General features: G+C 43.2%; 4 protein-coding genes and 1 long non-coding RNA gene across 6 annotated transcripts; 2 read left to right on the top strand and 3 right to left on the bottom strand.

Annotated features, from left to right (window-relative positions):
* The first annotated feature begins 33,311 nt into the window (after positions 1-33,311).
* Positions 33,312-37,024, top strand: LOC109786250 (brassinosteroid LRR receptor kinase BRI1). Of its 2 annotated transcripts, XM_020344833.4 has the most exons (3): positions 33,312-34,305; positions 34,402-36,321; positions 36,489-37,024. In XM_020344833.4, exons 1-3 carry the CDS (start codon positions 33,438-33,440, stop codon positions 36,851-36,853), a joined length of 3,153 nt encoding a protein of 1,050 aa, XP_020200422.1. In that variant the 5' UTR covers positions 33,312-33,437; the 3' UTR covers positions 36,854-37,024. The 2 variants fall into 2 exon arrangements, with proteins under 2 accessions (XP_020200422.1, XP_020200421.1); XM_020344832.4 differs by having other exon boundaries at positions 33,312-36,321.
* A 23,101-nt stretch (positions 37,025-60,125) lies between these two features.
* Positions 60,126-60,614, bottom strand: LOC141020791 (uncharacterized). The gene has a single exon (XM_073495734.1). The coding sequence runs from the start codon at positions 60,612-60,614 to the stop codon at positions 60,126-60,128; it is 489 nt and encodes a 162-aa protein (XP_073351835.1).
* Positions 60,615-83,555: 22,941 nt separating this feature from the next.
* Positions 83,556-85,075, bottom strand: LOC109737205 (uncharacterized). Its single transcript, XR_002226528.4, has 2 exons — positions 84,800-85,075; positions 83,556-84,145 (listed from the first exon to the last, which is right to left on the bottom strand). It is a non-coding gene; the product is annotated as an uncharacterized lncRNA (long non-coding RNA).
* Positions 85,076-85,584: 509 nt separating this feature from the next.
* LOC109737204 (ras-related protein Rab-2-A-like) lies at positions 85,585-86,630 on the top strand. The gene is made up of 5 exons (XM_020296401.1): positions 85,585-85,627; positions 85,719-85,858; positions 86,082-86,164; positions 86,274-86,478; positions 86,562-86,630. The coding sequence occupies exons 1-5, from the start codon at positions 85,585-85,587 to the stop codon at positions 86,628-86,630; spliced, it is 540 nt and encodes a 179-aa protein (XP_020151990.1).
* A 16,176-nt stretch (positions 86,631-102,806) lies between these two features.
* LOC120976091 (uncharacterized) lies at positions 102,807-106,053 on the bottom strand. Its single transcript, XM_040402914.2, has 2 exons — positions 103,358-106,053; positions 102,807-103,053 (listed from the first exon to the last, which is right to left on the bottom strand). Exons 1-2 carry the CDS (start codon positions 106,051-106,053, stop codon positions 102,807-102,809), a joined length of 2,943 nt encoding a protein of 980 aa, XP_040258848.2.
* Between the last annotated feature and the right edge of the window lie 29,197 nt (positions 106,054-135,250).

Below are 135,250 nucleotides of genomic sequence, written 5' to 3'. Positions count from 1 at the left end.
TTGATCTCCAAGTAGACCGCTGCAGCGCACAACGCAGTCGTCACGACAGCTAGTTTACATACATTGGATAAGAACCAGGGGTTGTTGAGTGACCTACAAACGAGGAGAAGGGTTAAGAACTTCTCTACAGAATCATTAGGAAACATCTGAAATGCTACTTAATAAGTACGTACCATGTATCTAATGACACAGGGACCCTCACTAGCGTGTCAGGGTGTAGATTACGGATCAACTCTGTGGAATCATGCGGCAAGGGCTCTTTTGGGGGCTCGCTTGGGGGGCCGGATCTGGAGGTGAACCGGCCAAGTGAGCCCCCGCCATGGCTAAACCTTGGCAGCACCCGCCTCTGTTCCTCCTTGACGGCCGTCGTAAAAAACGCCGGTGTTCGCTCAACGGCGCAACCGCACATCTTCCTCATAGCAAACCTTAGCGCTGCCATCGGAGAGGATTATGCAGTTCTCGCCGCCGAGTCTATTGGAGTTCCTCAATCATCTCCCGTTGACGTGATGCACTCCCCTTTTTTTAGCGGTGATGCACTCCAGGTCTCCATTATGGCAGACCCTATTTGACGCTCGTTGGCGTCAGAACGTTGAGCCTTCGCTGAGGGGAGCGTCTGGTTGGGCCGGCCCACGTACGGGATTCGTGTTTTGTTCGTCCGCTGTTCCTTTTTCCTGTGCTGTTTCCTCTGTTTTATTTTTCTTGTGTGGTTTTTTGTTTTCGATTTTCTTAATGTTTTGTCCGGTTTTCAGCGGTTTTGTTGTGGTTTCTTCTTTTGCATTTTTTTTGTTTTTCCTTTCTGGTTCTTTCATGTTCTTTTCTCTTTTTTTCGTTCTGGTTTTATTTTTCTCTTTTTTTTCCTTTTTCGTCCATTAATACTTTAAGAAAAAAACTTATCTTGTTTTTTTGCATTAATACTTCAATATGATAAAAAAACTGTGTTTATTCTGTTTATTTTTACATTTTTTTGTGTGTATTATATAAGAGTTCATCTTGTATTACAAAAATGTTCATCGTATATATAACAAACGATTCACTGTACAATAAGAAAATGTTCATTGTGTATTTAAAAAATGTTCAACATATATTACAAAATGTTCAATGCGTATTTTCAAATTGTTCTGTGTATATCACAGAAATGTTCAACGTGTAGTTTTAAATTGTTCAGCATATATCACAAAAAGGTTCAATGTGTATTTTCAAATTGTTCAGCGTATATCACAAGAAGGTTCAATGTGTATTTAAAAAATGTTCATTGCATATTACGAAAATGTTCAATGTATGATAAAAAATGTTCAATGGTTGGATTTTTTTTTTTCGATCTGTCACTACATTTAGTTCTTTTATATTCACGCAGAATACTAATCAGCGTGACGCAGTAGCTGAAGTGGCGAGGATTCCTAACAATCTATTGTATGGTTGTTAGTTCGAATCCCTCACATGGCGTAGTTTTTTGGGATTTTTTGTACTGCCTCGCTGTGACGTCAGGGAATGGGCCGGCCCGTTCAGATCACGCTCTTCGCGGAAGCTCGTGTTTTTGACGCCCACGAGAATCAGCTAGGGGCTCCCCTCCATTATATCATAAGCATCAGACTCGAACACGATCTGCTAGTAAAAAACAGCGTCGTTTAGCCCAAGCCCACAAAGCCTATTAGCGCGGGCCTACTACGAGCCCTCACTATAGGACGCCTGCGGGTGTAATTTGAAGAGCCTTCGCACAGAGCACATGCGAACTGGGCTGGTCCATTTGGACGCAGCTAAGAGCAACGCACTGTAGCGAGCGTAAATACTGTAGAACCGTGGATGAGTTCACCAATTTGGAAAAAGTTCACAAAACAGAATAAAGTTCATAAACTTTTCAAAAAAGTTCATCAAATTTGAAAAAAGTTCATCAAATCTGAAAAACAGTTCATCAAATTGAAAAATGTTTATCGAATTTGAAAATAGTTCATCGAGTTTTACAAATAGTTAACTAAAAATAAAAAAAGTTCATTAATTTTGAAAAATAAGTTTATAAAATTTTAGAAAAACATCATCATACTGGAAAAGTTTCACACATTTAAGAAAAGAAAAAAAAGGGAAAAGAAAAAAAGAAAAGGAAAAATGCAGAATACATAGGGGGAATTTCTTATACATAGAAAAATATGAAAATCTATGAGGGAAGAAACCAGAAAGAAGTTAATGAATTTGACTAAGCCGAACAAAACCATTCGAAAAACAATAAACAATTAAACAAAATAAGGTAATGAGTCACGGCCAAAGAAGGTGGCTGGGTGGTTATCGCGGCTTTGTTCGAACCAGCAAGGCCATGGTTCGTATCCCAGCTAGCTAAATGGCCTGTAAAGGGCGCTTGCAGCGCCAAATAGGGATGCCTATAACTTCTAAAAAAACATGTTCTCTGTAGCGTCCTGCTCTGCAGCCTCCAATTTATTGTATCTAACCAATATTTCGTCTGGTTTTTATTTTGTACTTTTTAAATACACATTCAACATTTCTTTAATATAGGTTTAACATTTTCTTAATAATATATGCTGAATATTTTAATAATGTGTGCTAAACTTTTTTGTAATGTAAATAATAGATTAAGAAAATTATACCACAAGAATGCATACCATTTGAAGTTTGTAATGTTATATTATTTGTGCTAAGTAAATTGCACTATCTTGATCAAATTGTTAATTTAGAGACACGTGCAGTCCTAATAAATCGGAAAGGAGGTGGTATCTCTCTCGGGAGCAACTAGACGAGGTTTACCTGTGGCGTGGTCATTGACTGCCTCTCGTAGGGTTGACGTGTCACTTTTCCTGGGAGCCAACATGTGGTGCATCGTGGGAGCAAGCGAGGTGTTCAGGAGGAACCTGTGGTTTTTATTTTTATTTTCTGTTCTTTTTTGTTGTTTGCTTGGTTTTTTCTTGGGCTTTGCTTGGTTTTTGTTTTTAACTTCTTTTAGTCTTGGTGATTTCTATTTTTCTGAGCACATGTGCGTTGTGGCGGGGCAATATAGATTAGTTCGCGTTGGAAGCACATGTTTGTTCATCTTGGGAGTATAAGTTAGTGCTTAGTTGGAGCACATGTTACTTTTAGTTGGAAGCACATGTAGGTTACGATGTGAGCACAAGTTAGTTCACATTTGAAGCACATGTTAGTGCTAGGTGGGACAACATTCATGTAGGGAGCACATGTGAATTCATGTAAGGAGCACACGTTACTGTTGGTTTGGAGCACACCTTAAAAACACGCATGTTGGTGCTAGTTGGGAGCACAAGATAATGTTGGTTTTGAGCCCGTGTTGAAAACATGCAAATTAGTGCTAGTTGGGAGCACATGTTATTGCTTGTTGGGAGCATAGATTTATCCGGAAAAAACCAATATGCATGAGATATGGTTTCGGAGACCTCGATGCGAAGAACACAGTGGTGCACATGGTTCATACTTTAGATGCACGATTATAAGTAAATTTTGTTTTGAAGAAACGGAACTAAAAATAAAAGTATGAAAGAATCCACCCATCCCTCCTATACGTGGAGAGAAAACCCCACCAAAATACCTAGGCTGCGATGATACTTGTAGCCACAAGATGAGATATTGGGTAACCTTTGCAAGAGGTATCCCTTAACTAGTGATTTAGTTCTTTCCCTCTCTGGAAAAACACCCTCCCCCCCAAATTAAAATTAAGTGTAACCATGACACTTATTTTGGATTGGCGGGAGTACATTTTTATGCCCAAAAAGTTGATTTTTATTTTTCCTTGAAAAGTTGAAGCTTATATATTAAATAAAACCATCCCTTATAGGGCTTCCTTAGAAGATTAAGATATTATAGACAAGTCCTTAAATAATTTGCACCATTTTCCTTCAATATTCATGGATGACGCGCCATGAGAAAAAGTCGTTGCCACCTTTGGCCCTCCGTCTCACATAACCTATCTTGTTGAAACCGAGAAAGCTTGTAGAAGGGGTTGGGTAATAATCGATGTAAACTAGAAAATGTGATGACCACAAACTAGGTAGATCGCAGCCATAGAGAAGTTGGCACCAAGGAAGGCCAAATGATATGTAACACCCCAGGTTCCTGCCAAACCTGGTGAGGCTATGATACGTCCATTTTGCATCATGTTTACCTACTGTTATTTATAAGTTTTTATGCATAATAATGCCTTTTGGAGTAATTCTAATGCCTTTTCTCTCATAATATGCAAGGTTCACACAAAGAGGGAGAATTTCGGCAGCTGGGAATCTGGACCTGAAAAAGCTACGTCGGGCTACCTATTCTGTACAACTCCAAATGAGCTGAAACTTCACGAGGAATTTTTATGGAATAAATAAGAAATACTGGAGCAAATAACTACCGGAGGGGGGCCACCTGGTGAGCACAAGACACCAGGGCGTGCCAGGCCCCCCAGGCGCGCCCTGGTGGGTTGTGCTCAGCCCAGCCCACCTCCGGTGCCCATTGATACGTCTCCAACGTATCTATAATTTTTGATTGTTCCATGTTATTATATTATCTGTTTTGGATATTTTATATATATGCATTAATATGCTATTTTATATGATTTTTGGGACTAACCTATTAACCTAGAGCCCAGTGCCAGTTCCTGTTTTTTTTCTTGTTTTAGAGTTTCGCAGAAAAGGAATACCAAACGGAATGAAACTTTCACGATGATTTTTCTTGGACTAGAAGACACCCAGGAGACTTGGAGTGCAAGTCAGAAGAGCCACGAGGCGGCCACAAGGGTGGAGGGCGCGCCCACGGGGGTAGGGCGCGCCCCCTGACCTTGTGGGCCCCTCGGTGACCCCTTGACCTAGATCTTCCTCCTATATATTCTCAAATATCCCAAAAACTTCCAGGGGAGCCACGAAACCACTTTTCCCCCGCCGCAACCTTCTGTACCCACATCTAGGGGCCTTTTCCACCGTATTGTATTGTTGCTGTCGAGGATAACAAGATGGGGTTTTCATCATATTGCTTGAGTTCATCCCGCTACATCATGTCATCTTACTTAATGCGTTACTTTGTTCTTATGAACTTAATACTCTAGATGCAGGCAGGAGTCGGTCGATGTGTGGAGTAATAATAGTAGATGCAGGCAGGAGTCGGTCTACTTGATACGGACGTGATGCCTATATTCATGATCATTGCCTTAGATATCGTCATAACTTTGCGCTTTTCTATCAATTGCTCGACGGTAATTTCTTCACCCACCGTAATAATTTCTATCTTGAGAGAAGCCTCTAGTGAAACCTATGGCCCCCGAGTCTATTTTCCATCATATAAGTTTCCGATCTACAATTTCAGTTTCCTATTTACTTTCTTTGCAATCTTTTACTTTCTGTTCCATAAACCAAAAATACCAAAAATATTACTTTACCGTTTATCCATCTCTATCAGATCTCACGTTGCAATTAACCGTGAAGGGATTGACAACCCCTTTATCGCGTTGGGTGCAAGTTGGTGTTTGTTTGTGCAGGTATTCGGTGGCTTGCACGTTGTATCCTACTGGATTGATACCTTGGTTCTCAAAAGCTGAGGGAAATACTTACTCTACTTTGCTGCATCACCCTTTCCTCTTCAAGGGAGAAACCAACGCAAGCTCAAGAGGTAGCACCCATATTCTAGTATATAAGTCACTTTGACCTAGAAAAAATAAGGTGAGGATTTTGGGGACGGAGCGCTGCCGTCTTGAGGCGGAACTTGGGCATGAGCACTTTTGCCCTCTGGCGGAGCGATTCCGCCAGGGGAACTTCCCTCCCGGAGGGGGAAATCATCGTCATCATCATCACCAACAACTCTCCCATCATGGGGAGGGCAATCTTCATCAACATCTTCAACAGAACCATCTCCTCTCAAACCCTAGTTCATCTCTTGTGTTCAATCTTTGTACCGGCCGGAACTATAGATTGGTACTTGTGGGTGACTAGTAGTGTTGATTACATCTTGTAGTTGATTACTATATGGTTAATTTGGTGGAAGATTATATGTTCAGATCCATTATGCTATTTAATACCCCTTTGATCTTGAGCATGATTATCATATGTGAGTAGTTACTTTTGTTCTTGAGGTCACGGGAGAAATCTTGTTTCAAGTAATCATGTGAATGTGATATGTGTTCAATATTTTGATAGTATGTATGTTGTGATTCCCTTAGTGGTGTCATGTGAACGTCGACTACATGACACTTCACCATATTTGGGCCTAAGGGAACGCATTGTGGAGTAGTTATTAGATGATGGGTTGCAAGAGTGACAGAAGTTTAAACCCTAGTTTATGCGCTATTCCGTAAGGGACCATTTGGATCCAAAAGTTTAATGCTATGGGTAGAATTTATTCTTAATACTTTTCTCGTAGTTGCGGATGCTTGCGAGGGGGTTAATCATAAGTAGGAGGTTTGTTCAAGTAAGAACATCACCTAAGCAGCGATCCACCCACATATCAAATTATCAATGTAGCGAACACAAATCAAACCAACATGATGAAAGTGACTAGATGAAATTTTCGTGTATCCTCAAGAACACTTTGCTTATTATAAGAACCCGTTTTTGCCTCAAAAGGATTGGGCTACCTTGCTTCATTTTTATTACTACTATCGTTACTTGCTCGTTATCGATTATCTTGCTATCAAACTACTCGCTACTTATAATTTCAGTGCTTGCAGACAATACCTTACTGAAAACCGCTTGTCATTTCCATCTGCTCCTCGTTGGGTTCGACACTCTTACTTATCGAAAGGACTACAATTGATCCCCTATACTTGCGGGTCATCAAGGCTCTTTTCTAGCGCCGTTGCTGGGGAGTGAAGCGCTCTTGGTAAGGAAAAATTATTACTACATGCTGAAATTTACTGTCACTTGTTACTATGGAAAACAATCCTTTGAGGGGTTTGTTCGGGGTATCTTCACCTCGACCGGAACCACAATTAGTTACCCCTCAATGCACTGCACCTACTGAAAATACTGAATATGAAATTCCTTCGGGTATGATAGAACAACTGCTAGCTAATCCTTATGCAGGAGATGGAACCAAACATCCTGATATGCACTTGATATATGTGGAAGAAATTTGTGGATTATTTAAGCTTGCAGGTTTACCCGAAGATGAAGCTAAGAAGAAGGTTTTTCCTTTATCTTTGAAGGGAAGAGCATTGGCATGGTATAGGCTATGCGATGATATTGGATCTTCGAATTGGAATAGATCAAAATTGGAGTTTCACCAAAAACATTATCCTATGCATCTAGTTCATCATGATCGGAATTATATATATAACTAGTCATCAACCCGTGCAACTGCACAGGCTAGAAATAAAGTTGTACATAATTTAGGATATCATATATTGTTAATAAGAGTTACATGAGAAGACAAAATTCACTTAATGGAACTACTGGTTCAAAATAGTTGTTCAACCCTACAATGTAATACTCTAGTTATGTCACATCCTATGAATTAAGGTTTACTATGCATACACGTTATTATTATTATTGTGTGCATCAATTTATTTTTGATTAAAATTAGGATTTGTAGCCACTCTATATTACAAAGAAGGTGATGTTTGATAGGCTCTTCGCTTTTGTCCTTTAGTTTCAACTTGGAAAATAATTTTCCAAGCAAGAAAAATATTGTGTTGAGTCTATACAGGGTTCTACGTGCATTTGTTTTTGTGGCAGATGTTTCTTCTCCGTGAGATAAACATCTTAATATATGATGCGCAATATATGTAGTATAAAATCATATACAGGTAATAAACAACAAACCCCCCACATTATATAGTTTTATTTGCGGGGAAGTAATAACATTCTAGTCTTGCAGTTTTTACCTGCCTTTAGAATTGTGTGTTCCACAGAGGGCCTACTTTCAATATTGTTTGCCAAAACAAATAAAAGTATTAAGATTTTTTATACCTGTGTAGTCAACGTAACTTTCGCTCTGTTTCCTTTTCAGCGAACTATATGCCCTAAAAAAACTTGCCATCGCTATGGACAAACTCTTCAAAGCTGCCCATATGTTTGCAAAATGTCTACAAAGTTCATATCCTACAGTATTGGAGCAAAAACAATGAAAAATTCATATTGTTTCTAGAAGCGACTGGTAGTAAAGTGCAATTAAATGAAGATCTACATCTTTCACATATTGTTTACTTTCACTTTGGAGGAGTGGCATATCGGAGCACATAGACAATTACTTGGTAATGTTTTTTATGGTGGGGCTTCTGATATTGGCTATGCGGAGTAAGAAACTGGTCTGATTACCACCCATCCAATAATATACATCTCACTACAGACGCGAGGCAGTAAATTACGTGTTTTCATGTGAAGATAGTCAATTTGAGGCCATGGTAGACATTTCTCAGCGAAAGTACAACAAAAATATCTTGATAATAACTGTTTTGATTCCACAAAACTGCTGGATGACATCTTACCAAATTATCACAATTTTGTGAGGAGTAAAAAATTAGTAACTACTGAGGTAACGAACTCTGGCTTGGGGTTTATGAATAACATTTGCTAGCATAGAAAGTACAATATTTCTGTTGATGAAGTTAATAACACATTATGATATCGGGCAACGGGGAGGGGACTGAGAAAGATAACGAAAATTTTACATCGCAAGAAGCTATCACTTTGAACTCTCTAAACTGTGTCCAAAGGAAAACTCATGGTTAATTAGTGTGCTTAACTTTCCTGTTACTGTGGTTAGAAATAAGCCGACTTCCTAAATTATGATACTCTCTAGGAATACAGATTCCGACCATGGACTAATTCATAGTACAATCTATATATGAAGTGCAAGCCAAGAATTACTTAGTAACGAAATAGTGTAGAAAATCCTATTAATTTACTATGGTAGTAGATACCAAGTCTACACTGTAGCAGGCTGTTCGTTGCTGTCACCAGTGCACCACTGAACGCAGATATGGTTGTCGCTCCAGTAGGCGTATTAAATGATAGGCTCACTCAAGCAATATGGGCAATGCTAAAATAAAAAGTGAGGTAACCACGATGAACAACCCATTAGAGTAATTAGTTGGAGCATGTAACATCTCAATATGTAGATTGACTGTAAGCGGCCGGCCAGCATAGTAGGCAAGGCATAATTGGCTGCCGCTGTCGATGATGTATACATCCGATGAAGATTGTGAGAAGAGTAGTGGTGCACTGAAAGAAGGTTCACGCATTGGGAATTAGATCGGATGATAACTATAGTGATTGGAAATTCGGGTTTGCTGAGAGGGCTAACACAACCATAATCGAAATTCCTGGTCATTCAGGTCTACCAACATAAAAAAATTATGTAATGTGCCGAAAGTTTTAATATTGAGTAATGTCCAAAAGGTTCTCTGGTTTTTACAAACAGAAATGTGATTTTGAAATAAGCATGTAGGTGTGAAGAATCAACCATAGACGAATTTTGATAAGTACAAAACATACAGAGGAACTACTACATCAACCCAAAGTCAAAATCTTCAGTGCTAGCTTTCAACACTGTCGTAATTACATACAACAAAGGAAGCTGGTAAAATTCAGTAATGGCAGACAGTATATATAGAAGATTCTATTAAATACTTACATTGTTGGATCAACTAATAAAAGAAATCAGCAAATCTAGAAGCAGAATAGATCAACGTCATATTCGAAGATCTTACATGTAGTACTCTTCCCCCTTTTCCTCCCTGATAAAAAGAAGAAGCAAGAGGTAGAATGGACTCAAGTTGTTCCGTGATAACAATAGATTCAGCACCAGATTAGCGATTGATAGTTTCGATCAAATTTGAAGTATCTAAAAGCGAAGACATGAATGTGTGACATAGTTGGCGGAATTTCATACTGTAGTTAGTTATCCTTTTTTTGTTTCTAGGTGAAAAAAGGTCTTGTACATAATAGTATACAAACAAAAAGTGCGGATGATATAAGGTACACAGTCATGAAACACATTATTGTGTAATTTTATTTATATTAAGCAAGTTTTATTCCTCTATCATGTGCAATGTAAAAAGCATGTCCGCTTCCTCTTCTTTTTATGATGGAGAAATCAAGTAGCTAGAAAATCACTTCTGCTCTAATCTGTACTAATGAACACTACTTAAAAAGCATCTGACTAAATCCAGCTATTAGAAAAATATTATAACAGAACCATATCTTTCATGTTCTTATCCATGTAGAAGCCTATCTGTAATTTTCTTTTTGCATCATATTGTAGATATCTATGCTATACGTGTAGTTAGCAAATTATAGATGACAATGGATCCGAGACAAAGGAATAGAAGGCGAGAAAATAAAGACCGTACCATGAATTTGGTCGGCTGTTTGGAGTGCACCGCAAGTATGTCTCGCTGTTAGACAAAAGCACCAGTCGAGGTGGCCGAGGAAATAAAATAGCTCAGGAAGTCAGGATGTGATACGTGAGCGTGGTTCCTCCTTTCCGGCTGGTCGAAAAGCTAGCTTGTCTTGGATCCAGCAGCCTACCTTCAAAGCCAAATTGCATACTCATGTGTCTGAGCGAGTCAAGCCAAGTATGTACGTGCCTACGCGCCGGCCATGCAGCCGTGCATGTAGTCTTGATTATAGGACACATCATGCAGCCGTGCCTAATCAACTGAAATCCGATGCCCACATGGAGGCCGTCCAATCCAGTCAAGACTGCACTTCCGCCTCAATGAAACTTCAAAGTCCAGGATTCCACGACTCATCACAACCCATCCTCCATCAACTGTCAACAGTAGCTCCTTCATACTCCTCCATAGCCACGCTTCCCGCACCCCCCTTCCTCTAGAGAACAACGGCACCGCAACATGCAAATCACCGTGCCGCCAGATTGCTGTACCATGAAAATTTAAAGGCTACAGCAATAGATTTATAGGTTAGAGAAGATGGGGGTTAGAGAGTACCTAGATTGGATCGTAATTTTGCTTCAGATGTGTGGCGGCATGGATGGAGCCTGAGGATGGTATGGAGATGAGATGCGACGTGAGTTCAGATGTGCGGGCAGGGGGTTTCATGCTGGAGGAGGATTGTGAGGACGCCCTAGGTAATGCATATCCATTGGTTAAAGGCTGTTAACACGTAGATCTAATGGTGAATTAGTTTTTTTTTCTTTTGAGGAAATCAGGTGGGATAATAGGCCAGGACTCCCGAGCCATCAGGCGGCTATAAATTGTTAATAAGTAGATCGGATGGACAATACAATTAGTTTTCTAGGATTAACGTGGAGGCTCCATTAGTGCTTCCGATTAGTAAATATAGGATAGGATTTTTGGCCCAAAGTATCGCTCTAGCCTGGGGAAGGCTTAAGTCAATGTTATATTTATGCCCCAACCATGAGCTCTCAAGAGAAATTATTATTCAGAATTTTTAAACTCGGCTTTCTCATAATGATCGATCAATGCTCGATGCTTCTTGTACTGGTTCATTTATGAAGAAGACTATTAAATTCCGGTGGGATCTTTTAGAAAGAATTAAATGCAACTCTGAAGATTGGGAACTCGATGAAGGCAAAGAGTCAGGTATTAAGCTTAAGTTTGATTGTGTTAAATATTTTATGAATACCGATGCTTTTCAAAAGTTTAGTACTAAATATGGACTTGACTCTAAGATAGTAGCCTCCTTTTGTGAATCTTTTGCTACTCATGTTGATCTCCCTAAGGAGAAGTGTTTAAATATCACCCGCCTATTAAAGAAGAATTTTAAAAACCAATAGCTAAAGATGAAACTATTATTTATAATGTTGATCCAGTTGTTCCTACTGCTTATATTGAAAAACCACATTTCCCTGTTAGGATGAAAGAACATGCTAAAGTTTCAACTATGGTCAATAAAAGTTATATTAGAACACCTAAACCAGCTGAACAAATCAAAGTAGATCCTAGTGTTGCTATGGTTAAGGATCTCCTGGTCGATAATATTGGTGGGCATGTTATTTACTTCTATGATGAAGCTGCTAGAATTGCCAAACCGATGAAAAAGATAAACATAGACCCGTTGTTGGCATGCCCGTTGTCTCACTTAAAATAGGAGATCACTGTTATCATGGTTTATGTGACATAGGTGCTAGCATGAGTGCTATTCCTTTTACCTTATATCAAGAAATTATGAATGACATAGCACCCGCTGAAATAGAAGACATAGATGCTACTGTTAAACTTGCTAATAGAGACACCATCACACCACTTGGGATTGTTAGAGATGTTGAAGTCTTGTGTGGGAAAATAAAATACCCTACTGATTTTCTTGTTCTTGGTTCCCCACAAGATGACTTTTGTCCCATTATCTTTAATAGACCTTTCTTGAACACCGTCAATGCTAAAATAGATTGTGAGAAACAAACTGTCGGTGTTAGCTCTGGTGATGAGTCTCATGAGTTTATTTTTTCCAAGTTTAGTAGAAGGCATCATAAGAAAGAATTGCCTAGTAAGAATAAAATTATTGGTCTTGCTTCTATTGTTGTACCTCCTACTGATCCTTTAGAACAATATCTGCTAGACCATGAAAATGATATGCATATGCATGGAAGAAATGAAATAGATAAGATTGTCTTTGAACAACGTCCTCTGCTTAAACACAATTTTCCTATTGAAACTCTAGGAGGCCCTCCTCCACCTAAATGAGATCATTTGTTTGAATTAAAACAGTTACCAGACACTTTGAAATATGCTTATCTTGATGAGAAAAAGATGTATCCTGTTATTATTAGTGTTAAACTTTTAGAACATGAAGAAGAAAGATTATTGAAAGTTCTAAGGAAGCACTGAGCTGCTATTGGATATACTCTTGATGATCTTAAGGGCATCAGTCCCACTCTATGTCAACACAAGATTAATATGGAACCTGATGCTAAACCCGTTGTTGATCACCAACGTCGGTTAAATCCGAAGATGAAAGAAGTGGTAAGAACGAAAATATTAAAACTTCTGGAAGCAGTTATAATCTATCCTATAGCTGATAGTAGATGGGTAAGTCCTGTTCATTGTGTCCCAAAGAAAGGAGGTATTACTGTTGTTCGTAATGATAAGAATGAACTTATTCCACAAAGAATTGTTACAGGCTATAGAATGGTAATTGATTTTAGAAAATTAAACAAAGCAACTAGAACAGATCATTACCCTCTGCCTTTTATTAATCAAATGCTAGAAAGATTGTCTAAGCACACACATTTTTGCTTCCTTGATGGATATTCTATTTTTTCACAAATACATGTTTCCCAACCTGATCAAGAAAAGACCACTTTTACTTGTCCTTTTGGGACTTATGCTTATAGACGTATGCCTTTTGGTTTATGCAATGCACCTGCTACCTTTGAAAAATGTATGACTGCTATATTCTCTGACTTCTGTGAAAATATTGTTGAGGTTTTTATGGATGAGTTTTCTGTTTATGGGAAGTCTTTTGATGATTGTTTAAGCAATCTTGATCGAGCTTTGCAGAGATGCGAGCAAAAAAATCTTGTCTTGAATTGGGAGAAGTGCCACTTTATGGTTAACGAAGGTATTGTTTTGGGCCATAAAATTTCTGAAAGAGGTATTGAGGTGGACAAAGCTAAGGTTGATGCAGTTGAGAAAATGCCATGTCCTAAGGATATCAAAGGTATTCGTAGTTTCCTTGGTCATGATGGTTTCTACAGGAGATTTATCAAAGACTTTTCAATAATTTCTAGGCCTCTTACAAATCTTTTGCAAAATGATATTCCTTTTGTTTTTGATGATGATTGTTTAGAAGCCTTCGAACCACTCAAGAAAGCCTTAATTTCTGCACCTATTGTTCAACCACCTGATTGGAACTTGCCTTTTGAAATTATGTGTGATGCTAGTGATTATGTTGTTGGTGTTGTTCTAGGACAAAGAGTTGATAAGAAACTAAATGTTATCCACTACGCAAGTAAAACTCTAGACAATGCACAAAGATATTATGCTACTACTGAAAAAGAATTTCTAGCAGTGGTGTTTGCTTGTGATAAATTTAGATCCTATATTGTAGACTCAAAAGTAATTGTTCACACTGATCATGCTGCAATAAAGTATCTTATGGAAAAGAAAGATGCTAAACCTAGGCCTATTCGATGGGTTCTTTTGCTACAAGAATTTGATTTGCATATCACTGATACAAAAGGAGCGGAGAACCCCGTGGCTGATAACTTGTCTAGGCTTGAAAATATTCTTGATGACCCACAACCTATTAATGATAGTTTTCTTGATGAGCAATTAGCTACAATAAATGTTTCTAATAGTACCCCTTGGTATGCTGACTATGCTATACATTGTTGCTAAATACATACCACCTAGCTTCACATACCAACAAAAGAAAAAAATTCTTCTATGATTTAAGACACTACTTTTGGGATGATCCACATCTTTATAAAGAAGGAGTAGATGGTATTATTAGACGTTGTGTACCTGAGCATGAACAGGGACAAATCCTATGGAAATGTCACTCCGAAGCTTATGGAGGACATCATGCGGGAGATAGAACTGCTCAAAAGGTATTGCAATCTGGGTTTTATTGGCCTACTCTCTTCAAGGATGCTCGTAGTTCATCTTATGTTGTGATGAATGTCAAAGAATAGGTAATATCGGTAAGCGTCAAGAAATGCCTATGAATTATTCACTTGCTGTTGAACCATTTGATGTTTGGGGATTTGATTACATGGGACCTTTTCCTTCCTTTAATGGGTATACTCATATTTTGGTTGCTGTTGATTATGTCACTAAGTGGGTATAAGCTATTCCAAATAGTAGTGTTGACCACGACACCTCTATTAAAATGCTTAAATAAGTTATTTTCCCAAGGTTTGGAGTCCCTTGATATTTAATGATCGACGGTGGTTCACACTTTATTCATGGTGCTTTCCGTAAAATGCTTGCCAAGTATGATGTTAACCATATAATTGCATTACCCTATCATCCTTAGTCTAGTGGTCAAGTTGAACTTAGCAAAAGAGAAATAAACTTAATTTTACAAAAACTGTCAATAGGTCCCGGAAGAATTGGTCTAAGAAATTAGATGATGCACTTTGGGCTTATAGAACAGCTTATAAAAATCCTATGGGTATGTCTCCTTATAAAATGGTTTATGGAAAAGCTTGTCACTTTCCTCTTGAGTTAGAACATAAAGCTTATTGGGCAATTAAAGAACTCTACTATGATTTCAAACTTGCTGGTGAAAAGAGGTTATTTGATATTAGCTCATTAGATGGATGGAGGAAAATGCCAAGCTATTTAAAGAGAAAGTTAAAAGATGGCATGATAAATGAATCCAAAAGCGTGAGTTCAAAGTTGGAGAATATGTTATTTTGTACAACTCTCATTTCAGATTCTTTGCAGGAAAACTCCTCTTCAAATAGGAAGGACCCTAAGTTATCGAGAAGGTTTATCGATCTAGAGCTATCAAAATAAATAATGCCGAAGTCACTAACCCGAAGGTTGTCAATGGGCAACGAATAAAACATTATATCTCAAGTACGTCCATTAATGTTGAAAGCAATATTATCCAAACTATGACACTGGAAGAACACATAAAGGAAACCTTCCGGAACACTCCAGAATCGTGAAAAAGAGGAGGTACGTGATACGGTAAGTAAACGGACTCCGAAAAATCTGCAAAAATATTTTCTGTCCGTTTTGGAATATAACAAAAATTAGGAAAAATAAGAAACAACCAAAAAGGCACCCCTGGTGGGCACAAGACACCAGGGCGCGCCTGGCTTGGCAGGCGCACCCAGGTGGGTTGTGCCCACCTCGGGTACCTTTCGGACTCCGTTTTTCTTCCGTTTGCTTGCTTCCCAAGATAAAAAAATCTTTATATACCCCCTGAACCTATTGACCTCCGTATCGCGGAGAAATCTTTTGTTTTCTTTCTTCGCCTTTTTCCTGACAGATCTAAGAATATGTCATCCCAAGAATTAGAGGGTGAGAGCTATGTTGCTGATTATATCGCAAACCCTAAGGTTTATGGGGACATGGAGCATTATAGCTGGACCTCGGAGGAAGAAGAAGACTATGATCGTAAAAGGGGGGAGGAGACGAGTTCAGACGAGGATGAAGCTTCATTGCCTCAACCTGGGGACATGCATGTTGAATTTAAGAAGTCGAGTCTCCCCAACAAAGAAAAGAAGCCTAAGATCCAGTTTATCCCCTTTCGTCTTTTGCAGGAAAACAAACAAGAATTATGCAAAAAAGTATTGGAGGTTGAGCAGGATATCGGTGAATTGAAGGAGGAGAATTCCATCCTCGAGCGTAAGCTAAGGAAGAAAGACAAACCCTCCACTTCATCACCAAAAGAAAATTGAGTATCGGGTATGGGCACTCCCCTTGGCTTGCGCCAAGCTTGGGGGAGGTGCCCCGGTATCGTATCACCTCCACTATCTTTTGCTTTTGTTGGGGAACGTAGTAATTTCAAAATTTTCCTATGCACACGCAAGATCCATCTAGCTGATGCATAGCAACGAGAGGGGAGAGTGATGTCCACGTACCCTCGTAGACCGAAAGCGGAAGCGTTATGACAACGCGGTTGATGTAGTCATACGTCTTCACGATCCGACCGATCATAGCACCGAAAGTACGGCACCTCCGCAATCTGCACACGTTCATCTCGGTGACGTCCCACGAACTCTAGATCCAGCTGAGGTCGAGGGAGAGTTTCGTCAGCACGACGGCGTGATGACGGTGATGATGAAGTTACTGACGCAGGGCTTCGCCTAAGCACTGCAACGATATGACCGAGGTCGAAATCTGTGGAGGGGGGCACCGCACACGGCTAAACAATCAACTTGTGTGTCTTGGGGTGCCCCCTGCCCCCATATATAAAGGAGCAAGGGGGAGGCCGGCCGGCCCTCCTTGGCGCGCCCCCAAGAGGGGAATCCTACTAGGACTCCAAGTCCTAGTAGGTTTCCACCAAAAGGGAGAGAGGGGGAAGGAAGGGGAGGGAGAGGGAGAAGGAAAGGGGGCGCCGCCCCTCCTTCCTAGTCCAATTCGGACTCAAGAACGAGGGGACGCGCCGCCTGCCCTGGCCGCCGCTCTCTCTCCACTAAGGCCCATCGAGGCCCATTAGTTCCCCCGGGGTTTCCGATAACCCTCCGGCACTCCGGTTTTATCCGAAACTTCTCCGGAACACTTCCGGTGTCCGAATATAGTCGTCCAATATATCAATCTTTATGTCTCGACCATTTCGATACTCCTCGTCATGTCCGTGATCACATCCGAGACTCTGAACAACCTTCGGTACATCAAAATACATAAACTCATAATACCGATCGTCATCGAACATTAAGCGTGCGGACCATACGGGTTCGAGAACTATGTAGACATGACCGAGACTCATCTCCAGTCAATAACCAATAGCGTAACCTGGATGCTCATATTAGTTCCTACATATTCTACGAAGATCTTTATCGGTCAAACCGCACAACAACATACGTTGTTCCCTCTGTCATCAGTATGTTACTTGCCCGAGATTCGATCATCGGTATCTCAATACCTAGTTCAATCTTGTTACCAGCAAGTCTCTTTACTCGTTCCGTAATGCATCATCTCGTAACTAACTCATTAGTCACATTGCTTGCAAGGCTTATAGTGATGTGCATTACCGAGAGGGCCCAGAGATACCTCTCTGACAATCGGAGTGACAAATCCTAATCTCGATCTATGCCAACTCAACAAACACCATCGGAGACACCTGTAGAGCATCTTTATAATCACCCAGTTATGTTGTGACGTTTGATAGCACACTAAGTGTTCCTCCGGTATTCAGGAGTTGCATAATCTCATAGTCATAGGAACATGTATAAGTCATGAAGAAAGCAATAGCAACAAACTAAACAATCAAGTGCTAAGCTAACGGAATGGGTCAAGTCAATCACATCATTCTCTAATGATGTGATCCCGTTAATCAAATGACAACTCATGTCTATGGCTAGGAAACTTAAATATCTTTGATTCAATGAGTTAGTCAAGTAGAGGCATACTAGTGACACTCTGTTTGTCTATGTATTCACACATGTACTAAGTTTCCGGTTAATACAATTCTAGTGTGTATAATAAACATTTATCATGATATATGGAAATATGAATAACAACTTTATTATTGCCTCTAGGGCATATTTCCTTCAGTATCCCACTTGCACTAGAGTCAATAATCTAGTTTACAACAGTAATGATTCTAACACCCATGGAGTCTTGGTGCTGATCATGTTTTGCTCGTGAGAGAGGCTTAGTCAACGGGTCTGCAACATTCAGATCCGTATGTATCTTGCAAATCTCTATGTCTCCCTCCTTGACTTGATCGCGGATGGAATTGAAGCATATCTTGATGTTCTTGGTTCTCTTGTGAAATCTGGATTCCTTTGCCAAGGCAATTGCACCAGTATTGTCACAAAAGATTTTCATTGGAGCCGATGCACTAGGTATGAGACCTAGATAGGATATGAAATCCTTCATCCAGACTCCTTCATTTGCTGCTTCCGAAGCAGCTATGTACTCCGCTTCACACGTAGATCCCACCACGACGCTTTTCTTAGAACTGTACCAACTTACGGCTCCACCGTTCAATATAAATACGTATCCGGTTTGTGACTTAGAGTCATCCGGATCAGTGTCAAAGCTTGCATCGACGTAACCATTTATGATGTCCTCTTTGTCACCTCCATAAACGAGAAACATATCCTTAGTCCTTTTCAGGTATTTCAGGATGTTCTTGACCGCTGTCCAGTGATCCACTCCTGGATTACTTTGGTACCTCCCTGCTAAACTAATAGCAAGGCACACATCAGGTCTGGTACACAGCATTGCATACATGATAGAACCTATGGCTGAAGCATAGGGAATGACTTTCATTTTCTCTCTATCTTCTGCAGTGGTCGGGCATTGAGTCTGACTCAACTTCACACCTTGTAACACAGGCAAGAACCCTTTCTTTGCTTGATCCATTTTGAAGTTCTTCAAAACTTTGTCAAGGTATGTGCTTTGTGAAAGTCCAATTAAGCGTCTTGATCTATTTCTATAGATCTTGATGCCCAATATATAAGGAGCTTCACCGAGGTCTTTCATTGAAAAACTCTTATTCAAGTAACCTTTTATGCTATCCAGAAATTCTATATCATTTCCAATCAACAATATGTCATCCACATATAATATTAGAAATGCTACAGAGCTCCCACTCACTTTCTTGTAAGTACATGCTTCTCCAAAAGTCTGTATAAAACGATATGCTTTGATCACACTATCAAAACGTTTATTCCAACTCCGAGATGCTTGCACCAGTCCATAAATGGATCGCTAGAGCTTGCACACTTTGTTAGCATCCTTTGGATTGATAAAACCTTCGGGTTGCATCATATACAACTCTTCTTCCAGAAATCCATTCAGGGATGCAGTCTTTACATCCATTTGCCAAATTTCATAATCATAAAATGCAGCAATTGCTAACATGATTCGGACGGAATTAAGCATCGCTAAGGGTGAGAAGGTCTCATCGTAGTCAACTCCTTGAACTTGTCGAAAACCTTTCGCAACAAGTCGAGCTTTGTAGACAGTAACATTACCGTCAGCGTCAGTCTTCTTCTTGAAGATCCATTTATTCTCTATGGCTTGCCGATCATCGGGCAAGTCAACCAAAGTCCACACTTTGTTCTCATACATGGATCCCATCTCAGATTTCATGGCCTCATGCCATTTCGCGGAATCTGGGCTCATCATCGCTTCCTCATAGTTCGTAGGTTCGTCATGGTCAAGTAACATGACCTCCAGAACCGGATTACCGTACCACTCTGGTGCGGATCTTACTCTGGTTGACCCACGAGGTTCAGTAGTAACTTGATCTGAAGTTACATGATCATCATCATTAGCTTCCTTACTAATTGGTGTAGTAGTCACAGGAACTGATTTCTGTGATGAACTACTTTCCAATAAGGGAGTAGGTACAGTTACCTCATCAAGTTCTACTTTCCTCCCACTCACTTATTTCAAGAGAAACTCCTTCTCTAGAAAGGATCCATTCTTAGCAACGAATGTCTTGCCTTCGGATCTGTGATAGAAGGTGTACCCAATAGTCTCCTTTGGCTATCCTATGAAGACACATTTCTCCGATTTGGGTTCGAGCTTATCACGTTGAAGCTTTTTCACATAAGCATCGCAGCCCCAAACTTTAAGAAACGACAATTTGGGTTTCTTGCCAAACCACAGTTCATAAGGTGTCGTCTCAACGGATTTAGATGGTGCCCTATTTAACGTGAATGCGGCCGTCTCTAAAGCATAACCCCAAAATGATAGCGGTAAATCAGTAATAGACATCATAGATCGCGCCATATCTAATAAAGACGGTTACGACGTTCGGACACACCATTACGCTGTGGTGTTCCGGGTGGCGTGAGTTGCGAAACTATTCCGCATTGTTTCAAATGAAGACCAAACTCGTAACTCAAATATTCTCCTCCACGATCATATCGTAGAAACTTTATTTTCTTGTTACGATGATTTTCCACTTCACTCTGAAATTATTTGAACTTTTCAAATGTTTCAGACTTATGTTTCATCAAGTAGATATACCCATATCTGCTCAAATCATTTGTGAAGGTCAGAAAATAACGATACCCTCCGCGAGCCTCAATATTCATCGGACCACATACATCAGTATGTATGATTTCCAATAAATCTGTTGCTCGCTCCATATTGTTCTGGAGAATGGAGTTTTAGTCATCTTGCCCATGAGGCATGGTTCGCAAGTACCAAGTGATTCATAATCAAGTGATTCCAAAAGTCCATCAGAATGGAGTTTCTTCATGCGCTTTACACCAATATGACCCAAACGGTAGTGCCGCAAATAAGTTGCACTATCATTATCAACTCTGCATCTTTTGGCTTCAATATTATGAATATGTGTGTCACTACTATCGAGATTCAACAAAAATAGACCACTCTTCAAGGGTGCATGACTATAAAAGATATTACTCATATAAATAGAACAACCATTATTCTCGGATTTAAATGACCGTCTCGCATCAAACAAGATCCAGATATAATGTTCATGCTTAACGCTGGCACCAAATAACAATTATTCAGGTCTAAAACTAATCCCGAAGGTAGATGTAGAGGTAGCGTGCGGACGGCGATCACATCGACTTTGGAACCATTTCCCATGCGCATCGTCACCTCGTCCTTAGCCAATCTTCGCTTAATCTGTAGTCCCTGTTTCGAGTTGCAAATATTGGCAACAGAACCAGTATCAAATACCCAGGCACTACTGTGAGCATTAGTAAGGTACACATCAATAACATGGATATCATATATACCTTTGTTCACCTTGCCATCCTTCTTATCCGCCAAATACTTGGGGAAATTCCACTTCCAGTGACCAGTTCCTTTGCAGTAGAAGCACTCAGTCTCAGGCTTAGGTCCAGACTTGGGCTTCTTCACTTGAGCAGCAACTTGCTTGCCGTTCTTCTTGAAGTTCCCCTTCCTCCCTTTACCCTTTTTTCTTGAAACTGGTGGTCTTGTTGACCATCAACACTTGATGCTCCTTCTTGATTTCTACCTCCGCAGCCTTTAGCATTGCGAAGAGCTCGGGAATCGTCTTATCCATCCCTTGCATGTTATAGTTCATCACAAAGATTTTGTAGCTTGGTGTCAGTGATTGAAGAACTCTGTCAATGACACTATCAACCGGAAGATTAACTCCCAGCTGAGTCAAGTGATTATGATACCCAGACATTTTGAGTATATGTTCACTGACAGAACTATTCTCCTCCATTTTAATGCTATAGAACTTATTGGAGACTTCATATCTCTCAATCCGGGCATTTGCTTGAAATATTTACTTCAACTCCTGGAACATCTCATATGCTCCATGACGTTCAAAACGTCATTGAAGTCCCGGTTCTAAGCCGTAAAGCATGGCACACTGAACTATCGAGTAGTCATCGGCTTTGCTCTGCCAGGCGTTCACAACGTCCGGCGTTGCTCCTACAGCGAGTCTTGCACCTAGCGGTGCTTCCAGGACGTAATTCTTCTGTGCAGCAATGAGGATAATCCTCAAGTTACGGACCCAATCCGTGTAGTTGCTACCATCATCTTTCAAATTAGCTTTCTCTAGGAACGCATTAAAATTCAAAGGAACAGTAGCATGGGCCATTGATCTACAACAACATAGACATGCAAAATACTATCAGGTACTAAGTTCATGATAAATTAAAGTTCAATTAATCATATTACTTAAGAACTCCCACTTAGATAGACATCCCTCTAATAATCTAAGTGATCACGTGATCCAAATCAACTAAACCATGTCCGATCATCACGTGAGATGGAGTAGTTTTCAATGGTGAACATCACTATGTTGATTATATCTACTATATGATTCACGCTCGACCTTTCGGTCTCAATGTTCCGAGGCCATATCTGCATATGCTAGGCTCGTCAAGTTTAACCCGAGTATTCTACGTGTGCAAAGCTGGCTTGCACCCATTGTATGTGAATGTAGAGCTTATCACACCCGATCATCACGTGGTGTCTCGGCACGACGAACTTTTGCAACGATGCATACTCAGGGAGAACAGTTGTATCTTGAAATTTAGTGAGAGATCATCTTATAATTATACCGCTGAACTAAGCAAAATAAGATGCATAAAGGATAAACATCACATGCAATCAATATAAGTGATATGATATGGCCATCATCATCTTGTGCCTTTGATCTCCATCTCCAAAGCACTGTCATGATCACCATCGTCACCGGCGTGACACCTTGATCTCCATCATAGCATCGTTGTCGTCTCGCCAACTATTTCTTCTACGACTATCGCTGCCGCTTAGTGATAAAGTAAAAACAATTACAGGGCGATTGCATTGCATACAATAAAGCGACAACCATATGGCTCCTGCCAGTTGCCGATAACTCTGTTACAAAACATGATCATCTCATACAATAAAATTTAGCATCATGTCTTGACCATATCACATCACAACATGCCCTGCAAAAACAAGTTAGACGTCCTCTACTTTGTTGTTGCAAGTTTTACGTGGCTGCTACGAGCTGAGCAAGAACCGTTCTTACTTACGCATCAAAACCACAACGATTTTTCGTCAAGTGTGCTGTTTTAGCCTTCAACAAGGACCGGGCGTAGCCACACTCGATTCAACTAAAGTTGGAGAAACTGACACCCGCCAGCCACCTGTGTGCAAAGCACGTCGGTAGAACCAGTCTCGCGTAAGCGTACGCGTAATGTTGGTCCGGGCCCGCTTCATCCAACAATACCGTCGAATCAAAGTATGACATGCTGGTAAGCAGTATGACTATTATCGCCCACAACTCTTTGTGTTCTACTCGTGCATATAACATCTACGCATAGACCTGGCTCGGATGCCACTGTTGGGGAACGCAAGCGTGATGACCGATAGAGGGGAGAGTGATGTCCACGTACCCTCGTAGACCGAAAGCGGAAGCGTTATGGCAACGCGGTTGATGTAGTCGTACGTCTTCATGATCCGACCGATCCTAGCACGGAAAGTACGGCACCTGCGCGATCTGCACACGTTCAGCTCGGTGACTTCCCACGAACTCTAGATCCAGCTGAGGTCGAGGGAGAGTTCCGTCAGCACGATGGCGTGATGACGGTAATGATGAAGTTACCGACGTAGGGCTTCGCCTAAGCACTGCAACGATATGATCGAGGTGGAAATCTGTGGAGGGGGCACCGCACACGGCTAAACAATCAACTTGTGTGTCTTGGGGTGCCCCCTGCCCCCGTATATAAAGGAGCAAGGGGGGAGGCCGGTCGGCCCTCCTTGGCGCGCCCCCAAGAGGGGAATCCTACTAGGACTCCAAGTCCTAGTAGATTTCCACCAAAAGGGAGAGAGGGGGAAGGAAGGAGAGGGAGAGGGAGAAGGAAAGGGGGGCGCCGCCCCCCTTCCTAGTCCAATTCGGACTCAAGGGGGAGGGGGCACGCGGCCTGCCTTGGCCGACCCTCTCTCTCTCCACTAAGGCCCATCGAGGCCCATTAGTTCCCCCGGGGTTTCCGATAACCCTCCGGCACTCCGGTTTTATCTGAAACTTCTCCGGAACACTTCCGATGTCCGAACATAGTCGTCCAATATATCAATCTTTATGTCTCGACCATTTCGAGACTCCTCGTCATGTCTGTGATCACATCCGGGACTCCGAACAACCTTCGGTACATCAAAACACATAAACTCATAATACCGATCGTCATCGAACGTTAAGCGTGCGGACCCTACGGGTTCGAGAACTATGTAGACATGACCGAGACTCATCTCCGATCAATAACCAACAGAGGAACGTGGATGCTCATATTGGTTCCTACATATTCTACGAAGATCTTTATCGGTCAAACCGCACAACAACATACGTGTTCCCTTTGTCATCAGTATGTTACTTGCCCGAGATTCGATCGTCGGTATCTCAATACCTAGTACAATCTCGTTACCGGCAAGTCTCTTTACTCGTTCCGTAATGCATCATCTCGTAACTAACTCATTAGTCGCATTGCTTGCAAGGCTTATGGTGATGTGCATTACCGAGAGGACCCAGAGATACCTCTCCGATAATCGGAGTGACAAATCCTAATCTCGATCTATGCCAAATCAACAAACACCATCGGAGACACCTGTAGAGCATCTTTATAATCACCCAGTTACGTTGTGACGTTTGATAGCACACTAAGTGTTCCTCCGGTATTCAGGAGTTGCATAATCTCATAGTCATAGGAACATGTATAAGTCATGCAGAAAGCAATAGCAACAAACTAAATGATCAAGTGCTAAGCTAACGGAATGGGTCAAGTCAATCACATCATTATCTAATGATGTGATCCCGTTAATCGAATCACAACTCATGTCTATGACTAGGAAACTTAACCATCTTTGATTCAACGAGCTAGTCAAGTAGAGGCATACTAGTGACACTCTGTTTGTCTATGTATTCACACATGTACTAAGTTTCCGGTTAATACAATTCTAGCATGAATAATAAACATTTATCATGATATAAGGAAATATAAATAACAACTTTATTATTGCCTCTAGGGCATATTTCTTTCAGCTTTTACTTATCTTAGTTCGATCCATAATCATCCTTTGCTTTAGATGAATAAAAGTTTAGTTTGATCCTTTCTTTTCGACTGTTTGCTTAGTGATCTATCCTTGTAATCATGTGCGAGATATATAATAAATTTTAATTTGAGTTTTTGTTTTCTTTACTTTCATGCTCAATAAAAAGAAAGGAAATAAATAATAAAAAATCATATGCTAATCTTATGGTAAGTAATGACATCACATAAGGAAAAGTATAAGTTGAAAATTTTATTGGAGATAAACATAGAATTGGTCAATGATGCAATTCTTGAAAGAATTAATAAGGGAAGAAAAGATTCACATGCAAATACACTATCTTGGACATCTTTTGTGATTGTGAGCCCCCATCAAAATATTACATGCCAATTTTTTTTACGTTGGACAAGGAAGACAACGTAATGATTTATGTTTGTTCATATTCACATAGAAGTTATATTGTCATAGATCGTTTAACATGTGGTGCTTGCCCCCCATCTTTGCTAGCCAAAAATTCCGCACCAACTAGAGATACTACTTGTGCACCCAAAAACTCTTAAACTCAAATCTTATTTACAAGAGTCCACCATACCTACCTAAGGATTGAGTAAGATCCTTCAAGTAAGTTATCATCGATGCAATAAGGCAATAAAAATTGCTTCTAAAAGTGTTAGATTATTTAGTGTAAGAGAAAATTGAGCGTTGTACGAACTTGTGATGGCAAAGAATAAAAGCGACAGACAGCATAATAAAGGTTGCTATCATAAGGGGCAATATAACGTGACTTTCTTTTGCACTAAGGGATTGAGCATACAAACAAAAAGCGCATGGCAACCTCTGCTTCCCTCTGCGAAGGGCCTATCTTTTACTTCTATGTATTTACTTTCATGCAAGAGTCAAAGTTTTTCTCTCTTTTCCTTTATATTTTTCTCTTTTGGCAAGCATCATGTGGTGAGGAAAGATCTAGGCACATATATATCCAGTTGGATATGGGTAGCATGAGTTATTATTGTTGACATCACCCTTGAGGTGAATATGTTGGGAGGCGAAATCATAAGCCCCTATCTTTCTATGTGTCCGGTTGGAACGTTTTTCTCATGTGTATGCGGTGAGTGTTAGCAATCATAGAAGACTATATGATGGTTGAGTATGTGGACTTGCCTAAAGGCTCCGATACGTGACCCTTCCTGAAAAGATGATGAATTGTAGTTGCAAAGTTGACTGAGAACATAGTTTTTGGTTTTCAATAGAGTTTATGCTTTATACTTTGATGTTGTGATGAATTGTTACTTATTCATGAGAAGTCTATGATTAAAGTTCTATGATAAAAGTTCTATGTTTAAGTTTGTTGCTGTTATAATAATTTACATGATGCTTCTATGTCCGTATTTTGTTTTTATCGACACCTCTCTCTCTAAGCATGTGGACATGTTTTTCGATTTCGGTTTTCGCTTGAGGACAAGCGAGGCCTAAGCTTGGGGGAGTTGATACGTCCATTTTGCATCATTTTACCTACTGTTATTTATAATGTTTTATGCATAATAATGCTTTTTGGAGTAATTCTAATGCCTTTTCTCTCATAATATGCAAGGTTCACACAAAGAGGGAGAATACTGGCAGCTGGAAATCTGGACCTGAAAAAGCTACGTCAGGCTACCTATTCTGCACAACTCCAAATGATCTGAAACTTCACGAGGAATTTTTATGGAATAAATAAGGAATACTGGAGCAAATAACTACCGGACGGGGGCCACCTGGTGAGCACAAGACACCAGGGCACGCCAGGCCCCCCAGGCGCGCCCTGGTGGGTTGCGGTTAGCCCAGCCCACCTCCGGTGCCCATCTTCTGGTATATAAGTCACTTTGACCTAGAAAAAATAAGGATAGGACTTTAGGGACGGAGCGCCGCCGTCTCGAGGCGGAACTTGGGCAGGAGCACTTTTGCCCTCCGGCGGAGCGATTCCACCGGGGGAACTTGCCTCCCGGAGGGGGAAATCATCGTCATCATCATCACCAACAACTCTCCCATCTTGGGGAGGGCAATCTTCATCAACATCTTCAACAACACCATCTCCTCTCAAACCCTAGTTCATCTCTTGTTTTCAATCTTTGTACCGGAACTATAGGTTGGTACTTGTGGGTGACTAGTAGTGTTGATTACATCTTGTAGTTGATTACTATATGGTTAATTGGGTGAAGATTATATGTTCAGATCCATTATGTTATTTAATACCACTCTGATCTTGAGCATGATTATCATTTGTGAGTAGTTACTTTTGTTCTTGAGGTCACGGGAGAAATCTTGTTGCAAGTAATCATGTGAACGTGATATGTGTTCGATATTTTGATAGTATGTATGTTGTGATTCCCTTAGTGGTGTCATGTGAACATCGACTACATGGCACTTCACCATATTTGGCCCTAAGGGAATGCATTGTGGAGTCGTTATTAGATGATGGGTTGCGAGAGTGACAGAAGCTTAAACCCTAGTTTATGCGCTATTCCGTATGGGACCGATTGGATCCAAAAGTTTAATGCTATGGTTAGAATTTATTCTTAATACTTTTCTCATAGTTGCGAATGCTGGCGAGGGGGTTAATCATAAGCAGGAGGTTTGTTCAAGTAAGAACAACACCTAAGCACCGATCCACCTACATATCAAATTATCAAAGTAGTGAACACAAATCAAACCAACATGATGAAAGTGACTAGATAAAATTTCCGTGTATCCTCAAGAACACTTTGCTTATTATAAGAAACCGTTTTGGCCCGTCCTTTGTCTCAAAAGGATTGGGCTACCTTGCTGCACTTTTATTACTACTATCGTTACTTGCTCGTTACCGATTATCTTGCTATCAAATTACTCGCTACTTATAATTTCAGTGCTTGCAGACAATACGTTACTGAAAACCGCTTGTCATTTCCTTCTGCTGCTCATTGGGTTTGACACTCTTACTTATTGAAAGGACTACGATTGATCCCCTATACTTGTGGGTCATCAGGCTATCACACTAATATATTTGACACAAGTCTGGGAAGCAGTATAAATGTTTGCCAGCATCTCCTTTGTTTTCAGGAACATCAGCAAGAAGCATAGCACAGTATTTCATATATAGCAACGATATAACAAATATAACCATACACGTAGTTCAAATCACACATAAAGATTCCAAGTCATAAGGTATCAAGACCAAAGCATCAAAGGGCCCAGGCAACCATGCAAAAATCTCAAAATGATAGTATAGAGTTGATATATGTAGCTATGTATTAAGTAATGTAGTTGCGAAGTGCTCAATGAGGTGTGCTACTCCCACCCATGCATGCCGCTAGCTTGTGTACCTGGAAAACCAGCAAGAGTGAGTACAAAAATACTCAGCAACTACAACATTGAACCAAAGTACATTATGAAAGAAAAAGAATAGACACTACTAGGAAAAACCATATACACAGGAGCTTACCAGTAGTGCTGTTTAGAAGGCAGCGCTGCTACTAAATAGCAGTAGCGCTTGGGAAGAAAGAGCACTGCTACTATGCACATAGCAGTAGCGCTGTAGTTATAAAACCCGCTACTGCTATAATTGCCAGACCGTTGCCGGCAGGCTAGGTATACTAGTAGCGCCCATACGTAAAAAGCGCTACTGCTATTATACTTAGTAGTAGCCCTTTCCCCCAACCAGCGCTACTACTAAGGGCACCTTATCCAACCGGCCCGCGCGCGTCCTCACTCTCCCCCTCACACTCCGCTACTACTACGGTTTTCCCTAGTAGTGAGACCATCACTTGGAACAGAAGAATTATCTCAAAATTGAATCAGTAACGGAGAAACTGAAGCCAATTGTCTCAATAACAACCATGATTTTTACACCACTTTGTTAAGAATACTTTCATGTAGTGAGTGTCATGAATCATCCACACGATGCTTCTGTACACCAACAACATTGGATTGAACACGTGTGGCATCCTCACCAACTAAGCTCAAGTCCAGCGGATAATTCATATCCATTTTTCAAAATCATGAACATTTTTTACAATTAATTAATATATTTTGACTTCAAAATTGTTTTCTTATTTATGAATATTTTTCAAATTCACAACTTTTCAAATTTATGATTTTTTTCAAATTCATGAAAAAATTTTGAATTCATGAAATATTGTCAATTTCACACACTTTTTTGAATTTGTGAACATTTTTAAAGTTGTGTCTTTTTCTTCCAAATTTGTTTTGAATTCATGAATACTGTTTTGAATTTGTTAACATTCTTTAAGTTCATTGACATTTTATGAATAAAAAAATACTTTTGAATTATTATTTCTTTTTAAAATTTAAATAAAACCAACGCAGTACAAAAAACAAAGTGTAAAGAATCAGAAAAAAAACAATGGAAAACAACCGGGCGTGCGCTCGCTCATGGCTGCCTTGGCACGCTAAGCCGGACCCTTGTAGGGAGCGACACAAGGCTTCAGCAAGAGTGACTGAGGCAATACATATCATCTCCCCCATGGAAAGACCATTTCCTAGAGGTGAGAAGTAATACTTAAAGGTACTTGAAGACGTAGTATAAAGCTCAGCCAATATAGTTGGTCCTTATGCTCGTTTATCCAAGGCCCAACTTCGCAAAACCATGTACAAAACTAGCTATCTAGTGTTCCAAATTGGAATGTAAGTTTGTTACAATTTTTTTTATCAAAATATGAAGCACATGTCTTGGAAACTAATTGTTAGATCATGGAAGATATATTTTCCCATGCGGAACCAAGAAATGAGCTTGTCCAATGATCTCACAATACTTGTGGGCATCTTATCCACTCTAGTTGTTTTTACTTGTTTACATCTCAAATAAACAATGATACACTCAGTAAATATATAACAAGATATGTGTTAGACACATAAGCTCTAGATCCCTTTCAATCAAGATAAATAATAATCGTAACATACATACAAACGCATAAAAATAGACTATAATGCATCTAATAATACATCCCAATCCACAAAGGAATCTATTGTGTTGATTATTTGCTTGGATCTATGGAAGACACATTTTAATGTGTTCTTTTAAGAACATTTTAATCAAGTTTTTAAGGAGAGTGATTTTTTTTCTTCTGCAAAGGACAATTCCAATTTAGCACAAGTGTATTAGCACCAGTATATGTAAAAAAATTCTTATAGTTTAGCACTGTATTTTATCAAAATTGCACCAAGTATAACATAAAATGGTACAGATAAGATATTATGTTTATGACCCCGCAAAAAAAAGATATTATGTTTATGTGTAAGTTCTAAGTAAGTAAAATAGTTTGATATAGATAAATGAATACATATTGGGTTTTTTTTTTGCGGATAAGATCATTATATGTGGATGTGGACGGTGAAGAAAGGTATATACTTGTCTAGAATTCTGTGAATATAGTTTGTTAAGACAAGCACGAATTTACGAAATATGTTACCTAATGTGGTAAATTGTTTAAGAGAATTCTTTTGGAGATTGTTTTATAAAAGGAGTTATGTAAAAAGAAGTTATTTGAGAAACAACCTTGCAGTACAAAGAAATAACATTAACTGATTACTTAATAAAAGAAAAGAAATAAATATTTTGGCAAACAAAAATCAAAATAATGTCTCATCATGCGTAGTTACAATTATGCACAACTGAACTGTGATTTGGTTACATAGAGACAATTTTCCGACTGTGATGTATACGTGAGGACTCCTGCATCTTCTCATCATGCGGATATACCACACCCTTCATGAGTAAAAGTTAAATATTACATGATGACTCGAAGACGGGCCAAAATGCAAGAGAAATCTGAGAGCCAAGAGTACCCCCAAACCTGACATTACCTCGGATGATAAAGAACAAAGGCCTCACCGTGTATGAGAATACTGATTGGTATTAGCAAAGGCACAATATATATCCATCAAGCTACAAAATTTCAAATCCAAATTGAGAATACATCCCTAGAAAAAGGGGGACAAAGTTAGTTTGAATTGGGCTATGAATTCATCACAAGGACATTATTAAACATCAAATTTGTCCTTGTCTCAAACTTCATACTGGGTTTGGATTATGATTCTTTTTATATGATAGATGCATGTATCATTAGTGTGCATTTTTTCTTCATAATTTTAACCATTTCTAGACATTTTAAAAAAGGTGCACTGGAGGCACTCTCCCCATGCCTTGGAGCCAATATGTTAAATAAGGTCGATCATTACCTCGTTCACCTTCCCCTTCCCCTGTAAGGGTACATAGACACATTCCATCATGTAAATCTTTAGGGGTTAGTGTACACCTCCTACAAATCAAGTCCCCGTTTTTGGGTATACCACTACATTATATTGTAATACTGAAATTAGTAGGTTGGACAACTATGATAGCCCAATTACACCTATCATTTCCTTCCATAAGAGATACCCCCTCTCCCCCCACCCACCAAACTACTTTTTCAAGAACGTATACTGCCCTTTTAATCGTTGGCTATGCATCGTTTCTTTGTCAGCATCATGTGATTGCCTATCATGGTACTATCAAACACAAAGCGACTGTGAACTCCATTGTGGAGGAATTTGTCTTTTCGGGTTCAAATCCTAAACTTGCCACGATGTTCAAAATTTCCAGGATTTATTCTAGTTATTCGGCATTGTCCTTTCAGTGTGAGAATGATCTGCTCATAACGGTAAGATGTGCGTGCAGTCATAGGTGTGCGTGTATGTGAGCGTTGGTGTGAATGTATGTGAGCGTTGGTCTAATAGAGAAGCGTAAAAAATATTCTGGCGAAAGACATTCGAAGAATTTGATAAACTAATTTAGAACTTATTTGGTTTTGTGTGAACTGCCTGTGCTTCATCGAGGTGTTGAGCAAGGATACATGTACGGTGCCCAGATTTCAAATTCCTGCATGCTGGTTCCCACAGAGAACGAGCTAGCTTTTGTACAAAGCAATGCGTGTGAGAGTGCTTTTGATTCAAGACATACATGCATGATACACGATCATAATCGTCAAGATTCCAAGATATGTTATCGCGTATATAGATCTGCGCTAATGTGATTAATTGACGGCGCCCACTTTTGAGGGACCAGCGAATTCGGCACCACGTACAGGACCAGTAACGCATCATGATGCATATGTGCGAATTCTCCTCTCTAAGAACACGACGAGGTACCCACCGGCGGCACTAACAATAATACTGTAGTACCTACTACTCCCTCCGTTCGGAATTACTTGTCTCGGAAATGGATGTATCTAAAACTAAAATACGTCTAGATACGTCCATTTCTGCGACAAGTAATTCCGAACGGAGGGAGTACGTGCTACTGCTACAAGAGTTCACTCAGGGCAGTATAGTGCAGGTGGTCTACTTTGAGCGCGCCACTGGAGAGGAGCGATGCTGAGGCCAGGGGGAGGAGTGGTGGTCGTCGGCTCGTCGCTAGTAGAAGCGTTGTTGCCTTCATAGATGAATAGACGACAGGCAATGGGGCGAAAGCTCGAATGTGGGAACGGGGCACGCGGGAAACTCCAACGGAGGGAAACACGCCTGCGAAGCTGCCTCCAATGGCGCAGCCATCGCATGTTTGGTGTCAGCATACGGACGGCGGCGTCTGGCAGGAAGAGAATACTACAACTTTTTTTTGCGGAAATAATGCAAGAAATATTGGTCAATAAGAGAAGCGTAAAACATTTCAGCATAAACCTTGCATTAGCATGGCGAGCAACCTAGCGTTCAAACCATATCGAACCGAGTCTTTTTCTTTCATTATTCGACACAAATTACTGCTGACAAGCAGTCTAAGAACCATGGAGCGTTTAGAGAGGTCCCGTAATAAGTGACTTTTGGTCCAACGACGACCATGAACAATTCTGCTGTAGTGACAAGGTTTTACAGTGTAACAATAGAAGAAGATCGTACCCTCAGATATTTATCGAATTCCTTGAGGAATCATCTTGTTTTAGAGAGTATCATATGTTTCACGTGCATATCATGAAAAATGGGTGCACCAATCTCCCAACACGTCGTATACCGGATCCACACAGGTATAGATAATCATTTTTCATCAACGCGTGCGTGTCCTTTTTCAAGGAAGCAACTCAATTTGTATACATGATACACGATGATCTGCACTAATTCGATTGACGACGTCGACTTTTGAGGACCAGCAAAATTCGGCACCACATACAGGACCACCTACGTACATCAGGCAGGAAAAGATCGATTTTACAGAGCATGGCGCATATATACGTACGAATTCTCCCTAGCTAGAACACGACGAGCCACCCACCGGCGAACTAACGATCATACCTACTAGCACTGCTTGCTACAAGTGTTCACTCAGTGCAGCTCATCCAGTCCAGAAACCCAAAAGAGCTGCTTTAAACATTCTCATAGCTGAGCACTGGGCGTCGGCGCCACCATGGGTACTGCTCTGTGCCTGGCACTGGCGGTGCTGCTACTGCTGCTTGTCAATGATCCGGTGTTGGTGGCCGCCGACGACGGCGTCGACGAGCAGCTGCTGGAGCGGTTCAAGGCGGCGGTACGGAACCACGGGGAGCTGGGGGGGTGGACCCGTGGCGACGGCGCGTGCAGTTTCCCTGGTGCCGCGTGCGTCAGGGGAGGGAAGAGGCTCGTGTCGCTGTCCCTCTCGGGTGTCCCACTTGACGTCGATTTCCATACCGTCGCCGGCACACTGCTGCGGCTGGGTGGTCTCGAGGTCCTCAGATTGCGAGGCGCCAACATCAGCGGCTCGCTCGCAAGTGGCAGCGGCCCCGGAGGGTGGTGGTGCAGCCAGAGGCTGGCACAGCTGGACCTGTCCGGGAACGGCATGCTGGGTGGATCCGTCGCCGACGTCCGCGCGCTCGCTGGCGCGTGCGACGGGCTGAGGGAGCTGAACCTTTCGGGTAACGCACTCGTTGGCGGTGGCAACGCGAAGGGAGGTGGCGGGGACATTTTTGCCCGCCTGGATGTTCTAGACCTGTCGGACAACAACATCACCGGCGACGGTGATCTCAGCTGGATGGGGGGAGTCCGCCGGCTGAACCTTGCCTGGAACTCGATCTCCGGGCCACTCCAGGTCCCGGCGTTCACCAACTGCTCCAGGATGGAGTCACTTGATCTATCCGGAAATTTAATCTCCGGCGAGGTGCTGCCCGGGGTCTTGTCCGGCTGCACTGCTCTTGTTTCGCTCAACCTCTCCAGCAACCACTTGAAGGGCGCTTTTCCGCCGGACATCACGCTGCTCGCGTCGCTCTCCTACCTCAACCTGTCGAACAACAACTTCTCTGGTGAGCTCCCTGGCGACGAACTCGCTGAGCTCCCACGGCTCTCGTGGCTCACTCTATCACTCAACCACTTCCATGGCTCCATGCCTGACTCTCTAGGTCGGCTTGCCAATCTGAGGATGCTGGACTTCAGCTCGAACGAGCTCTCCGGCGCTATACCATCCTCACTCTGCCCCAACACCGGCTCCAAGTCCAAGCTCGAGGTGCTCTACCTGCAGAACAACTACTTTACCGGCGGCATCCCGGCGACGATCTCCAACTGTGAAAGCCTCGAGTCTTTAGACCTCAGTCTCAACTACATCAATGGCTCCATCCCCACATCCGTCGGCAGCCTTGCTCGTCTCCGTGACCTCATCCTGTGGGAGAACAAATTGGAGGGTGAGATTCCAGTGTCGCTCGGTGGTGCTCTCGGACTCGAGCACCTCATCCTCGAGTACAACACGCTCACTGGCAGCATCCCGTCGGAATTGATGAACTGCAGGAATCTGAAATGGATAGCGCTCGGGAGCAACCGGCTCTCTGGGTCGGTGCCGGCTTGGCTGGGGCGGCTAGACAACCTTGCAATCTTGAAGCTCAACAACAACTCCTTCTCAGGGCGTATACCGCCGGAGCTAGGAGACTGCAAGAGTTTAATTTGGCTCGATCTGAACGACAACCAGCTAAGCGGATCGATACCACCGGAGCTGGCGAGGCAGTCCGGGAAGGTGGCTATCGGCTTCATGATAGTGCGGCCACATATATACTTGCGCAACGACGAGCAGAGCAGCAAATGTCGCGGCGCGGGGAGCCTGCTTGAGATCGGCGGCGTCCGTTTGGAGCAACTAAACCGGATGGCTAGCAAGAATACGTGCAACTTCACACGGGTATACATCCTGGATAGCGGAGAGCATACTTTGAAAAGCAATGGCTCCATTATATTCTTGGACCTGTCCTTTAACAAGCTTGACTCCGAGATCCCCAAGGAACTTGGTAAGATGAACTATCTAGCGATCATGAATCTTCGGCAAAATCGACTTTCTGGTGCCATCCCAGCAGAGCTTGCAGGTTCCAAGAATTTAGGTATGCTTGACCTGTCACACAACCAGTTGGAAGGCCCAATCCCCAGTTCATTTTCTTTGCTATCATTGTCGGAGATTGATCTATCATACAATAGGCTGAATGGACCAATACCGGAGATGGGATCCCTTGCCACTTTCCCGGAGAGCCAATATGCAAACAACTCTGGCTTGTGCGGCTTCCCTCTGCCTCCATGCCAACCATTTTTGAAACCCCAAGGTAGTGCTTCAGTAGTAAGTACCACTTCCAGTAATAAGTACAACCTTCTAATAATCCTACTCTCAGCTGTCACGCTAGCTTTTGTCATTATTGTAATTTTATTGTACTGCATATCGTGGAGAAATAAAGTCGACAACGGCAAGACCAAATCTTCCAATGACCTGACAGCTCCAGCAAGCCATCAGTTAGTCTCACACCTAGAGCTTGTTCGTGCCACTGGTAATTTCAGTGAAGATTACATGTTGGGATATGGAGGCCACGGAAAGGTATTCAAGGGACAACTGAGCGATGGTTTGACGGTTGCAATAAAGGTTCTTGACATGCGGTCCGCGTGTGCCATTAGAAGCTTCGAGGCCGAGTGTCGTGTGCTCCGCATGGCGCGGCATCGCAACTTGATACGGATAATCACCACATGTTCTAACATGAATTTCAGAGCGTTGGTGCTACAATACATGCCAAATGGCAATTTAGAGACATTGCTTCACTGCTCACAACAGGGCGAAACACAATTCGGGTTCCGTGAGAGACTGTGCGTTATGCTTGAGGTGTCAATGGCAATGGAATATCTACACCATGGTTACCAGGAAATCGTCTTGCACTGCGACTTGAAGCCAAGCAATGTGTTATTTGACGAGGACATGATGGCGCATGTGGCAGATTTTGGCATTGCAAGACTACTACAAGCTGATGATAACTCTGTGTTCTCCATTAACATGCATGGCACTATTGGGTACATGTCACCAGGTACTTAGTACTCCCTCCGTCCCATAATGTAAGACGTTTTTTTGACATGGGACGGAGGAAGTACTTATTATCTTGCTCAATGTATCAATTTGTTGTTAAGCCACCAATTAACTAATATTGGCAACTTATGTTGGAATGTGCATTTATCCTTCCTTCTTTTTGCACAGAGTATGGGTCATACGGAAAAGCTTCACGAAAGAGCGATGTGTTCAGCTACGGAATCATGCTCCTTGAAGTCTTTACTGGCAAGAGGCCAACGGATGCTATATTTGTTGGAGAACTGAGCCTTAGACGATGGGTTCATCAATTGTTTCAGGCAGACCAACTTGTCCATGCCATAGATAGACGGGTACTGCAATGCCTTGACATGGACATTAGCTTTCTTGTGCCAATACTAGAGGTTGGTTTGCTCTGCTCCAGTGACTCACCTGAAGATAGGATAACTATGAGCGATGTAGTCTTAAGGCTGAAGAACGTCAAAACAGAGTACACCAAACATATATCGTCTACATTAGGAAGTGTGTCACAATGATTGGTCAACCTTGCTTCGTGGCTGCATGAGGAACTGTTTCGGAGAAAGAAAAAGGACAGAGCAATATATATTATTCAGTTTTGCTAAAACTCATCTAGATGAGATATAATTTGGTCTCATTCACCTTTTATAGCCATTGGATGTGATGCTATAAGATGCGTGTGTATTGACGTGGGTTGTTATCTGTTTTTGTTTTCAAGGTGAATGAGACCAAATTATATCTCATCTGAATGAGTTCTAGGCACTCCCTATATTATTTGGAGAACTAGTTGGCGTTTTCTTTGTTCAACATAATGATTTGCTACCTGTTTTCGAACTGATCCTTTTTTCATCCAAAGTGTACTATCCAATTTTATGACTGCAACATGAAATGAGTTCTGAAGCGTTTGGATGTACGTAAACTTGCACATTTTGTATTGTTTTGTGGACATAAAGTAGTAATGCCTTCTTTGCTGGTTCTTTTTCTATCATCGGTGCCCATTTTTAAAAAATATTGATGAATATCTTTTTGATTCATGTCTTTAAAAAAAATTGTAGACCACTTTTTAAAATAAATAAGTATTTTTAAAATTCATGAACATATTTTATAATTCGTGATATTTTTATTTCACAAACATTTCAAGATTTGTCAAATGAAATAGTGGCTGACTCTTTTACCAAGCTAGAGCTGTCTTTTTTTCGTCAGGAGAAAACTTTGGTGATTTTCGCAAGCAACATGAGCGAGCGATGCGCAAGCGCTCCCACTACAGGTTTTACGGACTATTCGTCGGATAAGGCGATGAATTGGTACCGGTGCTATATCTTTTTTATTGCGAGAAATGCTGAGTGCACGCCCACAAACACCTCTATGGGAGCCAGTCCAACCATTTTTCCAGTTTTACTAATGGTTCTAGGAACCTTCCTTCCAATTTTCGGAAGGTTTCCTGCCATTTTTTATTTCTATGTTCTTCTTAATCGGTTTTGAAGTTTTCTTACAATTTTTTTAATATTTTTTATATTTCATTTTGAATGACTATCTTGTCTTTCTATTATATCTATTTCCTTCTCCTTTCGCTTTTCAATTTCCAATTCAAAAAAACGTTTATCACTTTCTTCACATACACGTTGAACATTTCTTGAACACAAGTTGAACAATTTTCAGATACACGTTGAACATATTTTAAATAATGGTTTTAAAATATTTGGAATACATCTTGAACATATTTAAATTCATGTTGAACATTTTTAAATACATGCTGAACATTTTAAGAACACGTCCAATATTTCTAAAGAAAATCAAGTGCACATTTTTAAACATGTGAACATATTTTAAAGATCATGAACAATTTGTTTGAGTCATACCAAACAAAGTTACACGAAAAATTTATTACATTTGATGAACATTTCTTGAAAATAATTTGAAGGTATTTTTAATGCGTGAGCAACCTTTAAATGTCATGAACAATTTTATGACTGGTATGAACATTTTTTTTAAATTACGCGAACAAATTTTTACATTTGCATGAACATTTCAAAAAAATTCATGAAATGTCAGGATTATTTCTTAATTGTATGAATATTTTTTCTTAAAAATCTCAAACAAACTATTACTTTGCATGAACACTTTTTAAATGTGTGAGACTGTGACCCATATATCTAAAAACTGCAATGGAGCTCCACTCGAGGCAGACAACTACAACGGAAAAGAAGCAATGCAATTATATAGCCCGTATAAGATCGACTTCAGGTGAGTGCCCGCTCAGCTTGCGGTAACCGATGTACAGACGCACCCATGAATAGAAGTTCGACCAATGTAGTAATTCCACTTCTCTATTTTTTATCTGTCGGGCTTTTCTTTTCCCTGTATTTTTGTTTGATCTGAACCTCTTTTTACTTTTTTGTTTCATTTTTATTTTTATTTTTATTTTAATTCATTAAGTTTGTAAGATTTGTTTTTGAATTGTTTGGATTGCTTACCACATGTATCACGTGGTGAAAATAAACATATTTAACACATAGTATTTTGTTATCTTTTTGTTTTCATCTCCTTTTGAATTTCACAAATTAGATTAAAGAGTATAGACATTTTTATACAGATGAACCTTTTAAAATGTATGACCATTTTCTTTAAGTAGAAAAAAAATTATTAACCACGTACAGATGAACCGATACTTTTTAAATGTATGATCATTCACCTCCTTTAGGGCCTTGATGGTACTTTCATGAGACTGTATAAGTTGGCGGTTGATCATGTCCACATCATAGACCTTCCCCTTGACTGGCATCGAATACGGTATGTATCCATACCAAGTCAAATGTTTGAAATCTTTAGATATGCATGTGCGATTGCAATCATCATGAATGGTTAGATATATGCATGTGTTTGCAATGATCATGGATGTGCTTGGAATCTTACCTGGTTGGTGCTCCCTTCGCCTCTATCGGCATATGCCGCGAAGTTGCAAGAAGACCTGTAGTGGCTGTTGTAGGTACTCATCGGCGCCAACTACAAATAATAACAATTAGAGGATGAACTGGAGTATATGAACTAGTGTATGAGTTAGAGGATGAATTAGAGTATGAATGAGAGGTTGAACTAGAGTATATCAACTAGAGGATGAACTGTTTTTGGCACTTTAGAACATATGCCTAGGATGACCTAGAGTATATGAATGCAACTAAAGGAATATATGAACTAGAGTTTATGAATGCAAAAAAAATTTAACACTAGTTCATATAAGGTTTGGCAAACAAAAAAGTTTTGTCAGTATCAAAGCTTTGGCATACTGCTTTGCAATCATCTAGATGGGCAAATTACTAGTAGAATGCCACACTAGTTGACACTGTTATGACAATAGCTTTGACACTGATTTGACACTGCTTACATTTTGACACTAGTTTGCAATCATCTACATGGGCACGTTTAGTAATTTTTTGGCACTGTTTGGTATACTAGTTTGGCACACATGGGCAATGTATACATTCTAGCGTAATGTACTAGCAGTTTGGCAGTATTTTGCGGTCTGGCATTGTTTTGCAATCATCTAGCAGAATGTACACTAGTTTGCTATCATCTAAAAGTTTGGCACACATGGGCAAATCATAAACCCTAGATAATTATGAGCTGCCAAAAATTATGAACTTCCAAAATTGGCAAGCTAATTCTACTACAACAAAATTCAGAGCCGCCAAAATTGGCAAAGCTACCAAATCATGAACCCTAGCTAATTATGAGCTGCCAAAAATTATGGAATGCCAAAATTCGCAAGGTTATTCTAATAGTACAAAATTCCGAGCTTCCGAATCATAAAACCTAGCTAATTATAGCTGCCAAAAATATGAACCGCCAAAAATATTAGCTGTTGAGATGCTCACAGAGAATCGGAGCATGTGTTCACCTGCAAGCGTCACCGTTGTCGTCGCCAAAACCCTACAGAGAAATGGAAGTGACATGTGAGGTCTGGATGTATGGCAGACAAAGGGGGAGGTCTATAAGTGTACCAGAACACCAGGGGACGCCGGAAATGGCCGGAATTGGCCGGCGACAGCCGTCGGCAAAACGGAATTGACAGAGAGGGAGGCGACAAGGAAGGGCATCAAGAGAGAGGGGCGTTGAGTGGGGGAGGGGCCGGCCACCTATATCTTGACCCGACAACATTGGGATAGGCCGGACCTCGGAAGTAATGTTGGGCTAGGCCCAAAAATCAATAAAAAAGACTCAAAAATAGTAAAAAGGCTCAAAAATAACAAAACAGATTGAAAATAATAAATGACTCAAAATTATAAAAAGTTTCAAATAATAAAAGACTCGAAAATATAAAAGACTCAATTTTATAAAAATATTCAAAATTAAAAAGATTCAAAATAATAAAAGACTCAAAATAATAAAAAGATGCAAAGTAATAAAAAGTTCAAAATAAAAAAGATTCAAAATAATAAAAGACTCAAAATAATAGAAAGATTCAAAGTAATAAAAAGATTCAACATAATAAGAATATTCAAAGTAATAAAAAGACTCAAAAGAATGAAAACATCAACATTATAAAAGACTCAAATAATAAAAGACTAATTTTTTTTTAAATTTCAAAATGATAAAAGAATGAAAATAATAAAAAGACTTGATATTATAAAAAGACTAAAAAATATGAAAAAGATTCAATGTAATTACAATAACTACAATATTATAAAAATGTCACAAAACAATATAGTAGTGATATGGCAACGCATATCACACCGCAAGACAACCTAATAGTGTTGCAGTTCCATGTTATGCCACCGCACCACTATATGACACCTTGTACCAACTGTGGGTCCCATATATAAGTGGCGCTCAACAATTTTCCAACGCCACCACTATGGTCTTAGTGATGTCATACCAAATATGCCAACGCCACCACTATTTGGAAAATATAGTGATGGTGTTGATTGAGAATGGGGTGCTACCAACTAAAGTTGTGGCTAGCCATTTCTGTACTAGTGTTGGAAGGTTGAAACCAAGCAAATAATATGTATATGGATTCATGAGAAATTTATCTACAAGTAACTCCAACTATTCACACTCAAAGTATGGAGTCATCTCAGTCATCACTAGCAAACACTTCTCTCTTCTGTTTTCAGATTCAGAATAACCGGTATCTATCTTTGGAGATTCATACCAACAAGATGCTTATAGGAATTAAGTGAAACCTTTCGTATTAGCGACTATGCACGAAACACATGCTATAATGTAAAAGAACATAAATTTAGATGAATGTCAAAAGTTCCTGAGACCCATGGGGAAACACTATTCTTTGATGTCTTTGAATTTAGGACAACTGCAAACAAATGGACAACTCAGGAGCTTCACAACTCCGATCGAAATGTTTAGCCACTCAAAATGATCATGAGAACAGGACCTACAAAAAAATCTATCTCATCCTCCTGTAATTTTGACTACTAAAAATAATCGTGAGAAAACTATGTGATTTTCAGACCTGTATACCCAGGTACAACAACAACAACGATTTCCTCTTAGTCCCCTCACATAGGGCTCCTAATCACATGCCTATACTCCATGAATCCGTTACCAACAGAGGGTATGAGCTAAAAAATGATAGAGAACCACACCTTTGTGATGGAAGCACATGTATATAGTGAAGGGGGATGTTAGGGGAGCCTTCTTCTTGTTCTCCTCTTCTCATCTCTCTTTATTCTTGCTGAAGCCCTAGACCAAAGGGTTGCCACGGAGGCGGTGGAGGGTATGGTTCAGCTAGGAGGGACCTAGGGAGGAGTGGGGAGAAAAGATAGAATGGACTAGGCCGACTGTTTTGAGTAGAGAGATTGGACGCAACCTTAGGCTTGGGGAAGAGAAGAAGGAGAGAAGTGGAAGGACACCTCATATGGACAAGGGGAAGCTCACGTGTTGGAGGGAATAAATATGAGGTTCAACATCCTATTTTTTTCTTAAATTAGAAAATACTAGCACATATGCCCGCACGTTGCAATGGGAGAAAAAAATGGTGTGCACTTATATTTAGTGAGAATTATATGTGCAAGCATAACCCTGTGTGCACACCGAGAACGAACATTTAGGTTTTGGGTTTCGCCACGTGTGAAGTAATGAATCCATATTTTTCATTCTTCATCCAGTTTACTACACGTAATTTCGCAGAGAATGGTGTTTTGGAGGCCGAGCTCCATGGTGGCCTTTATTTTTGAAAAATTCAAATTCAAACTTTTATGTTTCAAAAAATTCTAAAAAAAATATGCGTGTATGTAAGGATGTAACCCACATGTGTGTAAAATTTCATGATGAAATACATTGAAATGTGACCTGTGCAAAAAAGACAAATTCATGGCCTGGGAGGATGAATAGTATCATGTGTTAAATAGCCTCAGATTTGACTTTTTTGCACACCCCTCATTTCAACGTATTTTGCCCTGAAAATTTACACACCTGTGTGGTATGCCTTCATGTATATCTGTACTTTTTTCAGAATTTTTTGAAATGTAAAAATATGAATTTCAATGAAATTTGGATTTTGAACCTGGATGCCTCCAGTGAGCTCGGTCACCAAAGGCAGTTTCCGAATTTCGCGCAGGTATATAAATTGGTACGACTATATGTAAAGGACCAATGTGAGACTATTAATATATTTTGCCTTATTTCACAGGTAGTTGGGCCGGCTAAGTTGCTTGGGTTGTGAAAGACCCATGCATCGAAACAACCTATGTTTGTAAGGCATGAGTAAAATTCCAAAAGAAAGAAGAGTTGAAAGATCGACCTCACGACCTCAAAGACCAGACCAAGTGTTGCCAGCCACTCGAACAAACACACCTTATTACCCAATGGCCAGCGCAAATACTTAAGGACATAGTGCATCGTTTGATTCAAAACATTTTCTAAATTAATTTTTTGAACTTTTCAAAGAGTAATTATTATTATGAATTGCGAAATATTCTTAGAAACATGATTTTTTAAATCTCAAATATTTTTTAAAAATGTGAACAGTTATTTGGAATTTTTTTACATTTTTGGAAAAACACGAACAAATTATGAAACGGGAACATTTTAAAAAATTCACAATCTTTCTGAAAAAGCTAAAACTTTTATAAAGACATGAATATTTTTAAAATTTGTCAAAAAAATTTGAAAACGGGAATACATTTGAACACCTCGAATGGTTTTATAAAATATGTATTTTTTAAACACGGACATTATTTAGAATTTGTGAATATCACTAAAAAAAATTTAGAATCTGTAAATTTTCTAAAATGATTTTTAAACTCTCAAGTAATTTTGTCAACACTAACATTTTTTGAAAAAATGGGAACATTTTTACATTTAAAGAAATTCAGGGTCCTTTTCTAACTAGGTCACGTGCCAATCCATTCATCATTCGTCCAGCTTAATCCATCCATCATTCGTCCAACTTACATGTACTTTCACATGCGTATATAAATTGGTATGAATGTATGCAAAGGAGCACTCTGGGACTATTTTAAATAATTTGCCATGAATTTGTGAACATTTCACGAAAATAAGATTTTTTTGAATTTGTAACATTTTTCAAGATATTTTTTTCTTTCTAAGTCTCATTTTATCCCCTAAAGACGAACATTTATTGAATAAATAGGTAAATTTTTTGAATATTGAATAAATTTTGGAATGAGAACAAAAATTTTAAGTTCCAAGTTTAATTTAGAAAACCGGAACAAAATTTCAGAAATCTGAACCTTTTTCGAAAATTTGAAGAAAAATCGAAAATTTGAAAGTTTTTTGAAAATTTTGAGTTTACAAAAAAATCAAAAATAAAAATAAACTCGAAGGGAAAATTTTAAATAGAAAAAAATAGAAATATAGAAATATACATACAAACACAGGAAAAGAGGAGGCGGGCCAGCCCAGTCTTGGGCGCTTGGTGCGAGGCACTGACTATTGGCCGCTGGTGCGTGGAATAGGGTTTTCTGAGCTGTGTGGACAGGAAAATAAATGGGATGAATATTTATATAATAAATAGTATTAATTATCTTTTTTATTTCCTTATTTGTCATCATACCTTAATTAAGTAGTATTTATTTCCTTCTCTGTATCACGTGACTATTATATAATAGATATCATTTATTACAATTATTTTTCTTTGCTTATCTTCACACATTAATTACTTATTATTTCCTTCCTTCTTTGTATTAGGTTTCAGACAACCACCAATCCCAATAGGAGATCCAGAGGGAATATCACTGTCACACCTCAAAAATAAAACCATCAAACGTTTCATCTAGAAAGTAATGTATCCAATATAATTAGTAAACTTTTCATGTCATTTTATTTCTGTCAATTTCTGGCTGACAACAAATTTACTATCGAAAGCCAACTAGCCGGAGGCTTGTTATCGCACTGTGGCGGTTCTTGATTTGGATAGGGCGACATGGTGAAAGATAACCAATTGGCCGGAGGCTTGTTATCGCACTGTGAGAAGATGCAACACATGGAAAATGTAGAGATGTCGGTTGTGGCATTGTACATTGAGAAAGAAAGTCCATGAGTTAGATACGTAGTTAGGAGTGGTGATAGAATTGCAAAGTCACATGAGATATGGGATAATGGTCCAGGAGGAGGTAAGCTGGAGCTAGAATGACCGTGTGGAGTGAACAACCACGTAATTTGAGGTTGGTAGGCACTGATGGTGTTGATCAGACCAGGGTTGGAAGTGTACTAATAATAAATGATAATTGTGATGAAAGGTAGGTGGGATAGTGAACCCTCTAGACTTACATGTGCGTTTTAGATAATGGGAGGTGCTTGCACCGATGATCTTCATGTAAATGCCACCAATGAACACAAAACAAATAGGGCATAATTGTATTGGCTGGTATTAGCAATTGGAAATTTACTACCATGGTCAGACACTTAAGATTATCACTGCAAGGATTCCGGTCTATTGCAACAAAACTTATTGCTAGAACTATCTTTTGTTGCAATAGAACACAATATTACCACAAATTCTCATGTTGTGGTAATAGGATGCACGTACTGCCACAACTGAGTTTGGTCGCGATAAATACTCATTTTGTTGAAATAGAGGCCCCATATTGCAACAAAATACATCATCGTTGCAACATGGTAGCGATATTGCAACAAACAAATTACGCTGCATGAGACAGTCGTTTTGTTGTAGTAGAGAGAAGGTATTTCAACAGAATATCTATTCGTGGTAATATTCGGAGAGATATTGTGACATCAGTGAGACGTTGCGTTAGTTACAAATATTGTTGCGAAAAAATGGTTTCTTTTGTTTATTTCTTCTCCTGGTTTTGTTTCTTTTTCGGTTTTCCTTCAAATGCTTGTTCATCATTTTCTCAAATACTTATCAACATTTTTTCAAATACTTGTTCAACATTTTCTTAAATACTTGTTCAACCTTTTTCAAATACCTGTTCAACATTTTTATATACATGATCAACATTTTTCCAAATATTTGTACAACATTTTGTCAAATACTTGTCAACATTTTTCAATACTTGTTCAACATTTTCTTAAATACTTGTTCAACAATTTTCGAGTACTCGTTCAACATTTTTATATCCATGATCAACATTTTTTCAAATACTTGTCAACATTTTTTTTTCATCTACCAGTTAAACATTTTTCAAATGTTTTTCCAACATTTTTAAATGCCTTTTCAACATTTTTATATGCATGATCAACATTTTTTTCAAATACTTGTACGATAGTTTTTGAAATACTTGTCAACAGTTTTTTTTAACCTGTACAACATTTTTCAAATGCTTGCTGAACATTTTTAAATACTTGTTCAACATTTTTATATACTTTGATCAACATTTTTTCAAATACTCGTACAATATTTTTTCAAATATTTGTCATCATTTTTTTTCAAATACCTGTTCAACATTTTTCAAATGCTAGTTCAAAATTTTTAAATATTTGTTCAACATTTTTATATACATGATCTAAATTATTTCAAATACTTGTACAATAGTTTTTCAAATAGGTGTTCAACATTTTTCAAATACTTGTTCAATATTTTATAAATACACATTCAACATTTTTCAAATACTTTTCCTACATTTTTAAATAATCTTTCAACATTTTTAAAATGTTTGTGGAAGAGTGTTTTTCTTTAATTTATATATTTTAAAGTATAAGAAAAACTACAAAAATAAAAGCCAAAAAGAAAACAGTAAACGCAAAAGAAACTGAGAATGTGCCCTCTAGCGAACCTGGGCCGGCCCATGTGCACTTCCTCTCGACAAGAGCGCTGCCCCCAGTCTCGCTGAACGCGAGGAATAGAAGCGCGCTAGCGAGTCTGGCTTCAGACTCGTTGAAGGGGCGAGCAAGCTGGGCTGGCCCACAAGCATGGAAAGCCACAGCTCTTTTCTGGGTTTTTTGTTTTACGTTTTCTGTTTTCATTTTTGATTTACTTTTGTACATTTGTTTGTACTAAAATATATTCTAAATATGTATTGCCAAAACATACTCTTCAAAAAACATTACAAAATATTGAACAAGTATTTGAAAAAGTGTAGAACAAGTATTTGAAAAAACATTGATCATTTATATAAAAACATTGAAAAAGTGTTTGGAAAATGTTGAACAAATATTTGAAAAATATTGAACAATTATTTGAAAAATGTTGATCATGTATATAAAAATGTTGAACAATTACTTTAAAAAATGTTTATCATGTATACAAAAATGTTGAACAATTATTTGAAAAATGTTGAACAAGTATTTAAGAAAATATTGTCATGTATATAAAAATGTTAAACAAGTATATGAAAAATGTCGAACAAGTACTTGAAGAAATGTCGAACAAGTATTCGAAAAATGTTGAACAAATATATAAGAATGTAGAATGAAAAACAAGAAACAAGAAAAACGAAAAAAAACCAAAGGAAAAGGAAAATGAAAAAACAGAAGAAACTAATGAAAAAATCCGGAGAAGAAGAAGACACAAAAAAACATACCTTATATACATGGGAACCAGTAGTAAGCGTCCACCTTATATACATGGACACCTCATCAACCATGTCGAATGTTGTGTCATGTTAGAGGACTCTGGCCTATAGTAAGCAATATTTTTTCTGAAATATAATTTGCAAGTCGTTTAACCTATTCACCATGAAAGTGCAACCATGGCGCAATATAGGCTTGGCGCACATATATTTGGCCCACATGTGCAAAATACGTAAAAATATATTCAAAAGCAATTACATTAATGTAAGATTCTTCCGAGGGAACAATGGTTTTTGTCGATCTGCACATGATAAGCCTAGGGAACGAGGAAGCATAGAAAGACAACTAATAGGTCGGTGGGCTATATAAGATAGAAAACAACAAGATAAACTATTTCCTTTTTGAGAATAGAATCCCATGCCACCCTGCTTGGTGTTTATCGCATATGTCACTTGATGGCTGGAAGTCATACAAGGTTAGTTCATATGGAAAGAGAGGTAGACCAAGTTAGGTCTAATTCCAGGGAACATGGTCAATTGGGATGCATGTTAAATGAGATCACAATGTTGCAGCTGATGGGATGTTTGCACTTGTGAGAATTGGGATATCATTGGTGTATATAACACAACAGTAGGAGATGGTTGATGGGGATGTTCGATGAGTCCAGGAGAGAATATACCATGGATAAGCTGATGAGTACATCTGCTACAATAAAGAATAAGTAGGGAGAAAGAGGGTCGCCTTATAGTAAACCATTTATACAAGGGATCCAAGGTCCTAGCATAAGTTCAACAGGATGGTCATTCCGCACATGGTTAGGATGTATTTAATCATTACACATTATCCATATTCAAAGCCACAATGTTCTAGGGTGTGGAGAAGGGAATCCCGACATTTGGATTCAAAGGTTCTTTTAAGTCAAGTATTATTACAATGGTGGTGCCTTTATCTTTTAGCTGTGGTGTTATAGATCTCCTAAACAGAAAAACTGACCTGAGAGGGACCAGTTTGATCTCCAGGGACATGCAATGGTGTGAGAGGTTGTAATTCATATGTTAGAACTTTTGCAATGTCTTTTGTAGGGCAGTTCTTGAGGAAAGTATGTAAGGGAGCTTCTGGTGTGGCTTTGTTGACTTAGGTAGTATTTCAACATGTACTCGATTTAGACTAGAGGTGACAAATTTTTGTTATAGAAGTCAATGAATGCCACTCTAATATTCTATTTGGTGAATCTCCAATGTTATTATTTCTAAAACCATGCCCAAAGCTGATAAGCCCAGGAATAGTTGTGGGTTTCATGACTAGCAAGTCAATGTTCATATCTTGTTTCGATAGGGTTGCTCTATGTGTTGGGAATCGTAGCATAATTTAAAATTTTCCTACGCTCACCAAGATGCATCTATGGAGTGTACTAGCAACGAGGGGAAGGGAGTGCATCTACATACCCTTGTAGATCGCGAGCGGAAGCGTTCCAATGAACGTGGATGACGGAGTCGTACTCGCCGTGATCCAAATCACCGATGACCGAGTGCCGAACGGACAGCACCTCCGCGTTCAACACACGTACGGTGCAGCGACGTCTCCTCCTTCTTGATCCAGCAAGGGGGAAGGAGAGGTTGATGGAGATCCAGCAGCACGACGGCGTGGTGGTGGATGTAGCGGGTCTCAGGCAGGGCTTCGCCGAGCTTCTGCGAGAGAGAGAGAGGTGTTGCAGGGGAGGAGGGAGGCGCCCAAGGCTGTGTCTCGCTGCCCTCCCTCCCCCCCTTTATATAGGCCCCTGGGGGGGTGCGCCGGCCCTGGGAGATGGGATCTCCAAGGGGGGGCGGCGGCCAAGGGGGGAAGGGGTTGCCTTGCCCCCCAAGGCAAGGGGGAACTCCCCCCCCCCCCCTAGGGTTCCCAACCCTAGGTGCATGGGGGGAGGCCCAAGGGGGGGCGCCCCAGCCCACTAAGGGCTGGTTCCCTTCCACTTTCAGCCCACGGGGCCCTCCGGGATAGGTGGCCCCACCCGGTGGACCCCCGGGACCCTTCCGGTGGTCCCGGTACAATACCGGTAACCCCCGAAACTTTCCCGGTGGTCGAAACTGGACTTCCTATATATAATTCTTCACCTCCGGACCATTCCGGAACCTCTCGTGACGTCCGGGATCTCATCCGGGACTCCGAACAACTTTCGGGTTTCCGCATACATATATCTCTACAACCCTAGCGTCACCGAACCTTAAGTGTGTAGACCCTACGGGTTCGGGAGACATGCAGACATGACCGAGACGCCTCTCCGGTCAATAACCAACAGCGGGATCTGGATACCCATGTTGGCTCCCACATGTTCCACGATGATCTCATCGGATGAACCACGGTGTCGAGGATTCAATCAATCGCGTATACAATTCCCTTTGTCAATCGGTATGTTACTTGCCCGAGATTCGATCGTCGGTATCCCAATACCTTGTTCAATCTCGTTACCGGCAAGTCTCTTTACTCGTACAGCAATGCATGATCCCGTGACTAACGCCTTAGTCACATAGAGCTCATTATGATGATGCATTACCGAGTGGGCCCAGAGATACCTCTCCGTCACACGGAGTGACAAATCCCAGTCTCGATCCGTGCCAACCCAACAGACACTTTCGGAGATACCCGTAGTGCACCTTTATAGTCACCCAGTTACGTTGTGACGTTTGGCACACCCAAAGCACTCCTACGGTATCCGGGAGTTGCACGATCTCATGGTCTAAGGAAAAGATACTTGACATTGGAAAAGCTCTAGCAAACGAAACTACATGATCTTTTATGCTATGCTTAGGATTGGGTCTTGTCCATCACATCATTCTCCTAATGATGTGATCCCGTTATCAATGACATCCAATGTCCATAGTCAGGAAACCATGACTATCTGTTGATCAACGAGCTAGTCAACTAGAGGCTTACTAGGGACACGTTGTGGTCTATGTATTCACACATGTATTACGATTTCCGGACAATACAATTATAGCATGAACAATAGACAATTACCATGAACAAAGAAATATAATAATAACCATTTATTATTGCCTCTAGGGCATATTTCCAACAGTCTCCCACTTGCACTAGAGTCAATAATCTAGTTACATTGTGATGAATCGAACACCCATTGCGTCCTGGTGTTGATCATGTTTTGCCCTAGGGAGAGGTTTAGTCAACGGATCTGCTACATTCAGGTCCATATGTACTTTACAAATATCTATGTCTCCATTTTGAACACTTTCACGAATGGAGTTGAAGCGACGCTTGATATGCCTGGTCTTCCTGTGAAACCTGGGCTCCTTCGCAAGGGCAGTAGCTCCAGTGTTGTCACAGAAGAGAGTCATTGGGCCCGACGCATTGGGAATCACCCCTAGGTCGGTAATGAACTCCTTCATCCAGACTGCTTCCTGTGCTGCCTCCGAGGCTGCCATGTACTCCGCTTCACATGTAGATCCCGCCACGACGCTTTGCTTGCAACTGCACCAGCTTACTGCTCCTCCATTCAAAATATACACGTATCCGGTTTGTGACTTCGAGTCATCCAGATCTGTGTCGAAGCTAGTGTCGACGTAACCCTTTACGACGAGCTCTTCGTCACCTCCATAAACGAGAAACATATCCTTAGTCCTCTTCAGGTACTTCAGGATATTCTTGACCGCTGTCCAGTGTTCCATGCCGGGATTACTTTGGTACCTTCCTACCAAACTTACGGCAAGGTTTACATCAGGTCTGGTACACAACATGGCATACATAATAGACCCTATGGCCGAGGCATAGGGGATGACACTCATCTTTTCTCTATCTTCTGCCGTGGTCGGGCATTGAGCTGTGCTCAATTGCACACCTTGCAATACAGGCAAGAACCCCTTCTTGGACTGATCCATATTGAACTTCTTCAATATCTTGTCAAGGTATGTACTCTGTGAAAGACCAATGAGGCGTCTTGATCTATCTCTATAGATCTTGATGCCTAATATATAAGCAGCTTCTCCAAGGTCCTTCATTGAAAAACACTTATTCAAATAGGCCTTTATACTTTCCAAGAATTCTATATCATTTCCCATCAATAGTATGTCATCCACATATAATATGAGAAATGCTACAGAGCTCCCACTCACTTTCTTGTAAACACAGGCTTCTCCATAAGTCTGTGTAAACCCAAACGCTTTGATCATCTCATCAAAGCGAATGTTCCAACTCCGAGATGCTTGCACCAGCCCATAGATTGAGCGCTGGAGCTTGCATACTTTGTTAGCATTCTTAGGATCGACAAAACCTTCCGGCTGCATCATATACAACTCTTCCTTAAGGAAGCCGTTAAGGAATGCCGTTTTGACGTCCATCTGCCATATCTCATAATCATAGTATGCGGCAATTGCTAACATGATTCGGACGGACTTCAGCTTCGCTACGGGTGAGAAAGTCTCATCGTAGTCAACCCCTTGAACTTGTCGATAACCCTTAGCGACAAGTCGAGCTTTGTAGATGGTCACATTACCATCTGCGTCCGTCTTCTTCTTAAAGATCCATTTGTTTTCTATGGCTCGCTGCTCATCAGGCAAGTCAGTCAAAGTCCATACTTTGTTTTCATACATGGATCCTATCTCGGATTTCATGGCTTCTAGCCATTTGTCGGAATCCGGGCCCGCCATCGCTTCTTCATAGTTCGAAGGTTCACCGTTGTCTAACAACATGATTTCCAGGACAGGGTTGCCGTACCACTCTGGTGCGGAACGTGTCCTTGTGGACCTACGAAGTTCAGTAGTAACTTGATCCGAAGCTTCATGATCATCATCATTAACTTCCTCCCCAGTCGGTGTAGGCACCACAGGAACATTTTCCCGCGCTGCGCTACTTTCCGGTTCGGAAGGGGTGACTATCACCTCATCAAGTTCCACTTTCCTCCCACTCAATTCTTTCGAGAGAAACTCCTTCTCCAGAAAGGACCTGTTCTTGGCAATGAAGATCTTGCCTTCGGATCTGAGGTAGAAGGTATACCCAATAGTTTCCTTAGGGTATCCTATGAAGACGCATTTTTCCGATTTGGGTTCGAGCTTTTCAGGTTGAAGTTTCTTGACATAAGCATCGCATCCCCAAACTTTTAGAAACGACAGCTTAGGTTTCTTCCGAAACCATAATTCATACGGTGTCGTCTCAACGGATTTAGACGGTGCCCTATTTAAAGTGAATGCGGCAGTCTCTAAAGCATAACCCCAAAATGAGAGCTGTAAGTCGGTAAGAGACATCATAGATCGCACCATATCCAATAGAGTGCGATTACGACGTTCGGACACACCATTTCTCTGAGGTGTTCCAGGCGGCGTGAGTTGTGAAACTATTCCACATTTCCTTAAGTGTGCACCAAACTCGTGACTTAAATATTCTCCACCACGATCTGATCGTAAGAATTTTATTTTCCTGTCACGTTGATTCTCAACTTCACTCTGAAATTCCTTGAACTTTTCAAAGGTTTCAGACTTGTGTTTCATTAGGTAGACATACCCATATCTACTTAAATCATCAGTGAGAGTGAGAACATAACGATATCCTCCGCGAGCCTCAACACTCATTGGATCACACACATCGGTATGTATGATTTCCAATAAGTTGGTTGCTCGCTCCATTGTTCCGGAGAACGGAGTCTTGGTCATCTTACCCATGAGGCATGGTTCGCACGTGTCAAATGATTCGTAATCAAGAGACTCCAAAAGTCCATCTGCATGGAGCTTCTTCATGCGCTTGACACCAATGTGACCAAGGCGGCAGTGCCACAAGTATGTGGGACTATCGTTATCAACTTTACATCTTTTGGTATTCACACTATGAACATGTGTAACATCACGTTCGAGATTCATCAAAAATAAACCATTGACCAGCGGGGCATGACCATAAAACATATTTCTCAAATAAACAGAACAACCATTATTCTCGGATTTAAATGAGTAGCCATCTCGAATTAAACGAGATCCAGATACAATGTTCATGCTCAAAGCTGGCACTAAATAACAATTATTGAGGTTTAAAACTAATCCCATAGGTAGATGCAGAGGTAGCGTGCCGACGGCGATCACATCGACCTTGGAACCATTCCCGACGTGCATCGTCACCTCATCCTTCGCCAGTCTCCGTTTATTCCGTAGTTCCTGTTTTGAGTTACAAATATGAGCAACCGCACCGGTATCAAATACCCAGGAGCTACTACGAGTACTGGTAAGGTATACATCAATTACATGTATATCACATATACCTTTGGCGTTGCCGGCCTTCTTGTCCGCTAAGTATTTGGGGCAGTTCCGCTTCCAGTGACCACTTCCCTTGCAATAAAAGCACTCAGTCTCGGGCTTGGGTCCATTCTTTGACTTCTTCCCGGTAACTGGTTTACCGGGCGCGGCAACTCCCTTGCCGTCCTTCTTGAAGTTCTTCTTACCCTTGCCCTTCTTGAACTTAGTGGTTTTATTCACCATCAACACTTGATGTTCTTTTCTGATCTCCCCTTCCGCTGATTTCAGCATTGAATATACCTCGGGAATGGTCTTTTCCATCTCCTGCATATTGTAGTTCATCACAAAGCTCTTGTAGCTTGGTGGAAGCGACTGGAGGATTCTGTCAATGACCGCCTCATCCGGGAGATTAACTCCCAGCTGAGACAAGCGGTTGTGCAACCCAGACATTCTGAGTATGTGCTCACTAACAGAACTGTTCTCCTCCATTTTACAGCTGAAGAACTTGTCGGAGACATCATATCTCTCGACCCGGGCATGAGCTTGAAAAACCAGTTTCAGCTCCTCGAACATCTCATATGCTCCATGTTTCTCAAAACGCTTTTGGAGACCCGGTTCTAAGCTGTAAAGCATGCCGCACTGAACGAGGGAGTAATCATCAGCACGCTGCTGCCAAGCGTTCATAACGTCTTGGTTCTCTGGGATTGGTGCTTCACCTAGCGGTGCTTCTAAGACATAATCTTTCTTGGCTACTATGAGGATGATCCTCAGGTTCCGGACCCAGTCCGTATAGTTGTTGCCATCATCTTTCAGCTTGGTTTTCTCTAGGAACGCGTTGAAATTGAGGACAACGTTGGCCATTTGATCTACAATACATAGTGTAAAGATTTTAGACTAAGTTCATGATAATTAAGTTCATCTAATCAAATTTTTAATGAACTCCCACTCAGATAGACATCCCTCTAGTCATCTAAGTGAAACATGATCCGAATTCAACTAGGCCGTGTCCGATCATCATGTGAGACGGACTAGTCAAGATCGGTGAACATCTCCATGTTGATCGTATCTTCTATACGATTCATGCTCGACCTTTCGGTCCTCCGTGTTCCGAGGCCATGTCTGTACATGCTAGGCTCGTCAAGTCGACCTAAGTGTATTGCGTGTGTTCCGAGGCCATGTCTGTACATGCTAGGCTCGTCAACACCCGTTGTATTCGAACGTTAGAATCTATCACACCCGATCATCACGTGGTGCTTCGAAACAACGAACCTTCGCAACGGTGCACAGTTAGGGTGAACACTTTCTTGAAATTATTATAAGGGATCATCTTACTTACTACCGTCGTTCTAAGCAAATAAGATGCAAAAACATGATAAACATCACATGCAATCAAATAGTGACATGATATGGCCAATATCATCATGCTCCTTTGATCTCCATCTTCGGGGCACCATGATCATCTTCGTCACCGGCATGACACCATGATCTCCATCATCATGATCTCCATCATTGTGTCTTCATGAAGTCGTCACGCCAACGATTACTTCTACTTGTATGGCTAACGCGTTTAGCAACAAAGTAAAGTAAATTACATGGCGTTATTCAATGACACGCAGGTCATGCAAAATAATAAAGACAACTCCTATGGCTCCTGCCGGTTGTCATACTCATCGACATGCAAGTCGTGATTCCTATTACAAGAATATGATCAATCTCATACATCACATATATCATTCATCACATCTTCTGGCCATATCACATCACATAGCACTTGCTGCAAAAACAAGTTAGACGTCCTCTAATTGTTGTTGCAAGTTTTTTTACGTGGTTTGTAGGTTTCTAGCAAGAACGTTTTCTTACCTACGTATGACCACAACGTGATTTGCCAATTTCTATTTACCCTTCATAAGGACCCTTTTCATCGAATCCGTTCCGACTAAAGTAGGAGATACAGACACCCGCTAGCCACCTTATGCAACTAGTGCATGTCAGTCGGTGGAACCTGTCTCACATAAGCGTACGTGTAAGGTCGGTCTGGGCCGCTTCATCCTACAATGCCGCCGAAACAAGAAACGACTAGTAGCGGCAAGAAGAATTGGCAAACTCAACGCCCACAACTGCTTTGTGTTCTACTCGTGCATAGTAACTACGCATAGGCCTGGCTCATGATGCCACTGTTGGGAATCGTAGCATAATTTAAAAGTTTCCTACGCTCACCAAGATGCATCTATGGAGTGTACTAGCAACGAGGGGAAGGGAGTGCATCTACATACCCTTGTAGATCGCGAGTGGAAGCGTTCCAATGAACGTGGATGACGGAGTCGTACTCGCCGTGATCCAAATCACCGATGACCGAGTGCCGAACGGACGGCACCTCCGTGTTCGACACACGTACGGTGCAGCGACGTCTCCTCCTTCTTGATCCAACAAGGGGGAAGGAGAGGTTGATGGAGATCCAGCAGCACGACGGCGTGGTGGTGGATGTAGCGGGTCTCAGGCAGGGCTTCGCCGAGCTTCTGCGAGAGAGAGAGAGGTGTTGCAGGGGAGGAGGGAGGCGCCCAAGGCTGTGTCTCGCTGCCCTCCCTCCCCCCTTAATATAGGCCCCTGGGGGGGTGCGCCGGCCCTGGGAGATGGGATCTCCAAGGGGGGGCGGCGGCCAAGGGGGGAAGGGGTTGCCTTGCCCCCCAAGGCAAGGGGGAACTCCCCCCTAGGGTTCCCAACCCTAGGCGCATGGGGGGAGGCCCAAGGGGGGGCGCCCCAGCCCACTAAGGGCTGGTTCCCTTCCACTTTCAGCCCACGGGGCCCTCCGGGATAGGTGGCCCCACCCGATGGACCCCCGGGACCCTTCCGGTGGTCCCGGTACAATACCGGTAACCCCCGAAACTTTCCCGGTGGCCGAAACTGGACTTCCTATATATAATTCTTCACCTCCGGACCATTCCGGAACCTCTCGTGACGTCCGGGATCTCATCCGGGACTCCGAACAACTTTCGGGTTTCCGCATACATATATCTCTACAACCCTAGCGTCACCGAACCTTAAGTGTGTAGACCCTACGGGTTCGGGAGACATGCAGACATGACCGAGACGCCTCTCCGGTCAATAACCAACAGCGGGATCTGGATACCCATGTTGGCTCCCACATGTTCCACGATGATCTCATCGAATGAACCACGGTGTCGAGGATTCAATCAATCCCGTATACAATTCCCTTTGTCAATCGGTATGTTACTTGCCCGAGATTCGATCGTCGGTATCCCAATACCTTGTTCAATCTCGTTACCGGCAAGTGTCTTTACTCGTACCGCAATGCATGATCCCGTGACTAACGCCTTAGTCACATTGAGCTCATTATGATGATGCATTACCGAGTGGGCCCAGAGATACCTCTCCGTCATACGGAGTGACAAATCCCAGTCTCGATCCGTGCCAACCCAACAGACACTTTCGGAGATACCCGTAGTGCACCTTTATAGTCACCCAGTTACGTTGTGACGTTTGGCACACCCAAAGCACTCCTACGGCATCCGGGAGTTGCATGATCTCATGGTCTAAGGAAATGATACTTGACATTGAAAAAGCTCTAGCAAACGAACTACACGATCTTTGTGCTATGCTTAGGATTGGGTCTTGTCCATCACATCATTCTCCTAATGATGTGATCCCGTTATCAATGACATCCAATGTCCATAGTCAGGAAACCATGACTATCTGTTGATCAACGAGCTAGTCAACTAGAGGCTTACTAGGGACACGTTGTGGTCTATGTATTCACACATGTATTACGATTTCCGGATAACACAATTATAGCATGAACAATAGACAATTATCATGAACAAAGAAATATAATAATAACCATTTATTATTGCCTCTAGGGCATATTTCCAACACTATGTTCCTTGGTTGGGCTGGGGTTCTAGATACATATCTCATAGGAAAAAAAATCCATGATGGAGAGTTGGTGCCTACGAGAGGGTAGTAAGAAATTAGAATTTACAATTTTTCTAATGTCAAGAAAGTTCAATGTCATTTATCTCATTGGCAGTTACTTATTGTTGCGTAATAACTAAGAAGCAAAAAACAATTGAAAATATCCTGCGTTTACGTCCCATTCAATGGAAGCCTTGACTTCGCCTCGTTGTTTCCTATAGGAAACATTCTCTCTCCTTGTACGTTCTAGTATCTGGATAACGATACACTTAAGAGCTAACTCTTGGTAGGATAGGAATCAAATGTCCTCAGTTTTATTCAATATGGAGATAACCTCTTTGTAGTTATTTTATCTCACATTTGCAGGGAGAAGAATTTGTGCCATTTTTAAGTGCAAGGCATTATCTTTTTAGGGAAGCTACGAGAGCAGACAAGATGTTTCAATGCTGATGGGCCAAAAATTTCAGGCCGCTGGATTGTGGGTTCGCAAGACGAGTGAAGGGATCAAGGATTTTTAAATTGGAAAATAGATTGAAGGGTGACAACTTTAGTGACATATATGACCGGTGGCATGGTCGGGAAATTTTTTAAGGAGGTAACAATTGGAATTTGGAAGAAAATATCATCCCAAAAGATTACAAAGTCTGGACCATAGTTATTTTATTTTAGTGTAATTTGTGAGAAGTGCAGCCATGAAAATATCTTGTGTTTTTGTCTCCTTAGTGGCGGATGTGAATTTTGCTTCTTTGTTCCAATAGTAAATATTTCTCTAATTGCTCGCTGAAGGATTTGGATGACAATGCACCTAAGTACACTAATTCATTATTGGATTGTAACCATATTTCCTCAATTTGGTCTATTGCGTGCCTGCGGGTTGGGAGGGGAGGGGCAGGGGAATGTTATTTGCCAACTTTTAAGTATACTAGACAATTGCCCATGCGTTGCAACGGGAGTATAAACATTCTAGTAGATTAGCCCGTGACTGCACGTCTAGTATTATATTGATGTGCTATAATCAAAGCAAGTTTTTGTATGCAATCGCCATGATTTACCTGCCATTTTATTGTTAAGAACTTATTTGGTAAGAATTTAATGACTTACAAAACAAAATATGTTTTTGTTTTGGTAAGTTAATAAAACATGAGACAATTGATTCTATTATAGGGAGAATGGATGAGAGGAAAATCAGAGATAGGAGAAAAATATCAAAGAGGAGAAGAAAATAGTGGGATATATATAAGGAAGGTTGGACGAAAGAGAGGTGAAATGGGAACCTTACTTTTTTTAAGTAGTAGAGATAGGGCGTGGCTGCTTGAGGGCGGCCATTATAGCAGACATGATGCTTGAATGGTGATGGGCCAAATCCTAGCCCATTGGATTTTTGAGGAGTGAAGGGCCCAAGCATTTTCAAATTAGAACACCGCGGGAAGGAGGGTGGTACTAGAGTAGGCCATGACTAGTGGGACATGGTGGGAGAGAAATCTAGTTATGGAAGTAATGATTGAAAATTGGAATTTTAATACAAAAATCCTTTACAAAGTCTCAAAAACATTTATTTATTTTAGCGCAATTTGGTAGAAGAGTAGACATGGAAATATCTTGTGTTCTTGTCTCCTTTAGTGTCAGCAATGTGTTTTGCCTTGTTGTTGCCTGTAGACTACATTTTTCTAATTGTTTGATGAAGGGTTTGGATGACAACACACCCCAAGAGCTAATTCATGATTGGATATTTGGTCTCGGATGGAGAATTTCTCGCCATTTTTCCTTGCATCATGCACGTGCAGAAGGGGGGGGGGGGGGGGGGGGGGGTATGTGCCGTCTTTCGAGCGGAAGGCGTGACCAGGTGATGGCAACATCTAAAGCAGGTGCGACGTTTGAATGATGATGGACCAAATCCCATGCTACTTGAATTGTGAACGATTAGACGAGTGAAGGTCCCCAAACTTTCCAAATAAAAACCATAGGAAGGGGGACGGTCGTAGGGCGTTGGTTCAGAATTTAAAATTTCTAATATTTTTTATGCGATAAGAATTCAATCCAATTTAGCTCAATTGTCCTTATTTTATTTTGTCTTAATCCACGAGAATCATAGGCGTGAAAATATCTAGTGTCGTTCTCTCGTCTAGTGGCAGCCTTGATTTCGCTTCGTTGTTTTTGATAACGACACGCCTAAGAGCTAATACATTTTTTGAAAGGAACCTAATTTCCTCTAATTGGACATAACCATTGTGAAGTTATTCTCACTGCTGTTTTTTGCGCGGGAGGAGGGGGGCGGGGGGGGGGGGGGGGGGGGGGGGGGGGGGTATGATGGGCCAAGTCAGAGGCTGTTGGATTGCTGGGCCGCAGAACAAGTGAATGGCGGCCAATTTTCAAAGCGGAAAAGCACGGGAAGGGGGTTAGTCGTGGTGACGGATGTGACTAATGGGACATGGTCATAACAAATCTAGTTAGAGAAGTAATAGTTGAATTCTGGGAATAAATTATCCCAAAGTAATTTACAATAGCACCAATGCCATAAACATAAACTTTTTTTTTTTGAATTTTCACAGGGAGTTCCCCCACCTGAATATATTAACCCGAGGGGTGAGTGCCCAGATGATTACAAGCGCCATAGGGACGCTACAAGAGGGTACATGGAGGGAAGGGGGGAGGCATGTTGCCAGGGAGCCATCGTCCCGTCAACCTAGGGGGAGAGAGCCGTCAGCCAAGAGTCCACATTTGAGCGGCTGTTTTTTGGCAATCGGCAACGCCATAGGACTGCATCCTCACGGTAGCATCCGAGCACCCGAGAAATGGAGAGCCTCTGTCCCTGGAAGACCACAACATTCCGATGTTTCCAGAGCTGCCAGCAGCAGAGCATGACAAATTCCGCCGCCGAGCCGACCACCGCGCCAGCCGAAGCGAGGAATGTCAGGTCGTCCACCGCAGCGCCGGCAGTTGGAACTCCCACTTCCTGCCAAAAGCAGGCATCAAAGGGGCAGGCGAAGATCAGGTGGTCCACGGTCTCCAACGTTGTCGAGTAGATGGGGCATCCAGCATCCACCTCTGCAACAATATGCTTTTTGGCCAGCACGTCGCGCGTGTGGATACGACGTTGGACCAGGAGCCAGCTGAAGAACTTAACTCGCGAGGTGGCGCGCGCAGTCCAGATGAACGCGGCATAATGAGCCATCGCCCTCCGAACCGAAGAAGCATGTAGGACAAACTTGAAGACAGCCCGGAACGCGGGGCCCGAGCATGACGCAGCTGCCGCACGTCGTCGCGATCTTGGCCTGGACACGCGGCCAAGAGCGTGGTGACCGCGGCCAGTTCGCCTTCCCATGTAGGTATTTTGAATAGAAGAAAATAGAAAATATAGGTAGTATGTAGGTATTTTGAATAGGATAGGGGACTAGTGAATAGGTTTTTTGAATATAAAAAAGTTTTCGTAATAGAAAATTTTAGTAATATAATTTTTTAGGTATAGAAAATTTTCAATTATAAAAATCTATTGGAATGCTACATGAGACATTTTTAGGTATCAAATTTAGTAATAAAAAATTTTAGTAAGAAAATTTAGGTATAGAAATTTTTTGTAATTTTGTTTTTCAATATAGAAATGTATTGGGAAATTTAATTATCTTTATGTCATTATCACTTTGTCATCAAAGAATACTATATGAGATTTGATGATCTAAAATTTTCACTCAGTGGAATATGCAGGCTTTGTAGAGTCGTGTCTCCTTGGAGTGATTATCATCCTAGTTACCTCTACTTCCTCTACACCCGAGTCGGTGAGCTAAAAGTCCACCTCCTCCTTCTCTACTCCTCGGTGTTGAATAGAGTAGAATTAGTAAGTAGTTAATAAAACTAGTTTATTTAGTAAGTGCTTAATATAACTAGTTTAGAGAGAGAGAGACCTATATTGGCAAATTTAGTTATGCTTCAAAACATAAGTGATTAAAGACTACTCAGATACATGTTGATAGAATATATTTTGTTTATATTTTGTTTATGCAGAAATCAAGTATTTGCCCCTGCCTCATCCCCGCAGTTGTCCCCATCGCCAACCCCTTAAGATCTCTAGGCGAGAATAGCCAAATCCCCATGTTGTTGATATAGATGATAATATGTTGTAAATGTCGATGATGAAAATGCTAGTGCTAATCGCCATGTCATTGATGTTGATGATAATGCATTCTGAATATAGAGGATGTCTTGGTGTTCTTGTTTGCAATGTACCTCCGAGTGGCCTATGTTTTGCCGAAACGTTGATTCGTTTCCGTTCCGGCAAATTTCAGGCGCTCGATATGTCCTATCTTTAGCAAAGGTCCTGCCAAATTTTTTCATGAATTTTAGCATGACTTGTGCTACAATGTAGGACATATCGAGTGCTTGTGATTTGCCAGAACGGAAATTCAATGATATTTCGGCAAAACATAGGGTATTTTTTCTATGTCCCTGCTCGATATATGGAATGGGTTGACTTTAGGTCTGTTTCGGCTCTTTTGTATCTTTCAGTGAGGGAGAGTGCCCACCATATATATAATATATATGAGAGAGGAAGAATCCCGACTGTTGTCGTGCGGGTCGCTTCTTGTTCTTTTCCTTGTGCTAGATATTTGTAATGCACCAGGGAAAGGAGGAGTAGCGACCATCACCGACGGTCGCAATATCAGAGAGGGAGTGCCCACCATATACGTGAGATAAGAGTTTAGGAAGGAAGACTCGACAGACCTAAAGTCAACCCTTTGCATATTAAGTAATGATGTTTTACCCTTGATGAAATCTGCCAAGTGTGAAACTGGCAGAATTAAAACTTGCCGTGTTTCCATGATGTTTCCCACTAATCAGTAAAGATGTTTTGTTATGAATTACGAGTACATTCATGCCATGCCTTTTGTTTTCATGTAAAAGTATTGTAGCATCACTTAAACTTGCTCTAAATATGCCATGTTAATATAATAGTTTGCTAATGTAGCATACTCCATGATGCTAATGAACTTCAACCTTTGGATGAATTGATGTGCATCTAGCATACTCCATCCACATGCCATGCATATGCACTTTATGTTACTGTAGCATGTCTTGGTCTTGCTTATTGTATATTTCCATGTTGCTGTTATGGACAGATTTGCATTGTATACTTTGACATGTGTGTTTGGTTCTTGTCATAATAATCTATACTTATTATTATTTTGAAGTGCCAGCCATGACTAGCTGGAACAACCACTACCAGACCTCGTTGAACTTCACGGCCTATGAAGTTGACAAAGGCGAAACGAGCACCAACCAGGTAAGATTACAAAACCATCCATGAGCATTGCAAACACATGCATATATACATATATCATCTAACCATTCATTATTGATGATTTCAAATATTCGACTTGCCAGGCGTATGTACGAGATCCATCTCCAGAACCGATCCAGCAGCAGCTACCGGTACCTGACGTGGACATGCTCAGCCATGAGCTTGCCACGTCAAAGGAGAGTACAATGAAGGAACTTAAGGAGTTGAATGACTCCCTGAAGAAAGAGAAGGAACAGATGATCGACGAGAACTCTGATCTCTGCGATAAGAAATTGAAGCTCATTGACCAGAAGGAGCTACTAGTCACCGAGATCGAGTCTATGAAGAAGGAGATACGGCTCCTGAAGGCCGAGAGGGAGGAACTGAAGACCGGCAAAATCTATTTCAGAAAGGAGGGACAGAGCAACAGGAACAAGTTGCGTGAGATGAGGATCATTCTTCGTCGTAGCTAGTTAGCGGATAACAAGTTGTGTGAGATGATGATAACTTTTGCTTGTAGCTAGCTACCGGATAACTTTTGCTTGTAGGTAGCAAGCTAGTTATTGAAAAATATATTCATAGCAGGGTATATATTTGTGGATTTGAAGTTACCACTAGAAGTTTAAATGGCTGCACGTATACTAATAGCTGGGTACTTTTTTTATTACTGAAAAATAAAAATTGCTGGCGTTGCCTCAAAATAAACGTCATAGCTAACACAATATATTGCTGGTGTTAGCCAGGTGGCACGCCATCAGTACTAAAATACTGCTGACGTGTCTGCCAACGCCACCACTAAATTGTTTTCACCGGCGTCATATTGGTGGGGTTGGGTCTCTAGGCCAGCAAGGCACTTTTTCCACGTCATAGTTTTGCTTTTTTCCACTAGTGAGGTCAGTGGCGGGCGGCCCTGCGAGTCTGGCCCGCCACTACTGGCCTTTTCTCACCCATCACTGCTAGGCATTCCTGCAGTAGTGATCTTAGCCATGGGGGCGATTCCAAGGTCTTATCAGAGATCGGCCCCGGGAAAGGGTGCCCATGTTGATCCTTGACCTGATCCAAAACTGGGCCAGGGACCACCGGCTCGTGTTACCCCATGACATGGTGTGACACTGCCTTTAGTTTTGGTTTGCATTCGTTGGTCCCGCAACTCAATTCGATCCATGTTCCTTTTCCAGTTCCTGTGGAACGCTTGCAAGCTCGGTCGTATTAATTGCAGTGTGAGTCCGGCTCATATCTCCATCCATTCTATAGTTGCCTGCCAAACTACATTATAACCAAAGGTTTGCCATGTTGGTACCCCACGGAAGGCTTAGCTGCTTACGCTTGATGGATCTAATCCTGTATTTGTGTACAGAGGCACAAGACAACATCTATCTATCTATCTATCTATCCATCTATCTATCTATCTATACCTATACCTATACCTATACCTATACCTACCTACCTATACTAATTTCTGACTCCCTAGAAATTACCACGTTAATTAGAAAATTACGGCCGCTGATCTGGTGGGACGGAGTTATTTCGGTTTAGATTAATCCATGTAGTCCTCTCAGTTTGGAACGCTGGGAAAATTACGGCCGCTGATCTAGTGGGACCGAATTATTACGGTTTAGATTAATCCATGTAGTCCTCTCAGTTTGGAACGCTGGGAAAAAACAAAAGAAAAAGAAAAATTAGAAGACCCACAATGTTCTCACATACGGCAATGCTTTCACGTACAGTTGGGAAAGAGAAGCCAAAATAACAAAACAAAAGAGATACGATTCTAACTTTCTCTCTCAATGTATCCCACCAGCCCACAATTCTCTCTTGGTAGTTAAAAATAAAAGTAGGAAAAAAATTCTAACTCAATCTCTTTTCACGTTTGAAAATAGAAGGAATCTCAATCTATCTAAAACTCCAGTACATCTTCTCGCTGTTGAAGCCATGAGCCAGCTCCTTCAATGTACGTTCAGGCCTTCATTCTCTCTCGGCTGATGCATGGGGTTTGATTTTGTTGTTCCCGTTTGCCTCCTCTGGAGCAGTACCTAGGGTTTAGTCCTTATTCTTATTCCACAGCCAGTAACTAGATTCTCCTTTGGCCGGCCATATGACATCAAGAACGATCAGGGCATGGATGTAATTTGTACCAGGAGTTGGAAGGTTTCTTTTGCCTTGGGTCAGCGACTTCAAGTCATTGTGGTGGATCAAGCAAGTACGGCATGAATCTGGTGTGTTGTTTTCCACATCTGGATCAGGTTGGTTTTTTTATAATATATTTGTTCAGTAGTCCTATCTTCTCACGGCCTGTCTTCCCATCGAAGCCATGAGCCCGCTCCTTCAATGTACGTTCAGGTCTTCGTTCTCTCTCGGCTGATGCGAGCTGTTTGATTCAGTTGTCCCCGTTTGCCGCCTCTGGAGCAGTATGTAGGATTTTGTCCCCAGTCTTAGAGCATGTCTAGTAGAACCCTCAAACCCTCAAACCCTCAAACCCTCGCTAGCGTTTTAAGGGTCCAAAAATGGTCTTTTTGTGCACTTTTACGGGTTGAAAAACAGGGGCAAAGATTAGAACCCTCAAACCCAACCCTTATAACGGAATATTCCCCATGAATGACGTTGTCGTTGCGGGCATACCGTCGAGCACCTCGTGCACGACGGGCGAAGGGCAGCGCGGGGGCGGAGGGCGGGGCGGAGGGAGGAGGAGAGGCCGAGGAAGGAGGAGAGGCCGGGGGAGGGAGGCGGAGAGGTCGGGGGGCGGGAGGCGGAGGTGGAGGCGGCGGGCGGGCGCGCGGGAGTAGAAGCCGGCGGGGCGGCGGGCGGAGGGACGGATGGCGACGGCCGGGGGCGGGGCGAGCGCGGCCCGCCCCGCCGCCTCCGGCTCCCGCCCGCCGCCTCCGCCTCCGCCTCCCGCCCCCCGACCTCTCCGCCTCCCTCCCCCGGCCTCTCCTCCTTCCTCGGCCTCTCCTCCACCTCCTCCCGGCCGCCGCCGCGCTCGCCCCGCCCCCGGCCGTCGCCATCCGTCCCTCCGCCCGCGCCGCCCGCCGCCCCGCCGGCTTCTACTCCCGCGCGCCCGCCCGCCGCCTCCGGCTCCCGCCCGCCGCCTCCGCCTCCGCCTCCCGCCCCCTGACCTCTCCGCCTCCCTCCCCCGGCCTCTCCTCCTTCCTCGGCCTGTCCTCCTCCCTCCGCCCCGCCCTCCGCCCCCCGCGCTGCCCTTCGCCCGTCGTGCACGAGGTGCTCGACGGTATGCCCGCAACGACAACGTCATTCATGGGGAATATTCCGTTGTAAGGGTTGGGTTTGAGGGTTCTAATCTTTGCCCCTGTTTTTCAACCCGTAAAAGTGCACAAAAAGACCATTTTTGGACCCTTAAAACGCTAGCGAGGGTTTGAGGGTTTGAGGGTTCTACTAGACATGCTCTTATTCTGTTGCAAGTAACTGGACTCTCCTTTGGACGGCCATACAATTAAGAACGAATAGGCATGGATCAATCTTGAGGCAATGATGTACTTTGTACCAGGATCGGAAGGTTTCTTTTTCCTTGGATCAGCCACTTCAAGTCATTGGGATGGATCGTGGTGGTGTTTCTTTGCGAGCAGAGTTCAAATCATTGATTTTGTTGTGTGGATTTTCTAGCAGATGAGCAGTGAATGCGGAGCAGGTGCAAATGTCGAGATGATTACTTCTTCCATGAGAATCCAGGAGTAGCTGTGTTCTGTATTTTGTTGGAACTCAAAGGTGCTCTTCATGATTTCACTTGCAGGTCTAATCAAAACTTCTCCCTCATGTCATGCAGGTTCACACAACAACCCACCCAATCCACAAATGGAGGCACGTAGTAAGAATAAACGCCTCTGGGGAGGTGCAGGGGCGACATGTCGAGATGATTACTTTCTATTACAATTCAGGTGTAGCTGTGTTCCGGATTTCATTGGAACTCAGAAGTGGTCTTCATGATTTCACTTGCAGGTCTAATTAAAACTTCTCCTTCATGTTATGCAGGTTGACAGAAAAATCCACCCAACCAACAAATGGAGGCACGTAGTAAGAACTTAAGAATCAATGCCTGCGGCCAGGCGGCGTACAAAGGGTCAAAACTACCCATAATTAACATTGCACCCATATGTGCTACTAATCCATGTATCATTCAAATAACTACTTAATATATTTATATCCCTTCTAATATAGGTCAAGATATATGCGATGGGACACACAAGCTGTAGTATTGAGTTATGTCTTTGCCAAGGTGAATACAAAACATTGTCAGGATCAATCCTTCATGACGTGTGTTGTTGTATTTAGTTTCGCCTGCGGCGAGGTGCTGATACGATATGTCAAGATGATTACTTAATCCATTAGAATACGGGAGTGCCGTGTTCTGAATTTCCATGGAACTCAAAAGTGGTATTCCTGATTTCACTCGCAAGTCTAATCTAAACATCTCCCTCATGTCATACAGGCTGACACAAAAATTCACCCAATCCACGCACGGAGGCACGTGGTAAGAATTGGCCGCCTGTCTACAAAGGGTCAAAACTACCCATAGTTAACACTGGACCCGTACGTGCTACTAATCCATGTCTTTCACATATATTCTTAATTTCTGTATTTCCCTTCTAATATAGGTCAGGATATATGTGTGATGGGACAGACAAGCTGTTAGTACTTGGGTTATGTCGTGGCCATGGTCAATACACAACATTGTCAGGATCGATCCTTGATGAGGTGTGCTGTTGTATTTTATGTCAGATAAGCAAATTAATATTCCGTTTTTGCAAGTGTGCTTATATATGTACTAAAATATTACAATTAACTGAATTTCTCTGATTGGAACTGTTCTCTGGAAAGTGCACGCCTATGACAACTGTAGTTGTACAAGGCCTACTATCACCTGTTATCATGATTTCAGTCTGGACTCGTGTTATGGACTGCTGGGAAGACCTAAATCTCTTATTGCTTCCTGTTTAACAAAGGAACCAAGAGTCTGGGAACTATTATACAAAAGGAGAAGTACAGAGCAATAGTACCATGCAGTCAGTACATGTAACACGAAGCATCAGACTTATCCTCCAGGCCTGTTTGTTCAATAATAGCACAGAATAGTGCCATGCAGTCAGTACGTGTAAACATAGCAGTAAATTTGTCACCTGAGATAATCAATGGATGGGGTACATCCACACTGTCTATAATCCAATTTTTAGTTTTATATACATATTCTAATATGTGGTTACACCGGTCAAATGCATATTATGCAAAGCCATTATTAAGATTAATTGCTATTAGTTTAAACAAAAGCTTTGTGGGACCCTTCAAATTCCAAATGTATTAATTTCTGTCAATTTTTAAATTCCAAATTATTATTTTTTGGTTTGACAACTAACTTAAAAAAGGTGTGTTCTTTAGTTTCCAACTTTTTTTCTTACTATTACTTGATGATCAATAAAACTGAGCTATGTTTATTTTCCTTCAAAAGTATGCTTAGTTTGAAGGGTATATGAAGTGTCAAGAATATCAAGTATCTGAGGATACTATACCTAACTGTTTTACTAGAATGAGAAAGTTTACGCGAGTAACACATGATATATTTTTTAGCATGCCACATAGTTAAATATAGTCTGTCATTGGTGCAACAGAATTTCTTGGGATGATTCACGCCTATTACACATACCTATACTAATTAGAGACTCTAGAAATTAGCATGTTAATCAGTAATTATGAGCCGTTAATCTGGTGGGACCAAGTTACTACGGTGTAGATCTATCCGAGATTTTTTTAGTAGATCAATTCTAGAAATTAATAAATAAATCTATTTGCTATTATTATATACTAACGAGCCGTTGTATTGACCCGGATTACCAATCCATAAAACTTGCACGTAACCACGGACCAAGTCCAGTAGTTTAAAAAAAGGGAACAAATCCAATCTGGTCACGTATAGTTTAAAAAAAGGGAACAAGTCCAGTCTGGTCACGTAGGCTGATGTAGGCAAATAGTTACTGCTGTACGCCAAAAACGAAAATAGATCCTACCGTGCCTAGCTTGATTTTAGTTAGGTATGAAAACGGAACTCCCAATATCTCTCGCCCTTTACCCATGGTTCTCCGCCGATCCACACGATACTCACGCTGCAGCAACTCAATCGAGCAGCCATCCTCGGGATTTCTTGCCGGATGCAAGCCAGACTGCGCCAGTCAATCGCTCCGCACTGTTGTCCCAAAATTATTATTAACGGATGCACCGCAGCCCAACCACCATGGAGGAGGTGCCGCACGTCATCGAGGACGACATACCAATGCACCGTCGTCCACGCTCGCCCGTTATCGCCGGAGCTTACTGGCAAGGAGGCCATTGATCGGCAATCCTTCCAATTCTGCAAGGTTCATCTGCTGCTCCCTTTGAAGTGAGTTTTACATTGGATGTCCACTCGAGCACGGCGGAAAATACGTTTTAGGTCAAAGCAACGGACAATGTTAATATGTGTGACTAATATTTTTGGATTTCTTATAAAACAGATGCTGCTTCGTGGGCTTTTAACTCAATCTAATTTTAATCTTAAAGGAGATGCTGATTCAATCTAATTTTGATCTTAAAGGAGGTGCTGCTTTGAGGGTTATTCGACCATGTTGGTAAATTTAATTTCTCTTTTAACATCATTCTAATTGTGAACTTAGTCTACAATGGTTGGAACTCAAGGATGCAACATTGGAATTTTGGTTCAATTTCTATTCCGCAAAAATAGCTTTGTCCCTTTGTTTGCTTTGGGTACTTGATAGTGGACACGGCATTTTTCCTTTTCCAATTTAAGATAAGTTCATTTATGTCGTTCCTCAACATTATTGTGGTGGCATATCAGGTTCGTTTCTCGCAGAAGAAAGAATAAACTATGAACTCCTGCACTCCGGCATTTGCTAAGCTGGTGCATGAAAAAAATGTACGACCAAAGACACACTGAGGATCAAGGCGCATGACAAAACACATATGACAGATCAACACATACCTATGAGGTATTGTATGCAGCGGGGCTGCTGCTACATCCAGTTGCTCCAAATATGATCATGTGATGGCAGCTATACATCTGATATCTCACGCAGTTTTGTCTCAGTTCGTGCGAAACTAGCCGGAATGGTCTGATTCTTCTCATGCAATCTTCACGTATATGAGTACATAATTTAGACTATTAGTACGTACATAAGTTTCTTCTTTAATCATTTAGAATTGTTTCTAATGTGGCACATGTAATGTTTTTTTTTTCTTTTTGAAATCTTCGTGCATTGTAATTCATCGTGAAAGATAGGAAAACACTTACCTGCCAGTTTGGAGGGCATCCAACATAAAATAGATTACATACAGATTTTGACACATAAGATTACGTTTTTATGGTTTACCAATGATTCATCTGCACTGCTATTCCAGGAACGAAGTGGATTTCTAATAATTTCTTAGTTCATTATTACTGGATATGTAATGTGTTTTTATTAAATTTTTATATGGGCCGAGACACGCAATGGCAGTGCAAGTCAAGAACTCTTACCAACACTACTAAAAACAGGTCGAAGGCGCAAGGCATGGTATATCTAACTGAAAAGTGATCCATGACACCAACTACATGCACGCTACTCTTCGCCTAATAACTGACATGGACAATACATTGCAGGTGCAACAGGGAAGTACGTACCAGAACCAATCTGCACAAGGGCTTCAACCTTGACGTGTATAGACAAGAAAGCAAAATAATAAATGGCTGCAATATACATATATAAGCCCATGCTTACTGGTAATTAATTTGTCGTATGGTGGTCTTCTTATAGACAGTCTCATTATTGTTTTTTGTCAGATCTTAATACGCGCCGACGACTTTCTGATTTAGTTATTTCGATTCTATGATTTTCCGCTGTGTATATTAACGCGGATGCATAGATTTCACAAGTTAATCATTTGGATTATACTTGGTCAATTGGAGCAGATTTAATTTGGGCAGGGCTATGACCATCAGATGTTCTTATAAATCAATGATGATGTACTGCATATTACTAAAACCAAACAGTCTCTCAATGTTGTTAACAACATCCATTGCAGATTAGTGAGTTAGGGATTCATTTTCCCATTTGTTATATTTATAACTATGTTTAAGTTTTGTAGGATTAAGTTGTGCGAGAATCGACACTATACCCTTGATTATTGTTGCCGTGTAGGTTATATAACCAAGTTTGACCTTTTATTTGTTGTGTTCTTTTTCCTTATTTTTGAACTTTTCTAAACTTTTTTCTATGTGGAAATTGTCGTGGAAGCAATATCATGTGATATGCTTAGATGATTAGTGCTTTTATTTGATATGCTAACATTTTAGTTTCACTGTTTGACTGCTTTTGTTTGCATTGTTTGAAAATACAGAACCCTTATTATTACATTATCTTTCTTACTGGGCAACATGATAGTTTGCGTGTATCTAGATCTCCAAGATAAAATAGAACTCCATAGACATACACTAACTTTCTCGCGAGAATATAAAAATTCTTTTAAGGTAACACAATTAGGTTGTTCTATACTTACGAAGGATTACCTCTTACAAAGATGTTTGATGAAAAGTATATGGAGCATCAGTTGAAAAAGAACATTACATAAATCTGAATATTTATTTATTACTAACTAAATTAAACATTGCCATCCTACATGTTTTATTGTAGTAATTTGACATATAACCCGTTGAACAAGTTTGTAAATGCATAAGCAACAATTGAAATACTTCCTCCGTTCCTAAATATAAGTCTTTTTAGAGATTGCAATAAGGAACTACATGCCGATGTATATAGATGTATTTTAGAATGTAGATTCACTCATTTTGCTCCGTATGTAGCCACTTATTGGAATCTCTAAAAATACTTATATTTAGGAACGGAGGGAGTACTAATGATGTTTTAGAAACTGGCATTGTCCTGAACATGCATGTTTGACCATTATTAATAATGTCAATATGATTATTAATGAAACTGATTTTTATTAAACATTCAAATGGTAGGTAAAACGTTAAGCAAAGCATGTGCAAATTTGATGCACTAAGTTATGTACATAACTGAAATATGAACATGAAATCCGCAGTTTTTTTTGGCAATTTAGAATCTTACTCATAGACAATCAAGGGATGAACTACTTCGATGACAACAATAAATGTATTTTATACTAGCAAAAATGCCCGTGCGTTGCAACGGGAGAACAAAAAAAAAATCCACGCCCTCTTCTTTAAACAACGCCCCATCCGTATTACCTCTTGTCCTTCTTTTTCACCCTCTTCGTGGTGTCAACCCAATCATAACTTGTCAGAACATGGTAAATCCCAATGCGATGAGCTCCACCACTACATGAGACACCTGTCATTAATGGGCCTGAATGCTCTAACATTCAATGCTGCCACAAAAATACTTATATTTCTTAGAAGTTAGAATAATTGAGGATGATACAAAGGAAAGAAGATTTAGTTGGACGCTTTCAATTGTAACGGGGTGTACTACCCAACAATTGAGATGACCAATACCAACGTCGCAAATTACCATATTCTAAAAGCTCATTGTGCTTTGGTAAACCGTTTCCCTAAAAGCATAAACGAGAGACGTATATTGTCTTACTTCCCCCTAAGAAAATTAATATACTATTACGTAATATTTTTGTAGTTGATCCTAGAAATATCTATATATATATATATATATATATATATATATATATATATATATATATATATATATATATATATATATTTGCAATTAATCCTAGAATTCCTATAAATCTTTACTTTTAATCCTAAAAAAGACAGTCAATCACCCCACCCAAAACATAATACTTCATTTCGATGGGAAAAAATCATAATAAAACAAATAGTACAACTTCCACCAAAACAAAAGAGAAGAGGAGAATTTGAGACCATCAGACGAAATGAGCAGGTGCTACAGCTTGAAAGAGCTCTTCTTGGTCAATCGAGCTTTGTTCTGCAACAATCAAGCTATCAGATCAAGAAAAGAACATAACCATGAAATACACATCGACTGGTCGATCCTATCCAATAAAAATATTGGGTTGGTGATACATCCCTAGTTGACCAAAACTGGCGTGGAGTCGGTCAAAAACCAGGGCGTATACTTATGTGGGTCGTGGGATTTTGCTAGATTGAACGACATGTTCCCTCAATATAAATTTTGAACGAGAGGTTTCGGATGTTCGTATTGCATTAAATTTTGGTGCTTCTCTTATCTTCCTGAACTTCTTATCCTCCTGCTCGTCTTTGTCCACCTCATTCTAAATGGTTTAGGATTTTCGGGATCAAGATGGTTTGTGCCTTTTCACGTGTCTTTCTTCATTAAATGCGAAATTCTCCACGTTGCAAATAATATTCTTGAATAGAATAGATAAAGGAGAGTTGGCCTAAGCATTGATGCTCGATTACATGTATAAAATTCTGTAACCTGCAATCCCCGATCACAATAATATATATATATCCCTTCATGTACTGTGCATATAAATACATGAACTTGTACAGTTCTGAGTGTGCCATCGAATAGGTTTCAGTTCATGTGCATGTACGTAAACGCGCACAGCCCAGTGGCTTCAGTGGTGGTGGCGCCTGCACGAACACATGCATATACGTGAACATGCACAGCCCAGTGGCTTCGGTGGTGGTGGCACGTGCACAAACACATGCATGCACGCCGTCGTGCTTCTCCAGCGGTTTGTCACCGGCAAGCTCCATGCGCTCCACATGTCATGATGCTCCTCGTCGCCCACATGCATTTTTTGTGTATCGAGCCCACAGATCCTTCCTTTACTTACTTTCATTATATGCAATCCTTCTTTAACGGAATTGCCTTACACACGATCTTTTTTCATCCGATTCTGTACGACAAGAGAGATGCTTGGTTCAATCTGATGTGGCCCATAAGCCCAGACCAGTCTTATCGTACACCACTTTGGATGAATTTCATCGTACTCCTTCTTTAATTAGTGCCCATCCGCTTAATAATTAGATTGCCCCAAATATGAGGAGGCTACTCGTTTTCAGCATCTGTTCGTTGATTTCTGAGGTGGTTGGTATATTAATCGGTGGGGATTGGTTTACAAAAGTGGGATGGGACAATTGAACATCTAACGTTCTTAGCGCAGCTGGTTGTTGTAGCTAGATTACATGGGATGTCATGGGTTCGATTCCTAGAGTGGTACGAATTTTTTGCGCTGCAGAAGAAAGCCCACTCGCATGGCTATTGGCCCAGATTTTTCCTGGGCTCTAGGAAAGCCCATCCGCGAGGCTGCCTAGCCCAGGACGGACTTGTTACATACGAACTCCAGCCTGCGATATTTCTTGCGATGGTAAGGCACAAAAAATTACTACCACATCGGATAGTAAAAAATCTTTAAAAAATAAAGGTGAATGGATGAAAAAATCGGTGAAACGCACCTTGCTTTCTTAGTAGGTATAGATAGTATCCATTCTAAATATGCATTAAATACACTAGCTCGTGCAACTACGGGTTGATGACTAGTGTGTCTAATTACCAGCCTCACACGCAAGATCGCAAGGCATGATGAAGGTGTTACGGCAACTGAAAAACTTATTATTCTTTATTCTAGAAATAAGTGCGTGTTTATCATGTGCCAGTGTGCATCCACATCTACCATTTTCAAGAAGTTGCTCCCCACTGCTCCATATTCTCTTACCATGCGCACTGTCCACATCAGCAATCAACATGCAGAGTCCCACCTAAGCAAATCTGCCACCTTAGCAAAAATTATTTTCAATGGAACGAATCGTCTGATTGTGTTAATTCCTGTCGCACGAATTGCTTCCCTTTCTCTGAATGTGTTAATTCCCGTCGCACTGATTGCTTCTTCGTGCGACGGTTCCTTCCATCTCCCTTCCACCAATAAATCTCAGCGTAGTCTTCCCAGTTCTTCTGCTTCCATCTTTATTTGTTCTACAATTCCCATATTGCGTCGCCATCGGCCCAACCTTCTCTGGCCCTCCGAGACCTGCGCGATGCCACCCTCCGAGAACCCCATGATCGGCGCGAGCCTGGACTATGTTGGCCCAAGCCACACGGCATGGCGTCGACCCGACCTCCCGGCCAACCATGGGTGCCACCATCAGCCTCCTCCTTCAACCTTCATATCTATGTGCCCAGATCTGAACATCGTTTAGCTTGGGTGGAGGCCCTGATTTCCAGATGGAGTAACTGGCGCCAGGAAGGGCGAGGGCGTCTGGCGTAGTTTGGCGGCGTGAGTGATCCAGACCTATCCCAAGCATGGACGTTTCTGTTGGATCCCAATCAAACTAGCGCCTATGTAGCCAACTCGCCATGGTAGAAGCAGGAAGATGGGGCTGCTCCCATCGTATATTTGTCCAGATCTTTACGGCAGTGTTGTTTCTCAAGTCGCCAAGGTAGGAGCAGGAAGAAGTGGATACTATACCAATCCGCTTCACGATGATTGGAGCCAATTCAAGCCAGTAGCAGCCGTGGCCTTGCAGATGCTTTTTTTTTTGGGTTCAGAGAATTAGATCACTTCAATTTCTACCTTCAGTTTCCTGGATTACTACACAGTAAATTACTCTGCATACATTTTTGTATCTGAACACAGATCAATTCTATGTATGAATTTGATTGACATGGATCTTTGATCTGGACTTGAGGTGGTTAATTTTTCTTTCTCAGTTTCATTTGCAATTGCAAGTATAATTAGTTGCTACATCACATTCAGATACATTGTTCTCAGTTCTTGTTGATCCTTTTGTGCAAAAAAGAAGTTATTGCTAGGTAGGAGCACGGAGATGAGGCTGTTCCCGTTGTAAATTTGTCCATATCTTTACCCCTGTGTTGTTCCCCTGAAGGCATATGCGCTTTTTCAGTGGCACTAGTAGAAAACAGGGCAGGGGGCCGGCCGGGCCTCGTGGGGCATTGGTCCCGGTTCGTCTGGACCCATTTGTCCTGGTTCCAGACACGAACCGGGAGCAATGGTCCTCGCTCCTGGCCCACATCCATTGGTCCCGGTTCGTGGCTGGAACCGGGACTAAAGGTCCCCTTTCTGTCCCGGTTCCAGCCACGAACCGGGACCAATGAGGTGGCTATATATACCCCTCGTCCGCGAGCAGAGCACTCCACTGCTTTGTTTTTCTGGCCGGCGAGGGGAGAGCTTTGTGGTGCTCTAGCTCACCTCCTATGCACATGAGGTGTTCGATGAAATGCCCGAGCCACACTAGTTAAGCTGTCTCCTCTCGGAGCTTGACCTCCAAGCTCCATTTTCCTCGAGATTTGTCTAGGTTTAGCGGTTCGTCACATCCCGTCCCCGTCTTCACCACCGTCGATCGCCCGCGCCGATCTCATTGCCGGCACCACCGTGGTGAGCCTCTTGTTTTATCTTCTTTCTGAAAGAAAAATTCTTATTTGTATTATTAGATAGATACTTGTCTAATTTTCTTACTTTTATTATTGCTTGTTATTACATAGTGCGATGGTTTTGGTATCCGCCCCCGTCGGCCCTCGTCCTATCTATGATTCGGATGTGGTATATTTATAACTATTTGGTTCATTTATTGTTTATGACAATTATGCCGACCAACGTGACATAGATTTTATTTATCTAGGAGGTATGTGAACCGGAAATTCCAACCGACCCTATTGTCTAGAGGTTAAATTTAGTTGAAGAAGAAAACAATTACTTGAAGGAAAAAATAAAAAAATTGAGGAGGAGAAGATGATATTGGAGTTGCATGTTGTGGATGTCGTCGATGATCATAAGATCAAGATGGATGCAATGCGCTTGAAGATTGGAAAGATTAGAAAATATGCCATTCATATCGAGGCTTGGTATCATTATGCCGTTGGATCAATTGTTACCTTGGTTGCGATTATGATCGCATTTGTTGTTGCATTGAAATGTTTTACATAGTTTCAATGTATGGTTTAATTAGATGCTCTGAAGAGCTATATGTTGTTCAATGAGAACTATGTATGTACTTTGGTTTAATGTGATGATGAACTTCTATTAATTTGGTCACTTATCTATCCATGATGTTCTGTAATGGTTTTTGACACACTTAATTATATATAATGCACGTAGATGAACCGGCAATGGATGTACGGTGACAGACACACCTCCGAGTACGTCAAGCGCGAGCATAATTTTCTCGAAGTGGCTGAGGCAAACAAGCAGAATGGTTTTATGTGCTGTCCATGCCCTATATGTGGGAATACGAAGTCTTACTCTGACCGGAAAATCCTTCACACCCACCTGCTTTATGAGGGTTTCATGCCACACTATAATGTTTGGACCAAGCACGGAGAAATAGGGGTTATGATGGAAGACAGCGAAGAAGAAGAGGACGATGACAACTATGTGCCCCCTGAATACGGCGATGCTGCAACGGGGGAAGCTGCTGAAGATCAAGACGAACCAGACGATGTGCCCGATGATGATCTCCGTCGTGTCATTGTTGATGCAAGGAGACAGTGTGAAAGTCAAAAGGAGAAGCTGAAGTTCGATCGCATGTTAGAGGATCACAAAAAATGGTTGTACCCCAGTTGTGAAGATGGCAACACAAAGCTCGGTACCGTACTGGAATTGCTGCAGTGGAAGGCAGAGAATATTGTGCCTGACAAAGGATTTGAGAAGCTACTGAAAATATTGAAGAAGAAGCTTCCAAAGGATAACGAATTGCCCGACAGTATGTACGCAGCAAAGAAGGTCGTATGCCCTCTAGGATTGCAGGTGCAGAAGGTACATGCATGCCCTAATGACTGCATCCTCCACCGCGGTGCGTACGAGGATTTGAACGCATGCCTGGTATGCGGTGCATTGCGGTATAAGATCAGACAAGATGACCCTGGTGATGTTGACGACGAGCCCCCCGGGAAGAGGGTTCCTGCCAAGGTGATGTGGTATGCTCCTATAATACCACGGTTGAAACATCTGTTCAGAAACGAAGAGCATGCCAAGTTGATGCGAGGGAACAGAGAGGACCGTAAGAAAGACGGGAAGTTGAGAGCACCCGCTGACAGGTCGTGATGACCCACAATTATAGGGGATCTATCATAGTCCTTTCGATAAGTAAGAGTGTCGAACCCAACGAGGAGCAGAAGGAAATGATAAGCGGTTTTCAGCAAGGTATTCTCTGCAAGCACTGAAATTATCGGTAACAGATAGTTTTGTGATAAGGTAATTGGCAACAAGTAACAAGTAATGAAAGTAAATAAGGTGCAGAAAGATGGCCCAATCCTTTTTGTAGCAAAGGACAAGCCTGGACAAACTCTTATATAGAGAAAAGCGCTCTTGAGGACACATGGGAATTATCGTCAAGCTAGTTTTCATCACGCTCATATGATTCGCGTTCGTTACTTTGATAATTTGGTATGTGGGTGGACCGGTGCTTGGCTGTTGTACTTTCTTGGATAAGCATCCCACTTATGATTAACCCCTATTGCAAGCATCCGCAACTACAAAAGAAGTATTAAGGTAAACCTAACCATAGCATGAAACATATGGATCCAAATCAGCCCCTTACGAAGCAACTCATAAACTAGGGTTTAAGCTTCTGTCACTCTAACAACCCATCATCTACTTATTACTTCCCAATGCCTTCCTCTAGGCCCAAACAATGGTGAAGTGTCATATAGTCGACGTTCACATAACACCACTAGAGGAAAGACAACATACATCTCATCAAAATATCGAACGTATACCAAATTCACATGACTACTAATAGCAAGACTTCTCCCATGTCCTCAGGAACAAACGTAACTACTCACAAATCATATTCATGTTCATAATAAGAGGGGTATTAAGATGCATAATGGATCTGAACATATGATCTTCCACCAAATAAACCAACTAGCATCAACTACAAGGAGTAATCAACACTACTAGCAACCCCAGGTACCAATCTGAGGCTTTGGGACAAAGATTGGATACAAGAGATGAACTAGGGTTTTAGAGGAGATGGTGCTGGTGAAGATGTTGATGGAGATTTACCCCCTCCCGATGTGAGGATCGTTAGTGATGACGATGCGATGATTTCCCCCTCCCAGAGGGAAGTTTCCCCGGCAGAACAGCTCTGCCGGAGCCCTAGATTGGTTCCGCTAAGGTTCCGCCTCGTGGCGGCGGAGTTTCTTCCCAAAAACTTTCTTATGATTTTTTCTCGGACGAAAGACTTCATATAGCAGAAGATGGGCACCGGAGGCCTGCCAGGGGGCCCATGAGGCAGGGGGCGCGCCCAGGGGGGTAGGGCGCGCCCCCCACCCTCGTGGCCAGGGTGTGGGCCCCCTCTGGTATTTTCTCCGCTCAGTATTTTTTATTAATTCCAAAAATGACTTCCGTGAAGTTTCAAGACTTTTGGAGCTGTGCAGAATAGGTCTCTAATATTTGCTCCTTTTCCAGCCCAGAATTCCAGCTGCCGACATTCTCCCTCTTCATGTAAACCTTGTAAAACAAGAGAGAATAGGCATAAGTATTGTGGAATAACATGTAATAACAGCCCATAATGCAATAAATATCGATATAAAAGCATGATGTAAAATGGACGTATCAGGTCGCAGTGGAGAAAAATCGAGAGAAAGTACTGGGCTGAGTTTGCAGGTGACCCAAGGAACGTATGGTTTGGTTTAAGCGCGGATGGCATTAATCCTTTAGGGAGCAGAGCAGCAATCACAGCACCTGGCCCGTTACTCTATGTATGTATAACATTCCTCCTTGGATGTGCATGAAACGGAAGTTCATTATGATGCCAGTTCTTATCCAAGGCCCTAAGCAACCTGGCAACGACATTGATGTGTACCTAAGGCAATTAGTTGAAGAACTTCTACAGCTGTTTGTAACCATCAATGATTAGCCTGCTCTCAGTAACCTTTCAGGACAGATAAACAAGGGATACCATGCATGCACGCACTGTTTAGCTGACACTGAAAGTATATACCTGGACAAATGCAGGAAGAATGTGTACCTGGGCCATCGCCAATTTCTTCCGACCAACCATCAATGTCGAAAGAAAGGCAAGCATTTCAAAGGCGAGGCAGATCATCAGAAGAAGCCCGCCATGAGTACCGGTGATCACGTACTTGCTATGGTCAATGATTTACACGTAATCTTTGGAAAGGGTCCCGGCGGACTAGTTGTTCCGAATGACGCTGAGGGACACGCACCCATGTGGAAGAAGTAATCTATATTTTGGGACCTACCCTACTGGAAAGACCTAGAGGTCCGCTCTTCAATCGACGTGATGCACGTGACGAAGAACCTTTGCGTGAACCTGCTAGGCTTCTTGGGCGTGTATGGGAAGACAAAAGATACACCTGAGGCACGGGAGGACCTGCAACGTTTGCACGAAAAAGACGACATGCCTCCGAAGCAGTATGAAGGTCCTGCCAGCTACGCTCTTACGAAAGAAGAGAAAGAAATCTTCTTTGAATGCCTGCTCAGTATGAAGGTCCCGACTGGCTTCTCGTCGAATATAAAGGGAATAATAAATATGCCAGAGAAAAAGTTCCAGAACCTAAAGTCTCATGACTGCCACGTGATTATGACACAACTGCTTCCAGTTGCATTGAGGGGGCTTCTACCAGAAAACGTCCGATTAGTCATTGTGAAGCTATGTGCATTCCTCAATGCAATCTCTCAGAAGGTGATCGATCCAGAAATCATACCAAGGCTAAGGAGTAATGTGGCGCAATGTCTTGTCAGTTTCGAGCTGGTGTTCCCACCATCCTTCTTCAATATCATGACGCACGTCCTAGTTCATCTAGTCGACGAGATTGTCATTCTAGGGCCCGTATTTCTACACAATATGTTCCTCTTTGAGAGGTTCATGGGAGTCCTAAAGAAATATGTCCGTAACCGCTCTAGGCCAGAAGGAAGCATCTCCATAGGCCATCAAACAGAGGATGTCATTGGGTTTTGTGTTGACTTCATTCCTGGCCTTAAAAAGATTGGTCTCCCTAAATCGCGGTATGAGGGGAGACTGACTGGAAAAGTGACGCTAGGAGGGGACTCAATAATATGCAGGGACGGGCATTCTTGGTCTCAAGCACACTCATACTTCTATAGAACTCTACCTTGGTGACCCCGTATGTCGATGAACACAAGAACAATCTGCGCTCCAAACACCCGGAGCAGTGTGACGATTGGATTACATGTGAACACATCAGGACTTTCGGCAGTTGGTTGGGAACACGTCTCAGATGTGACAACACTGTTTTTTATGAGTTGTACTCGTTGTCCAGGGGACCATCTTCGACTGTATTGACTTACAAAGGATATGAGATAAATGGGAATACATTTTACACGATCGCCCAAGATCAAAAGAGCACCAACCAAAACAGCGGTGTCCGCTTTGATGCAGCAACCAAGAGGGGAAAGGACACATATTATGGTTACATAGTGGACATATGGGAACTTGACTACAGACATGATTTTAAGGTCCCTTTGTTTAAGTGCAAGTGGGTCAATCTGTTAGGAGGCGGGGTATAGGTAGACCCACAGTACGGAATGACAATAGTGGATCTAAACAATCTTGGGTACACAGAAGAACCATTCGTCCTAGCCAATGATGTGGCGCGGGTTTTATATGTGAAGGACATGTCTACCACACCAAGAAAAAGAAAAGATAAGGAAGCAAACACATCATACGATGAGCCAAAGCGCCACATAGTTCTTTTAGGAAAAAGAAACATCGTGGGAGTGGAGGGCAAGACAGACATGTCCGAAGATTATGAAAAGTTTCATGAAATTCCTCCCTTCAAAGTCAAGGCTGACACAAGCACCTTGTTAAACGATGAAGAGTTTCCATGGTTACGGCGCAATAAGCAAAGAACACAAGCGAAGAAAAAGTGAAGACTTTCTCTCCACGACTATTATGATGATGCCTTTGATCTAGAATATCCATGTAACACACGAGTTTCCGTATGAAACCCTGATACTTCGAAAGAGATTGTCCGTTTTGTACACGAAGTGCATCCGGTTTTTGCACATGCTATGTGGGTGAAATGATGATACCATGTCAACTTTAAACCTTTTCGGAGTTCATTTGTAGTGCATTTCATTTTCTGGGTCATATAGCTCAAAAAAATCAGTAAATGCATGAAAAATAACAAATGAAGTCAGAAAGGGTTGAAAATTGATGATGTGGCTTTGAATGGTGCATTAAGTATGGACTTCAAATAAGTTCAAAATAATGAAATCCCTTTGTAACACACGAGTTTCCGTATGAAACCCTGATACTTCGAAAGAGATTGTCCGTTTTATACACGAAGTGCATCCAGTTTTTGCCGTAACCCTCTCAACTTTTTAGCACATGCTATGTGGGTGAAATGATGATACCATGCCAACTTTCAACCTTTTAAGAGTTCATTTTGTAGTGCTTTTAATTTTCAGGGTCAGATAGCTCACAAAATCAGTAAAATGCATGAAAAATAACAAATGAAGTCAGAAAGGGTTGAAAATTGATGATGTGGTTTTGAATGGTGCATTTTGAACACACAAAAAGTCTGGAGTTCAAATAAGTTCAAAAAAAAAGAAATCCCTTTGTAACAGACGAGTTTTTCGTCCCAAACCCTGATACTTCAAAAGAGATTGTCTGTTTTGTACACGAAGTGCATCCAGTTTTTCCCGTAACCCTCTCAACAGCACATGCTATGTGGGTGAAATGATGATAACATGCCAATTTTCAACCTCTTTAGAGTTCATCTGAAGTGCTTTTCAATTTCAGGGTCATTTAGCTCAAAGAATGAACTAGAAAACTTTTATGAAACTCTAATAGCAAAAATAATAAACTAAAATTTATGCAACTAAAATTATCAAAGTATTTTTTGTTCAAAACATTAAAAGCACAAGGAATTTTTCATAAAGAACTTTTTTTATTAGAAACTTTAATAGCAAAAAGAATTATGATAAAGATTTTTTGTTATAAACTAAAATAACAATTTTTTTTTTCAATATAATGATAAAACACAGTAATATTAAATAGCAGGAAAAAGAATCACTCCAAAATCTATTTTTATAGTAAAGTTAATCACAAACTAGTGATTCACACAAATTTCAAATAATTCAAATTTAAAATATTCAAATTTGAAAACTATTGGCACTAACAGAAACTTTATATTTTTTTGATCTAAAAGCAAAAAGAATTAAAAAAATAAAGCAAAAAACAAAATAAAATAAATTATGCAAAAAAACAAAACAAAAAAAGTGGAAAAAAATAAAAATGCCACCTACTAGGCCACCATGGCCTGAATACAACTAGAAACCCACCAATGGGCCAGGATTCAGGCCCGCACAAGGCCCATTAGGCCCACAGGCAGATACAATGTGTTTAGGCCCGTAAGCCTGCATTTGATAGGAGCTCGAGAGGGCAGCGGACGTGGGGGTTATAAACCACTCCGAGCCCCTCTCAACAAGGGAGGTGGGACTAAACTTTTGGCCGCGGCAGCAGCACCCCCTTTCGTCCCGGTTGGTGGCACCAACCGGGACCAATACCCACCTTTGGTCCCGGTTCGTGGCATCAACCTGGACCAATGCCCCCCTTTAGTCCCGGTTGGTGCCACCAACCGGGACCAAGGGTCTCTGTTTCCCGCCCTTTGGGCTGCTGACGACTTTTGATGCCTCGTATAGGACAAGTAACCGCCTCGAGTTGGCTTATTACATGGGAGTTTGGTATGCTTGCTCACAACCGATTCCAAGGGCAGCTGCTCATGCTCATTTTCAATTTTCTTGGTGCATACGACAGTCTCTCCTACGACGCCACACCCAAAGAAAATTTTACCTTGGCAAATTCAAATTCCTCTTTGTACTGTCTTGAGACATTCATCTACTACAAAAAACAAGATAGCAAACACAATGTTACAAGAAAATAGTACAAGTTCATAGCACACAAGATGCTAACACCATGATAGTACAAGTACATAAATGGCTCATACAACACATACCAAATAAACTTAGTTCACAATGGTACAAGTTCATAGCACATAGGAGGTTAACACGATACATAGCAAATAGTTTGGTTTAAATGATTTAAAACATCTTAGATTCTAACTATTGTTCAGTTCCCATGTCCTCTTAATCCATCCAAGCCTCACACTAGGAGCAAAACCCTTGAATGAAGAGAAAACATCACGATATTTCTGCTCCAACAAAAGTTGTGAAGCATAGAAATGCTCATCAGTACCAGGTATGGCTCCATCTGCAATGACCATGGCCACCATGTCATGTATCTCATGTCTCTTTGATCCGACGATCTGTTTTTCTTGGAGGCCTGACACAAGGTGTAATTTTGTCAAATCAGCGGTCTCTTTTTCTTCAGGACCTGGCGAAAGGTGTAATTTTCTTCGTGCATACGTCGGTCTCTCCTCTGACAACATCACATCCAAAGCTAATGCTACCATGACCGATTCAAATTCCTCTTGTTCTTGTTCTTTATTTGAAATATCCATCTGGCACAAAAACAAGATAGCAGACAAGATGTTAACAACAAGATAGCACGAGTTCATAGCACACAGGATGTTAACAAAATGATAGTACAAGTACATAAATAGTTGACACGATACATAGCACATAAACTTAGTTCTCAATGGTACAAGTTCATAACACATATGAGGTTCACACGACACATAGCAAATAGTTTGGTTCAAAGGATTTTAAACATCATAGATTCTACTTATTGTTGAGTTTTCATGTCCTCTTAAGCCATCCAAGCCTCACACTAGGAGCAAGACCCTTGAACAAAGTGAAAACATCACCATATTTCTGCTGCAACAGAAGTTTATCGGTCTATTTTGCACTCGCATTTGCCACTCTCCCATCTTGGTACGGACTTGCCATTCCCCTTCCACATCTATTAGATGCACATATCAACACAACGAGGTCTAGCAGGAAAATGAGGGCCATATCAGGCACTTGAATCATAGCAATAGCAATAAAATGCCCACTGCCCATTTGAATCAGTAGCAGCATATACACAAGACTAGCCAGATCAAGCAGTACCAATATCAATCAGGGGCAGCATACACACAGGACTATCAATCAGTGGCAACAAAATGTTGGTCCGTGAGGAGGTCGGCGAGACAGAGAGGAGGTGAGGCGCTCACCGAGCTCGGTTGAGGTGCTGGCTGGTGAGGAGGTCGAGGTGGACGGAGCGGAAGCAGGGCGTCGTCCGGCGGCCGGCGAGAGCAGGGGCGGCGTCCGGAGGCCGGCGACAGCAGGAGCGGGGCCGGAGGCGGAGGACTAGAGCTCGGTCGCGGAGGGAGCGGGGCCGGCGGCGGCGGACTGGATCGGTCGCGGGGGAGACGGCGGCGCGATTTCTTCCCTGATGGAACCTAGCAACGAGAGGAAACAGAGGAGAGGCGTATTGGTGGGCTCGGGAGAGAACTGGGCCGAATCGGTATGGATCGCGGGAGGGCAAGTTGCATGATCCAATAGGCCAGCAGATTGTGGTTGTGGATCGGCGAACACTTCACTGCATCAAACGGTCCACCGCACTCACTCTAGCCGCCTCGCGCACTAAGGGGCTGTTTGGACGATAGCCCAGCGGCGCCTTACCAAAATTTTGGCGTTGACCACTGGCTTGGGCTGCCGTTTGGATCAAGGCCAAAAAATTGGTTGTCTGCCAAAATTTCGGTCGGCAGTTCAGTTTTCACGCCCGCGCGTGGGGGAAACAGCGGCGGCGGATTTCATCGCCAAAATATTGGCGCGCCATGGATTGGCAGGGCATGTGCGGGCGTCATCCAAACAACCCCTAATCCCCTAAACACCACGAGAGTTCTCGGAGAAGAGAGGAGGAGCCGCGGCGTCAGGGCCGGAGATATTTTTTTTTGATAAAGGGAATATACTAATATCGTGAAGATACCAATTACACCCGGCCTCAGGGCCGGAGATGTCGCTCTACAACTTCACGTACATCCTCATCGGCGACTCAGGTCCGTTCCCGAACGGTCAATCCCCTCCTCTTGCTGCTAGTTCCGTCCGTTTAGTGGAGATCTGATTGGATGCTCCGACGACCTACTGCAGGTGTCGGTAAGACATGCCTGCTGGTGCAGTTCCTCCACAAGGAGTTCCACCCTGTCGTTGATTTCAACATCGACACCGAGTGCGGGGACAAGATGATCACCATCGACAACAAGCCCGCCAAGCTCCTGATTTGGGACACGGTACTCTTTCCTCTCCACCCAGATCCACCATAGAAATTACTGCCAGCTGCGCATGAAACTATTAGTGTTGCCCAGCCCTGCTTCGAAATTGGACGCGGCATCTCTGCTAGATAGCACAGTGTGAATTTTGAGTTCCACAAGTTTGTCATGCCGTAAGCCCTAGTGTCACGTTCAGTTATCGGGGAAAATAATCCATCTTGTGCTGTCTGTGTTAACATTACAGCCAGGCCGACACGCATTCAGATCGTTAACTACACCACTCTACGACGAGGCTGTCGGTGCTCTCTTGGTTTATGACATCACCAGGTACCTCCCACTCCCAGAGACAATGGAAGCTGCCCTGTTCACTCAAGTGCATGGCTGCCTGAACTTTAATTATCCTGCTGTTTGTATCATAATCAATGATGACATTCAGGAGGGAGACTTTTAACTATCTCGCCAACTGGCTGCAAGATGCAAGGAAATATGCGCACCCTGGCATGACAATAATGCTGATTGGGAACAAATGCGATCTATCTCACAGCCGTGCAGTGAGCTATGAGGAAGGCGAGCAGTTTGCAAAGGACCATGGCCTTCTCTTTATGGAGGCATCTGCAAAAACTGCACAGAATGTTGTGGAGGTAATGCTTGTTTGACTCTTGGTGCATCTCTGCGCAACCAAGGCCTTTGTGTTGTTGATCATTTTCTCATGTTGTTTATGCAGGGTTTCCTTCAGACTGCTGTAGGAATATACAAGAAAATTCAAGATCCTTCCTCCGATCTATATAATTAGGTAATGTTTTACAGTTCAGTCATAATACTTATGTAGCTGTCCATTTTTAATAAAAAGTTTTACCACCTAAGTTTCTCTTGGATGAAGCAGAAACGCCTTTCGATTGATTCAAGACTGTTATGTGATCCTTAGGTTACGTTATTTAATATTGCACGATCTCAGTCCAGTTTCTGATGTATGTTTTACTACAGTACAAAATGTGGATGGGAGTGTTATGTGATCCTTAGGTTACGTTATTTAATATACCACGATTTCAGTCCAGTTTGTAATGTACAGAATTCTGAAAACGTAGGAATCGGGAAAACACATAATAAGATACAAATCCATGTGTTAGAGTGCTGGTCAAAGAACTGGAAAACTCAAGAATAGTTTATACAAGTTTTGAGTGTTTGGTTCACATGTATAGAAAAGCAGCACAGTCAAAAGATATGATTTTCTTTTTGGATTATATTACAGAACTAAGTACTTGGTCTCATACTATTTTGTCTAAGAAATCTAACAGAGATCTGAGTGAATCATAAAATTTATGTGTTCTTTAACTGAGATCGACGGAAATTTTCTGCTCCATTTCTTTAAACCAAAATGGATAAACAGTTTAATCAAAGGAAAATTTCTGATATTTATGATTTCCCCCACTTATAACTAGGAGGTCCAAGCGGAAGCGCATAATGCTATAATAACAGCGAACACGGTCCCCCTATACTCAGACCCTATTCTTTCAACATGTGTTTGCCTGATGAACTGTTACGTAAAAAACAGTTATTTTTGTTTTCTTTCATAAAAGCAGTTCTCTTGGTGATCTCATTGGAGTGTTGTCAACCCTAAGACGAAATGTTCTGTTTTTCTTATTTTTGCAGGTTAGCTGATTCAAAGTTGGCTACACACTGCCTAGCATCATTAGAGGTGCTGGTGCCTCGTCTTCCTATGGTAGCCGCTACCGTGGTTAATGTATTGATGTGCATGAAAACTTGTCGTGCGACACTATTTCGTGTGTCAATGGATTATGATCTAATGCTAAACATTTCAATAAATGTACAATGTGTCGGATTCCACAAATTGTATCCTTTAGTATGTGAGATTAAGTAAGAATGTGTGATTTGATGTTCCTCGTGTCCTTTTCATTTAAAGTCGTTAACCACCTAATCAGATTTAATAATATGGTTGCTAAGTCTTTAGGTATTTCTCAAGGCTCATCTTAAGTCCTTCAGCAAAGCAATCTTATTAACTTTGCATTTTGAGAAGATTGCTGAGTTAAATTCCGATAAAACCTACACTACTTTATTTGCAATTTGCATTAATTGTCTTTGAGGAACCTAAGCGTCGTGTCTACGATGATATGGGTATGTATGCCATGGGGCCAAATTTGTGCATGTTTGTTCTTTTGTAAAAGGAATGTGCACTTATCGCGGTAGCGCTCCTTGCCACCCCACGAATTCCTCCATGGCACCTTCCTCTGTGTGGTTTTGCTCCTTCTCTTCTTCTTTCTTACCTGTTGGAGCAAAACTTAATTGTAGGTGTGAGTATGTCAAACTCCTATGTTGACTTCACCACTAGTACCTGCTTCTACTGTGAATGGGAAATGATTTAGCAATTGGGGATTGCGAGCGCCGATGCTATACATAGCTTACTACCAGACGAAACTCGCGCTCACCTACAAAGATTGTTGAAAATATGTCAGCCCAATAACTGGTACAAAGCGGTTTTGGGAAGCTTCTGAGGACTGGTCCACGGAACTTTCTGTCTGATTTGAACAATTTTGGGAAGGTTCTACGTGGTTTTTTTTTTCATTTTTCTTTTCTGTGTTTTCCTCTATCGGTTTTTCTTATGCCTTTTTATTTTTGGTTTTCCTTTGCTTTCTTTTTTTTCAAAATGTGTGTTGAATTTTTTTAGCAAATTTTGAATAATTTTTACATGCACATTGAACATCTTCTAAATACATGTTAAACATTTTATCCAAATACATGTTGTGCATTTGTAAAATGCACAATGAATATTTTTTTAATATACTGTTTTTTTCCTAAATTTCATGAACAGTTTTTTAGAATTATGCAAATATTTGTGAAGTGTTAAAAAATTGAATGGTAGAAGATTTTTTTTATGTATTATATGACCATTTGGTAAAATTGAGCGAACATTTTTTTTACATTTCATGAACATTTGTTAGAATGTCATGAAACATATTTTTAAATGCATGATAATTTTTGAGTGTCACGAAAACATTCTTGTACGTTATGGACATTTTTACACTTTCTAAATATCAGACATCTTTTTTGAATGGTAAGAATATTTTCTAAAATTTTCGTTAGCAATTTTTTCAGTGCACCAATATTTTTCAAATTTAAATTTTTAAAAAAATTAAGTACATTATTAAGTTTTTGAAATATATTTATTCAAATATTCCGAAATATGGGCAAAAGTAGAAACCGAATGAATGAGCTAAGAAACGGGATACTGGCCGAGCCACTAGCTTGTCGCTTCAGGCGAAGCTACACTCGGTCTCCCACAAAGGAAGGGCAAACCCTATTTGGCGCCCCTAGGGTCAATTACATGCAAAATGGCACACGGTGGACAGCCTTGTTCCCTTCGCTAGGTTTCATGGGTTGGCCCATCGACGCATGTTTTCTGAAAACTCCTAACCGGTTTTGGAACTTTCTAGAAGCTTCTTGTTTCTGGGTTTTTCCGCTAGTTTTTGTCCGATTTTCCTTTTTTTCACTTGTTTCTTTTTCATACGACTGAACTTTTTTAAAATTTGATTCTATTTTAAAATTGTGCAGCTTTCACAAAGTCATATAAAAAATTCAAATTCATCATTTTTCAAATTTTGTGAACTTTTTTCAAATTCATTTTTTAAATTTTTGAACTTTTCATAATTTCATGAAGTTTTTCAAATTCGCAAACTTTTTTGAAATTTCGAGAACTTTCTCAAATTTCGGAAAGTTTCTCTTAGTCTATGACATCACCAGGTACTTGCCACTGACAATGAAAGCTGCCCTGTTCGAACAAGTGCATTGCTGCTGAACTTCAAGTACCCCGACGAGAGGGAACAGAGGAGAGGCGTAGTAGGGGCCCGGGAGAGAACTGGGCCGAATCTGTATGGATCGCGGGAGGGCAAGCACGGAGATAAGAGAGGCCACTTCTCTCTATTAGCTAGCTAACACAGTATACGAAACCCCTAAATTAACCCTCCAAAACCTTCTAACAACCCCCCCCCCCCCCTCAAAAATAAAAAATAAAACCCCTGCTTCTGCCAGCTGCTGACGCATCAATGCCTTTTGGTCCTGATTGGTGTTACCAACCAGGACTAAAGGTGCTCCTGCCTGGGCGCCCTGCGGCGGCCACGTGGAGCCCCTTCTGTCCCGGCTCGTAAGCGAATCGGGACTAAAGGTTTTGGGCTTTAGTACCAACCCTGTAGGCGTTGTTTGGATAGGCAGAATATAAAGAACGCGATCTCTACAAACCAGGAAAACTGTTTAACAGAATAAAACCTTGTTTGTTTGTTCCAACAAATTCGTGGATATAGCAAACCAGGATCCCTAAAACCCAGGATTTCAGGTTTATAGAAAAACGAGTATTAGTTGTTTTTCCAAAAACACGATTAGCATATACTTATCGTAACTATTTCTCCCCGAATCCTGGGCACGGCTGCTTTGTATACGAAGCATGCACGACCAGCGTCGCTCGGCGACGGCCAACTCTAGCAGCTGTGATTCGATGCCGATGAAGGGAGGTAGGCGCGGCGACCTCGGCGTCGAGGGAAGCAGTCGCTGGCGTCCACAGACCACACGTGCTCAGTCATGACGGCCTAAGTGGAGGCAAGCAGCGTCGTATATGAGCCGAGGAGCTTGCCAGAAGGGCACGACTGGCTGCCGTCATAGTAGGCGGCGTCAAGCCTATTCAGGGCCCAATGGATGCACTACCGGCGACGTGGGCGTACAGGGCATGCATCCGCCGGCGGCCAACCACCGGAGGAGTCGCCACGAACCTCGTCACGGCTGTCCCGTCACCGTGGGTGGCGTCAAGCCTATGCATGCCGCCCGCGGCGATGAGGGATCAGAGATCAAAGGAAGAAGCCTGGCCTAATTACGGACGGAAATACGAATGGCTAATTGCTATCCAAAGAAAGCACTGAGCCAACTAGATTTGCGCTTTTCTAGTCCAAACAAAGTTTTCCACAAGCTGATTATTAACCGAAAAATTAGTAAAACCAGTTTTTGCGAAACATCGGCTAGAAACTCGTTTTATATATTCCCGTGGCTAATATCTACTAGCCAAACAACACCTTAGTCCCGGTTCCAGAACCGGGGCTAATGGACATGTGAACCGGAGACAAATGATCCGTTTTCTACTACTGGTTCCCCCGCTGGTCGTCACACGCTCCGCCACTAGGACCAGGTACTTCCCTTTTTCACACGCCACTCGGCTCGGGAGCTCTACCTGCCCGTCGCCGGTTCCAGCTCCCCACCATGGCGAACGCAGCTCCCCTCAGCCCCCACACGACACACTACGGTGAGGAGGAGGACGGGGGAGGCGGCCATGGCTATGGGTCGACGCCACGACGGGAGAGGAGGCTCGGGCCGAGCACGGCGCAATAAAATTTTCGACGGCATGACGGGAGAGGATGTTGGCGTGAGCGCGACAGAAAAATCGCCGGCGGCGACTATGGGAAACAAATTTGTGTGGTCGACTCGAGAGACGAGGAGATAAGGTGGAGGACAGCGGCGACACATCGCGTTCTCTCTGGTTCCTTCCGTCGCACGTGGGCCTCCAGGGACATGTGCAACAGCCTCGTGTGGGACGCGTGGTCTGTTAGCAGCCTAACAATATCTCTCTCGATCTATGACTCTCACATACGAATTCTTGTAGCAATAGTGGATTACAATCTCACATACATGAATTGGGGGAAGAACAGGGTGCCGCCGCCGCCGGGTTCGTGATCCACTGGATGAGTCTTCGCTTCTACGCCAGCATGTAGGTATAGGGAGCGGTTGGCAGATCACACCCACTCTGGCCCATGCACCTTTGGGTTGGGCCGTCGCTGGCGGTTGGGCCGTAGCGCATACGGGTCCGTGAGGCTGTCAGTTGATGGAGCCCTCCTGCCAGTGGCCTTGACACCCCCTCCTTCTTGTGATGAGGCTTGCCCCCAAGCCTCAGCTTCTGGAAAGCAGGCTTGAAGTTCTTGCTTGTCTTCCCAAGTGTCGGCGATCACAGTGTAGGGTAACGCAGCAGAAAATAAAAAATTTCCGACCTACGCACCAGCCCAGGACCACTATGGAGACTGCATACATGGTTTGATCTTTTTCGTTACCGACTCGTAGCGCAGCGGAAAGTAGAGTCGATGACGATCGGCGGTGCAGATCCCCGCAGCTAGGATTTACAACCTCCCAACCGCGAGGATGTATACCCTCATCTGCTCCTCGGACAGCCCTCCGGGAGGCGGTCGAACAGCCTCCCAGATGGTGTCGCGGACAGCCCTTCGGGAGGACCTTCGAAACTCGAACGGTCACTCGGACAGCCCTTCGGGAGGACCTTCGAAACTCGGACGGTCACACGGACAGCCCTTCGGGAGGCACTCACGAACTAAGACCGAAACTACGATCTCTCTACAGAGTTGCACACATACGGTGTCATCTATCCGGCAGGGCTTCGCCGTCCAGAACTAGTTCCCACCGGAACCCAGACAGCCTTTCGGCTCTACGAAACTCTTTTCGTGGGAGGGAGAGAAGAAGCCAGATAATGCATGGCATGTGTATGAGAGCAAGGGATGATCCTTTAGGCAGCCCCCTCCACCCCTATTTATAGGCCAAGCCCAAGGGTGGCTTCTCCAAGAAGCCAAGGGGGAAAATACCAAAAAGGCCCTCAAGGTGGCTTCTCCAAGAAGCCAAGCAAAAAGCACTTTCACTATTCATGACGACATTTTTCAGCGTCCGTTCGAACTGAAAATATTTATGTGGGCTCAGAACATTTCCAGTACCCACTAAAATAATTTTCAACGCGTTCCGAAACAATTTCGGTTTAGTGATTTTCATCTGCGAAAAGCAAACAAGAATGCGTTTTCACTATTCATGAAGACAATTTTTCGCGTCCACTAAATCCGAAAATATTTCTGTGGGTGTTAGAATAATTCCAGTACCCACTAAAATGATTTTGGATTCGTTCTGAAACAATTTCAGATTAGTCAATTTCATCTGCGAAAAACAGCCAAAGCGGTACCGGCAGCTCCGGAACATTTCCGGTTTTTATCTCAGAAAATTCCAAAAAGCTTCCAGAATGATTCTGGCATCCTCCAAGAATTATCAGGCATGTGCCGAAACCAATTTGACTTATTGGTGTATCCCGAAACAACTTTTCGGTATCATCGAAACTTATCCGATGACCTCTCTCTGCGGTACGATTCCGCTGTCCGAAACTTTTCGGTGTCCGAAACTTTTTCGGTGATTTTCTCTCAGACTCCCTGTCTAGTATTCAGCAGATAGATGACCCTTAAGCGTGTGACCCTATAGGTTCGGTGAAGTATAGACATGACCTGGAACCCCTTCCGATCAATGTTCAACATCGGAGCCATGGACACCCATATTGACCCCTATACCCACACGAATGAATATTCGAGTGAACCTCCAGTTGAGGTGAGCTATTCCTGTTGCTTCACGATATATCACAAACACCTGAGGTGAGATTTATTGCATCCCCGTGGGCCAACACTTTGTCCACTATGCAAGTTACCTCGTTACCGGTTTTGTTCTCTTTTCTCGTTTCGTGTTCCGGCATCCCCGTGATCAAATCACAAAGTGTCTGGCCAGACGATGATGGACACCGTAACACCGAGTGGGCCCGAGTATATCTCTCCATCGTCGGAGGAGCAAATCCCAATCTTGAGCTATCAAGTTACTTGACACACTTTTCCATGAACCCGTAAGCCGCCGTAATAGCCACCCATTTACGGATGACGTTTAACAAACCCCAAAGTTCATGAAGCAAGCATGAAGAAACTCGATACTCTCATGGTCTAAGGAATCATGCAAACGTTAACCATCTCTGTGTTATGTACCAATAAACTTGTGACGAATGAATCTCTTAGCATAACATCAATCCGGGTCAATTCAACACAAATGTTCTCTTAACATTGTGCCCTCAAAATTGCTGGCATAGACATGCCCATGATCAGGAAAACAGAACCATCATGCAACACTTGAGCTAGTCTTAGAGGCCAGACTAGGAATACTTCTTACCGTTTATTATTCCACACGTGCATATGAGTCTTCCTCCGAGCCTCGTGGATATTGCAGACTCGAGAATCATTGCAGTTATAGCATGGAACATAAACATAATTATGAACTCGGAGATAAATAATATCATTTATTATTGCCTCTAGGGCATATCTCCTACAGACTCCCACTTGCACTAGAGTCAATAATCTAGTTTATGCTAATGCACTTCACACCTGTGGCACACCGGTGTAAATATGCTTCGCTTGTGGTATAGCCTGATGTCCAACGGATCTGACGACTTCAGTTCCGTGTGTATCTTTGCATGTCCTCGCGTTTTCACGTTTTCACAAAATTCATATTTTGTGTGGACTTGGCTTTGTATGTATGTGAATCACAGGTCGAACCTGGATTCCTCAGACTGAGTTATGGAGCAACTACCTGCAGTAGTGTCCCATTGTCAAAAGCCATCTTGGAACTATACTAAGTTCATGAATGAACTATATGGTTCAACATCTTCTTTGTCGCTTCTAAAGCGTCAACATACTTAGCCCTTGTTATAGAGTTCGCCACAGTAACTAGTTTGAACAAATTCCAACTAACTGTGCCACCACATTGTGTGTTACACAAAACCCTTAATTTAAATCAAAAATCGCATGGAGAAAAGATGAAGACTGTATCGATGTAACATTTTACAACGAACTCTTCATGATCTCTGCTTGCGAGAAAACCATGTCATCAGTACTTACTCTAGTACTCTGTGACATCTTTCACTGTTGTCCCATGATCAGTAATTTGATCACTTTGGTATCCACACTCGCAACACCTTGGGAGTATCGGACATATCTGGTTGTTTTACATACCATGGAATACATGATTAATCCAAACACAAAAGTGTGTGGAATCTGCATCATGTATTTTACTCATCAGTGTTTTGGGACACCGAGTCTTGCAAAAACTCTTTCCATGTGACTTTGGCAAGAATCACTCCTTGGCGTTTTAAATGCTAAAAGGTTTTAGCATCTTGTCAATATGTATTCATTGCTTAGCCCCATTAGGTAAATCTATCTCCATAGATCATCATGCCTAATATTGAGGCTATTTAGCCTAAGCACTTCATCGAAAAACTATTTTCAAATGAAGTCCTAATTTGTGTCAAGAAATTTATTTCCAATTACCAATGTGCCAAGCACATAAGGTTTTTAGAAATATTATTACGCTCCCACTTACTTTCTTGAATTACAAGCATCTTCGTTACCCATTGATGAAGTCAAAACCCTTTGACCATTTCATCAAAACACGAAGATTCCAACTCCATTTTGCTCTCTTCTGTCCATTGCTGGAACTCTGAAGTTTGCATACCTACTAGCATCCTCTGGATCGACAAATTACTTTGGACTGTATCATATACAAGTCCTAGCTTTCATTTCCATCAGATGGAAATCCTTTTATCATCCATGTTTCATATCTCATGATTGAAATATGTATTAATTGCTAGTTCAACCCGAACCGACTTTAAGCATCGCTATGATGAAAACAACCTCATCGTAGTCAACTCTTGAACTTGTTATTTCAACAAGTCGAGCTTTATGGATAAAACATTTTATCCGTATCAGTTTTAAGTTCCATAAATATTCGTTAGACTCTAAGTCTTCCGAAAGGTGTATCAAGGTTTAAATCTTGAATCACTTATATGGAAACTAACTCGGGTTGTATTGGCATTTAGCCAATTCCGGAGTCAGGGTCCATCAACGCTTCCTTGTGCATCGTAGGTATAATATTGTCTAACAACAATATCTCGTTTGCGGACCTGAGAGGTTTGCACGAGCCTTGCCTACGTGGTTCAGCTGCAAGTCCGACCGAAGTTCATACATTTTATTGTAGAGACCTCCGTATCAGACGCAGTAGGAAACTCTGGAATTACTTCCAAGGTCTCTTTCCTTTGATCTGATGACGTAGATACTATTTATCTCGTCGAGTTGCACTATTCTCTCACTCACCTTTTTGAAAGAACCATTCTTTTTAAAAGCACACCGTTTCGCGGCAAAACTATTTGCCTCGGTATAGTGAGGGAGGAATACCCAAAATTTTGGTATAACCTACAAAGTAGCACTTGTCTGATTTGGAATAGGTTTGTAACCTTTTACACAAGCCCCATATTCCAAATGTTAAGAAAAGATATAACATGGTTGGGCGTACCATACCATGGCTTCATATCAACAGACCCGATGTAGCTCTTTTCAGTGTAAAAGCCGCAGTCTCTAAAGCATCACTTTAAAAGGGATAATGGCAAATTTATTTATGTCATCGTTGACCTTACCATGTCATAAATGGTTTGATTACATCTCCACGGACTTTCCACTTGCAGTGGTGTTCCGGGAGGTGCAAGTTTATGAAACCCCTTTCACAACTCATCAGACATTCACTAAACATGTAACTCAAATATTCCTTTGTGCAATCAAATTGCAGAAACATAATTTTCTTGTTACAATAACTTCTACTTCATTTTTGAGAACCTTTCGAATGATTTCAAGAGATCCAGACTTACGTCTCATCAAGTAAATATCCGTATATCTACTTGAGTCATTTCTGAAGATAAATAAATCCACCACTAACAACACTTATCGGACTACACACATCAAATGTATGATCACTAATAAGTTTGTTGTTCGTTCCTTATGGCCTGTGAACGGTATTTTAGTCACTTCACTTTTTGGAGGAAAGTTGCAAGTGTCAGATGATTCAAAATCAAAAAGACTTCAAAATCCATCATAATGGAATTTTCCATGCGGGTTTCTCCAATGTGACCAAATGTAGTGCCACACTTGTGTGGTATTCTTTTAGTCTTGCGACATTTGCGTCAGTGTTATGGATGTATCATATTACCCTCAATATTCATAACATACGTCCCATCGATGATGGAAGTATGGCCCTTATGTTATTCATAATACTTAACAACAATTGTTGTTTTTATGAACAACTCTTTTTCAACAAACATTGTGCAATGGGCTAGAGTGTATGAAACTCTCAAATGAATTATGAAAGTAAACCCAGAGGTATTGTATTATTATCAATATTCATAACATACATCTCATTCATAATGAAAGTATGGCCCTTGTGTTATTCATAACATCGAACATAAAAAGTTCTCTTATGAACAACCTTCTTGCAAGATACCTTATGCAATGGGATAGAGTTTGTAAAACTCTAAATGAATTATGAAAATAAATACAGACGGCAATACACCGATGGAAGGTATAGTAACATTTACTATGTTCCCTGTGTATACCTTAACCTCATTTCTAGCTAGTCTTTCAGGCCATAGTAGTTCTTACATCGAGTTGCAACAATGCAATCGAGCGGGCATTTTTGTGATGAACTCACAATACCCAAGAATTAGTGATTAACATGTTTAACCATAATTCGCAAGAACTATATCTTTGACCAGCCTTCTATACATCAAAAACTTGTATGACATTCATACATGAGCTGGATATTCCAGTCTTCTTTCCTTTTGCCTTTATACTTCTAGCAGTTTAACTTTTAGTATTTCTCCTACTCTCAGAAGAAGCATCCAACTTAAGAGTGGCATTAGCCCCGGACTTCCTAGGCGTGTAAGTCATACTAACACCCTTTGGACACTTCCTTTCTCTTTAAGTTGTTGTTTTATTCACCTTTCATTATATGACAGGCGTTCTTCTGGATCCCTTTCCCAACAGTCAAATGCATAGTAAACACTTTTACTAATACTTGCAAACAAACATTGCTTTGTTTGTATCTGAAAATAATTTTCAGTTCCATGAATATCATATAACTATCCCAACTTTCGAAGTTTGGGTTTCATGGAAGCAAACATATTCCACTTGACCGTAACAGAATTCTAGCTTTTGGATCGCAGGGCGAGAGTCACATGATCCATAGCATTAGCGGGAGGATACGAAAAGCATGCGATAGGACAAAGTCCTTCTCGGCACTTTTGAGGACAATCCTCATATTACGTTACCAATCGTAAAGTTTTAACCAGATATTTAACAACTATTCAATTTTAATAGGGAAGGTGGAAATGCGAGCCATTATTCTACAACTATTATGCAAGAAACACTTAGACAGTGTTCATAATTAATTGCACTGAGAATTAAACATGTTAATTCAACAGTGCGCTCCCACTCAAATCAATATCTCTCATAATTGATTTAGAGTGATTCAAGATCCACATTTCTATTCGATGCCATTGACGGGTTCATCACTGATGACACGAATTCCAATCGGTAGGCCAACTTGCCGATCACATCTCTATGTGATTCTTGTTCATCTTTCGATGGGCGTGTTCCGAGCTCAGGACTCTCCTGCCTGAACGTCAAAGACAACCAAGTGATCTTGCTGCGAGGTCTGACCTCACCCACCTCATTCCTCTCGATTCGTTCGTGCTCATGTGTACATGGCGCACCCCGAAAAGATACGAATTTCAGACGGTGCTACACTTGGGTGAACACTAACTACTTTGATATTTTAAGTGAGAGATCACCCTAATAAAAAGCGACTACTGCGCAATCAAGAAGGGTGCATCATAAGGGATAAACATCTCAGGCAATTCATAATAGCATGATATGGTATAGCCCTTTCCGACGGAGAAGTATTTCATTTCTTCGTCTTCGGCATTCGCGTCGGTGTTCACCTTCGCGAAGATTGCCACCACCTTGTCGATGCACCAGATAATATTGCTATCTCTATAGCTAACAAAATAATGCATTACAACAAGGTTGACACGCAGGTCATTAAAGTGCAATCATATGGCTCTAGCCATCATGCCAAATCATGACACGCAGGTCATGTTAACCAAATTACATCATATAGTCATCTCATACATAATCGAATTAGTATGAGCACTGCTATACCACATCACATGCACATCCTGCAAAACCAAGTTAGACGCCTCTAATCGGTTTATGCAAAATTTATTTTACGTGGCTTCTAAGGTTTTGACTTAAACCGCAGCTACCAACATTTTATCATCAAGTATGATTATTCAGGTTGCTAGATTAACATCTTGGGGTGTATGAAACACGGGATAATTAAATCTCGAGCCCCATACTAAACTTTGTCATACGCATGACCCCCGTGCAAATCATATCTGCAATGCCCTTTCATTTGCGAATTTCATCTTTCTTTTGACTACGGCAGAACCCAAAGAACTGATAGCACTTCCATGATCAATCAGGATCACAGATTGCCAGAACTTTGTCAAATTCCACCATGCTGTCTCGAGATTGAGCAAACGCAAATTCTAGGGAAGCAACAAGAACCTCGGGTAACAGATTTCATCTGTCACCCGCATAAATAATTTTCAGCAATAGATCTCATCTACTACCTAATTATATTATGCAATACCCATACATCTCCATGTATTCTAGATCGAAACCTGCATCTACGCATAGCACGGCTCTTGATGCCACTGTAGGGTAACGCAGCAGAAAACAAAAATTTTCCGACCTACGCACCAGCCCAGGACCACTATGGAGACTGCATACATGGTTTGATCTTTTTCGTTACCGACTCGTAGCGCAGCGGGAAGTAGAGTCGATGACGATCGGCAGTGCAGATCCCCGCAGCTAGGATTTACAACCTCCCAACCGCGAGGATGTATACCCTCATCTGCTCCTCGGACAGCCCTCCGGGAGGCGGTCGAACAGCCCCCCAGACGGTGTCGCGGACAGCCCTTCGGGAGGACCTTCGAAACTCGAACGGTCACTCGGACAGCCCTTCGGGAGGACCTTCGAAACTCGGACGGTCACATGGACAGCCCTTCGGGAGGCACTCACGAACTAAGACCGAAACTACGATCTCTCTACAGAGTTGCACACATACGGTGTCATCTATCCGGCAGGGCTTCGCCGTCCAGAACTAGTTCCCACCGGAACCCAGACAGCCTTTCGGCTCTACGAAACTCTTTTCGTGGGAGGGAGAGAAGAAGCCAGATAATGCATGGCATGTGTATGAGAGCAAGGGATGATCCTTTAGGCAGCCCCCTCCACCCCTATTTATAGGCCAAGCCCAAGGGTGGCTTCTCCAAGAAGCCAAGGGGGGAAATACCAAAAAGGCCCTCAAGGTGGCTTCTCCAAGAAGCCAAGCAAAAAGCACTTTCACTATTCATGACGACATTTTTCAGCGTCCGTTCGAACTGAAAATATTTATGTGGGCTCAGAACATTTCCAGTACCCACTAAAATAATTTTCAACGCGTTTCGAAACAATTTCGGTTTAGTGATTTTCATCTGCGAAAAGCAAACAAGAATGCGTTTTCACTATTCATGAAGACAATTTTTCGCGTCCACTAAATCCGAAAATATTTCTGTGGGTGTTAGAATAATTCCAGTACCCACTAAAATGATTTTGGATTCGTTCTGAAACAATTTCAGATTAGTCAATTTCATCTGCGAAAAACAGCCAAAGCGGTACCGGCAGCTCCGGAACATTTCCGGTTTTTATCTCAGAAAATTCCAAAAAGCTTCCAGAATGATTCTGGCATCCTCCAAGAATTATCAGGCATGTGCCGAAACCAATTTGACTTATTGGTGTATCCCGAAACAACTTTTCGGTATCATCGAAACTTATCCGATGACCTCTCTCTGCGGTACGATTCCGCTGTCCGAAACTTTTCGGTGTCCGAAACTTTTTCGGTGATTTTCTCTCAGACTCCCTGTCTAATATTCAGCAGATAGATGACCCTTAAGCGTGTGACCCTATAGGTTCGGTGAAGTATAGACATGACCTGGAACCCCTTCCGATCAATGATCAACATCGGAGCCATGGACACCCATATTGACCCCTATACCCACACGAATGAATATTCGAGTGAACCTCCAGTTGAGGTGAGCTATTCCTGTTGCTTCACGATATATCACAAAAACCTGAGGTGAGATTTATTGCATCCCCGTGGGCCAACACTTTGTCCACTATGCAAGTTACCTCGTTACCGGTTTTGTTCTCTTTTCTCGTTTCGTGTTCCGGCATCCCCGTGATCAAATCACAAAGTGTCTGGCCAGACGATGATGGACACCGTAACACCGAGTGGGCCCGAGTATATCTCTCCATCGTCGGAGGAGCAAATCCCAATCTTGAGCTATCAAGTTACTTGACACACTTTTCCATGAACCCGTAAGCCGCCGTAATAGCCACCCATTTACGGATGACGTTTAACAAACCCCAAAGTTCATGAAGCAAGCATGAAGAAACTCGATACTCTCATGGTCTAAGGAATCATGCAAACGTTAACCATCTCTGTGTTATGTACCAATAAACTTGTGACAAATGAATCTCTTAGCATAACATCAATCCGGGTCAATTCAACACAAATGTTCTCTTAACATTATGCCCTCAAAATTGCTGGCATAGACATGCCCATGATCAGGAAAACAGAACCATCATGCAACACTTGAGCTAGTCTTAGAGGCCAGACTAGGAATACTTCTTACCGTTTATTATTCCACACGTGCATATGAGTCTTCCTCCGAGCCTCGTGGATATTGCAGACTCGAGAATCATTGCAGTTATAGCATGGAACATAAACATAATTATGAACTCGGAGATAAATAATATCATTTATTATTGCCTCTAGGGCATATCTCCTACACACAGCAGGGTCCGACCACCTAACCAGTACCTGTTCCACCATTGCTCCTCTCTTGCGGCGCCAACGTGTATCTAGGACAGCAGCTGGAACTGCAGGTACATCAGAAGGTGTTGGCAGTGTTTGTTGAACTTGCGTACCTTGTAGAACAGCTCGCCGGAGCATGGATGCGTGGAAGACCGGGTGTACGGAGGCGTGCGCTGGCAGCGCAAGCTTATACGCCACCTCATTGATCTTGGCGACAATCTCATACGGTCCATAGTAGCGAAACGAGAGCTTGTGGTTTGCTCTTTTGGCCACTGAAGTCTGAACGTACGGTTGGAGTTTCAGAAAAACCTTGTCGCCGACCTCAAAGGTTCGTTCAGACCTCCTCTTGTCTACTTGCTGTTTCATGCGCAGGCGCGCTCGCTGAAGATGTTGCTGGAGCAATTCTTGAATAAGAGTGCGCTCGTCCAGCCAAGTCTGTAGTGCTCGGACGGAGCAAGCATTGGTAGCAGTAATTCCCCAATGGCGTGGTTCATGGCCGAACATGGCTTTGAACGGAGTCATTTGGATGGCTGAATGTGGAGCAGCATTATACCAAAATTGCGCCAAAGGAAGCTAGTGGCTCCATCTTTTTGGACATGAGTGAGTGAAGCACCGGAGGAAAGTTTCAAGACATTGATTGACGCGCTCGGATTGCCCGTCGGTCTGTGGGTGGTTGGCAGTGCTCATCCGAAGCTCAGTACCAGCATGGCGGAAAAGTTCTTGCCAAAAATGGCTTGTGAAGACCGGATCACGGTCGGAAACAATGGACTGAGGAAACCCATGGATGGGATAGATGCGTTGCATGTAGAGAAAAGCCACTCGAGAAGCAGTATATGGGTGGGTGAGTGGAAGGAAATGAGCAAATTTGGTCATTTTGTCGACCAAAACCCAAATGCAGTTTGCTTGACCTGATTGGGGAAGTCCGTCAATGAAATCCATTGTAATCATATCCCATGGTGCAGAAGGAACTGGGAGAGGTTGTAGCAGCCCCGGGGAAGCAACCCGTTCAGATTTCGCTTGTTGGCAGATTGTGCAACACTGGACGTACTGGAGTATGTGATGCTTCATCTTGGGCCAAGCAAAGAGCCGCCGGATGCGTTTGTAGGTGACAGGGAAACCCGAGTGCCCGCCGACGGGACTGTCATGAAAAGCAGAGATGATTCGTTGCTGTAGAGAGGTGCTCCCGCCAAGCCAGATGCGGTTGCGAAATCGCAGCACTCCCTGGGACAGAGCGAAACGCCCCTTGGGGTCTGGCTTAACAGCTAGCTGTTCGAGTAGGCGTTGTGCTTGTGGATTGGCATTGTAACTGGCCACAATGTCGTCAAGCCAGGATGGCTGACAACTTGAGATGCCCAAGACTTGTTCTGTTTGCTGAAGGCGAGAAAGGGCGTCTGCCGCGCTGTTCTCGCTTCCCTTCTTGTAGCTGATCTTGTATTGGAGCCCCAATAGCTTTGTAAATGCACGCTGTTGCCACGGTGTGCTGAGTTGCTGTTCCTGCAGATACACCAAGCTGCGCTGATCCGTTTTGATCACAAACTCTACAGACTGCAGGTACGGTCTCCATTGATCTATTGCAGCGATAATAGCCAAAATTCTTTCTCATAAGTAGATAAGCCTCGGTATTTTGGGCAGAGTGCTTTGCTCATGAATGCGATAGGGTGCCCCTCTTGCTGCAATACCGCGCCGATTCCTGTATCGCACGCATCCGTCTCCATTGTAAACTGTTTCTGGAAATTGGGTAAGGCAAGGACTGGGGCGGATGTCAGGCTCGTCTTGAGGAGTTGAAAGCTCTGCTCAGTGTTATCCGTCCACACAAATGGTGTCCCTTTTTTGAGGAGATTGAAAAGGGGACGTGCCAGAATACCGAATTGCCTGACAAAGCGGCGATAGTACCCAGCTAGACCCAAGAACTGTCTCACTTCTTTGACATTGGTCGGAGTCGGCCAAGCTACCACATCTTTGATTTTGCTTGGATCCGTGGCAACGCCTTCCGCGCTGATAACATGCCCCAGATAAGAGATCCGCTGCTGCCCAAAAGCGCACTTGCTCAGCTTCACCTTCCATTGATCACGGCGCAAGAGGGTGAAGACCTGTCGGAGGTGTTCTGCATGTGCCTCCAATGTTTTGCTGAACACCAATATGTCATCGAAGAATGACAACACACACTCACGCAGTAGTGGCTGTAGAGTATCAGTCACAGCTTCGATGAAAGTGGCTGGCCCTCCTGCTAGCCCGAATGACAGCACCTTGAACTCAAAGTGCCCCGAGTGCGTTTGGAAAGCTGTTTTGAATTCCTCTCCGTCTGCCAATCTTATCTGGTGGTACCCGGCGCGCAAGTCTAGTTTGGAAAACCACTGGGCGCCGTGTAGTTCATCAAGCAGCTCCTCAATCACTGGCACCGGGTACTTGCCCACTATTGTCATTGCGTTAAGGTGTCTGTAGTCAACGCACAGTGGCCACGTTCCATCTTTTTTCTTGACTAGGATCACCGGCGAAGAGAAAGGGCTATGACTGCGTTGTATAATTCCAGCCTTCAGCATCTCTCGCACTTGTTTTTCTATCTCATCCTTGTGCTCTGGCTTCTGCCGATACGGCCGCAAGTTCACCAGTTGCGCGCCGGGCATGAGAGGTATCCGATGATCGCACGCGCGGCGTGGGGGCAGCTCCGTAGGCTCACCAAAGACATCTGAAAACTGGTCGATGACGGCCTGGATGTTGTCAGGAGTTGGTGCATAAATTTCATCCCCCTCTGTGATTTGGCAGAGCTGAATGACCTGGGACAAAGCCCCCTGTCGCTGAAGAGAGTACAGTTGCAGGCCGTTGATTTCTGAACATGGAGCGACGCCATCTGAGTGACCTTGCAAATGAGCCGGCCCTTGCGGTGTGGTAATCAACATATGCTTGCCACGCCAGTCCACGTTCATGGGGCTGTGTTCTTCTAGCCAGTCCATGCCCACAATGGCATCATAAGCTCCAAGCGGTAATATCTTCATATCGGTGGTAAATTCTTGGCCCTGTGTTGTCCAACAGCACTTGGGAATGTGAGATACACAGCAGAGTTCGCCTCCGTCGGCTACCTTGACACGGCAGGGCCGACGCAAGTGTACCACGCCTGACAGTGAGGAAGCGAGGCACGCATCGAGGAAGGAAGTTGAACTCCCCGAGTCCACCAGAACGAGGACCTCGCGCCCTTGCAGCCACGCATGTAGACGAATTGCCTTCGGGGCTGAACTGCCAGTGAGAGCGTGACGGGAAATTGCCATTGCTGTCTCTGTATGTTGTTCTTCGCGTCTTGGAGTGGGTGGACCGTCCGGGCTGTCAATGCTGAAGAGTTCCAGGAGCTCCTCCACCACGTGAAGTTGAACGCTGGTAGGACGGGTGTGCTCTTGCCCCCAGCGCTCGCCACACTTGAAGCATAGACCGCGAGCACGCCGATACTCACGCAGGGCCTTGAGCTTGGTTCCCTCGGCGCGGTTGGCGTCGATCGCCCGCCAGTCGGTGGCTGTCGTTGGAGTAGGCGGGCGCCCTTGAGGTGGAGGCGGGGGCAATACCATGGGCGTGCTTGCGTTGCCCCGCCCCGCCCAGTCGGTGGTGTTCTGCCTCGCTGGTGGAGTGCGCACACGCTCCTGAGCCACCCCGTCCGCCACCTCCTCCTGAAGTAGCGCCAGAGCGCAGGCCGTGTCGAGGTCCGGTGGTCTCTGAACCAGCACCACTGCACGGATGTCGGCGCGAAGTCCCTCCACAAAACGAGTGAGATAATAGTAAGGGTGAATTGATTCAGAATAAGCAGACAAATGGCTGATAATCAACTCAAACTGCTCAATATACTCAGCTACGGTAGTTTTCTGCGTCAGGGAATAAAACTGACGAATCAGTAACCGGTGTCGATCACGTCCAAAGCGCGTACACAACAGCGACGAAAACGACTCCCAATCAAGTTCAGAAAGTTTTTTCTGAACTGATTGCAACCACACGGACGCGGCTCCCGTGAAGTTCAGAGATGCCATAGGAACCCAGTACCTCTCCTGAATTCCAAACATATGAAAGTATTGTTCGCACAGTGTCTTCCACAATCGGGGGTTCTCTCCGGTGAACTGGGGAAACCCGATCGAAGGATGGGCCTGCCCGATCCCCGCAAGCAACTGACTGGCGTGCGCGTAAGGAGACGTGATGGAAGGTGAGATCAACGGAAACTGACCGTTGGCCGGGGTGGCCACCGACGCGAACGCCGGTGCCAGGCCCCGAGGTATGACGTCGATGCCGTGGTCGATTGACCCGAGGGCGTCGCCCTCCGCGCTCTTGCTGGTGCCGACGTGGTCACGCAGAGGCGCCGGTGGAGTAGGTGGTGGCGGCGCGCGTGCCGCCGCGGACTGCCCTTCTTCAGTCGGAGCCGGTCGCGCCTGTTGAAGCTCGGCGACCGCGACCGCGAGCTGGTCCACGCGCTTCTCCAGATCAGGCCGCCACTGGGCCAGATCGTCGAGCATGGCGGTGTGGCCGCGGATGTCGGCATGGATCGCGTCTAGGGAACCCGTCAGCTTGTCGAAGTAGTCCTTGAAAGATGGCTCCATGGCAGAGATCCGGTCCTTGATCGATTTCTGCAGTCTGGTCTCGATCAAGTGCGCCAGGACGCGGATCAGAGGCTTTGAATACCAGATGTTAGCAGCCTAACAATATCTCTCTCGATCTATGACTCTCACATACGAATCTTGTAGCAATAGTGGATTACAATCTCAGATACATGAATTGGGGGAAGAACAGGGTGCCGCCGCCGCAGGGTTCGTGATCCACTGGATGAGTCTTCGCTTCTACGCCAGCGTGTAGGTATAGGGAGCGGTTGGCAGATCACACCCACTCTGGCCCATGCACCTTTGGGTTGGGCCGTCGCTGGCGGTTGGGCCATGGCGCATACGGGTCCGTGAGGCTGTCAGTTGATGGAGCCCTCCTGCCAGTGGCCTTGACATGGTCTGTTCGATCAACTTTGATCGAACGACTAGCGTGCGACCGGCGCAGCGTTCCGCCGGCCGTCCGCTGCCAATCGTTTCCCTAAATAAAATGTAATTTTCGTTTCCAATAGGGCACCAGGTTATGGTTCGGCGAACAGTCTTCTTCTTCATCAAACAGTCCGCCGGACTCACTCTAGCCGGCATCCTCGCGCACTAATCCCATGCACACCAGGAGACTTCACGGGGAACAGAGGAGGATCGGAGATGTCGCTCTACAACTTCAAGTACGTCGTCGTCGGAGACTCAGGCACCGATCGACCGATCCCCTCCTCCCGCTGCTCGTTTCCGTCTGTGTAGCTCTCCTTGTCGAGGAGATCTGATTGGATGGTCCGACCTACCGCAGGTGTCGGCAAGACACGTTGGTAATTGTGGCCTATACGAGTTTCTGTTTCTGAATTATTAGTAGCTCTCGTGAGATAGCAGAGTCTGAATTTTGAGTTCCACAAGGTTCAGTTGTCATGCCATAAACCCTGGTGTCACGTTCAGTTGTGCGGTCTGTGTTAACATTACAGCCAGGACGAAATGAATTCAGATCGTTGATTACACCACTCTACGACCAGGCTGTCGGTGGCTCGGTGCTGTCTTGGTTTATGTCATCACCAGGTACTTGCCCGGCGCAACCAATGCTGGCCTGTTCGACGAAGTGCATGGTTTCCTGAACTTTAATTATCGTGGTGTTTGTGCCGTGAGCTACGAGGAAGGCGAGCGGTTCGCAAAGGACCATGGTCTGCTCTTCATGGAGGCATCTGCAAAAACTGCACAGAATGTTGTGGAGGTAATGCTTGTTTTATTCTCCGTGCATCTCTGCACAACTAAGGCCTCTCTCTGTCGATCAATTTCTCACGCTGTTTGAAAATGCAGGGCTTCCTTCAGACCGCTGGAGCAATATGCAAGAAAATTCAGGATCCTTCCTCCGATCTACAGTATATAATTAGGTAATGTTTTACATTTCGGTCATAATACTTATGTAGCTGTACATTTGTAATAACATGTTCCATCACATGAGTTTCTCTGGGATGAAGCAGAGTTGCCTTTAGATTGATTCAAGAGTGTTATGTGATCCTTAGGTTGCGTTATTTAATATTCCACAATTTCAGTCCAGTTTCTGTTGTATGTTTGGCCACAGTACAGAATGTAGATGCGTGCCTTACAACTTAAAGTGTGTAGGACATGCCTTCCACCCTTGCTCCCCTGTGTTGCAGAAAGTAGCCAACCTGATACTGATGTCTCTGTATTTTCGTGGAACCAGGAGACATTTTTTCTTTTGATGCTGGAAAAGAACATTTGCTGATTTTATTTGAGCCATCGAGGAAGTTGGACCTCTGGTTTGCAGAATTCCGAAAAACAAAGGATCAAGGAAACACATAATGAGATTATAGAAACGCATTTCCTTGACTGGTATCATAAAATTGGAAAACGCAGAAGAATTTTATTAAAACTTGTCTGGTGTTTGCTTCACAACTATAAAAAAACAGCGCATTGAAAACCACATTTTAATAATAGTGAATGTCATTTTCCAACCTAGACGTAGTCCCTCCATTTTCGTATACAAGGCCACAAACACATATTACAAGTATGAAGGCAAAAGTAAATATGTGCTTAAGCCAATATTGCAAGCTGGCTTGTCTCCTTGTTTGTTGCGTTAATTAATGCCTATTTTTATGTTCCACCCACAACAAGCCAATGCTCTCACTTTTTTTGGTTGATTAATGAGGCACGTGCAAGCTAACTTTCTCACACCCACATGCATGCAAGAGATATTTAATGTCCCTTTTGCTAGTACGAGGCAAACACCATTAATTTTGTCTCGATTAGTGTTAGTGGCAGCAAAGCTAATAGAAGAGTCTGCAGCCGGCTATGTACTAGTGCCACGCGAGCTATATAGCCTGCTCATATGATAAGCTAGCTGTACATTAGCTATAGACTTTAATGCTATCGTGGAGAGAGATGCAACGAAGGGCATACTGATTGGGTGGCACCTGCCTTTAGTCCTTGCGCAGGCTGCATGCAGCTCCATTTCATCGATGCTTGTGCTATCGCCGGGCGCTCGACGAAGCGCCAGCTCCCTTCTCTCTCTTATTTTCTCTTTCCTCCAGGTTAGATTTTGCTGATGTGGAACATCATATAAAAATGGCCTTGTACACTTGCTCGTATAGCTACAAATTGTAATTTTGATAGTGGCCTTGTATATAAAAATGGAGGGAGTATTTGCTATTTGTAAGTTCCCTGGAATCAGAATTTGTGTACGTTGATTCAGTGGGGAAGAAGAGGAAGCGCTAGCGGGGCTCGGAGGCCGACAGGGGGTGACGCGGTTTGCGGCGTCGTCCCAGTGAGGCCTAGCTAGAACTTCACTGAAGACGGACGTTGTGTTATAGTGAGACGTTACCAGCGGAGGCGGGGTAGTAGACCGATAGGTGCAAGTGGGGCTGTTGCCTCTGGGGGGACTTTTCGCTGTGATCGCCGCTCAGATTAGATAGGGACCTCGTTGGAGGGGTGGAGGGGGAGCGGTAGCGAGCCAGAGTGTCGCAGCCAGAGGCAAGGTGGTGACGGGAGGACTGTGCTCTGGAGGCAGTCCAGAGTGAAGGAAGATTTTATTTTATCTTTGACATGGAGTGATGGAAGATCCTATGGACGAAGGAGTTGGCCTAGAGGAGGAAGAAGGGTCCCAACCGTGGGGTTTCAATCCAACGGCCGGGGAAAATTGACTTACAGTGCAAAAAGTTAGGCGTCTTACATACGACCAACCTTGTGTTCTTTCAACATGTGTTGCATGATAAACTATTACATAAAAATTGTTCTGATACATATATAAAGCAACAATTAAACAAAGTACACGATCGAACGATACAAAATGGTGAGGTAACCAGTGGCGGAGCTTCACAAAAAATGTTGGGCGGGCCAAGCGGAATAGCACAATTTTTTTAGGCATTATTGACTATTCAGTACCTTTTGTTCTCATTGATTTTCACCTTATATGTTAGTAAACACTGGCCAGATACTAAAATTCTTGTCTTGGATTTGTCAAAATACGAATTCTAGTCACATTTTAATGTTACATGCATCCGTATCTATACAATTCTAAGATAAGAATTTTGGGACGGAGGTAATACATTATTACGCCTTGTTTCGATTATCTTCTTACACTAAAATGCATCGGCACAATCGTCGAGAGGTGAACATCGAGCTCTACTCAGCGTCGGCCGCAGAATGGCAGTACTGGTTGGTAGCACAGCGGATTGCGGCAGTCAGTAGAGGCAGAGGAGGCAGACGTCAGAGACATATGGGCGGCACCACAACAGGAGGGAGGATGGCGCCACGGCGAGGTCGTGTGGAAGTGGGCGGACCGGCGGAGCAGTGGAGCAGGCAGCAGGAAGTAGGAAGCATGTGCTTAGCAGCGAGAAAGTTGTGTGATCCGCGCGCGGGGGGGACGAAGACCCTATCGAACAAATAGAGGAAAGGGGGGGCTGTCTGTCGACGCGATATCTATCCTGCGTGAGATGCACCGGCTGGCGGCCGCTGCTCCTGCTGTGTCCACTCGTGCGAAACCTTGACTTGGATCGATTTGTAACGGTGCCTTGGTCTCGTGGGCTGAGTGAGCTATAAAGCATAGCATACTTGCCAAATTTTGCAAAAAACCTGGGCGGGCCATGGCCCGGTTTTGCCCCAACGGAGCTCCGGCCCTGGAGGTAACCCTCATACAACACCGATCCCACGATAATCGGACCACACAGAATGCACACGACTACGTTACTGAAAAATAGCAAAGAAAGAACTGAGTACAACACCACACTACGCCATATAACACCTAAAGCTCCAGGGCAACGCCTCGCAAGGAAGAACGGCGCTAAGCGTTTGTCGCTGCCGAGTCCACATTGGACAAAAATTTTCATTCGGAACCCAGACACTGAGAGGAACACCACGACGACGTCTTCAAGAAGAGAGCGGTGCCCACGAGCATCGTCATCGTCGGCGACAAAGCGCAGAGTTTTCACTCGGTAGCTCCCCCGTGCCACCCCGAGGTCTTCAGGACAAGCACGGCGAGCCTAGATATCTAGATCTGAATCGGGGAGACGCTACTATCATAGACAGAGAATGTGCCCGAGCCACCTGTCGCTCCACCTCTTGCCGTCCACATGACCAAGAGGAAAAGCTACCACCATCGCCCTGGTGCCCGTCAGAGAGCCCACCATGCGGACCGCCATCCGGAGCCGCCAGCCCGGCATCCATGTCTGAGACACCACCAACCGCCCATATCACGGTGCACCCACCACGGTAGGAGGAGTAAAAGGCGTCTCCTTCCACTCCTAGCCCGACATTAGCCACGGAGTCGGGTCGGCTCCTCCACGGGAGGAGGAGCCCACGCCCGCGTCTCCAGCCAGTCCTGGTGGATCGGGGAGACACAACCCTGTGACTACCGACGGCCGTCGCCGAGCACACTCACACGACGCCATGTCCGTTGCTGACGACGCCGATCTGCCCGATAGAACAACAAAGTCCCGACCACCACCATCGAACACTACACCCGCAAGGAGAGGGACCTCATCGCCCGCGGGGCACCATCTGGACGAAGCCCACCATCGTCTACCCAGAGCGAAAGCTCCGACCCATCTCAGGCCTCAATCTGGTCCACCCGAGCACGAGCCCCAGGTCTTGGCCATCTTTGACACACGAACAACTCGCGCCGCCGGACCGAACCCAAGTGAAAGGATGAGCCACCACCGCCCGCACCCTGTTGCTGCACGCCAACTGAGGGAGTCCTAGATTAGGGGGTCTTCGGCCTGCCGGCCTATCTCTTAGGTTCGGACTATTGGGCCGTGTTGCCAATGCTTGGTGACAAAACATAAGTGGGGACCCCGTATCCGGACAGGAGGCTTTTTGGTGCCTTGGTTTGTCCTCCAAGTAACGATGAGAAGAATCGGCATGTTTATCCTTTCCTTGTACCCAACCATGTGTAACCCTAGTACCCCTGGTGTTTATATAAACCAGAGCGTTTAGTCCGTAGGGACTAGAACAACAACCATCATCCTACCAGTTTAGGGTTTAGTTCATTTGATCTCGTGGTAGATCGACTCTGTAATCCTCATATACACAAGCAATACAATCAAGCAGGACGTAGGGTTTTACCTCTTTGAGAGGGCCCGAACCTAGGTAAACATCGTGTCCCTAGTCCCTTGTTCCCCATTGATCCAAGATCCACAGCTTGGGACCCCCTACCCGAGATTCGTCGGTTTTGACACCGACATTGGTGCTTTCATTGAGAGTTCCACTTTTGGATCGTCGAAGGATTGATGGCTCGCCTGATCATCGGAGACGGCATCAGCACCGGGGACATCTTCGTCCCCGGGCAACTTTGCGCGTTCGGCAGCATCATGCTGCACGCCGACTCGACCGGTCATCTCGACTAGATTGACAGTTTTGCCCCTGAGCACCAGATCAGGTTTGGTAACTTAGAGTACATCACCGATGGTCGGGGCGATCTGATCTTCACCGTCTTCTCAGCTTCACTTGGGACACCTGCGGACCCTGAAGCATCGACTTCGAGGCCTCTCCCCGATCCGATCTCTGGACCGACCCTTACCTCGAAGCCGGCTTTGAGCTCAGATGCCTACACTATGTCCGAAGATCGGGAATCACCTCCGACCGGACTCCCCCTAGGAGACCCCTGGGTTTAAGAGCTCATATCAATTTTGAACTGCTGGGATAGAATTGGGGTGCGGCAGGAAGAAATCGAATTCTCAAAAAAAGTATAAACAGGTCTTCCCCACAGCTGCATAGAATTTGAGCTGGGTGGAATTGAAGTTCGTTTTCGATCAAGACACCCCTGCCTACTTACCTTAAAAAACGACTAATGATCAACCGATCACAGAGGTCCTTTTCCAGCAACTTCAAATCAGAAAGCCCTGACTCCCATAAAGAATGCTTGTAGATCTTTCTTTTTATTACGATGACGATATGGACCTCATTACTGTCTCAATTTATTATATTTATATAAGTTCTTGTTTTATTCGACATAAGAAGAACAGAATCACGCTCTGTAGGATTAGAACCTACGACTGGCGATGGCGAGGTAGGAGTGTTGGCGAACGCAGTAATTTCAAAAAAATTCCTATGAACACGCAAGATCCATCTAGGTGATGCATAGCAATGAGAGGGGAGAGTGTTGTCTACGTACCCTCGTAGACCGAAAGCGGAAGCGTTAAGACAACGCGGTTGATGTAGTCGTACATCTTCACGATCCGACCGATCCTAGTACCGAAAGTACGGCTGTCGGTTCAATATCCGGCGTATCTCGTAGTAGGGGTCCTAAGCTAGGCGTCTTGGAGCGATGGTAACATGGACACGGAGGTTTTACCCAGCTTCGGGCTCTCTTGATGAGATAATACCCTACATGCTGCTTTTGATTGTTTTCATATGGATGTAGTACAGAGTACATGTATCTACCACGAGATCGTAGTAATGAATCAGATCCCCTATTGACTAGCCTGGCCTTGGTTTATATAAGACACCGGAGGCCTAGGGTTTAGGAGAGTCCTTGTCTTGGGCGCCAAGTCTTGTGGAGTCTTCCTTGTATGCGGCAGGGGTTGTCCGAACTAGCCCATGAGTATGCGGCCATGGGGTCCTCGGCCCAATCTAACTGATCGGGAGACGACGTGGTGAGTACTCCCTAGTCTAGGACACCGTCAGTAGCCCCCTGAACCGGTCTTCAAGTTGGGGACGCTCCTCGATTCTTCCGAACTGTTCTTCATCTTCGGTCGTCGGTCTTGAAAACTGGTTCAACAAATCTTCCCATCTACGATCTCGAGGATCGCCAAAGTGCATCCGAAGAGTTTACACGTCGGGTATCCGAGGAGCCCCTTTAAGTTTCCGGCCTTTATCAATGCCTTGTTATTTTCACGCCCACCTCGGGTTTGAAGTTGTCCCCGTGCGGCGGTGTCCTCTTGCATCCGAGCTCCAACGCCGGACTGCATTTGAGGTATCTTTTGCAGCCGAGCACCAACGCCGGACTGTATCCGAGCTCCAAGGCCGGACTGAATCCAAACTCCAACGCCGGAGAGTATCCGAGCTCCAACGCCGGACTATATCTGAGGTGTCATAGATCACCTTGGCTCAAAAAAGTCGAAGGAGTTTAGCCGAGCTTAATGCCAAAAATGCCCTCTACGGAGCCAACTACTGGCATCCGAGCTTTATGCGGGACTGCTTCCGGGGTGTCTATTGTAGTCGAGCACCAACGTCGGACTGTATCCGAGGTAGTACACCACCTCGTCCATGGGCTAAATTTTATGAATTTAATCTCGAATTGTGCAATGTAATCTCTGCTGAGATGTATAGCCAGTAGCCCTCAAGGTGCGTGTTGGCCTAATATCCGGGATGCACCTGAAGGAAAAAATCAAACCGTTGACCCTAGTAGCCCCTGAGACTCAGGTCGATTCATAAAATCAGCCTGAGGATCAATTCCCAGCTCGGCAGCATATTTAGGAATAGAAACGCGGAGTTCAAAGTCCTCGAGACTCAGGTTGGGTGCGGCCGACCAACCTGAGGATAATAATCTCCTCGAAAACTATATTGCACTTTAAATTTTCTGCATTGGATTGTCAATGCAGTAGCCTCCGAGAAACTGGTCGGGTGGCAACACCAAATCAGGGGATCGATGTGCCCCTTTAATATTTATAAATAATGAGCGCAAAGCCTAGTAGCCCCCGAGCCTTAATGTGGGCACGGGTGACCGAATTAAGGATCGATATCCAGAGTAAAATCACAGATTATGTGTAATGATTCTATGTATCCAAGTACTTTACATCATTATTTTGACTCCATTGCGACCGTTTATCAGTTGAAAGTGGCCCATCGTCGGCTTCTACCCCTTGGTAGATACTACGCAGGGTGTTTCCGTAATAACAAAACAACCCTTAGCCGACGTCTCGGTGCCCGAAGGCGGTTGCGTTAGCGGAAACGAGGTAATCAGATATGCGGGCTTTATAACTTTCGCTTAGTCATAGGAGCATTAAACTGGGGAAGCTGGCTATGAGCCCCTGGTTAGTGTTCGGCGACATCCGAGGTCAAGCCGTAAACACTTCGGCCAATGTTATGAACGGCCCATCAATTAACATAGTCATCGGATCGCTGACTAGTTTACGCCTATTGTGACAGTCAGTTTTCGGCTTTCTCCACTGAGGTGCTTAACCATGCGAGCTGGAAGCACAATCACAGTGGTTCTCCCTTTGCACACCTTGCCGAACAAAGCGGAACGTAGGAGGCAAGCACAGGAGCCGGGCAACCCAACTATTGACCGAAGACACAATTCGAAACCGATGCATATATAGCAATATCCGAGAATGTTCTTGCCGAATCCCTAAAGGTGTCAGGCGTTGCACTGCGAGACTAATGCCGGAAACGCACAAATAGTTTAAAAGTGCCATAGGCTTGGAAAACCAAAAAACGTCAGTGAAAACCTCACGTCCGAACAAGATCAAGTGTTCGGTGCCAATCTGAAAATTGGATTTTAGAGAAAAAAGTGCTTCTGTCCTGCTTTAACATGACACATCCTATCTCAAGACTTCAAGCGGGTCAGCCTACGGCTTCAACCTCATATCCCGAAGGCGGAGTACTTCTCATTAGGCCAGTTTAGCAAACTAAACTCTAGCGGCTTTGAGAGAGAAATTAGGCTCCCCGGCTAGTGACCACACACTCGTGTCAAAAAAAAGGAGTGATAAATAATAATAATAATAAAAACTTTGCAACGACTAAGAAGAAGAACACTTATTATAAAACGGCTCATATAAATTTAAGAGCCCCCAAGTGACTTGGGTAAAATAATTTTATGCAAAATGATTCTATGTACCGAAGTACTAATATCATATCTTTGTTCACCCGAACTTTAAACGCGTCTTAACCGACCGTCGGCTTCTCCCTCTTCGGTCAAGGACCGAAAAGTGTTATTTACTCCCCCTGTCGAGAATATCGACGGTGTTTCCGATAACCAGGCAATCAGGCCATAAGGCTGTAATAGACAAAGCGCGCTCAGGGAACTTATGCTATATTACCGACGAAGTGTAAGAAGCGTCTTCGAAGAAAATAGTACCCCCACCGATACCTTTCTTAGGTTGCTCATTGTTACTATGAGACTTGGGCAATAGATTTTTTGTACTCATGAGTTCCGTTGTGTGCCGACCATAATTGAAAAAAATAAGAGCGCTAGCTTTCGGCTTCACCCAGTCTGAGGTCCAAGCTCGGATGACCTGATCGTGACAATCGCAGAGGTGCTCCCTTTACTCCCTAGCCGAACAATCGGGAACGTAGGGGTAAACACAGGAGCGAGGCAACCCAGCTTGCAAATCGCTTAAGTCAATATGGTGCATATTGTGGCGTAATACACGAACAAGGAACGAAGCCGTACAAGTATAATCATATGCAAGAGGAAAGGCTTCATGAAGGGAGCCCCCAAGTAAACTGGGTATTTGAATTTTGTGTCACAAACAAAGTTATGACAAGGAAATTTTTCAGAAACAACTTGTTGCCAAAAAAGTATAATGCTTGGTCGAACCGAACAAAACTTAAGACTGAAAGTTTTTGAGCATGAAAGCGACTTAGCTAGTTAATGTGTTCGGCATTGATGACGTGGTACGAGCTTGATGCGAGACGAGGTTCCAGCCCCCAGACTGGTCCCGCGGTGGCCGAGCGTGTTGGAAATATGCCCTAGAGGCAATAATAAATGGTTATTATTATATTTCTTTGTTCATGATAATTGTCTATTGTTCATGCTATAATTGTGTTATCCGGAAATCGTAATACATGTGTGAATACATAGACCACAACGTGTCCCTAGTAAGCCTCTAGTTGACTAGCTCGTTGATCAACAGATAGTCATGGTTTCCTGACTATGGACATTGGATGTCATTGATAACGGGATCACATCATTAGGAGAATGATGTGATGGACAAGACCCAATCCTAAGCATAGCACAAAGATCGTGTAGTTCGTTTGCTAGAGCTTTTTCAATGTCAAGTATCATTTCCTTAGACCATGAGATCATGCAACTCCCAGATGCCGTAGGAGTGCTTTGGGTGTGCCAAACGTCACAACGTAACTGGGTGACTATAAAGGTGCACTACGGGTATCTCCGAAAGTGTCTGTTGGGTTGGCACGGATCGAGACTGGGATTTGTCACTCCGTATGACGGAGAGGTATCTCTGGGCCCACTCGGTAATGCATCATCATAATGAGCTCAATGTGACTAAGGAGTTAGTCACGGGATCATGCATTACGGTATGAGTAAAGTGACTTGCCGGTAACGAGATTGAACAAGGTATTGGGATACCGACGATCGAATCTCGGGCAAGTAACGTACCGATTGACAAAGGGAATTGTATACTGGATTGATTGAATCCTCGACATCGTGGTTCATCCGATGAGATCATCGTGGAATATGTGGGAGCCAACATGGGTATCCAGATCCCGCTGTTGGTTATTGACCGGAGAGGCGTCTCGGTCATGTCTGCATGTCTCCCGAACCCGTAGGGTCTACACACTTAAGGTTCGGTGACGCTAGGGTTGTAGAGATATTAGTATGCGGAAACCCGAAAGTTGTTCGGAGTCCCGGATGAGATCCCGGACGTCACGAGGAGTTCCGGAATGGTCCGGAGGTGAAGAATTATATGTAGGAAGTCCAGTTTCGGCCACCGGGAAAGTTTCGGGGGTTATCGGTATTGTACCGGGACCACAGGAAGGGTCCCGGGGGTCCACCGGGTGGGGCCACCTGTCCCGGAGGGCCCCATGGGCTGAAGTGGGAGGGGAACCTGCCCCTAGTGGGCTGGGGCACCCCCCATGGGCCTCCCCCTGCGCCTAGGGTTGGAAACCCTGGGGTGGGGGGCGCCCGACTTGACTTGGGGGGGAAGTTCCCCCCCCCTTGGCCGCCGCCCCCCCATAGATGGGATCCCAGGGCCGGCGCCCCCCAGGGGGCCTATATAAAGGGGGGGAGGGAGGGCTGCTGCACCCTAGCCCCTGGTGCCTCCCTCTCCCTCCCGTGACACTTCTCTCTCCCGCTTGCGCTTGGCGAAGCCTTGCCGGGATCCCCGCTACTTCCACCACCACGCCGTCGTGCTGCTGGATCTCCATCAACCTCTCCTTCCCCATTGCTGGATCAAGAAGGAGGAGACGTCGCTGCTCCGTACGTGTGTTGAACGCGGAGGTGCCGTCCGTTCGGCACTCGGTCATCGGTGATTTGGATCACGACGAGTACGACTCCATCAACCCCGTTCACTTGAACGCTTCCGCTCGCGATCTACAAGGGTATGTAGATGCACTCCTTTCCCCTCATTGCTAGTAAACTCCATAGATGGATCTTGGTGATGCGTAGAAAATTTTAAAATTCTGCAACGATCCCCAACAGTGGCATCATGAGCCAGGCCTATGCGTAGTTACTATGCACGAGTAGAACACAAAGCAGTTGTGGGCGTAGATGTTGTCAATTTTTCTTGCCACTACTAGTCTTATCTTGTTTCGGCGGTATTGTGGGATGAAGCGGCCCGGACCGACCTTACACGTACGCTTACGTGAGACAGGTTCCATCGACTGACATGCACTAGTTGCATAAGGTGGCTAGCGGGTGTCTGTCTCTCCCATTTTAGTCGGAACGGATTCGATGAAAAGGGTCCTTATGAAGGGTAAATAGAAATTGGCATATCACGTTGTGGTTTTACGTAGGTAAGAAACGTTCTTGCTAGAAACCTATACAATCCACGTAAAAACTTGCAACAACAATTAGAGGACGTCTAACTTGTTTTTGCAGCAAGTGCCTTGTGATGTGATATGGCCAGAAGATGTGATGAATGATATATGTGATGTATGAGATTGATCATATTCTTGTAATAGGAATCACGACTTGCATGTCGATGAGTATGACAACCGACAGGAGCCATAGGAGTTGTCTTTATTTTTGTATGACCTGCGTGTCATTGAATAACGCCATGTAAATTACTTTACTTTATTGCTAAACGCGTCAGCCATAGAAGTAGAGGTAATCGTTGGCGTGACAACTTCATGAAGACACAATGATGGAGATCATGGTGTCATGCCGGTGACGAAGATGATCATGGCGCCCCGAAGATGGAGATCAAAGGAGAAAAATGATAATGGCCATATCATGTCACTATTTGATTGCATGTGATGTTTATCATGTTTTGCATCTTATTTGCTTAGAACGATGGTAGTAAGTAAGATGATCCCTTATAATAATTTCAAGAAAGTGTTCCCCCTAACTGTGCACCGTTGCGAAGGTTCGTTGTTTCGAAGCACCACGTGATGATCGGGTGTGATAGATTCTAACGTTCGCATACAACGGGTGTTGACGAGCCTAGCATGTACAGACATGGCCTCGGAACACACGCAATACACTTAGGTTGACTTGACGAGCCTAGCATGTACAGACATGGCCTCGGAACACACGCAATACAGTTAGGTTGACTTGACGAGCCTAGCATGTACAGACATGGCCTCGGAACACGGAAGACCGAAAGGTCGAGCATGAGTCGTATAGAAGATACGATCAACATGGAGATGTTCACCGATCTTGACTAGTCCGTCTCACGTGATGATCGGACACGGCCTAGTTAACTCGGATCATGTTTCACTTAGATGACTAGAGGGATGTCTATCTGAGTGGGAGTTCATTGAATAATTTGATTAGATGAACTTAATTATCATGAACTTAGTCTAAAATCTTTACAATATGTCTTGTAGATCAAATGGCCCACGTTGTCCTCAACTTCAACGCGTTCCTAGAGAAAACCAAGCTGAAAGATGATGGCAGCAACTATACGGACTGGGTCCGGAACCTGAGGATCATCCTCATAGCTGCCAAGAAAGATTATGTCTTAGAAGCACCGCTAGGTGAAGCACCCATCCCAGAGAACCAAGACGTTATGAACGCTTGGCAATCACGTGCTGATGATTACTCCCTCGTTCAGTGCGGCATGCTTTACAGCTTAGAACCGGGGCTCCAAAAGCGTTTTGAGAAGCATGGAGCATATGAGATGTTCGAAGAGCTGAAAATGGTTTTCCAAGCTCATGCCCGGGTCGAGAGATATGAAGTCTCCGACAAGTTCTTCAGCTGTAAAATGGAGGAAAATAGTTCTGTTAGTGAGCACATACTCAGAATGTCTGGGTTACACAACCGCTTGTCTCAGCTGGGAGTTAATCTCTCGGATGACGCGGTCATTGACAGAATCCTTCAGTCGCTTCCACCGAGCTACAAGAGCTTTGTGATGAACTTCAATATGCAGGGGATGGAAAAGACCATTCCTGAGGTATATTCAATGCTGAAATCAACGGAGGTGGAGATCAGAAAGGAACATCAAGTGTTGATGGTGAATAAAACCACTAAGTTCAAGAAAGGCAAGGGTAAGAAGAACTTCAAGAAGGACGGCAAGGGAGTTGCCGCGCCCGGTAAGCCAGTTGCCGGGAAGAAGTCAAAGAATGGACCCAAGCCTGAGACTGAGTGCTTTTATTGCAAGGGAAGTGGTCACTGGAAGCGGAACTGCCCCAAATACTTAGCGGACAAGAAGGCCGGCAACACCAAAGGTATATGTGATATACATGTAATTGATGTGTACCTTACCAGTACTCGTAGTAGCTCCTGGGTATTTGATACCGGTGCGGTTGCTCATATTTGTAACTCAAAACAGGAACTGCGGAATAAGCGGAGACTGGCGAAGGACGAGGTGACGATGCGCGTCGGGAATGGTTCCAAGGTCGATGTGATCGCCGTCGGCACGCTACCTCTGCATTTACCTACGGGATTAGTTTTAAACCTCAATAATTGTTATTTAGTGCCAACTTTGAGCATGAACATTGTATCTGGATCTCGTTTAATTCGAGATGGCTACTCATTTAAATCCGAGAATAATGGTTGTTCTATTTATATGAGAGATATGTTTTATGGTCATGCCCCGCTGGTCAATGGTTTATTCTTGATGAATCTCGAACGTGATGTTACACATATTCATAGTGTGAATACCAAAAGATGTAAAGTTGATAACGATATTCCCACATACTTGTGGCACTGCCGCCTTGGTCACATTGGTGTCAAACGCATGAAGAAGCTCCATGCAGATGGACTTTTGGAGTCTCTTGATTACGAATCATTTGACACGTGCGAACCATGCCTCATGGGTAAGATGACCAAGACTCCGTTCTCCGGAACAATGGAGCGAGCAACCAATTTATTGGAAATCATACATACCGATGTGTGCGGTCCAATGAGTGTTGAGGCTCGCGGAGGATATCCTTATGTTCTCACTCTCACTGATGACTTAAGTAGATATGGGTATGTCTACCTAATGAAACACAAGTCTGAAACCTTTGAAAAGTTCAGGGAATTTTAGAGTGAGGTTGAGAATCAACGTGACAGGAAAATAAAGTTCTTATGATCAGATCGTGGTGGAGAATATTTAAGTCACGAATTTGGTACGCACTTAAGGAAATGTGGAATCGTTTCACAACTCACGCCGCCTAGAACACCTCAGCGAAACGGTGTGTCCGAACGTCGTAATCGCACTCTATTGGATATGGTGCGATCTATGATGTCTCTTACCGATCTACCGCTCTCATTTTGGGGCTATGCTTTAGAGACTGCCGCATTCACTTTAAATAGGGCTCCGTCGAAATCCGTTGAGACGACACCGTATGAATTATGGTTTGGGAAGAAACCTAAGCTGTCGTTTCTAAAAGTTTGGGGATGCGATGCTTATGTCAAGAAACTTCAACCTGAAAAGCTCGAACCCAAGTCAGAAAAATGCGTCTTCATAGGATACCCTAAGGAAACCATTGGGTATACCTTCTACCTCAGATCCAAAGGCAAGATCTTTGTTGCCAAGAACGTGTCCTTTCTGGAGAAAGAGTTTCTCTTGAAAGAATTAAGTGGGAGGAAAGTGGAACATGATGGGGTGATAGTCGCCCCTTCCGAACCGGAAAGTAGCGCAGCGCGGGAAGATGTTCCTGTGGTGCCTACACCGACTGGGGAGGAAGTTAATGATGATGATCATGAAGCTACGGATCAAGTTACTACTGAACTTCGTAGGTCCACAAGGACACGTTCCGCGCCAGAGTGGTACGGCAACCCTGTCCTGGAAATCATGTTGTTAGACAACGGTGAACCTTCGAACTATGAAGAAGCGATGGCGGGCCCGGATTCCGACAAATGGCTAGAAGCCATGAAATCTGAGATAGGATCCATGTATGAAAATGAAGTATGGACTTTGACTGACTTTCCCGATGATCGGCGAGCCATAGAAAATAAATGGATCTTTAAGAAGAAGACAAACGCGGATGGTAATGTGACCATCTATAAGGCTCGACTTGTCGCTAAGGTTTATCGACAAGTTCAAGGGGTTGACTACGATGAGACTTTCTCACCCGTAGCGAAGCTGAAGTCCGTCCGAATCATGTTAGCAATTGCCGCATTCTATGATTATGAGATATGGCAAATGGACGTCAAAACGGCATTCCTTAACGGCTTTCTTAAGGAAGAATTGTATATGATGCAGCCGGAAGGTTTTGTCGATCCTAAGAATGCTAACAAGGTATGCAAGCTCCAGCGCTCCATCTATGGGCTGGTGCAAGCATCTCGGAGTTGGAACATTCGTTTTGATGAGATGATCAAAGCGTTTGGGTTTACACAGACTTATGGAGAAGCCTGTGTTTACAAGAAAGTGAGTGGGAGCTCTGTAGTATTTCTCTTATTATATGTGGATGACATACTATTGATGGGAAATGATATAGAATTCTTGGAAAGCATAAAGGCCTACTTGAATAAGTGTTTTTCAATGAAGGACCTTGGAGAAGCTGCTTATATATTAGGCATCAAGATCTATAGAGATAGATCAAGACGCCTCATTGGTCTTTCACAGAGTACGTGCCTTGACAAGATATTGAAGAAGTTCGATATGGATCAGTCCAAGAAGGGGTTCTTGCCTGTATTGCAAGGTGTGCAATTGAGCACTGCTCAATGCCCGACCACGACAGAAGATAGAGAAAAGATGAGTGTCATCCCCTATGCCTCGGCCATAGGGTCTATTATGTATGCCATGCTGTGTACCAGACCTAATGTAAACCTTACCGTAAGTTTGGTAGGAAGGTACCAAAGTAATCCTGGCATGGAACACTGGACTGCGGTCAAGAATATCCTGAAGTACCTGGAGAGGACTAAGGATATGTTTCTCGTTTATGGAGGTGACGAAGAGCTCGTCGTAAAGGGTTACGTCGACGCTAGCTTCGACACAGATCTGGATGACTCGAAGTCACAAACCGGATACGTGTATATTTTGAATGGAGGGGCAATAAGCTGGTGCAGTTGCAAGCAAAGCGTCGTGGCGGGATCTACATGTGAAGCGGAGTACATGGCAGCCTCAGAGGCAGCGCAAGAAGCAATGTGGATGAAGGAGTTCATTACCGACCTAGGGGTAATTCGCAATGCGTCGGGCCCGATGACTCTCTTCTGTGACAACACTGGAGCTATTGCCCTTGCCAAGGAGCCCAGGTTTCACAGGAAGACCAGGCATATCAAGCGTCGCTTCAACTCCATTCGTGAAAGTGTTCAAAATGGAGACATAGATATTTGTAAAGTACATATGGACCTGAATGTAGCAGATCCGTTGACTAAACCTCTCCCTAGAGCAAAACATGATCAACACCAGAACTCTATGGGTGTTCGATTCATCACAATGTAACTAGATTATTGACTCTAGTGCAAGTGTGAGACTGTTGGAAATATGCCCTAGAGGCAATAATAAATGGTTATTATTATATTTCTTTGTTCATGATAATTGTCTATTGTTCATGCTATAATTGTGTTATCCGGAAATCATAATACATGTGTAAATACATAGACCACAACGTGTCCCTAGTAAGCCTCTAGTTGACTAGCTCGTTGATCAACAGATAGTCATGGTTTCCTGACTATGGACATTGGATGTCATTGATAACGGGATCACATCATTAGGAGAATGATGTGATGGACAAGACCCAATCCTAAGCATAGCACAAAGATCGTGTAGTTCGTTTGCTAGAGCTTTTTCAATGTCAAGTATCATTTCCTTAGACCATGAGATCGTGCAACTCCCGGATGCCATAGGAGTGCTTTGGGTGTGCCAAACGTCACAACGTAACTGGGTGACTATAAAGGTGCACTACGGGTATCTCCGAAAGTGTCTGTTGGGTTGGCACGGATCGAGACTGGGATTTGTCACTCCGTATGACGGAGAGGTATCTCTGGGCCCACTCGGTAATGCATCATCATAATGAGCTCAATGTGACTAAGGAGTTAGTCACGGGATCATGCATTACGGTACGAGTAAAGTGACTTGCTGGTAACGAGATTGAACAAGGTATTGGGATACCGACGATCGAATCTCGGGCAAGTAACGTACCGATTGGCAAAGGGAATTGTATACGGGATTGATTGAATCCTCGACATCGTGGTTCATCCGATGAGATCCTCATGGAACATGTGGGAGCCAACATGGGTATCCAGATCCCGCTGTTGGTTATTGACCGGAGAGGCATCTCAGTCATGTCTGCATGTCTCCCAAACCCGTAGGGTCTACACACTTAAGGTTCGGTGACGCTAGGGTTGTAGAGATATTAGTATGCGGAAATCCGAAAGTTGTTCTGAGTCCCGGATGAGATCCCAGACGTCACAAGGAGTTCCGGAATGGTTCGGAGGTGAAGAATTATATATAGGAAGTCCAGTTTCGGCCACCGGGAAAGTTTCGGGGGTTATCGGTATTGTACCGGGACCACCGGAAGGGTCCCGGGGGTCCACCGGGTGGGGCCACCTGTCCCGGAGGGCCCCATGGGCTGAAGTGGGAGGGGAACCAGCCCCTAGTGTGCTGGGGCGCCCCCCATGGGCCTCCCCCTGCGCCTAGGGTTGGAAACCCTGGGGTGGGGGGCGCCCCACTTGACTTGGGGGGTAGTTTCCCCCCCTTGGCCGCCGCCCCCCCATAGATGGGATCCCAGGGCCGGCGCCCCCCCCGCAGGGGGCCTATATAAAGGGGGGGAGGGAGGGCTGCTGCACCCTAGCCCCTGGCGCCTCCCTCTCCCTCCCGTGACACTTCTCTCTCCCGCTTGCGCTTGGCGAAGCCCTGCCGGGATCCCAGCTACTTCCACCACCACGCCGTCGTGCTGCTGGATCTCCATCAACCTCTCCTTCCCCCTTGCTAAATCAAGAAGGAGGAGACGTCGCTGCTCCGTACGTGTGTTGAACGCGGAGGTGCCGTCCGTTCGGCACTCGGTCATCGGTGATTTGGATCACGACGAGTATAACTCCATCAACCCCGTTCACTTGAACGCTTCCACTCGCGATCTACAAGGGTATGTAGATGCACTCCTTTCCCCTCGTTGCTAGTAAACTCCATAGATGGATCTTGGTGATGCGTAGAAAATTTTAAAATTCTGCAACGATCCCCAACAGAGCGGAGAGTTCGGCACTCCAAAAAGGTGGAGCCCCCAGTCCAGCCGTGGTGATGGAGCAGGTCGGCGGGCGACACCGGAGTCTCCGGCTGAGTAGCTAGGTTGACGAAGCGACGACGCGGGGTTGCCAACATAGGGCAGCGTGCCAAGGCGACAAGACAATTTGGTCGACGGAGGCGACAGAGCGGCTCAGTCTAAGTCAATTGGCTGTGTAGATAAAATAGTGCCAACCAAAAGTAATGACAGATAACAATGTATATAAAAAAATTCTTCTACTTAATTAATATAAGTGAAGTAAATAATGAAAGAGATATGGCCTGAGCGTCGAGGTCGGCCCGGCGAAGTGGTCGCGTGGTAATGCTGACAAAGGGATGTGCGCCGAGGCGACTCCCCAACTTGATCAACGTAGGCAGGACGACGTTGTTGGCCCCATAGAGTTGACCGCGTGACGTAGTCACAGGTGATTACCGAAGAGGAAATTCTTCAAGATCCCAGGTGACCTAGGATTAAACCAGACCATCCTCCAGGAGAAATTGCAGTGGCGATTGACGAAGAATCAACAAAAAATCAAGCATTAGATTTGGCCTTCACGTGAATTGGAAAAGCAAAACTAAGGGATACTACGCATTGATTAGATCTCAAAGATCGTGTTGCACTTATACTAATGATACCAATTAACAAATTGAATAAATTCCCTGATGCTTCATGTGGAGTAGATTCTCTTTCTATGGGAACACTACTAGCGGCAGGAAATCGGCCAGGGGACTTGGCCTGGGACTTCGGCTGGTGGAGGAAAAAATAGTAGCGGCCGATCACCTCCGATTTGGCCACTAGTTGGACTAGTATTCGGCTGGTGCTCTTGTACGCTCCACGGCCAGTTGGCCACAACACGTCCATGACCAGAACATCAGGGAACGGGGGTGCTTGTCGCTCATGGACACGGCCGTTTATACTTCTGATCTGCGAATAATTAGTGCATACCAGCAACATGGCTCGAAATAAATTATTCATTACAGAACAATCTAATCAGAAGAATATCACCTGGTTATCCCATCGATACGTGATGAACACCCAACAGGCTCTCAATGAAAGCACCAATGTCGGTTCAATATTCGGCGTATCTCGTAGTAAGGGTCCTAAACTAGGCGTCTTGGAGCGATGGTAACATGGACACGGGGGCTTTACCCAGCTTCGGGCTCTCTTGATGAGATAATACCCTACATGCTGCTTTTGATTGTTTTCATATGGATGTAGTACAGAGTACATGTATCTACCACGAGATCGTAGTAATGAATCAGATCCCCAATTGACTAGCCTGGCCTTGGTTTATATAAGACACCGGAGGCCTAGGATTTAGGAGAGTCCTTGTCTTGGGCGCCAAGTCTTGTGGAGTCTTCCTTGTATGCGGCAGGGGTTGTCCGAACTGGCCCATGAGTATGCGGCCATGGGGTCCTCGGCCCAATCTAACTGATCGGGAGACGACGTGGTGAGTACCCCCTAGTCCAGGACACCGTCAATGGCACCTCCGCGATCTGCACACGTTCAGCACGGTGACGTCCCACGAACTCTCGATCCAGCTGAGTGTCGAGGGAGAGCTTCGTCAGCACGATGGTGTGATGATGGTGATGATGAAGCTACCGGCGCAGGGCTTCACCTAAGCACTACGACGATATGACCGAGGTGGATTATGGTGGAGGGGGGCACCGCACACGGCTAAGACAGTTGTCTGTTGTGTGTTCTAGGGTGCCCCCTGCCCCCGTATATAAAGGAGCAAGGGGGAGGCCGGCCGGCCCTAGGGCGCGCCAAGGAGGGGAGGAATCCTCCTCCTAGTAGGAGTAGGATTCCTCCTTTCCTAGTCCAACTAGGAGGAGAAGGGGAAAGAGGAAAAGGACAGGAAGAGGAGAAGGAAAGGGGGGGGGGACGCCCCCTCCCTAGTCCAATTCGGGCTCCCTATAGGAAGGGGGCGCGGCTGCACCTTGTGGGCTGCCTCCCCTCTTCCCTGTGACCCATGTAGGCCCAATCTCCCCCCCCGGGGGGGGGGGGTTCCATTAACTCTCCGGCACTCCAGTTTTTCTCCGAAATCACCCGGAACACTTCTGTTGTCCGAATATAGCCGTCTAATATATCAATCTTTATGTCTCGACCATTTCGAGACTCCTCGTCATGTCCGTGATCATATCCGGGACTCCAAACTACCTTCGGTACATCAAAACACATAAACTCATAATACCGATCGTCACCGAACGTTAAGCGTCTGGACCCTACGGGTTCGAGAACTATGTAGACATGACCGAGACACGTCTCTGGTCAATAACCAATAGCGGAACCTGGATGTTCATATTGGCTCCCACATATTCTACGAAGATCTTTATCGGTCAACCCGCATAACAACATACGTTGTTCCCTTTGTCATCGGTATGTTACTTGCCTGAGATTCGATCGCCAGTATCTCAATACCTAGTTCAATCTCGTCACCAGCAAGTCTCTTTACTCGTTCTGTAATGCATCATCCCGCAACTAACTCATTAGTCACATTGCTTGCAAGGCTTATAGTGATGTGCATTACCGAGAGGGCCCAGAGATACCTCTCCGACAATCAGAGTGACAAATCCTAATCTCGATCTATGCCAACTCAACAAACACCATCGAAGACACCTGTAGAGCACCTTTATAATCACCCAGTTACATTGTGACGTTTGGTGGCACACTAAGTGTTCCTCCAGTATTCGGGAGTTGCATAATCTCATAGTCATAGGATCATGTATAAGTCATGAAGAAAGCAATAACAAATAAACTAAACGATCAAGCGCTAGGCTAACGAAATGGGTCAAGTCAATCACATGATTATCTGATGATGTGATCCCATTAATCAAATGACAACTCTTGTCTATGGCTAGGAAACTTAACCATCTTTGATTCAACGAGCTAGTCAAGTAGAGGCATACTAGTGACACTCTGTTTGTCTATGTATTCACACATGTACCAAGTTTCCGGTTAATACAATTCTAGCATGAATAACAAACATTTATCATGATATAAGGAAATATAAATAACAACTTTATTATTGCCTCTAGGGCATATTTCCTTCAGTCTCCCACTTGCACTAGAGTCAATAATCTAGTTCACATCGCCATGTGATTTAACACCAATAGTTCACATCACCATGTGATTAGTTCACATCGTCATGTGACTAATACCCAAAAGGTCTTACTAGAGTCAATAATCTAGTTCACATCGCTATGTGATTAACACCCAAAGAGTACTAAGGTGCGATCATGTTTTGCTTGTGAGAGAAGCTTAGTCAATGGGTCTGTCACATTCAGAGCCGTATGTATTTTGCAAATTTTTTATGTCTACAATGCTCTGCATGGAGCTACTCTAGCTAATTGCTCCCACTTTCAATATGTATCCAGATTGAGACTCAGAGTCATCCGAATCGGTGTAAACGCTTGCATCGGTGTAACTCTTTACGATAAACTCTTTATCACCTCCATAACCGAGATATATCTCCTTAGTCTTATAAGGATAATTCTGACCGCTGTCAAGTGATCCACTCCTAGATCAATATCGTACCCCCTTGCCAAACTCATGGCAAGGTACACAAAAGGTTTGGTACACAACATAGCATACTTTATAGAACCTATGGCTGAGGCATAGGGAATGACTTTCATTCTCTTCCTATTTTCTGCCGTGGTCGTGTTCTGAGTCTTACTCAACTGTACACCTTGCAATACAGGCAAGAACTCCTTCTTTGACTGTTCCATTTTGAACTACTTCAAAAACTTGTCAATGTATGTACTCACTGAAAAAACTTAGCAAGCGTCTTGATCTATCTCTATAGATCTTGATGCTCAATATGTAAGCAGCTTCACCGAGGTCTTTCTTTGAAAAACTCCTTTCAAACACTCCTTTATGCTTTCCAGAAAAATTCTGCATCATTTCCGATCAACAATATGTCATACACATATACTTATCAGAAAAGCTGTAGCGCTCCCACTCACTTTCTTATAAATACAGGCTTCACCGCAAGTCTGTATAAAACTATATGCTTTGATCAACTTATCAAAGCGTATATTCCAACTCCGAGATGCTTACACCAGTCCATAGATGGATCGCTGGAGGTTGCACATTTTGTTAGCACCTTTAGGATTGACAAAACCTTTTGTTTGTATCATATACAACTCTTCTTTAAGAAATCCATTAAGGAATGTAGTTTTGACATCCATTTGCCAAATTTCATAAAATGTGGCAATTGCTAACATGATTCAGACAGACTTAAGCATTGCTACGAGTGAGAAAATCTCATCGTAGTGAACACCTTGAACTTGTCAAAAACCTTTTTAGGCAAGTCTAGCTTTGTAGATAGCAACACTACTATCAACGTCCGTCTTCCTCTTGAAGATCGATTTATTTTCTATTGCTTGCCGATCATCGGGCAAGTCAACCAAAGTCCATACTTTATTTTCATACATGGATCCCATCTCAGATTTCATGGCCTCAAGCCATTTTGCGGAATATGGGCTCATCATCGCTTCCTCATAGTTCGTAGGTTTGTCATGCACTACTAGGAAAATGCTTATACACAGTAGCATAGTAGTAGCGCTGTAAAATACTAAGCGCTGCTGCTACTTAGCAGTAGCGCTCGGGAACTACAAGCGCTGCTAATATGAGCATAGCAGTAGCGCTGGACCTAGAAAACGCGCTACTACTAAAACTGACAGACCGTTCCAGGTATGCTAGGGATACTAGTAGCGCTCATTGGTAGAAAGCGCTACTACTATTGATCTTAGCAACAACGTTTTTTCCCTTACCAGCGCTACTGATATATTCAGTCCCCTCCTAATAAGACCAAAGTTTAGTCCCACCTCGCTCCGCGAATAGAATTTTTACCACCTTAAATATGGTGCTTCTCAAACCATCACAACCACTTGGTCTTCATTGAACTCTATGTGTAGGATCTATGGCCGCAATAGGAATCTTCACCGGTTCTTAAACCGGAGAAGTTTCCTATTGACAATTTAGATTCTACACAAAAAGATCATTGATGGCCAATGTATTTTTGAATTTCTTTACATGCTTAGCGTTAAAAGTAGCGCGTTTTTACAGAGAGCGCTACTGCTATTGGTTTTAGCACTAGCGCTTTTCCACAGAAAGCGCTACTACTATAGACTTTAGCAGTAGCGCTTTTTACGGACAAGCGCTACTACTAAGGGCCCTTATCCAAACCGGCCGGCCTGCGCGCGTCACTCTCCCCCTCACACTCTCTCATCGCCTCTATCGCCTTCGTCGCCCTCGCCGCCATTGCCGCCACCGTCGCCGTCGCAGTCCTCCTCCTCCACCCCAAGGTCGACCCCTCCCTCCTCCTCCTCCCTCTCCTCCTCCCTCCTCCTCCTCCCTCTCCGGTGCCGGTGGCCCCTCCTCCTCCTCCCTCTCCGCCGGCGGTCCCCTCCTCCTCCTCCCTCTCCGGCAACCCCCTCCTCCTCCCTCCCTCCTCCTCCCTCCTCTCTCCTCCTCCCCCTCCTGCTCTCTCCTCCTCCTCCTTCCCCTCCTCCTCCTTCCTCCTCCTCCCGGCCTCCTCCCACCTCCTCCTCCCCCTTTCAATAAATAGGTTTTCGTTTTTGTTAAATGTAGGTTTTTGTTTTTAGTAAATGTAGGTTTTTAGTATATTTTGTTTTTAGCAAATTTGAATAAGTAATTTGAAAAGAATAAGTAAATGTAGGTCTTTTGAATAGAATAGGAAGTTTTTAGAAATTTGAATAAGTAAATTTGAATAGAATAAAATATGAAATTGAAAAAATAAGTAAATGTAGGTCTTTTGAATAGAATAGGAAATTTTTAGAAAATTTGAATAAGTAAATTTGAATAGAATAGGAAATTATAAGTAAATTTGAATAGAATAATTAAATGTAGCTTATGGAGTTTCACTAAGTACTAAGATGACGATAATAATGTTTTTTTATTTTTTGTTTTTGCAGAAATCAAGGAGCCCCTGCATCATCCCCGCCGCCGTCCGTTGTCACCGACCCCCTCCTACCTCGTTCGAGGTGAGACCAGCCACCCCATGTTGTTAATTTAATTTAGGTATTTTAGGTGTTTAATCTTAGAATAATGTAGTATGAACCCTAGTTATGATCGAATCATGTTCAAAATGTAGGTTTTTAATTAGATGTAGTTAACAGAACTTAGGTGTTTTAGGTGTCACATTTGTTGTTATTTTTAGTTAAAGCAATTATTCCCGCATCGACGTCGATGATGCCTATCCCGCATCCTCGTCGTCGACTCGGCGGAGGAGGCCTGGGCTTGGTGAGGAGCCATGTCCGGGACTGGGCTCCGTCGGGCTGGTACTGGGAGGTGCTACCTTCCGGGGGGCGCAGCATGGTGAGGAGCCAGCCCGTCGTTGACCCGAACCTTCTTTGGTGGTGGTCGCGTGGGCTAGTGATGGTGCGGAGGCTTGAGGACCCCGCGGAGGTGGTACGTCACCGTGTCAGCGAAGAGGACGAGCACGTCCGTCGCTACATGGTTGCGTTGGAGGGCAGGTTCTCCAATACCTGGGCGGTTCTTCAGGGATCTCACTGGAGCTATGATCCTGTGATGGTTCCTTCTCTTTGGGTGTGCACCGCCCGCTCCGATACCCGTCGTTCGCTACGGTTTTAGCTGTATTAGTGATGTTATATGTATGATACTATTCGAGATCTATTAGTGATAATATTCGACGATGTACGGACGAACGAGATGATTTAGTTTTGCTTATTGAATGAATGCTAATTTGAATACTAATTTATTTTACGATTTGGTTTTGCTTATTGAATGCTCAAATTGGAAAACTACTCCATCAAGTTTGAATGCTCATATGATGTAGATATAAACATGTATATGTTGTGTTGCTCAAATAGGATATGTGCTTGCCCAAGTGGCCGGCCATGTTTGCAGGTTACACCTCCTATAGTGGCCTATGTTTTGCCGGAGTGTTGATTAATTTCTGTTACGACAAATTTCAGGCACCCGATATGTCCTTTTTTAGCAAAGGTAATGCCGCATTTTTTCGTGAATTCTTGCATGACTTGTGCTAGAATATGTAGGAAATATCGAGTGGCATGCATTTTCTAGAAAAATAATTAAACGACATTTCGGGTTGACTTTAAGTCTGTCAAGGCTCCATCACCAAAGGTCGAAAAATTAGTGAGGGAGTGTATCCACCATATAGAGAGAGGACGAAGAAGCCCAACTGTTGTCGTGGGGGTCGTTCTCCTTCTCCCGGTGCTAGACCTTTGTTATGCTCTAGGGGAAGGAGGAGTAACAACCATCACCGACGTTCGCAAATGTCAGAGAGGAATCAGTGAGTGAGAGTCTCCACCACCACCAACGGTCGAATGTATACACCACGCGAGCTGAGAGTTTTCAAGAAAAAGACTTGACAGACCGATAGTCAACCCGTGATGAATAATAATGATCTAATTTAATTTTTGTAGTACATATATTGAATAGTACAAGTTTAATCTTTGAATTATGAATGTAGGAAATGTCGTCATCGGACGACAAAAGTCTCCCGAGGGAGTGCAGCTGGTGCATCGACGACCGAGGTCTGTGCGACAGGCCTCACCTAGACGAAGATCGGCGCTTCAGCATTAAGCTCCAGGAGACCTTCGATGTTGAAACGGTACGCAACGACGACAAGTGTTTTTCCGTAATTAAGCATGACTTCAACTATTTCAACGTGTAATTTTCATCTTTTACAATTCGAGTAGATTATCCCATGCCATGCAAGACGCTATGTCTTGGAGAGGATGGATTTTGATGACCATGAAAATGTCGAAACAAAGAAAATTCACCTAAGGACCCATCATGGTATGGATTTTGAAGTAAATCTGTACAATTCTGAGAGCGTAACCCACTTTGGTTGCAAAAATTGGGAAGCACTTTGCAAGATGTATGGTTTTTATGAGGGTATGCTTGTCACCATGGATCTTGGTGATCCTGACATCGACCAAGACAATATGGACATTTGGGTCCTTGTTGATACGCTTCCAATTCTACCGCTATGTGAGTTTCTCAAACATAGTTATTAACTAATTTATATTGTTTATTTCAAAATAGTTGATAGCTTATTTTCATTCTTCAAACAATGTGCGGAAGATGGTAGACAGAACCTACTACACCGATGGCTCTGAGTTAATTAACTTATCAAGAGAAAAATCATCTTATCGCATTTTGTATTGATCTTGAGAATTACAATACCTATTATCAAACTCCTCAACATTATGGTGAATACGTGCCACTAGTGCACGTGTTGAACCACGCTAACATCCATGGAGATGCCATGGTAAGATTTTTTACTATTACGACATCCGTGCATCTTTTGCATAAATTCTTTTAAAACTTAAGTACATTGCTAACTATGAAGTTATTACTATGTCTTTCAATAGAAAATCCCGTCGGATTGTGTGCCTCTTCTGATGTATCAGAATGGTCGCCTTGATGTTTTGAACATACAGCCAGGTCATCCTACGAGTACATATGTGCATATCGGATTTCTAAAAACAGTGAAGACCTGATAATCAAAGAATGGAAAAATGTATGGTCAGTCGTAGGGAGGTTCTTGGAAGCAAGATTGTGCGAAGGCAAGAATTGGAGACAGGATAATCTCCATTCTCCATAATGGAGAGACAGGGCTATCTTGTTTTATGCTATTTTACCTAGGAGAAGGTAGTAGGTCTTAGCTAATACTCATGATCATGTGCTAAGAACAACTAAGTATGATTGGTTAGATGACTATGATGATGATGTGGTATCGAGTAGAAGTTGTATGATCGATGATGATGAGTATGACTTGTTATTATGATACCAATGATTAGTTATTTATTATTATGATCGATGATGCATGATGCTAAGTTGTTATATGAGCATGATGAGTTATATATCTATATATATATATATACTCAGTAGGTGAAATGAACATGGATTAGATTCAAGTGGAGGCAACATGTGGCGCACATCAAAAGTACTACTAATCCAAACTAGATCAAGTGTGGATTTGTAGTACTTTTGACATGCTCCACATGTTGCCTCCACTTGAATCTACTCCATGTTCATTTCACCTACTGTTATATATAATAACTAATCATGGTCATAAAATCATGTGATGAAAGTACTGTATATAAAACCACAAAGAAAATAAGCTGTATTTTTCAAAATACAAGAAAAGTTAGCAGCAGCGCTTTTCAGAAGAAGCGCTACTGCTACTTAGTACTATCAGCAGCGCTTTTTAGAAGAAGCGCTACTGCTAACTAGGTATAGCAGTAGCGCTCCCTTTCCAGCGCTACTGCTACTAGTTAGTTGTAGCGCCTTAGTGGTAGCGCTGGTACAAGCGCTACTACTAGCTCAAAAACAAGCGCTACTACTAGGGTTTTCCCTAGTAGTGATGGTCTAGTAACATGATTTCCCGAACAGGATTACCGTACCACTTTGGTGTGGAACGTACTCTGGTTGACCTACGAGGTTCGGTAGTGACTTGATCTGAAGTTTCATGATCATCATCATTAACTTCCTCACTAATCGGTGTAGGCATCACTGGAACTGATTTTTGTGATGAACTACTTTCCAATTCGGGAGAAGGTACAATTACCTCATCAAGTTCTACTTTCCTCCCACTAACTTCTTTCGAGAGAAACTCCTTCTCTAGAAAGAATCCATTCTTAGCAACAAAGATCTTTCCTTTGGATCTGTGATAGACGGTGTACCCAACATTTTCTTTTGGGTATCCTATGAAGGCGCACTTCTCCGATTTGAGTTGGAGCTTATCAGGTTGAAACTTTTTCACGTAAGCATCACAACCCCAAACTTTAAGAAACATCAGCTTAGGTTTCTAGCCAAACCATAGTTCATACGGTGTCGTCTCAACGAATTAGACGGTGCCCTATTTAATGTGAATGTAGCTGTCTCTAATGCATAACCCCAAAACGATAGTGGTAAATCGGTAAGATACATCATAGATTGCACTATATCCAATAAAGTACGGTTATGACGTTCGGACACACCATTATGCTGTGGTGTTCCAGGTGGCATGAGTTTGTGAAACTATTGCATATTGTTTTAATTGAAGACCAAACTCGTAACTCAAATATTCGTCTCCGCGATCAGATCGTAGAAACTTTATTTTCTTGTTACGATGATTTTCCACTTTACTCTGAAATTCTTTGAACTTTTCAAATGTTCCAGACTTATGTTTCATCAAGTAGATATACCCATATCTGCTCAAATCATATGTGAAGGTCAGAAAATAATGATACCCGCCGTGAGCCTC

The sequence above is a fragment of the Aegilops tauschii genome, chromosome 3, assembly GCF_002575655.3.
Source record: "Aegilops tauschii subsp. strangulata cultivar AL8/78 chromosome 3, Aet v6.0, whole genome shotgun sequence".
NCBI classification, from domain to species: domain Eukaryota; kingdom Viridiplantae; phylum Streptophyta; class Magnoliopsida; order Poales; family Poaceae; genus Aegilops; species Aegilops tauschii.
The sequence above is the reverse complement of the archived record's forward strand: the minus strand, read 5'-3'. Positions and strand labels throughout refer to the sequence as shown.

Bases quoted from the DNA above. Each gene is read 5' to 3' on its own strand.
- LOC109786250 (XM_020344832.4), top strand. From the start codon at position 33,438: ATGGGTACTGCTCTGTGCCTGGCACTGGCGGTGCTGCTACTGCTGCTT. The intron at 36,322-36,488 runs GTACTTAGTACT...CTTTTTGCACAG, and splicing joins TATTGGGTACATGTCACCAG to AGTATGGGTCATACGGAAAA.
- LOC141020791 (XM_073495734.1), bottom strand. From the start codon at position 60,614: ATGGCTCATTATGCCGCGTTCATCTGGACTGCGCGCGCCACCTCGCGA.
- LOC109737204 (XM_020296401.1), top strand. From the start codon at position 85,585: ATGTCGCTCTACAACTTCACGTACATCCTCATCGGCGACTCAG. The intron at 85,859-86,081 runs GTACTCTTTCCT...TTAACATTACAG, and splicing joins AGCTCCTGATTTGGGACACG to CCAGGCCGACACGCATTCAG. The intron at 86,479-86,561 runs GTAATGCTTGTT...TTGTTTATGCAG, and splicing joins CTGCACAGAATGTTGTGGAG to GGTTTCCTTCAGACTGCTGT.
- LOC120976091 (XM_040402914.2), bottom strand. From the start codon at position 106,053: ATGGAGCCATCTTTCAAGGACTACTTCGACAAGCTGACGGGTTCCCTA. The intron at 103,054-103,357 runs GCAATTCGGTAT...TCGCTGCAATAG, and splicing joins TACTATCGCCGCTTTGTCAG to ATCAATGGAGACCGTACCTG.